Below are 121,902 nucleotides of genomic sequence, written 5' to 3' on the forward strand. Positions count from 1 at the left end.
AATTTCAGCACTTCAAAATAAAGGGAAAAAAACGCTGAAAGTTACCAAAAAAGAAAGATGGTCTAAAGAAATAAGGATCAGATTTTCATTGTCAATTTCATTAGCAACACTGTATACAAGAAGACGATGAGGCAATACTTTCAACGAGCTATTGAAAAGTCCCTGTCATTTTAGAATTCTACACTCAGAGATAGTGTCACTTAAAAGCACAGGTGAAGAGGCAGATTTTAAGCATTCAGCCTCTAAGAAAGTTCAGCACCAGCAGATTCTCACTAGAACAAGTACTCAAGGTGTACACCCACACAGGAGAAAGACTGAAGGAATCCGGAAGAAAAAGCAGTATGAAAAAAGTAATCTCAACCACTGCGTCAGCTATTCCTATAGTTTAAGACTAAGTTAGTACTGATTACCAAAAATGTTTACAAGAACAATCTAGAATTAGAATTCTGGTTGATCTCAATGGAGGATTTGGGGAGAAGGGAAACAGCAGAAGGAAGTGAAAATGTCCTGTTTGGGACGAGTATATGCCTACTGATTAACTTTAGATTTTGTTAGGCAAGTATAACTTTCTGTGTGGATATAAAAAATTGAGTAAAAAAATAGCAATGGAATATATAAATTTCACACCAGCAGAGGAAAAAAAATGGAACAAAGAAAATTTAATCAACCCAACAGAAATCAGGAATGGGGAGGAAAAAGAATCAAAAGGAGACCACAGGAAATAGCAAATGCAAAGTAAGAGAACATGGTTAAATTCAAACAAACGATTGACTGTAATAAGAAAAAAATTTTAAGTGAATTAAAAAAATGGGAGATTTGTGTGAAAAAACTATTTGAGGAAAAGGAAAATTGCCAATAAGCTAAGGAAAAGATGCTCAATCTCCCTAGTTATGAAGGAATTACAAATATATGGCACCGAGATGCCATTTTTACTGATCAGATTGCAAATAATTTTGATAATAGCACAAGTTAGTTAGGAAGTTGGACAGTTACACCCTCATAGACCACCATTGGAGGTGTATTTTGGCACAAGTTGGAGAACAATTTAGCATATCTATTAAAATAAAAATATTTGCATATGGGTGCAAGGAAGCATAGTCAAGGATATCTAGCAGCTTGCCTTGTAACAGTGAGATATTAGAAAGAACCTAAGTAAGTGAGGTAACAACTAAATAAGCCATAGCATGTTCTTACTGCAGAATACTTCACAGTAGTTAAAAAGAATAGTTTAGCTTCTGATAGTATGGAGAGGTATATTGTGAATATTTAAAAATATGCACAATGAAAGGTACAGAATCCGTGTCCATGTGTGTAGGCAGGGACACTTAGTCACGTTTGACTTTTTGTGACCCTTTGGACTGTATCCCGCCAGGCTCCTCTATCCATGGGATTTTTCAGGCAAGACTACTTGGAGTGGTGTGCCATTTCCTCCTCTAGGGGATCTTCCTGACCTGGGGATTGAACCCAAGTCTCCTGCGTCCCCTGAATTGCAGGCGGATTCTTTACTACTGAGCCATCAGGGAAGCAGTTTACATGTGTAAAACCACATAAATAAATCCTTTATGTATAGATCAGATAGATAGATAGGTAGACACATATAAATAAACACATAGAAAAAGCTCTGAAAACTTAAACATCAGATGGCATTGAAACATGTAAAATTATCATGTATGAAACGAGATGCCAGTCCAGGTTCAATGCACGATACTGGATGCTTGGGGCTAGTGCACTGGGACGACCCACAGGGATGGTATGGGGAGGGAGGAGGGAGGAGGGTTCAGGATGGGGAGCACATGTATACCTGTGATGGATTCATTTTGATATTTGGCAAAACTAATACAATTATGTAAAGTTTAAAAATAAAATAAAATTTAAAAAAAAAAGGTCATCTCTAAGGGATGAGCTCAGATGAAGAGTGGGGTGAGCGGTACATGTTGGCTTGTGGGGAGAGTTTGGAGTGGGGTACATACCAGGGCTTTAGTCTTCTTTGTAAAGTCTGATTTTACTTTCAAAGTCTGATTATTTGCTGAATGAGTTTGATTACAGTTCTTTTCCTTCTGGACACGCTTGCCTTTGCATAGACGGCAGATCTGCTAACCTAGACTAGCTATGCATTCAGGGAATGGGCTGTGTAGGCAAGTGGCTTACCAACCTTCGCACAACAGGATGCACGCTCTCTCTCTCCTCCCTCCCTTCTACCCCACAGTACTCACCAGACGCTGGGATCTTAAGGAAGGAGAGGCGTCCGCCATACTCAGCTGTGGACTAAGGATGGTAGCACCCACTCTTGAATATGCAGGTTACTAGCACCTTGCTAAGCAAAGGCGTGTGTGTGTTTGCGTGTGTGTGTGTGTGTGTGTGTGTGTGTGTGTGAAAGTCGTCTTTTATATAAGCAGGCTGGAAAAATTATACTTCAGGTAAGGTTTCAGTGACACAATGAAACCGACCCAATAGTTTCTAGACTATTAAAGCTTTTCTGTGACCTCTCTTGAGCTATCCACTTTCCGAGCTCTAGCATATAATATCAAGAAAAGGGGAAATCCGGAAGCACACTCAGAACAACTCTTTATGTCACTAATTAGTATCAGGCTTACGCATTTTGCTAGTTTAAATTTGTCCCTTCTTTCCAATCAACTGCTTATAAATCCTTCTGTTTGGCAACCTGGAAAATTTAATTTGCTCTTCTAAAATGATGCTGTTGTAGAAATAAAATACTTACGAGAACATTAAATTCAAATTTCATACTGCAAAGTCTAAAGTATTTCCTCTCTAGCCCCACAGCCCTCAGAACTTTATCCATATTCTGAAACCCCAGTATTAAGTCAAAATTTGCAGAATCTATTTGGAATTTACATTTTGAATTTTTACAGTACTGCTGATTGTATTGTAATGATAGCTTACTGTGAATGATGTTGGATTCCTGATCTCCGAAGATTTAGCTTTGCTACCAGGCACCAGGCTTGATTACTCAAGAGCTTTCATGTAGCAGGGTTTTATTAAAGTATAAAAAGGGACAGAGAAAGCTTCTGACATAGACATCAGAATGGGGACAGAGGCAGTGCCCCCACTCACTAGCCTGATCAAGGCCTTATATACTTTTACCAGGCCCACTCCCACAATATACATCTTAAATTAACAAGATTAGAGCTAATAATAGAAAGGTCTTACCAGACTCACTCCCACAACGTATGTCTTAAGATAACAAGATTAGTCAGAAAACCTCCTTAAGGAGAAACTTGTCCTTAAGGAGATACATTGTTATATTGACTAAGACAAAACAATGGAGAAGATAAGGTTTGTACTTTTCTCCTGGAGAGCCTCAGACTCCTTTCTCCTCCTCAAGGGCTCCAGACCCCTTTCTCCTCCTTGGGGACCCTGGACTTCTTATCAACCTGCCTGGGAGTGGACTCTCTCAGTACCACTGGTTCTATTTCTTTCTCTCCTTTGAAGTTCCTAATGCAGTGGCTACTGGTTACTTAACTGACTAGACTCTCAAAGTTCCTGGTGTATAAACATCATTAATGCTTGATCCCCTGAACTTGTGTTGGCTTGGTGCCTGGACAATGACTGGGCAGACCCCTCTCCTTCTCCCCTGTGGTCCAGTGGTCCAGGGGGCTGCAAGGAAACTGCGGAGTCCTGCTATGTCTGGGCCCCCCTAAAGCCCACAGTTCAAGAGAGGGCTACTTCAGTTTCTAAGCCTAAGCAATTTTCTTCCACTACCATGCAAAGGGTTTGACCCTAATACATTGCACTCCCACCGAAGACCCTCTACATAAATTGTAGGGCCCAGTTCCTGGCTTCCATGGGAGCCTCCCAAAGCAACACTTGGCCTCTCTCCTCTATGACAACCTTTCTTAGTGACTTTTCATATGGCACAGAGACACACTGGCTCACAAGGTTGGCCATGCAGCTGTACTGCTCACCAGGGAATTCAGCCTGGCTCTTTATTCCAACTCTTTAGTTTGAGGAGTCTGGGCATCACCTGGGAGCTTGTCAGAAATGCAATGTCTCAGGCCCCATCTTGTACCTGTTCATTTAGAATCTGCATTTTAGCAAGATCCCCGTGGAGACACCTCAGGACAGAAAATAAAGATGAGAGGGTGAAATGGTGTGGTGGGGCATTGAGAGACTTGGGTTAGTTGAGAAAAGACCAGGGAATAACAGAGGGACTTGGAAGTTTAAGAGGCAGCTCTGTTACAGTCCACAGTGAGAAGTCAGCAGTTTCAGTTGATAAGGTCCAGAGTGTGGGTAATTGAGGGGCTCTGAGAATTGGAATGCAGATTAAGGTACATTGAGGCCAAGCTTACCCACGTGCCCACTGAAGTTGTCCATGATGATGTCAGAGGAGATGTAAGTTTGGTAATTGGCTCGGCCCAGTTTTACCAACCAAATTCTAAAGCGGTTTTATTTATTAAAAATATTTTAAATGAATGTGAAGGAATGGCCAGGAGGTTGGTAGATGCAACTTAAAAGTGAAGTTGCTTCAAGAAAGTAAGACTAGCTATGGAGCAACACAGTGGCTGATAGCGTGGCTCCAGGCACCGCTTGTTTACTGCTTTGTCTAAGTCACTTAACCTCTCTGTGCCTCTTATTTCCTCAACTATGATGCAAGCATCAGAGTACCTGCTTCACACAGTCATTGTGAGAATTAAATGAAGTAGTATGTATAAAGTAGTAAATTCTTAGTACTTCAAACATGTTATATATTATTATACATGAGACATTATAAAACATAATGTGATACTCTATGATGAATATTTGGGAAAAGTGTGACGGTGTTAGTTGCTCAGTCATGTCCGACTCTTCCAGACATGGACTGCAGCCCACCAGGCTCCCCTGTCATGAATTCTCCAGGCACGAATAGTGGGGTGGGTGACCATTCCCTTCTCCAGGGGATCGTCCCAATCCAGAGATGGAACCAGGCTCTCCCACATTACAGGCAGATTGCTTACTCTCTGAACCACCAGGGAAGCCTGGATATTTGTGCAAACTTGTAGAAAATAACTGAGGTGGTGGTGGTGGTTTAGTCACTAAGTTGTATCTGACTCTTGTGACCTCATGGACTGTAGCCTCCCAGACTCCCCCTCCATGGGATTTTCCAGGCTGGAATATTGGAGAAGGTTACCATTTCCTTCCCCAGGGGATCTTCCCAATCAGGGATAGAACCCGGGTCTCCTGCATTGCAGGCAGATTCTTTAGGAACTGAGCTAGGAGGTAAGCCCCACCCAAATAATTGAGGAGGGGCACTCAAAACTATCCTTGGGGTAATCAGGGAAGTCTTCGCTCAAGGCAAACACAAAACATAGGGCAAGAGTTTGATAAACAAAGGGCATAGAAAACACGGGAAGAGCTACGTTTAATGCTTACAGTATGGCAGGCACCCTGGTACTTCACAAATACCACATTTACCACATTTAACACCACATTCCTGAAAGACAGGTAACTGACAAGGATTAAATAACTTGCCCATGGGCACATAGGAATGGAAAGAAATTGGAATCTTCATTTTAAAAGGTAAGTTGGTCTGGCAGAAGAAGGTCTCTGCAGATGGACCTTCGGGGAAGTGTGAGGCAGAGCAGCTGAATCACTGAGCGCTCCTGGGAAGCCGGGAAAGTTGAGAATGGATTCACAGGCAGGGGTCAAATTACAAATGGATTTTGCCTGTCACACGAGAAATTTGGACTTGAATCTGAGGGCATTGCCTACGGAGTAAAGGATTTAGGGAGTAAAGGATTTTAAGGAGGCCCTACCCAGTGAGTTGAAACCGCGCATGTCCTTAAAAGCATGAGGATAACGAGATAGGTCAATCTCCAGTAAATCTGGGTTTCTGTGTGCTGATCCAGTGACAGTCAGCGGAGATGTAGCAAGGAAGAGGCGCAGCAGCCGCGAGCTCTTCTGCACACATCTCCGGACGTTTAAAGCTCTTTGGATGGGTTTTCCAAGATCCTTTTGGCTCCCCACTGAACACATCTGGTTCCCTGCGTACTTCCGGACTAATTACGCGCCTGCCACTCGGCCCCTTCAGCTGAAGCTCAACTTGACTCATGCACCCCTTCAGCGCCCCCTGGCTTCCGCAGTCTTCCAGTTTTGTTTTGTTTTTGTTTTTCCTTTTCTAAAGTGAAACAGATTAAAAAAATTATTAAAGTATAGTTGACTTACAGTGTTTTAATTTCTGCTGTACACCAGAGTGAGGGTTATACACATATACATTCCTTTTCATATTCTTTTCCATTACGAGTTACCACAGGATATTGAATATAGTTTCCTAGGACCGCGTCGTTTATCCGTTAAATCTGTAATAGTTTGCATCTGCTAACCCCAAACTCCCAATCCATTCCTCCCCTGACCCCCTACCCCTTTGACAACCACCAGTTTGTTCTCTGCATTTGTGACTCTGTTTCACATACAGTTCATTTGTGTCGTTCCACATACAGTTTCTGCATGTAAGTGATATCATATATCTGCCTTTCTCCTTTTCTCTTAGCTCCTGTGGGATCATCGCTAGATCCATGCACGTGACTCACCCGCAGCCAGCTGGCGCAGCCTCCCTTCGGCGGCACGCCCCACATCCGGTCACGTGAGGGGCAGGTCACGGGGCGCTCTGGTCACGTGAGGCTGGTCACGTGCCAGGGCCGCACTGCTGGGGGCTAGGCTTCCGGAGACGTTGGGGGCTCGGCGGGTGCGGTCCTGCGGCTTCGGAGCCCACCAAACTGCACAGCCGGGATGGTGAGGGCGGCGCTCTGGGTTGGGGCTGGGCCGCGTCCGCCGCCTCCCCGGAGCTCAGCCCCTCTTCTCGTCCTTCCCGCTGCAGATGAACCGGACCACCCCCGACCAGGAGCGAGCGCCGGCGTCCGAGCCCGTGTGGGAGCGTCCCTGGTCGGTGGAGGAGATCCGCAGGAGCAGCCAGAGCTGGTCGCTGGCGGCCGACGCGGGCGTGAGAGGCGGGACCCGGGACGGGAGGGGAGGGCGGGCCGTCTGGGGGTGATGCGCGGCCTGCGAGCGGAGGACATCAGTCCCAGCCCCTCTCCAGCCAGTCGATCCCGCTCTGTCTCTCGTGGACTAAATAACATCCCTTCTTGCTCTCGAAAACTTCCTGGCGGCAGTCCTCAGGCACTTGGGCGGATGCCGGCCGGTTGACTTACTGCCGCCCATCGCAGGGTGGTCTCTTCCTTGTTTGGTTTTTTCAGCCAGGCGCCGGCTCCATCCTGAGAGTTAGGCTTCCACCACGCCGCAGGCTTACAGTGGCGCCTCATAGGCGACTCCCTGTTGAGACCTGGACTGAGTGGGGTGGGAGACAAACCAGTATATGAATATCGTTGAGTAAGACACCTTACGCCTGGGGCCCGACAAGCTCAGAGCCGTGATTCCAAAGTCCCATTTGCGTAGGAGTTTTGGATGAGTAGTGCTTTGTTATTTTGCCTCTCGTCTGTGATCCCTGAAGAATGACAACCAAACAGCACTTTAAAATTTCTCCGGAGACGAGACAGGAAGTGTCCATTGACTCACTGCCACTGTTCTGACGAGCTTTCTCAATGTTTTTCTGTGCTGCTTGGTCTTGGTACTGTCAAAAGCAGCATCCCTTTCCCATTCCAGCACGCACACACACCAAGGTGAAAGGAAGTGGCTGCTTCTCTGTTTTGATGTGCAGAATAGATGCGTGTAATAGACGCATATTGATACTACTGTATGTGTTTTTTTTTTTAAATAGCTACTACAGTTTCTACAGGAATTTTCACAACAGACTATCTCTAGGACTCATGAAATCAAGAAACAGGTGGATGGACTAATTCGGGAGACTAAAGCCACAGATTGCCGCCTGCATAATGTCTTCAATGAGTTCCTTATGCTGTCTAATACCCAGTTCATTGAAAACGTGAGTTACTTAGTGACATCCGATTTTTAAAGAAATAATACTGTTAGAAGGAGCAGTAGTCACTGATATTAAGTGACCTATTGTTAGGTTCTCTTAAATTTTGGTGTAAGTAGTACTTCTTGGTAATTGATGTTCTCTCCCTTTTTATTAGTGAAGTTTACCTGTTTTTTCAAGCCTTTGAGAAAACCTAATGATAAAAATTTCCTGGTATTCCAGTGTTTTCATCCATTGTTAATTCTGGAGTTATCAGCAGTTTTGGTGAATTGCATGGCCCTCCAACAAGCCTTGTTATCCTCTATAAGGAAAGCCATACACCTGGTCTGGTCCTCTGGCACCAGCATGTTATTAATTGTATGCATTATGTTCTGTTAAGTTATATTAAAAGCATGTGTGTGTCTACCTGGACTATTCTGAACTAATGCTTTGTTGTGCTGGCTGAAGCTGTGTCATAAAATCAACTCTAAACAGATTGTTGCACTTTAACCCAAGTGCAATTTTGTCGGTTTATCAAGTTTCAAAGTTTTAGATTCTAGGAACACGTAGGTAAACTAGAGCCCCCTCTTAGAGAACATCACAATTTTCTGTAATAGTGTTATTCCAGAATAAAAAAGAATAAAATGTGGCTGGAGCTCCATGACTGTAGGGGAGATTATTCTAGAAGATGGAGAGGAAGCTTAGTTAAGCTGACCTGTGTTTCTCATAGAGTGACTAACTTTCTAAGTATCAGTGTTAGTTATACTGTGAAAAGAGGATTATTAAATTAGGCTATCTCCTGAGACTGTTAGATACAAAGTAATAAAAATGATTTTGAAAATTGCAAGATTATACAAAGATTTAGGATTGTTAAGAGGAGACTAAATATTGTCCTGCAGATATCTTACACAGCATGTTTGTACATTTTTAGTAACTGAGGTTGAAATGCCACTACTGGGCTTTTGGGGGAACCTGTGTGTAAAATAAAGATCTGAATAAAGGTTTTAAATATCTCTTTGCCTGTAACTTAAGATATAGCCAATCTTCTAGTTAAATCTGTAATCATTTTCTGGTCATCTGCGCAGAACGTCCGTGCTTGGTCCTGAGCATGTTCCTGTTGGGAGAGGCAGTCTACAGGACTCTCGTCTCCGCTTTAGTAGTGTGTGTGTGGTCCTATTAGTTTTTCATCGCGCTGAATCCTGTGTCCTTTTCACTATATCTGTTGCTCTCATTCTGTACCTTTCTCGCTGGATCAGGTGCTTAGCTCTTCTCAGCAGTCAGCCTTGCAGCCCTAGAGTGGGCCAGGAGGAGAATTGGGAGCTGCCTTTTGTACCTGGTGTGCCTGTAGCACACTGATACTGGCTTGGTCCTGACTGGCACTTTGGGGGAAACGGGCATTATAAGCTTCTTTCTCTGAATAATAACCTTCAGGTCTTCTCTTTCCCCAGCTCTTCTTTTCTTTCCAAGTTTTCTTAGATTCTGAGTTTCTGATAATCTAATTTTTGTGGGAGGTTTTTTTGTTTACTTTTGTTTTTGTTGGTTATTTTTTGGTAATAGTTCATGATTTCTGTTCGCTCCTTGGATTCCCTACATCCATCTCTCTGTCTCCTTTGTCTTGTGCTGCTTCCGCTTCCAGTCTGCGGCCAAATTTCGCTCTAGATGTGCTTGTGGCCACTGCCAAGTCGAACTGGTTCCCAGACTTCCCTGTAATGCCACGTGTTACATGTCCTTTCCATTTGTGGTAGAGCGTCATGTTGTTAAAAGGATGGCTAACGCTTAATAAAACTGGAGGAATCTACCTGCTGATAATACATTTGGCAGTGATTTGGCTTTGCAAATGTTTTCTTCAAACCCTGACATCAGGACTCATGTATTACAATTCGGTCTTAAATGATGGTGCTATTTGGTTTCATGGTAGTTTATTGGAAAAATACACAAAGTAATAGGTTTTTAGGTTTTAGTAACTGACCTCAGAGGCAGCTAGTAGATTGCGAACTGCATTATAGAGTTAGTGAAACTGAAAAGCAATCAAGACTTTTTAGGGCAAGAAAAATCAGTACCTTTAGTAAAGGCTCACGAGGGGACTCTGAAGGAGGAGAAATGCTGATTAGCAGTGGCCAGTGCATCAGTGCCTTATTGGTAGGGAATACAGTTCTTGCAGCTTCATTAATCTGTTCCTTTAGGAATTTTGTCCTGAAACCTTGAGTGACCTAATTAACGACTTCTTTCATAGCACTTCCTATGACTGTAATTCTACATCTATCGATATGGTTTGATGTGTTAAACTTCTCTACTAAATCAAGCCCCACATTTTTACTAAGTGTTATGTTCTTTGGGTTCACCGTGAGCCTGATACATAGAGACTCAGTGAATATTTGCATGAATTAATGAGAGATCATAAAAGTAAAGAGGACCATGGCTGTGTATAATGTGGGAGGAAATCTCAGCCCCTTGTCAGATTTTTCTCTTATTCCTCACCTTCACCTCTTACCTCATCTCCCCAAATGAGGAAAAGATTCTTCAAGTAGAAATATCAAAGATATTTGACAGTTGTGTGAATGGCTACCTGATTTTAAAATGATTGAGCAACCCATGAAGCTGTGAGTTCAGTCTGAAGGGTGAGGTGAGTCAGCATTGTTTACCTGCTTGTGAACTGAGTACTTGAGACACGTGGTCCTGCCCACCCTTAAAAGCCCCCACGGGTTTTGTGTGCTTGCTGGCTGGTTTCCCAGATGCCATGTTGGCTTTCTGAAGCCTGCTGATGTCTCGTGAGGTGTTTTTAATGACAGGCAGGAGGAAAAGGAGGGTATTGATGCTGTTCAGACCTAAGCTTGAAGCTCAGTCTTTTAAGTTAAATGGTCTTGCTATTTAAAGTCTGAAGTGACCTTGGCAGCTGTCTTGTCTTAAAGTCTCAATTTTAAGATTTATTTGCCATTTTTTGTTCATGCCTTTGAAAATTACTCCCCTAATTTCTCGTCTTTGTAGAATGATTTTTTTTTAATATGGAAAAAGAAACAGCATATGAAATTTCAGATACTAAAGAAGAGCCTCTCAAGATTTTGACATGTATATTCCAAGTTCATTCCCATGCAGACATTGGACTTTAAGTTTTTCCCTTTGTTGTTGTAAGAATAATGGACACTTATAGTAGGAGAGGTAAATATGTATAAAAAGTATTAAAATGTGAAAAAATTTAAGCTACAGAAGTCAACTATAATTCTACCACCCCAAATTAACCAGCCACTCAACACGTTGGCATATTTTTTCTAATCATATGTATGTGCATAACTTTAACCTTGTCTATATGTATGTATTTGCAGCCTGCCTTTTTCTTCATGTTAGCATATTATTTTATAAGCATTTTAACACATCTGTAAGATTTACTGAACTTAATTTCTGTTTCTATTTCATTTTATGGCTACCATTATTTAACAATCCCCCATACAAAACTTTTTAAGATAAAATATTTTGTGTATGTAGGAAAGAACAGATAATAACCACAAATGCTAATAATGTGCACTGCCTTATATTAACAGATGTTAATATTTTTTTCCTCAGCTGTAAATACTTTGGGTGTGGGCTCGTTTGTTTTGCCGTCTCTTTACTCTTCTTACGTGGAGAGTATGTATATAGTCTTTGGGCGTGTATCGGTACGTGTGTGTGTAGTATGAGCTGGGGGTCTCCTTTGTTTCTTTTCCATATAAGGTAACTTTTATCGTGTAGGTCTTTCCGTCAGTGACATACGTGTGACTGTGTGTTCTTGTAAATATAAATAGGCTCACGTGGGACTGTGCGTCTGCCTCTTACCTCTGTCTTTTATTATCTTTATCTGCTGTAGTAAGTGTCACAATCTTAAATACCGGAGATTTCTAGTAAGACTTAATAGGGCAAATCTCTGTGACTTCTCTTTATTCATAATTTTCATAGTTATCCTTGGCTTTTTTACTTCTGTGAATTTGAGGATTATCTTGCTAATTTCCCCAGAAAAGTCTACTAGTATTTTGATTGGAATTGCAGAGAGTTACAGATTTGGTGTTTGTGATTTTGAATGTAAATCTGATGCCATGAGCATCTGACTGCTTGTATTTATTTTTCTTGGAACCAAATTTCAAGAAGTAGAATTCTTGGGTTGGAATATGTGAACATTTAAAAATAACACCGTTTAATCAGATTGACCTTGGGTTAGAAGATATGAACATTTGAAAATAACATTGTCTAATCAGATTGATAGTTATTTTGAAAAGATGGGCGACCTCATTCCATTGCTGGCGAAGGTCCGGGAAGTGGGCACTGGGGTGTGTTGCCATGGCAGTGAGAGTTGTTCCACACTGAGATCTAGAAGAAGCTCTGAAGAGTAAACCAGAGTTTTGTCCTTTGGCTTCGCAATCCTGTTTTTGAGAAGCCTGTAGAAATAAATGATCCATGGCCTAAGAACTTAGTACATATTTACAGTAGCTGGTTTACACTAGCAAAAACTGGAAATGTCCTTAATGTTCTGTAATAGAGAATTCTTGAACTAACTATAGTCAACTTCATACCATAAAATATTATGTAGATATAAAAACAATTGAGTCAAATCTATATGCGTTGACCTAGAAAGTGGTTTATGAGAATATCAAGTGAAAAAGTGGGGCAGAAGGATACGTGTCATATGAATGCAGTTTTGTTTCAAAGCTGGAAGGGCAGAAAACTGAATGTGTGCCTATGTCCGTATAAATTTGTGTAAGAGCCTTGGGAAACAAAGAGGAGCGCACACCAAACTTAATTATTCTGAGGATGAGGTTGGAGGCAGGGATGGAATTATTTTTAAATATATCTCTTCTGCAACTATCTTTATATTGACATTTTAATTTTATTTGACATAGGGTTTACACACTATAAAATACACCCTTTTAAAAGTATAGAAGGCAGTAGATGTTAGTGTGTTCTTAGAGTTTTGTGACCATTACTAGTGTCTAATTCTAGAGCATTCTCATCACTGCACTATTTATAATGAGAATGTTTTGCTTTGGGAGTTTAGGCAACAATAAATAGTTAAAAAAAAATGACAATGAGTTGCCAGAACGATGGCTCTGTATTAGAAAAGAGAAGCCGCCTGCCCAAGCTGTGTGGGCGAGTCCCACGACCGGTCTTCTGACACATCATTGGTGGGCTTGGCCTGTTTTCTTATAGATGAGGTAATAAAAATGTATCAACCATTCTAAGCAACAGGATAAAAGTAACTTAGCTTCATGGTTTCTACTGTATAAATGTGAAAGCTCTTACACCTGGTGGGTAAGTTTTGCCACTTGACACGCTCAGAGCCGCACGTCGAGGGCCTGCGCCAGTGCTCTGCCAGCGTTGGGTTAGATTAAACGAGAACATGTGAACTCTGGTTTCTTGTTAATTTTGTGACTGTGGTCAACCATGAGATTGAAGGTTTTGTTTTGTTTTCATGTTTCCTAGTCTTTTGTGTCTTTTCTTTAAACTTAATTTTGGGCAAGTTGTCTACTCTTCTCTGCTTGGCCTCAGCCATTTCTTGAATAATCATTTCTTCTTGTCTTTGTCTTTTTAAATTGTATATTGAATTCTTACATCGTGATTGATTCCAAACGCTGTTTTGACTAAAAGCTGAACCTTGCTTCTGTGTTTAGCGTGTATATGATGAGGAGGTGGAGGAGCCGGTGCTCAAGACTGAGGCGGAAAAACCAGAACAGGTACTTGCTTTGAATTACTCTTCTCTTGGGCTCCTTTAGAGAAGAAAAGTAGTGATTTATGGTACGGCTGCTGGAGGGAGAGTGGGGCAGGGAGATGGACTTTGGGAGAAATGGGAGAAGCTGGTTTTGACAGCTCAACAATTGAACTTGTTTGTTTCTGAAATTCATTGTATTAAGAAATGTGTAGATTAAGTTCCTGATTGCTGGCTTAAGAGTAGAGCAGAGGTGGGTAGAGATTTTCTGTAAAGGACCAGGTAAGAAATATTTTGTTTGCTGGCTGCATTGATTTCTATCCTTTGCTTCTTTTTCTTCTTTTCTTCCTCTCCTGTCCCTTCCCCTTCCTCCTTTAAAAATGTAAAAACCTTTTTTACCTTGAGGGTTACTAAAAAAAAAACCCAAAACGGGCCATACTGGGCAGTAGGTGGTGAGTTCTCTGAAGATTGTGTATCCCTGTCATTTCAGGACTGTGCTGCTGCTTATTACTACCAGTTTAAGAATGAAAGTAAGAAGAAAGCCATGCTACTTGTCACTTATGAACGTGTAGACTAAGAAAGGGTACTAGCAACCAGCTACAGTTTTGCCTGTTTCTAGCCTTTAAAAATTTATTAAAAAAATTTTATTTTTAATAGATTTGCTAAACTGTTTTAAGTGTAGTAATTTCTGGTTAGACCAAGTCAAGATTCAGTTTAAAGTGATAGCTATTTAGTGAATTGTCTTTAAAAAATCCACAAGCATGTTTTTGCACACTTGGTACCATGTTAGCTGTTTAACTTAGAATCAAACGTACCAGAGTGCAAAAAAGACGCAGCCAAAACGAAAAAGTGAATTAGAAGACTTCTGCACTTGGGGTAGAAGTATCAAGCACCCCTCAGGTTTTCCCTTGGCTTTCAAAGCAGCAGTGTATGGGAACTTGCAGGGTCCAGTGCTCAAGACGCCACCGACCCAGGGTAGGGGCGCGGGTTGGGGAACGAAGATCCCACGTGGTGTGGCAGAAAAAGGGAAAACTGTATGGTTTGTTTCTGTAATTATATGTCAGCTTGCAGAATATTTGTGAGGAGAGGAAATGACACTAAATATATTCTGCAATACTTCCTGCAACTGATGACACAGTTGAGTGTGTGAGCACTGCTGTCACAGGAAGTGGAGATGGGTGGGATATTTTCAGCAGGTTGGTGTTGTGAACAAAGTTCTGTCGAGGTGGGGGGCATTGTTCCAGGGTGACGTACAGGATAGGTTAGAGATGAAACCGACTCTCTCTCGGTTTGAAACAAGTTTATAAACTGTAATCGTCCAGTTATTTTTTTAACTGTAATTGAAAAATAACGACTCTGCCTGGAGTATTTTCTTCTAAGTCTTAACCTCCGAAATTGTCCTAAGGACCATTGACCAAGGTTAGTGGGTACAGTCATGGCCAAGCTAAAACCCTAGGCCCTTTGTTCCTTCAGAAGCAGGGAGGGAAGGTGCCCTTGATGTCTTGTGATGTGCTGTTCATTGTTCTTGGGCGCTTTTACATGGTCTACAGAGGCTGCTCCATCCCACCGTTGTGCTTTTGTTGTTGTGAATGATGAACCTGGAGTTCCAGAACCTTCTGTAGTTTGGTGCGTGTTCAGTGCATAGACACATTTGGGACTTAACACTCCAATGTCAGTGCTGAGGCATTCAGCAAAATCTTTGACTTTCGACATTTTAACGCTGTAAATGATTAAGAACAACATTTTTAATTAAGTTTTTTTGGTTTTGTTTGTTTTTGAGCATGAGTCTAGGCTTCAGTGAACATTCCCAGTGTTTTATTAGGGTGGTATCAATATACTGGAGATCTTACTAAAAATTACTTTTTCTAGGAAAAGACCCGGGAACAGAAAGAAGTAGATCTGATTCCTAAAGTCCAGGAGGCCGTGAACTACGGTTTACAGGTGTTGGACAGTGCGTTTGAGCAACTAGATATAAAAGCGGGAAACTCAGACTCTGAAGAAGATGATGCTAATGAGCGGCTAGAATTGATCCTTGAGCCAAAGGTAAAGACACTCAACTGCAATACTCACTGTTACACCTGTTGTGATCTGGGTCCTTGGGCGCAGAATTGTTAAGATTGGGCCTTCAGCTGTAAGAAGTGACGGTGCCACTTATCGCTCTCATGTTGACTCCATCAGTCAGAAGGTGCTGTTCAGGAGCATTGATTGAGCACTTACTGGGTACTAGCGTGCCAAGTTGGGGGAGTACAGAGATGCAGGGCTTCATTCCTACTCTCAAGATGCTTGTCATAACCATACCAGATGGCCAGAGAAAGGCGGCAGTTACAAAAGTCACCATCATAGATGTTTTGACTTCTGCCTGGAGAAAGTAGGGTGAAGATGAGATTTGAATTGGGTTTCGAAGGATGAGGAGGCTCATGAGAGGCAGGGGTTGTTGGGAAATGGACATTCTGTAGCTTGCACAAAGAGGGACCTCAGAAGTGTTAAAAGACATGTGGGTTGTTCCAGGTTTTAGCCAGTATGAATAAAACCACTGTGAGTGTTCATGAAGAGATTATTGGCCTGGCAGGTACTTACTGCTTTACTGTTACTTTCTCTCAGGTTGGCTCAGTAGTAAACACAAGAGGTCGCCTTACTGATTTTGAGAGTGCTTGTGACACAGCAGTGCTTTGTGAATTGGCGCATGCTGCAAAACCCGTCTCTTCTGATCGTGTATTCACCGCACATTTTTCTTCCAGTTAGAGCTAACCCTGCCGAGCTGGGGCTGGTCCTTTAACCCTGATACGCTGTCGTCATCTTGCCTTTTCACTGTAGGGATTTAGCAGCAGGGCTTCCCTGGTGGCTCACGCAGTAAAGAATCTGCCTGCAGTGCAGGAGACCAGGGTTCAGTCCCTGGGTTGGGAAGATCCCCTGAAGGAGGGCATGGTCACCCACTCCAGTATTCTTGCCTGGAGAATTCGTGGACAGACCTGGTGGGCTACAGTCCATGGAGTTGCAATGAATTGGACACGACTGAGTGACTAACTCACACAGCAGACCTTGGGAAATGTATTGCCTGGGTCACATTTCCTCCTTGCAAGTCTCTCACCAGTTTTTCTGTTACAGAAAGACATGGGAACAAGCCTTCTGAGTCACTGAACAGTCAGCCCAATTAGCACTTTGATTTCTTTGCACTAAATTAGTTTTTGCTGTATCTTTGACCTTTACATGAACCTTCCCAAACTTTCTGTCATTTTCCAAGGACAGAACTGTTCTCTTCTTTTCCCAGTGTCTTTTTAATAGGGAAGAGTTGTTAAAGCCAAAGGACCATGCCTCCAGGGTGGAGTGCTTTCTTGGCTCTAAATTTTTGATGTTTGTAATGGCCTGAAATGGAAGAATCTCTAACATGTACCTGTAGATAGTCTACTTCATTTTATTCTGTTTGATCTTCTGATCTTATTTTACCAACTTCACTTCTCTAAATTCTACCACGTGAACCTCTGAGGGGCATTATTATTATTTTCTTTGGTTTTTTTTTCCCCCTCCCTCTCCTAGATAGGTTCTTATCAGTCTGTTGGAAACATTCCTTTAGTTAATTATGTTGACCGTAGACACTTTCCCTGTAGGTGGCTGCCAGTCCTCGGTAAATAGCTGTCTCTCTCTGTCCAGCCCGTGCCTTCTGCCTGTGCTCCTGCCTCTGCCCGATGCAGCGTGGAGGCGGCCTACTCCGTTCCCTCCCTTAGTGCCTTCTGCCCTGTTTGTCCACACACCCCACTACCCACTGACTATTTGTGTTATTTCCTCCGTGTGCTTCTCCACATTTAGCACTTCGTTCTCAAGGGTCGTTGATTGGTTGATTTTTGCTCACCAAGTTGCTTTTCAGGGGAGGAAGATAGGTCACCATCATCAAAGCTTGTCAGGATTTCCAGTTTCTTTCCTTGGTCCTCCTCCTTTGGGGCATGTTGCTATGAAGTTATGCCCCTTTATTTGTTCAGTTACTGCTGGTAAACTTTTTACAAGCCTTTGCCATTTTTGTTAATATAATTAGGCACTTGAGAAGGGAAAGTCTTTATGAATCAGCTTTACTTTTCTATCTTTACCTAGGATTTAACTTTTTTAAAATTAGTGATTGAAAAAAAAATCCTGCTGTGTTTCTTATCCTCTTTTATTATGTAACTTTTTTGGGGTAGTCAGATGGAAGAGGATGCCAAATGGAATACCTAATTTGATTTTCAACTTAAGTATTTAACTGCCTGTTCCCTTCCATTGTTCACAGGATCTGTACATTGACCGCCCCTTACCTTATTTAATTGGGTCAAAGCTGTTCATGGAGCAGGAAGATGTTGGTCTTGGAGAGCTTTCTAGTGAAGGTACACTTTTGCACTGCATACTTTTGTTGCTTTTAACATTTATAGCTTAACTTTTTATTTAAAAATAATTTCAAACTTCACTTTAAAGTCTTAAAGTTATAAGACTAGGACACGGAACTCTCACATACCCTTTACCCAGATTTCCATTTGTGAATACTTCGCCATATTCGTGTATCATTCTCCCTCTCTATATATAGTATTACTTTCTCCTGAACCTACTTGGGAGACATCATGCCGCCTTACTCATGTATATGGTTGGCAGTTCATCTCCATGGGTTTTGCATCTATGTATTTAACCAACTTGGATAGAAAATATTTGGGAATAAAAAATTACAGAAAGTCCTAAAAGCAAATAGCTGCCATGCTGCACAGGCAACTGTTTACATAGCGTTTACATTGTATTAGGTGTTACAAGTAACGTGGAGACGAGTTAAGGTTGTTACAGGAGAAGGATGTGGGTTATATGTGGACACTATGCCAACTTGGTGTCTTTGTGTGTGTCTGTTGGGGAAAGGGGGTCCTGGAACCTATCCCTTGAGGGACAGCTGTATTTCTTTGTGTATTTCTAAGTATAAGAGACATTACTTTGCCAACAAAGGTCCGTCTAGTCAAGGCTATGGTTTTTCCTGTGGTCATGTATGGATGTGAGAGTTGGACTGTGAAGACGGCTGAGTGCTGAAGAATTGATGCTTTTGAACTGTGGTGTTGGAGAGGACCCTTGAGAGTCCCTTGGACCGCAAGGAGATCCAACCAGTCCATTCTGAAGGAGATCAGCCCTGGGATTTCTTTGGAAGGAATGATGCTCAAGCTGAAACTCCAGTACTTTGGCCACCTCATGCGAAGAGTTGACTCATTGGAAAAGACTCTGATGCTGGGAGGGATTGGGGGCAAGAGGAGAAGGGGACGACAGAGGATGAGATGGCTGGATGGCATCACTGACTTGATGGACGTGAGTCTGGGTGAACTCCAGGAGTTGGTGATAGACAGGGAGGCCTGGCGTGCTGCGATTCATGGGGTCGCAAAGAGTCGGACACGATTGAGCGACTGATCTGATCTGATCTGAAGAAAAAGAACTTTCTCTTACTTCGTTGCACATTCTGAATATTCATTTGCCCATCTGTCATCTTGGTTGGATGTATGTATGGGGCTTTGATGTGAGACTTTTAGTTTTTATATCCTGCTTATTAATGGAAAAAATTAATCCAAGTGGTTGCATCTTGTGAGACTTGGCAAGAGTGTTCAAGTCAAGTATACTTGACTTTTTGACCTCTTCCCCTAGTAACTTTTATATGAAATAAAGTCACCAATTGACAGGTCTCCAACAACAGTAGCAAAAAGTATGATTACCAAAGTTAGGGGATTTTACTGGATTTAATACCAGCTAGTCCTCAGTCATACTCCCATTTTTCCAGTTGTCCCAGTAATGGCCTCTGCAGTCTTTTTCTCTGGCTCAAAATCCAGTCTCCTCACTGCATGTAGTTGTCAGATCTCTCTGGTCTTTTGGTTTGATACCATTTCTCAGCCTCTTTTTGCTTTTCACAACCGTGACATCGTCAGAGAGTATAAGCCAGTTTTTTCCTTTGTAACTAATATATTTTTTTGTAACTAATAAATATCACGTGGGGAAATACTTTGAGCCTATGTAAATATTCCATTCCTCACTGTAGTGAAGACACTTTAATTCCAATGAATGAGTATGGATGGTTTTATCAAAATCTTTTGATGTTGATGTATGGCGGTTTGTGATCTTGAGAAGAAATTAAGAATGTTTCCTTATGAATATTGGCTATAACCTTTATCTTTCTTCTAACCAGAAGGTTCAGTAGGCAGTGATCGTGGGAGTATCGCAGACAGTGAAGAAGAGAACGAGGAAGAGGTAAGGGCTTGCAGGTGTGTCCAGGTCATAGTGGGCAGGAAACTTACGGTGGGTTTAGCAGGCTCAGTAAATAACATATTCACGAATTAGCAATTTGTTTACAACAATCTCTTAATAGCAATAGAAGCCATGTTCTCAAGTCTTTTCCTTGGGATGGGAAGTTCCTTTTTTTCCTGTGTACAAAACCACAGAAAACTGCTTTAAGCTTTACATTACCTTAACAGTTACCCTCCCTCCTGCCTCCCCACCAAACCCTCTTCTTACCAATGTGTTTTGAGGGGGACAACTTAGATAGTTTGGTGGAATCTCTGCCTGAGATACAGTCTTTGAGTAAGTTCTATCTTTGAGTAATTCTAGGAGAAAAGTCATATTTAAAACTTTCTTTACTCTAAAACCTTCTAGACCAGAAGCTTGCTGAAAGCGTCCACTTAAATGTTAGCTTTACTGCGACCTCTGGCATCTTCACACCCAAAGAGCCTGATCCAACTCCCTGTTCTCTGAGGCCTCAGAGTCTGCGGGCCTTGGCCTTGACGCCTGTTGTATCTGGCATTGTTCCTTTAAGTGGAATATGTGTTACTGCAAAGGGTAGGAACTCTCCGGAGGATCGTTCCTGAATGTTGCTTTCTCAAAGGCGACAGTTTTGTAGCGTGCTCCTCCCCGCTGCTGCTCCTCTGTTGGCACAATCGGTTTCCTTTCCTCCTGCCTCCAGCCCTCCCCTCAGAACACCTGATAGGAGGAAATGAACTTGGTGAAACAGCCTTGCTTTCACTGACTGTCAGTAGCTAAATAAACCCTTCGCTTTTAGCCACTGAAGCAACTCTTTACCTAATGGCTTGTATTAAATACTGATGTTCCCTTCTTGGGCCTGATGAAGTAGTGGTTTTACTTAGAAGGAAAATAGAGAATGCAAACCAACGCAAACCAATGCAAACTAGCTTTTGATAAGTTAGTTAATTACATGTGCAACTCTTAATCCAAAGGTTAGAAATGATGGGGCAGATTGATACGAGTACATTGTCGGAGAGGTTTAAAAGCATTACAGAAGTGATATGTAACTGGAGTAGCCCTTGGTGATATTGCCAACTCTCCACCTCATCTGCACCTTGATGCTTCAGGTGATCAGCAGTCAGTTCAGAAACCAGTCAGTGGTGGCTGCCCTAGAGACTTAGACACGACATCATTTCTGTACTTCCAAGTGGAGCCAGTGTTAATAAAACCTTTCTTTTCTCCCCAAAAAGGAGTCAGATGAAGATTTTGCCAATCATAGTGACAATGATCAAAACCGGGTAAGATGCATCTATTGAAGTGACTTTTAAATTTTAATTTAAGCATAGCATGTATAATAAATCTATATTAAAATTACTTTTGAATGACTTACGGGAAAGTAAGGATTTATTCATATTTATAGATATTCATGTTTGCTTCAAATTTTAATGTTTTTAGGCTACTTCCTTGTATATTCTCAATTTTACTTTATATTTTCTTCATTTTTCCTGGACAACAAAGAAGTAAAAAAAAAAATTGAGAAACAGAGCCTCTAAATAGCCCAATTACCCGTATTGAAATTTTCATATGAATTTCATCACAAGGATTTCTTTGTCGTTTTAAATCGTCTTTGTGAGTTGTTTTGTAAGCTTATGTATTTAACATACATGTATGGTACTGTCGTTGGAGAAGGCAATGGCACCCCACTCCAGTACTCTTGCCTGAAAAATCCCATGGACGGAGGAGCCTGGTGGGCTGCAGTCCATGGGGTCGCAAAGAGTCGGGCACGACTGAGCGACTTCACTTTCACTTTTCACTTTCATGCATTGGAGAAGGAAATGGCAAGCCACTCCAGTGTTCTTGCCTGGAGAATCCCAGGGACGGGGGAGCCTGGTGGGCTCCTGTCTATGGGGTTGCATAGAGTCGGACACGACTGAAGTGACTTAGCAGCAGCAGCAGCATGGTACTGTTGTAGTCTCTAAATGTGTATGGGAAATAGTTTTAAGATTTTTATTTTTGAGATAATACTACATTCAGAGTTTTCATTCCTAAAAACCCTTTGCCTCTGACCTCTTTTCTTAGAAATTAGGTGATCTAATACTACTTGATACTACTGTTTAAGAGACATTCCAGATTAACAGATGGCGCGTAATGATTTCCCAGAATGTCATCAGCACTGGAATTACGTATGATGTTTTCTGCTGTAGAACATGTTCAGCAGTATATTGAGATTCATCAGCACTGGAATTATGTATGAGTTTTCTGCCGTAGAATATGTTCAGCAGTATATTGAGATTCATCAGCACTGGAATTACGTATGAGTTTTCTGCTGTAGAATATGTTCAGCAGTACATTGAGATTCATCAGCACTGGAATTACGTATGATTTTTCTGCGGTAGAACATGCTCAGCAGTACATTGAGATGATTCCAGTTTGTATTTCGCTTTCCTAATTGAGAAAAAATTTTTCCACGAAAATTTCCAACTATCAATGAAAGATTCAGCACCTTTTGATGTTACTTTTGTTTTTCACTGCCGTGTGTCACAAATGTGGCTTATCTTTATGACTGTAATAGTCGGTCCTTCTGGAGAGAGTGTGTATTTTTACGCAGTTTACTATTAAGATTCACTACCCTCTGACACACACCATTGCTACAAACATGGACATACTTGTAAAAGCAAAGGACAACACTTGAAATTCAGACAGTTTTCAAATAATGTGGTGATTTAAAAGCATTAGTGGAACCATTTGTATGTTGAAAATAGACTTGTTTTGTGTGCCATTGCCAACCTCAGAGTTCAAAGGATTAAATTAGTTGAAAAAGTGATCTAAGCATAGTGATTGGCACAGTTTATTGATTTAAATGTTAAAAAACTAAAAAAACCAAACAGTTTTTATATACAATGGCTACCTTTGTAAAAATTAGAACTTAACACAAAAGATTGTTTGAGTCATTTATTCTTCATATCTTTACACTGTCTAGAGGTAACTGGTGTTATCTGAAAGTAGATTGTTTCCAAGTGCTGTCCTTCGCTTTCACAGGTACGCCCGTGTCCGTAGCAGTGGCGTGTGTCGGGGGCAGCGAGTTCATTCTGGGTTTATCATTCCCTGCTTTGTCGCTTGGACCGCCCTGGGTGTCTCTCCAGTTGTTACAGCTAATTCTTTTTAACTATTAATATTTTTGTTAAGATAGTAGTATACTTACTTCGGAGAAGGCAATGGCATCCCACTCCAGTACTTTTGCCTGGAAAATCCCAGGGACGGGGAAGCCTGGTGGGCTGCCGTCTCTGGGGTCGCACAGAGTCGGACACGACTGAAGCGACGTAGCAGCAGCAGCAGCAGAGAAATGAACATAAGTAAGTATGCTGCTGCTGCGGCTGCTAAGTCGCTTCAGTCGTGTCCGACTCTGTGTGACCCCAGAGACGGCAGCCCACCAGGCTTCCCCGTCCCTGGGATTCTCCAGGCAAGAACACTGCAGTGGGTTGCCGTTTCCTTCTCCAATGCATGAAAGTGAAAAGTGAAAGTGAAGTCGCTCAGTCGCGTCCGACTCTAGCGACCCCGTGGACTGCAGCACACCAGGCTCCTCTGTCCATGGGATTTTTTAGGCTAGTGGTGGACATTTTTAATATTTCATTTTTTGCTGTTGCACAGAAAATAAGTCTCGTGTATGATTTGCTCCAGCACATTTACTGCTTCGGAACTGTTGCTGCATTATTTGTTGTTCCGTTTTGAAGAAGTCTAAAGCTGAGTGGTAGTATCTTTTTGAGCTTGATGCCCATATCTGATACTTTTAATCCGATGGTTTATGCTTTTAGCACATTGCAACGATGAGTGATGAAGAAGAGGATGATGATGGTTGCGACATTTTTGCTGACTCTGAGAAGGAGGAGGAAGATGTTGAAGACATGGAAGAAAACTCTAGGCCTGTAAGAAAGGCTTTACTTGCCATCACCAGGCGAGGGTTCAGAAACAACCCCTAGAATTCATTCCTTTCATTGTCATTTATATTTGTAACCGTCTTGTTTCGCATCATCTCACCTTTCACTTCATCACTTTGCTCAGTAATTCATTTTCACTTTCGGAATAATAGTTGAGCATCCCACATTGCCAAACAAGTACCACTTTCTTCTCCAAATATTAAGATTTTACTAGTTAGATCATTCAATATATATTCACATTCAGAGTTTCAAGATCCTAACACTCCTCCCCCCAAGGACCTTGTGGTATTTTTCTTGTCTAGATCTTCGAGTTTTAAAGTTGAAGTATTAAAAAAAAATAGAGAGCATCTCCCTTTGAAGGAACACTGAGTCCTCTTTCTCAGGTGATCTGTTATAGGGTGCATATGTTTACATTTATTTAGTGAAAACATATCTTCTCATCAGTCACCTTCTTTGCCATTGTTTGGATAGTTTTGTTAGGTGTCCCCAAATAAACTACTAGTTAGTCACAAAAAATAGTACAAACAAGTGATTCCTTCGGTCTTCCCTGGCTGTAGAAAAGAAGCAGGCCTACATCATTTGCTGATGAACTGGCAGCTCGGATCAAAGGGGACGCCTCGAGCAGGATGGAAGGGGAGCGCACAGGTACGTCGCCGCCTCTGAGAGGCACTGACAGGGCGGTGGGCCGTCGGGACCCCTCTCTGGGCTGCCCTGAGGTGGGTTTCCTGTTTAATTACTAAGGCATGAAAAGCATAAATTGCAGTTCTTACCAGGTTTGCTTCATAGATTCTCTGATAAGTAAACACTGGACTGCCCCCTTCCCCAGGAAAAATGCACACACACACATCTATATATGAAGTTTCAGGGGATTAATGAATAACGGAGAGAACCATCGGCCCCGGATTAAAAATCCCTGGCTTAGTATTTACTCCTGTATTTTATTTTGACTAACAATGTAGCATATAATATTTTCTAGTGGTTTAACAAAGTGGAAAGATATCAGAAGAAATCTTTCAGCAAGTGCAATCCTGGTTTGTGTGTGACCTGCTGTGATAGCTGGACCCTTCTGCCTTAAAAAGAGGCACTTCTGAGTGTCTTCTCTGGGTAGGGCGCTGAGTGGGTGCTCTGGTGGAGCAGACACACAAAGTTGAATGTCTTGCTCTCATCTTAGGAATTGTGAGGGTGGCGGATGTGCATGAAGCTTCAGTAGCGTAGACTGAGTGTTACTAAACTGTGAAATATTCTTCAAGCCTTATCCCCAGGGGAAGCAAAACCTCAGAAGACGTTGAAAGAGAAGAAGGAAAGGAAAACTCCCTCAGATGGTAGGTCTTTCCCCTTGATCCTCTTCTTTAGGAGGCTCTTGACTCAGGAAGGGGAATATCGCTTCCGTAATTCATTAAAATGCCTCTTTTAAAGCTGACAAATGAGATCTGTCTCCGTTCACTTTTAGAAAGGATTTAACAGCATGCTTTTGGGGGTGTGGGGAGAAGTGAGTGTGGGTTAAAAATGCTTTAAAGGTTTGATATACTAGATTTTACAGGGACCATTAGCTGTCTTTCTAGACATTTATAAACTAGGGATTGCTAGCATTTGTTTTCAGTAAGGAATATCATATCAGGCCCTTTCACGTTCAGCAGCAATGTCCATTGTATTTCCACTTGGGGCTGTGTCAGTCTCATCTCCCCTCAGTCTACCCTTCTGTCGCTCAAATTCTGGTAGGATAGGTCTTGATGGCAACTGAAGCATATACTTGCTTCAGAAGAAATGAGATGAAAGGGATCGCCTGCAGAGTTCACTCTGCTCCAGACGCTTAACAGACTTGAGAGTGGGAACCCAAAGAACCTTTTAAGGAATTCGATGGGTTTTTGTCTGAAGGCCCTCAGACCACCAGCATTCAAATAGTGCTTATTACATATGGTTAGATAAACTCCCTGCCGGTTGTGGAGGTATTGTAATGTTAATCCCCAGAACTGGAGTTCCAAACCCATCTTTAATTCTCCATGCAAAGCATTCCCTTCTGTTTGCTAGATGAAGAAGATAACTTATTTGCACCCCCGAAGCTGACAGATGAAGACTTCTCGCCGTTTGGTTCTAGAGGCGGCCTGTTCAGTGGAGGGAAGGGACTTTTTGATGATGAGGATGAGGAGGTAAGCCCGTGGTAATCAGTGAAGCTCTCCATAGCTGTGTCATGGGTTTGCAAGGAAGAAAGTACTTTCAGTTCCTTTAGTAAGGAAACAATGGCTTTTTAGTTGGAAGTTGCTTCTACTTTCATATTTTAGGAGATTTTGAACTAAGGGTCACAAAGTGAGGAAATACTGTATCTTGATGCCTTTGTTAAGTAGGGAGAGGATGTGAGAGTGTTAGTAGTGAAAAATTTACATTTACTGCTTAAGTGGTTGTTTCTTAACGTCTTTTATCATATTCTTACATGTTTGTATTTAATTTCTCTATAGACTAAATTGGGCTTCCATGATGGCTCGGTGGTAAAGAATCTGCCTGCCAATGCAGGAGATGTGGGTTTGATTCTTGGTCCAGGAAGATACCCTGGAGAAGGAAATGGCAACCCACTTCAGTATCTTTGCCTGGAAAATCCCATGGACAGAGGATCCTGGAGGGGCTACAGTCCATGTGGTCACAAAGAGCTGGACATGACTTAGCGGTTGAATAATAACAATAAGACCTAAACTGTTTCAGGGTCTGATTTCATCATAGTCTTCACTTTGGAATTGATTTTCTGTCAAGACAGTAGATGTGTATTTTTTAAACTTTATAAGACACTTTTCTTTAGAAGTCTTGAAATACAGCTCCGTTTTCCTGTGCTGTTTTTGAACTGTGTTGTTTTATTATAAGCAGAGTGACCTCTTCGCAGAAGCCCCTCAGGATCGGGGAGCTCGAACCCCTGTTAATGAAGGTGAGCGTGGATTGAGGCTGACTGTGCTTCTTCGTTATAGATTTCCAGAACTGGTTCCTTCCTGTCAGGAGATGGAGCCCTTGAAGTTATCCCCAAACTTTGTTAGGCAGGAAGCTGTTACGTTCGCCTTCATCTAGTTAAAAGCGGTTCATTTGCACTAATTCGTGTCTTGCAAAAACAAAAAAGTACCATTTGTAAACCCATATCACAATTTTGTCTCTTTCATAGAGAAAGCAGAAAAAGTCAACCAGGGAAAGCATTCTGGCACTGTTGAGGACATCTTAATTTAATCAAGTTCAGTTCAAAGAAACATTTCTGCAATTCTGCATCTAAATTGGAGACCAGTACTGCCTTAGCCCAGTGTACATTAGAATAATTTGTGACATTTTTAAGCACACATATGCTATTAAAAAACTTAAAATCCGTTAGGTCTATGATAGTCTTGAGAATTGGGAATGAGTTATTTTAAGTGACCTGGTCTCCCCAGGCCAGAAGTCATCAGATTTTGGACTACTATGATGCTGGCTGACCTGATTGTCTTGAGGTTCCTACTCTCCACTTGTTGGCATCTGTGACTTGCCTGCTTTCCTGCTTTCCTGTTACTGTCTTCGTTTTGGGCACTGACGTCTCAGATATTTTGCTGTTCGTTTTTTACTTGCATGTTCTCATAAACGGGATGGATGGAGTCGGAACTGTTGAGCCCTGCTTGCTCTGCTCCCGCCTTCCCCATCTGTGCTCTGCATCTTCCTTGGCCTCGGCAGCCAGCCCCACTGTGATTGTCCAGAGTCTGTGATCTTCCATGGGAGTCACAGCCTAGATTGGATTAATACCAAGAGAAAAGTCATGACGTCTGTAGAGAAGATAATACTAAGGAACTTTTAAATGGCTCTTTGAGGAAAAATTAGCTTTTGAGTCTCCTGTTAGCTCTGTGTTGTGCTGTACATATTTTAGGAAGGTGCGTTTAGCAAGGAAGGTTGCTTTCTTTGTTGAAATGTTCTCTCTCTGTTTCTCATTTTAGCATCTTCATCTTCTAAACCTGGAAAGAAAATCCCGGCAGGAGCTGTTTCTGTATTTTTAGGTATCATAACTCAGAGTTTGTTTTTGATAACTACATACTGTAGTTTTGTGTTTTTAATACTGTCCTCTTCCAAGAGCTGACTAGGGAGGAGAGCAGGAAGACCTTCAGAGGGCATCCACAGAGAGCTCACTCACCTGTGTTAGCTCCTGTTCCCTTAGAAACCAGCAGCCTTGGGTTTTTGCAGTCTGGGTATCAGTTGGTTTCCCACTGTGGGACGATCTGTATCAGTAAAGGATGCACGTTGTTGGGGCCTGTTAGTTTGTGGATGAATCGGAACTACAAGTTCTGGTGGTGGAACTGTGTTTTTTCTTTCTGTGAAGTCAGGAAGCCCACCCACAGTGGCTCGCAGCTGGTCTGTCCTGTCCTTCCACCCACAGGGGATACTGATGTGTTTGGTGCCACCTCTGCCCCGGCACCGAGGGAGCCCCAGAAGCACGAGCGGCCCCCTCCAGGGAAAAGCGCGTACGTCCCAGCGTCGGCTGGCCTCTTCGATGATGACGACGATGACGATGACTTTTTCTCGGCATCCCGTAGCAAACCTCCCAAGACAGGTACTGCTCCAGCCTGTGTTTCAGGGAAGGTAGCTGGATGAAGAATGTTGACCTAAAAGGCATGAAGTTCCTCTGGTTCCTCAGCTCTCGTACAGTGCTGGAGTCCCTTCTCAAGCGTTTCTGTCAGAGGCGTCTCATCTCTATTCGGTTATGGAGCCTCGGCAGTCTCTGTGTTATGGACCGATCTTTTCCTCTTTAGAAACTAATTACTAGGATTGTCTTCCTCAGAGGGAGAAAAAGCTGCTCCCCTCTAATATGATCAGGATTCTAGCTTGGACCTTCTCAGTTACCAAGAAAGTTTTAATTGTGCTTTCTTCCGGCGTCCTTAGTAAACTGTATGTGAACAGACCATCTATGCCAGGTATCCAGTTCCAGGTGACCTTGGCTTTTCTCTTCTGTGATGGAGTTTTCGGCCCCTTTACCGCTTTGGCACTGTCCTTTCTTCACCCCTCAAATCTCAGCCATTGCATTCCTGAAGTCACTCCTCTGAATCAGTTATTTAATGAGCAGATGGCTCTCCCAGGACTGTTGTAAAAATGCAGATTCCAGTTCAGTGGATTTAGGGTGGGGCCCTTGAGTCTCCGTTTCTAACAGGCTCCCTGGTGGGCAGAGATCACTGGTCCGTTTGTTGCACTTGGAGTGGCAGAGGGTTTGATTCACTGGTTTGTTTTCCGGAAGAGAGAGGTAGACACTGCTGAGGTGCACACAGTTTCCAGCTACCTGAGCAAAGAGCTCTTTCTCCTAAGGACGTGGACCAGGATGCATCGAGAAGCAGGCTGTTCGACTTGAGCTTATTTTCCAGCAATAAGTGTGGAGTAAGGATAGCAGCAGAAATGCAGGGGAAGTGATGGCCTGGTTTTAAAAAGCGTGCAGACTGGACACGTGATACGCTCACATCTAGGCTGGCTGAGAGGACAGTGAGTAAAGGCTGTACTGCTTCCCGGGGCTTGGAAGGCGTCTCACTTGAGTCATTAACTCATTTGGAATCCCAGGTAAGTGGGCGCCACTCGGCTGGACCTGCTGCTCTCCTGGGACATTCAGGAACCAGTGCCCTCACTTCAGGGACACACACCTCACACCTCATTCAGTGACGCGGTGCTTGTGGTTGCGAAAGGTTGAAAACCACCCACATAGTCACCAGTGGGGCAAACTACGGTCCTTCCATTTAGTGGAATTTTGTGAAGCTGTGAAAAAATGGAAGTTTATCTGTGTTGACATGGTAAGATATTACACCCTAGGTATTTGGAAGGAAAATTGCAAATCATAAGATTTTTTTTTAATGATGTTATTCAGAGCCATGTTTGTGAATTGCTAGAGTTAACATGTTACTATATCTTTTGTGGAAATTAGAAGTATGTGCATCAAACTCTTCCTGCTGGCCTTCCCGTTTGGGTGGGCAGGTGGAATTATGGGGCATGTTTCATTATTTGATTCTGTGTAGTTCGGTGCTTTTAAAGAAGTATTTATTTACGGCTGTGCTGGATCTTCTTTGCTGCTCGTGGCCTTTCCCTAGTTGTGGGGAGCGGTGTGTGGGCTTCTCGTTGGGTGGCTTCTCTTGTTGGGTGCACAGGCTCTTGGGAGCACAGGCTCAGTTGTCCTGAAGCGTATGGGATGTTCCCGGACCAGAGACAGAACCTGTGTCCCCTGCATTGGTAGGAGCATTCTTTACCCTTAGATCTTCGGGGAAGTCCCTGGCTTTTTTTTTTTTTTTTTTTTCTTGGCTATGCAGCTTGTGGGATCTTGGTTTTCTGCCCAAGGATTGAACCTGGGTAGCAGAAGCCAGCCCTCACTTCTCAGATTCCTAGAGCGGTTGACTTGTCAATGATCTTTCCGTAGGTCCCTCTCTGCCTCTTAGGCCAGTCCAGACCCCTCGAAGCGCGTGCCGCTGCTTGGAGAGGATGCAGGAGATAGTGAAGCTGTCTGCCCTGTGTGTTTCACTGGAGTAGCTCTCATGCTCTGTGAAAAATTCCAGCTGGTCCACTTAATATTTCTTCTGTAACTAATCGAGCAGTAACATGCTTGTTCTGTTTATTCTTTGAGAGCGAAGTTGTTTTCATCGTGGAATTCTGTGGTGGGATTTCTGACTTTGTGTAACTTTACGCCGTGGTTTCTTTCTAAAGACAAAGTCGAGTCCACTGCCGGTATCTTTGACGATGAAGAAGGAGATCTGTTCAAAGAAAGAACAGTGGCTTTGCCAGAAGCTACTGTGAATCAGACAGATGAAAACAAAGCAAGAGCAGAAACAAAGGTGAGCAGGAGGGAAGACTAAACTTAGGTGTGAATCTATGGGGCATTTTGTTAATTCATCTGGAACCCACAGGGAGGTATTGCTTCCTTGCAAATGTATGGTGAACTTCAGATGTGTAGAGTGTTGAAAGAATACAGCAAACACCCAAGTAACTGCTACCGCCTAGAGTAAGCGGTTACTGGGTTTTACCTTCCCGAGTGGTTTAATGGGTGTGTTAGATGGACGCATTATCATGTGCAAAAGAACATTGCTTTACTTCTGTCATTCCTCCTGTGTGGATTAGCTGCGATTCTTCTGAACAGAAGAGCTTTCTCTCCCCCTTCTTTCTTGTCTTTTTAGTATCATTATAGAATCATGGATTCTCCATTCATTATCTTATAATCCATTAACGTCGTTGTTTTTTTGATGCTCAGATTGACCTGTCTTTGGCTAGAGGGCTGCGTCCACCTCAGTCTTTAAGCCCTGCTCGCTCCTGTCGCTTCCCTTGCTATCCTGCACAGCTCGATCTGTCCTCTTGCTGAAGCACATCTCTTGTCATGTGTTCCTATGAAACCCTGGCCTTGCTGCTGCCATCCACCTGGGTGCCAGCGTTCAGAACTCAGCAGGCTGCTACCCCGGCTCCAGCTATACACATCCCGTTTGTGCTCTGCACGCTGTGGGCAGTCGTTCCACACTGACGCCCCCAGAGGAGCCCTCTGCTTTACCTGGTTTTTCTTTTCTTTGATGGTTCCCTCTGCCCAGAATGTCCTTGCTCGAACCATGGCCCATGTCTAGGTCCCATCTGTCCTGAGAAATTTACAAGGACTGCTGCTTCCTTCTTTCCTAACATATACCGATTTTTAAATCCTTTTCCATGGTGCTTCTCTTTCTGCATTAATTCTTTATATGCACCTGATGTGCGGCCAACGGCCATGATGTTTTCATTCCTCTGATGCGTGGCCTGGGACCTTACCTAGCAGAGAGTCAGTGCATCTCCTGAACAAGTGAGTGAATGAACCCTTATTTCCAGGTTTCTGGTTTGTTAATTCTTTAATTGTTTCTTTTCAACAAAGGTTATGCTACCTTCCAGCAAAAATCTCAAGCTCTCGTCGGAAACAAAGACTCACAAAGGTTTATTTTCAGATGAGGAGGACTCTGAGGTAAGGAATTCTTTTTCTCAGTTCTGGAAATTACTTCATGGATATGACAATGGGAACTATTTCTGATTCAGGATGTCTCAGAGGTATAAGACTCAGTCAGTACTTTAGTTCTTTCTTTGAAAACAATGTTTTGAGAACACATGGCATTTAGAAAGCAATGTGCGTACAGTCCTGTCACTGTTGGGTTTAAATCCAGTGCATCTCCTAGGAGGAAAACTCAGGATGCTCGAATTTCAGGCTCTGAATTGATGTGCAGTGTAATGAGGTGCTTCTTCCAGAACAGAAGTACACACACAGCTTCGTCTTTCAGGAGGAATAGGGTATCGTATGAACAGTGGGTATCGTATGTAGTGACACACACACTCTGTATCCCTGGAAGTAATAGACTTCCTTCACAGAAAAAGATGTGGACATGGCAGAAATTTACATGTAATTTCAGGAAATTGTGAACTCTGGGTTAGATGCTTGTGGTTTTTTTTTTTTTTTTTTTTAAAGCAACAGAGCCCTTTCTTTCAGTGAACTGTTGCCAGTGTGTAAAAGGCAGGAGAGGCATGGGAAGCTGGTGCTCCTCCTGTGTGGCTCTTTCTACCTAAACAGACCTATGGGGCTCTTTGGGGCCCAGGCAAAAACCACGGGGCTGAGTGTAGCTCTTTTCACTTAATGAACTCATTAGCACTGCACTGAGTAAACATTGATTCCATGATTAAAACGATTTCATCGAGAGAGTCTTTGAAACTGTGTTCTTGTCCTACTTGCCTGACTCTTACACATTGAAGATTTTCTTCCCGAGGGAATAGTTGTCCTATTTCATGTTTCTGATTCATGTAACTCAGTTTGCAGGTCTTGCTTTGCATTGTAGGCTGACATTTTACAGCATTTTGGAAGTTTCTTCATAATCTACCAGATCTTTGTCTAGTTTGCAACATTTCCTAGCTGTCATGTCAAGAGTACAAAAGATTTTAAAGTTAAAACTGAATATATATTTATTTAGAAGAAATCATATCCTACTCTCAGGAGGCATGTGAGGTGGTCTGGTAGAGACATTACTTTGCCAACAAAGGTCCATCTAGTCAAAGCTCTGTTTTTCCAGTAGTCATGTATGCATCTGAGAGTTGGACTATAAAGAAAGCTGAGGGCCGAAGAATTGATGCTTTTGAACTGCGGTGTTGGAGAAGACTCTTGAGAGTCCCTTGGACTGCAAGGAGATCCAACCAGTCCATCTAAAGGAGATCAGTCCTGGGATTTCTTTGGAAGGAATGATGCTGAAGCTGAAACTCCAGTACTTTGGCCACCTCATGCGAAGAGTTGACTCATTGGAAAAGACTCTGATGCTGGGAGGGATTGGGGGCAGGAGGAGAAGGGGATGACAGAGGATGAGATGGTTGGATGGCATCACTGACTCAATGGACATGAGTTTGAGTAAGCTCCAGGAATTGGTGATGGACATGGAAGCCTGGCATTCTGCAGTCCATGGGATCGCAAAGAGTCGGACATGACTGAGTGACTGAACTGAACTGACTGGTATCCTACTCTTATTAGAGGAAAAAGGGGTATAACTACATTAAACAGTGTCACAGGTCCAGTAATTTGAGAATCTAGCTTCTATTTCCATTGTTACATGTGTTTATCTCTCTGATTCTCTGGACAGAAAAAGGAAGTTATTTTTTAAGCATGGTAGGAAATTGATTGGCAAAGTTCACCCTGTCCTTTGCCATCTATCTAGGTGGGAGAATGGAGCCTCTGGGCTCCTGTGAGGCCGCCTGGAGTCAGATGTGGGTCTCTTCCTTCTCACCTGCACACAGCAAGGACAGAGTCTGGTGTGTGTTCCTCGAGGACTGTGACAGCCCGCTTTCCTCTCTGACAAGAGAGACCTGGATGGATGGCATCTGTTGTGCCATAAACTTCAGTATTTTATATCTGATACTTTAAAACTGATACATTTTATTAACCAGGAACTTTAATCTTGATCCAACAGGATTTGTTTTCTTCTCAAAGTGTGAGTAAGTCAAAAGATGCAAGTGTCCTGCCTAGCAAACACCGCAGCTCAGTCTTGCTTTTTGATGATGAAGATGGACAGGTAAACACTTTCTGCAACACAAGCTAATCGAGTTTTCAGTTGGTAGAAAACCATTGCTAACATGGCTGTGCATCCAGAGGCTCTTACAGTAGAACAGGGCGGCGGGAAGGCAGGCGAGCCGTCTGAGGGGCGGCGGGAAGGCAGCCGAGCCGTCTGAGGCACACGTAACACACACATCTCGGTTTTTATCTCAGTGATTCCTTTCTTAAGTTCTCAGCTGCACAGTGGGCAGCCCTTAGATTTCTTGACCCAGCTCTGTGCCAGACTTTGTAGATTGCACTTGTATAATCTGCCTTTAAGGAATAGTTTCAGGGGATGAAACCCAGTGATCTACAAGAGTGTCTCAGATGAAGTGGGAGTAGAGGGGAGAAGACAGCCATGTCCCTGCTTTGCTTTTCTTCCCCACCCTGGATGAGAGAGCAAAGTGGGGGAAAGAAATGAGAGGGAAGAAAAGCCCAGCCTTTGCTCTTACACAGAATCACGGGGAGGCTGAGCTCACGGGCTCTGTCATCAGGGCCCATGTTCATACCGTAGGTCCCCACATGCAGATCAGGGACTTTGGGCAAGTACTGATAACAACCTTGCTGAGTCTCCTCTGGCTTAACAGTCCACAGCGTCATTGTGACGGCACAGCACCTGGCACGCAGTAAATGCGTGGTGAATGTTACTCTGTCTCGGGCATCTCCAGCGAGGGCCAGGTCATTACTCTCACGGCCTTTCCTGCCTTTGCACGATTTCCTTAAGGGCTCCCTTTATCTGAGCTTAACGCTTCAGGGCCATTCACCTGTTGTGGTATATTGTTAAGAGTGTTTTTCTGTCTAACCTGGGCTCAGGCCCTTTGATGGTTTGTTCTCTCTTCCCCAGGTATGTGTCTTTCATAAATGTAAGAGAGTAGAGAAAGCTTCCCATTTCTTTCTTTTTCTTCATTGCTCTGGTTTGTAATTCATAGAAAGAAAGGTGCAGGCTGCCGGCTGCTGCAGGGGCTGTGCTGTCCCCCCGCCTTCTGTAGGCTTTGGGCCCTCCCAGTGAGCATAGAAGGCCCCCACAGGAGGCCCAGACGGAGCCAAGTTCCTTCCTGTTTCTGTGACCTTGTCTTCTTGTTACTCACCCTTGTGCTCCCACCCGAGTGTGCTGCCTTTGAATTCTGTTTCACTTCTATGACTGAATACAGTTAGAGAATATGGTAAGCGGTTGCTGTAGGGTTATAATAAGAGAGAAGTGGCATCTACTGGCACTGTATGATTTTTCCCCCCAAAGATGTTATATATATGTTTCACTTCACTGGAGACTTACTCTCTCATAATTTAACACAAGAGAATATCTAGTTTTTTGTTTTATGTGTTCAAAGCTGTCACACTCTTCTGACCCCCCGCTTTTTTTTTTCTAGGATAATCTTTTTGATACTCCAGCTGCTAAGAAGCAGACATCGTCTCTACTGACTCAGAGCCAAAAGAAAACAAAGCCCTCTGAGCCTCCCAAAAAGAAAGCATCTGCCTTACTGTTCAGCAGTGATGAGGAGGTGGGTGGAAATTTATCTCCTAGTGGGGAGTCGGGGTTGGTTTGATGGATTTAAGAGTTACGGCTGTCCTAAACATCTTCTTTTTCTCCTTAGTGTAGATCTAGTGAAATTTGGTTACTAAAGACTGTATTCACAAAATTGTCATTCTATTCTTGAAGAAAGATATTTATTATAGTACATTAACTTAAAGGTTAATCTTTTCAAAATACTTGGGCATAAAGTGAGTATGGTCCTCAAATTTATAATACATACTTATCCAAATGAATTAGGGCTTATTTCACGTTGCTGAATGATCGCTGTGTTTCACTGATCAAGGACTGTAGCTCGACAAGGCAGGAGTGGCTTACGCTGGTTTCACTCCTCGTCTGTAAGTCTTCACAGGATTGCCGTCTGGTGTCTGGAACATATATATTGTTGGAGCCAGCGGAGAGTACAGTTTAGCAGCTGTTCAGATTTAGCAGTGTAGGAAAAGACTAAGTATAATGATGATAATAACTGTGAGCATTAAAAATCTTCTTATTTCATAATAATTACTCTGTTTTAACATTGTCGTTAAGCTTTGAGGGTAAGATACAGATAGATCAATCATAGACATGTTCAGTTTTTTGTTGAAAGAAACTTAAAATGATACAACATAATTTGCTTTTTCTACTCAAACCTGTGAACGGTGATGGATTTTCCTTTTTTTTTTTTATTCTTTCTAGCATTGTTAGTGGGTTGTTCTCCCTGTGGTAATGGCCGACCATCATTTGAATTTTCTATCATATTATTGCAGTTCAGGGAAAATAAAAATACCAGCTAAAGTAGGGAGCAATAGTACCTGCAGAGGAAAGATGAACAGGCTTCCATTATAGAAAAGTAGCTTGACTTTGGCTGCCATTGAGGTCACTTGGAACCTGAGAGAGCACTGATCCCGATTCCACCCCTGGGGTTCTGAATTAACTGTTTGGGGGATGACCCGTCAGTGGAGTTTTCTGAAGCTCATTTGGGGGCTCTGGCTTGTGGTCAGTGTTGAGTCGGACTTCTTTAAGAAGCACTTCTCAAACTGTAACTTGTGAAGAAGTCACTGGATATCCTGTTAATGAAGGCAGATTCTGATTCAAAAGGTCTGGAGTTAGAACTTGAGACTCTGTATAACAGCAGCTGCTGCTTTACAAAACCCACTTGGATTTGTAAAGCTCTAAACTCCAGAGACCAAAGGATCACTTAAGCAAGTGCTCAGGAGATCCTTGATTTGAAGGGGTGAGCATAGCCAGGTGGGGTTTCCTTAAATGCTTTCTGAAGGCCAGATTCAGAATTTTGTGATAAGGATTACCTGCAGATTTCATTGTGTCTTATTTATGTTGTGTGAATTTTTTTTTTTTTCTTTTAATTTGGCTGAGTCGGGTCTTATTTGCAGCATGTGGGATCTTTAGTTACAGCTTGCAGATTCTTAGTTGTGGCACATGTGGTCTAGCTTCCTGCTGCTGCTGCTGCTAAGTTGCGTCAGTTGTGTCCAACTCTGTGCGACCCTATGGGTGGCAGCCCACCAGGCTCCCCCATCCCTGGGATTCTCCAGGCAAGAACACTGGAGTGGGTTGCTGTTTCCTTCTCCAGTGCATGAAAGTGAAAAGTGAAAGTGAAGTTGCTCAGTCGTGTCCGACTCTGAGCGACCCCATGGACTGCAGCCTACCAGGCTCCTGCGTCCATGGGATTTTCCAGGCAAGAGTACTGGAGTGGGGTGTCACTGCTAGCTCCCTGACCAGGGATCAAACCTGGGCTCTCTGTGTTGGGAGTCTGGAATCTTAGCCACTGCTAAGGGAAATCTCAGGGAAATCCCCTGCATGAGCTTTTTATGCATTTTTTTCCCCAGCTTACTTTGGAATTTAAAAAAATTGTAATTCAAATATCATTCTCCTCTAAAGTTGAGAGTTCTTGACTTTTTTTAAACATTCTTGTTCCTTCTCATTCCCCTTCATAATTAATTTTGTTCTCTGAAGTAGAGAAGACCCTTATCCTAACACAGGGGGAGAGAGAGTGTGGTAGGCAGTGATGGAGGGAGACGCCAGCAGCTGTGTGGGCTCCGCGGGCCTAGCTGTCTGGACTTGAGCTCACGGGAGCCGTGGACGTGGACTCGCCTCCAAAGCGGCACTTGGTTTGCACGCAGCTCAGCTTAATGAGCAGGATTGTATTTTATTTTTCAGGTTTCTTACTCGGGGTTGCCAGAGGACTTTAACATGTATTTTATCTTCTAAGGACCAGTGGCATGTTACTGACTCACAGACCAGCTCCACATCTGACAAGTCTAAAGGAGAACCTAGGGACCCTGAGCCCACCCACCAGGAGGCTAAGGCCGTGAAAAAGACCAGCCTGTTTGAGGAGGATGACGAGGATGACCTGTTTGCTATTGCCAAGGACAGGTGAGATAGTCCATGTAAGAAAGCATTTCGTCAGTGTCTGGTAACAGGTGAAGGTATTTGATGTGCAAGGTGTCAGTTTCTGGGAGTGACATGCTGATGGTTCATCACCTGGTGATCGTCCAAACGAGAGTGTCTTTGGTTTTCACTTGCACGGTATTCTCCTTTGGTACTGTGAAATGTTTTTCTTCATAGATCCTTACCTGATTTCTTCTGCTTATCTCTGCATGGCTTATGGGATCTTCATTTCCCAACCAGGGATGGAACCCATGCTCCCTGCATTGGAAGCATGGAGTCTTAACCACTAGGCTGCCAGGGAAGCGCTCTCCCTTTTTTTTTTTAACCTTAAAATACTGTTTTTCCTAAGTTTGTTAGGGGTTTAAGTATGATTTGTCTTTTTTTGTTTTTCTTTTCCCCCCGGGATACCCTAAAGAATGTGGAGTTTTGTCCAAGTTACTTAGGTTTGTCATTTGGATAGAAATGCAACTGTGTAAGGTCAACGATTGACTTGGTGGTATGTGGGTTCCTGTAGGTATGGCCTGGAAAGAATATTGTATTTTTAAAATCACATTTGCCTCCAGTTGGACTCTTTGTTTGTTTGTACAGCCAAAAGAAGGCCCAGAGAGCATCACTTCTGTTTGAAGATGATGCTGACAGCGGAAGCTCTCTGTTCGGCTCTCCTCCCACATCTGTTCCTCCTGCAACAACGGTATTCCTAACCTCTTAGCCCATGAAGTATCCTTGAGATGATGTTATGTGAATACTGATGGTCCCCTCAATGAGGTCCTAAAACCTAACCTTGGAGCCTGAATCTTGTGGAAAAACTCCTTTGCCTGACTTTAGAGATCTCCTGATAATGGTGTTTTACAGGTGAAGTACACGTGCAAAGCCTGGAGGAAAGCATCACACAGCCCCTTCAGTGCGAGTTGTAGGCATCTGAGTCTCAGGGAGACCAGGGAACAGCACAGTTGCTCCCTTCCGGGGTGGGGGGGGGGGCTGCTGGGCTTAGTCCAGGAGCATGGAATTCCGCGAACATCAGACCAGGCCAGTTAATGGACAGGTTATCCCTTACAGGAGCAGGTTTCAAGAGCTAACAGTTTGGTCCTGGATGGTAATTATTCACTATTATTATTAATAGTAAACAAGTAAAAAAGGAAGGAAATTCTGACAGGCTACAGCACGGATGAAGCTTGAGGACATAGTGCTGAGTGAAATAAAGCAGTCACAAAAGGACAATGCTGTGTGATCGTTCTTGCGTGAGTGCTTAGGGCAGTCAGATCCGTGGAACGACAAATGCTGTGTCATCGTTCTTGCGTGAGTGCTTAGGGCAGTCAGATCCATGGAAACAGTAGGACGGTGGTTACCAGGGCCTGGAGTGTGCTGGAGAGGGGAATGGGGGGTTGTTTAATGGGTAGAGAGCTTTGTAAGATGAAAACATTCTGGAGGTTGGTTTTATAATAATGTGGATGTACTTAATAGTACTGAACTCTCCACTTAGAAATGATTAAGATGGTAAATTCTGTGTTTTTTTAAATCAGCATTAAAGTTTTTCAAACACTGGTAATGGTGTGTGATAGGAAAACTCCATTAGTGCCTGTCCAGTCTAAATAGCTTTCAGCAGTCACATATAAACGGCATTACACCATGATCACTTGAGCTGAAGAATTAGCAAGTCTTCACGTTAATTATATCAAAAGGAGTATTAAGGGGTGAGAGGATGGTGGCATTACGGTCGTGTTTGTGCCGAGCTTGTGCTGAGCCCTTACTTGGTATAAAATGCTGTGACTGGCTAGAGAAATATACTGCTTGATCCTTTGAAATGAATGGATAAAGATGCATGACAGCTATCAGTGTAAGTTAAGAAGGCAGTAAAGGCCAGGCATAGATATAAATATTCTTAGCAACGAAGCAGCTGTAACTTACCAAAGGGAATGGGAAGATCTTTGTGGGTGACACCCGAGCTGAGCCTTGCTGGGACGATGGAGGATTGGCTTCTCTGGACAGTGGGGATCCGGTGTGGAAGAGTGGAAGTTTACGGTAGGTGTCAGGAAGCGTGAGGGTTGAGGAGGCACAGGTAGATGCGGGTTTAAAGCAGGGCCTGTTGATTATGTGTGAAGTGAAGTTGCTCAGTTGTGTCCGACCCTTCGTGACCCCATGGACTGTAGCTGACCAGGCTCCTCTGTCCATGGGATTTTCCAGGCAATAGTCCTGGAGTGGATTGCCATTTCCACAGTTAATACAAACTTGTGCACGTTTGGGATGGGAGACAAAGTAATCTGGTAGGTGTTTTCTTTTAGCAGGTCAGCTCTGGGTGATGACATACAGCTGAAATGTGCAGGGAAGGAGGGGGGCAGAGAGGAGAGGCTGCTGAGTGTCTGGTGGCAGAGGTTACAGGCTGCTTGACGGCGTCCACGAGGGGTTAACGACACAGGAGTCAACCACAGACTCAGGGCAGAAACTGCCGGCAGGTCTGAGACAGTGGTAGTTACTGCTCCTCCCTGTTCGTGCCCCTTTCCTCTCCTGTCCTGTCTCTGCTGACCCCAATGTTTAGCTAGTAACCCTGAAGAGGAGCACACGTTTGTCTTCCTCTATACATTGCCATGCTTGTCAGGCACACTTTGCTGTCTGTCTGTAGCCATACCGTGAGCCATGCAGAATCTTGGGTCCCTGACCAGGGATCGAGCCCGTGCCCCCTGCAGTGGAGGCGCCGTGTCTTAACCACTGGGCCAGCAGGGAAGCCCCTTTCCTTTTGTTTGTTTTTGAGGATGTCATTTACTCCTCTTTTGATAGAAAAAAGAGACTGTCCCTGAAGTACCGCCTTTGCTGTTCAGCGATGAGGAAGAAAAGGCGGCTCAGTCTGGAGTGAAACCTGCAGCTAAGAAGGCTGGGAGCGCCAAGGGGACCTCAGAACTTGGGAGAACTCCTGCGGTCGAGGAGTCAGGAAAGGTGGACTCTTTTTTTCTTGTATCATCTGTTATTTTTGTCTCTCAGATGTTCTTGTAAAACCCATACATGTACGCACTTACCCTTACATTTTTCTACCACAGAAAATGATGACTCAGTTGTTGAAACTTTTGAGAACACTGAAAAGCATGAAGAAGACAATACCTGCTCTCACTGTTCCCGGAGGTCTCCAGCGCTGCTCGCGCCTTTGCTCTCTTTTCTAGGTGCGTGTGCACGCCGTGACACGCGTGTGTGCACACCGTGACGCGCGTTTCCCGGGTTATGTTACTGTCAGTGTTTTGCCTTTCTCTGTCTCAGCTCCTTTTTCCTTTTGGTTTTCTCCCTGCACATCTGTCCTTTTTGACTTACTCTGTTCTCTGGAGTCTGTTTCCCTTTGGTTTCTTTTAGTTTCCACTTGTACTTGAATCATAGTGACAGCTTTAAAAAAAAATATTAACTAAAATTCATACTTTATTCAGATTTCTTTAGTTTTTAACCTGATACACCCCCTTTTTCTCCAGGATATCACATTCACTGTGACAACTTCTAAGAAGATTTTCATTTTCATTTACCAGTCTTTGATGCTATTGCCTGTGAATTACAGAGTGGAGTGAATTGTTTCTTCTGCATTAACTTTCTTCTCCTGGGATGTCTGTCCTCTCCTATAGGAGGCCTGTGAATAAGACTGCTGGCTGCATCTGGGAATCGGCAGTTCGTTCAGTCTCTGCCTTTCTCTCACTGGTAACTTTTCTCTACTGTGTGTGATCGGCTCTCTTCTAGCGCCTACGTGAAGAAATGTCACAAACACTTTTGCTGTTGAGGCTCCGTGGGGCTACAGTGATGCAGACGTTTTCTCTGTATCTGCGTCGTTGTGTGACTTTCTCTTCTCATCACCTCCTCGTGGGCCTTTCCTGTGGTGCTGCGGCCGCTTTCTCCCTGGATTCCAGCTGCGGGTTGCACTGCTGCCTCCCTTGCTTGAAGATAAGCCCCTTGAGGGTTGGGGCCACGTTCGTTTTGCTATCCATGATATCTGGGAGAGTGCTTAGGGCGTTACCTTGCACCAAGTAGCCACATTCAAACTCACATATTTTATTTAAAGAAGCTTATTTTCTTCGTGGTTTAACCATTGTGAAATTAGGATGCATCTCACAATTGATGGCATGTTTAATTAGAAGTTGTTCCTTTTTTTTTCTTGGCAGTTCATACAGGAACAGTAGTTATCCTAATCAATGGTATCTTGCCTGAAACGTGGTGCTTGTTGAATGAATGAATGCTGCATTTTACGATTATTTTAGAGATTCTTCTAGTTGCAGAGTATAGAAAAGGCTTCTACAATTTAAGTGTCCAGTTCTATCAGTTAGATTCCTCCCTTGGAGTTATGTGTTAGTTAGTTAGTAGAGAATATATAATCCATTCACAGTGATTGGCTTTTGTGTTCTATCTGTGACTTTGAAGTTATTTCTAGCTCATGAGCAAGCTGTGTGACTCAGGGTTATAACTGATACATAATGTGTCTTGGTTGGATGGAGTTATACATACAGGTTTTAAACTGTACGTATAAAAAATCATCTTTTTTTGGGAAAAAAAATCATCTTTAATTGGAAAAATCATCTTTGATTACGAATTACCTGTTCTAGACCTTCCATTAGAGTGACTGATCAAGAATTGGCTGGAGTGTTTTGTCACCTAGGATAAGTGTGATTAGCTGTCATGCCCTGAAACAGATATGTTAGTAACTGAATTAGTGAGGAGCTTGGTAGGCCCCACAATAGTATTTGTGTTTCCAGATATTACTCACTTTTTTCCCTTAACCTTACTATTTCCATTTTCAGGAAGGATCTTTGAATGTACCTACTCAGGAAACAGCCAAGAACTCTGATTTATTTTCTTCATCATCCCCATTGGACAAAGGAACTAAAAGTAGAACCAAAACGGTTCTTAGCTTATTTGATGAGGAAGAGGATAAAACGGAAGATCAAAGCAGCTTCCAAGCTCTGAGAAAAGAAGTAGGAAAGGTGAGCCAAAGCTGTGAAGGTTCAGGCCTTCAGAAGGACAAGAGTGTCTCATCTCACTGTCAGTTCTGTGATGTGAGTTGCTGGATCATGGAGGGTTCCGGTTTCTTCACGTTCTGGCCTCACTGTTGTTGACTGCTCTGATGGCGGCCACATGCTGGTGAGGAGGTGGAGAAGCCGGTGCCCTCCTTCACTGCTGGTGAGGAGGTGGGGAAGCCGGTGCCCTCCTTCACTGCTGGTGAGGAGGTGGGGAAGCCGGTGCCCTCCTTCACTGCTGGTGAGGAGGTGGGGAAGCCGGTGCCCTCCTTCACTGCTGGTGGGGGGTGAAGTGGCGCTGCCGCTTCAGACGGCAGTTTGGGGCTTCCTCAGACTCTAAAACAGCAAGGTTACCACGTGACCCAGCAGTCCCACACCTAGGTGTGTATCCAAGAGAAGTGGAAACACACGCTCATGCAGAGACTCGAAGGCAATGTTCCTAACAGGTATTATTAAACAGCAAGGTTACCATGTGACCCAGCAGTCCCACACCCAGGTGTGTATCCAAGAGAAGTGGAAACACACGTTCATGCAGAAACTCGAAGGCAGTGTTCCTAACAGGTATTATTCATAATAGCCAAAAGATGGAAACAGCTTAGATGTCCACCAGCTGATGAATGGATAGACACAGTGTGTATAGCTATTCGAGAGAATATTCTCTGGCAATAAAGAGAGTAAATTATTAACGCATGCTACAACACAGATGAACCTCGGAAGCGTGTTGAATGAAACAAGCCGGGGGCAAAAAAACCACGTTATTATATGAATTCATTTATGTGAAATGTCCTGAATAGGCAAATCCATGGTGATACAAAGTATTAGATGAGTGGCTCCAGCGTCTGGGGGAAGAAGTGGACAGAAGTGGAGAGTGACAGCTGGCAGGTGTGGAGGTTCTTTCTCGGATGGTGAGAATTTGCTAAACTTAGATTGTAATGGTATTTGGACAACTCTGTGAATATACTATAAACCATTGAATTACACACTTCAGGTGAATTTTATCTCAACAGAGGTGTTAAAAAAAAAAGAAAACCAGCGCTGGGCCGTAGATTGCCAGTACTTTCTGTAAATCAAACTGAGGATATAGTCCAACAACCAATGTTCTATGATTTTTTTATTACACGAGTAGGATAGCCTTGCTTGTAAATGAGAGCTACACACAGTGAATGTAATACTTTGCTGCATTTTCTTCCCTTCTCTTACTGGATATGCTTTTGTATGTAGATTTCAGATATAAAACTTTTAATCTTAGTTGCCGTGTTACACTTTTATGTGTAATCAATAATCATTAATTTTAATGAGACACATTTTGTCAGAAATGAGTGTGTGTGTTTGTTTCTATCTGTGTTTGTGACACTAAAGAATGAAGGGAAGAATTTTAGAATGTGAAGTCTGGGGCATTATAGTATCAAACCAAGTAATGTGAGTAGTAATTTGCAAATGTCAGATACCCTAGCAAACAGAAAGAACTTGTTTGGAATCTGAAGGTAATGAGGTGGATGAGGATGGACAAAGTGGAAGGTTGGCGCATCCGCCTGTGCCCGGTATTTGGCCTAAGGTGCTGGTAAGCAGAAGTTAGGTAAATGTGCTTGACCACCTGTGAGTTTCTGCTATTAAGTCACCTGCCGTCTCTTCTTCCCTTTGGGAATGAGATAGAAAGAACTTGTTTAATTTTGTATTTTCATTCCTAAAATGTTCCTCAGTATAGAACTAGGACTAAAGATTGATGTTAAATAACAATTCAGATACCACACAAAGGTTGAAAGATCATCTTCCCAGATTATGTGTGTTTTATCTGTTTTTATAAATACATTCTCCACTGTGGCTGGTATCTCCTGAGTATTCCATTCTGTGCATGTGTCATTCCCTTTGTGATGGACACTCAGCTTGTGTCCAACCTTTGGACGCTATAAACAGAGCCACAGGGGACATCTTTGTTGTCTAATCTTTATATCTGTGTGATTTCCTTGGATAAATCGCTGGGAGTCTGGACATGACCTTCCCTCTTTCCTAGAGTCCTGATCCTGGTACCCGCCCCAAGAGCACAGGTGTCTTTCAGGATGAAGAGCTCCTTTTTAGTCACAAGCTCCAAAAGGACAACGACCCAGATGTTGACCTTTTCTCTGGCACCAAAAAATCCAGGGTCAGTTCCAAGTGGTTCTGCACAACATAGCTTTGTTTCTGTATTAACTAGCACTTCTGCCGCTCACCTGACTCTGTGAACTGGTTTTGTTTTGGATGTTGAATTTGAGTTTTGTCTGTTCTAGTTGTTAGAGCCCAGTGTTGGGAGCCTGTTTGGAGATGATGAAGACGATGATCTTTTCAGCTCTGCCAAGTCGCAGCCTTTGGTACCAGCCTTTTGTTCTCAATACTATGGCATGTGGGGAAACTTCTGGGAAAGGAAATGAATTATCCAATTGTACAGTTAAGGAATGTGCTCATAAGTAAATGAACAGCAAATGATGTGCCGATGAGGGCGTTCATGTTGTCCCCATCCTATGTTTCCTAGTTAACTAGCATTAAAGCAATAACTAACCAGGTTTTCTCACTGTGTTACAAATCTTGGGTGGTTCTAAAGTTGTTCATTGAAAGACCACTGCATGTGATAGGATGGCTGAGCACTCATGCCTTTCAGGCGCAAAGTTACAAATCTGAATGTTCATCTGTGTTGTCATTTCCCGCACCCCCGCCCCGCCCCTGCTTCTGCAGTAGCTTTTCTAAGGACTCTGTTTTCTCTGTACCGTAGAGAGGATGCCGGCAAAGTCAGTCTTCAGAAAGCTATTTCTGAAATGCTGCCCTTGTATTTGTTTGTTCAACCCTTGAGAAATGACTTTAAACTCAGAAGCCTTTTTTTTTTTTGCATTATGACTTTTCCTTAATGTCTTATGATACTTGACAGACTTTGGGTGTTCTTTGTTTTTGAAGATCCCAGAAAAGAAGAAGGTAGTGAAAAAAGACAACTCTATTTCCTCTGTCAAGAACCAGAAACATCCTGAGTCCACTCAGGGTATCAAAGAAAAAGACATATGGAAGTCGGAAACACCTCAGGTTAGAACTGATCTCTTTAAGGACTTGCGTCTCCTGTTTGCCTTATAACACAGATGAACTCCACCATGCCGCCCCAGGGTCGTTCAGAGCTCTCTTTATGAAGGAAGAAATAGCGACTGGGCTGCTTCTCTTTGCTTACTGCTTCCCCAGCCCTTGCTTCTCTCTCCTCTCCTCACTGCACGGTCTTTCCATGAATCTACACTTACCATTATTATTTTTGGAGTGCCTGCAGACTCAATTCCAAGGTAGAGTGAAGATAAAATGAACGTTTTCTTCCCCTGGAACCTCATTTCTGCCTTTGGGCTACCTTGGAGTAGGACTTCATTTGAATTAAGTATCAATTGCATCCAGTTTCTTGATTCCCTCTCTGTGGCTCTTCTGAGCTTGCTGCTGTCCGGCCTCCTCAGCAGTCTTCTCTGAGGCGCTCCTTCTGAGAGCAGACCAGGACTCGACAGTGTGTCCCGGCCCTGGCTCACAGCTGTCCTGGGATACCTCACTGAGGCCTCGGTGATCTGAGCTGTGGAAATGAAGCTCCAGGACTCGCACATCTCCAGTAACTCAAGTCTCAGCTTCTTTTGCTTCTAGAACTAGTGCATTAAGCTGTGGGTGAATTTCTGTGTGCGCTAATATTTACTGTGTGAGATAACCAGCGTGATAATGTTTCCAGCTGGTGCTCTAAACACTATAATTCTTACGAATCTTATTCATGATCTGTCTCTCCTTTACTCCATGTATGGTCTTAACAGCCTTCCCCTAACTCAACGGATAAGGAAGCACAAATGAAGTAATGTTCATGAAATGTTCTGAGAGTCCAGGAAAGATTCAAACGCTTTTTCCATTGTAGAATTACAGAAACCGATAGCTTTGTTCCATCACAAATTTATTTTCAGATATAAATGTGATCCAAGAGACACTTCTCTTTTCCCCAGTGGATTTTTAACTGAATGTAATTTCACGCAGGACTCACCAGGTCCCGCTCCACTTAAAACCAAAGAGCCATCCCCTCGGATCTGGAAAATACAAGTAATTATAACATGTCTGGAATCTTCATTGCCTGCCTTGTGGCATCTATCCACTTTTTTGGGTTTTCCTTTTTGTCAGCTGCTGCCGGTGTCTTCTCATCCCTTCCCCACCCTCTAGTCGTTGCTTCCTGTGTGCTGGGTCTGTAACACCTCTTCTTGGGCCCTGTGATGGGCACAGGTGATAGCCCTCCATCTCAGCTCAGAGTGGATCAGGAGATTTCCCTGCCTTTCTCTTTCTCCTCTCATATTATATACATCATGTACACCAAGTCTTTCCTCATGTGTCACAGTAACAATAATTGACTATTGTGTTTAAGAAAACAATACAGAGTCAGCTTCCTTTCGTTTTTTTAGGCAAATTTAGCGATCAACCCAGCAGCCTTGCTGCCTCCAGCAGCTCCCCAGATCTCTGGAATGAAGTCTGTTTTGCCAGAATCTGGTGCTCCTTCGTCGGAACCTGGGAGGATGCAGAGTCTGGACCGTGTGCCCACTCCTCCTGGGAGTGGGGAGGCTGGTGTGAGCTTTGACCTTCCAGCTCAGGCAGATACCTTACACTGTGCGAACAAGGTACTGAAGCCTTCTTTGCTTGCCTGCCTGCCCTTTTTTTTTTTTTTAAAGAAAAACAAACCAGAACAATTTGCATGTTTCTTCTGAATTCATCGGTAACACAGGATCCGCTGACCGCGATTCCTCATTTGAAGGAGGCGCCTCTTCTTTCCTTCAGCCTCCTCGCCTTCCTTCCACCTCCCTAGTTCTGTGTCCACCCTTCCACCACCCACGTTTGTTATGTTTATGTTCTAACTCAGTGGCTGGCTCACCAGCTTCTGGCTGCTCCCTGGAGACCTTCTAGACACTGAGCGGATCATATCCTCACCATGTACTTCCTCTGCTGTCTCCTTACTGCTCAAAAGAGAATGTTCAAGCTCCGTGGTTTAGTATTAAAGCCATTTACAGTCTGTGCTAACTGAAGCTTCCAGCTCCCACCAGTCCCCTCACACCGTCAGTCTAAATCGAGTCCTCAGGCACCATTCCCTGAACACACATGCCCCAGTGCGATGCTGCCATCCCTTCATGCCACCTTCTGAGTCAGCAGTGCTCTTTCCTCATTGGCAACTCTGCACAGACGTCACAGCTTCTGGCATATTTCCCCTCCTGCTCCTTGTCCTGGGCTCCCTTTCTGAGATCCCATGGCAGTTATCCCATGTCACACTGTTGCGCAAGACTGTGGACTTGTGCTGCATGGACCGTGACCTCTTTGGGGGTTTACTTTTATTTTAGTTTGTTCTCTTTTTTTTCTATCCAGTCTTCCTTCTCTAAGAAGTCTTAGCTGTACTTTGAGTAAGCAGTAGTACATAGGATGACCCTGCACATACATGCATTTTAAGTATTTTCAAAACTGTTTTCCTTACAAAAAAATAAAACATCCCTCGTTTTGTTATATTTCTGTTAGCTTTTTTGTTGTTCCTGTTAAGTTTAAATGGACTACTTCTTGAAATAATTTAGGAAATTTCCTTGAAATAGGCAAACACCATTGAGTACTTTGCCTAAAGTAGCATGTGCCTTTTTAAAACTACTTGACAGTGTATTTTGGAAAAGTATTATAAATACTGGGTTGTTACTAATAAGTGATGCATATTTTGTGATTACTAATAAGTGATGCATATATTGAAAGTTCTGATTCCCAGGCCACATTTTTTTTTTTTATGTGAAATATTTAAATTTGGATTTAGTGTTTGTTGACTGGAAGGAAAGAGCCCCTCTCTTTCTTCATTGTCTTAGTTCCCTGTTTCTGGAGCCTGATTTTTCATTAGCCCTCTGAGAAAGCTTAGTGCCAGAATCCCCCCGATTCTTTCCTGTTTTGAAAGATACCTGCGTTTAAACTAGGGCAGAGTAGGGCCCAGGGAGCACTGTGGGACACAGAGTGGTGTGGCCTCTAGGTAAGGGAAGCCTTATCAAACTGAACAAAAATTGTCCTCAAAAGACTCAAAAATGGGGGACACTAAAGGGTTAAGAATGACTTAGTCTTGGAGTAGTAGGAGCTATGGAATGCCTTTGGAAATCTGTAACAAATAACCTTGTCTGTATGTTACATAGTATCTTAATTGAAACAGACCAGACAACCTTACAGTATTTTGAGATGTTGGTTATTTGCTATGTTAGCTTGGAGCACCTTTTAAAAAACCATCAGATCAACGTGTGGTTCTTGCCATTGCAGACCCGGGTCAAAGTGAGAGGGAAGCGCAGACCGCAGACGCGCGCAGCTCGACACCTGGCTGCCCAGGAGTCCACTGAGGCCGAGGATGTGGGTTCCCCCAGGGGATTTGTGGCACAGTTGACAGATGGTGCCACATCACCAGATGGTCGTCAGCCACCGCTGAGGGCAGCTGGTGGAGCAGAAGAAGCAGTGGCAGCTGCCACTCCAACATGGGCAGGTGGTCCTGTGCCTGGAATGAACAGAGGCCCATTTGTGAAATCTGTGGGTCAGCCTCTTGAGGATGATCTGTTTGATTCTGGAGATATCTTTTCCAAGGGCATTGCATCTCAGTCCGCAGGAAGAAAAGCCAAGGTGAAGGCAGCCAGCAGCCTGGCCAACCTGGCAGAGGGAAGTAAAGACAGAAGCCCCATGTTCCCTGCTCTCGGTGAGACAGGCAGTGATGATGATCTCTTTCAGTCCATTAAACCAAAACCAGCAAAGAAAACAAATCCTTTCCCTTTCCTAGAAGATGAGGACGATCTGTTTACAGACCAGAGAGGCAAGAAGAATGGGTCAAAATCCAACAGTCAACAGGATATTATCTCAAAAGCACAAGATATATTTGAGGTAATAGGACATAAAAATACATCTTTGTGCCTGGTTCTTTGTTAAGGAAGATATCTGATTGGCTCATTCGAACCAGAGATTACATTAAAGCTGTTTTGTGGCTGCTCAGTATCTGCTTGCTTAGTAATTATACTTAAGTTTTCGTACTAATTATACTTAGGTTCTCTTATTAGGTTATCTTATTAGGGCTTCCCTGGTGGCTTAGACAGTGAAGAGTCCACCTGCAATGTGGGAGACCTGGATTTGATCCCTGGGTTAGGAAGATCCCTGGAGAAGGCAAAGGCTATCCACTCCAGTATTCTGGCCTAAAGAAGTCTGTGGACTGTATAGTCCATGGGGTCGCAAAGACTCCGACACGACTGAGTGACTTTCACTTTCTTTCTCTTATTAAATAACTCTGAAACTTATTCAGAAGTGATTTTCTGTTTTGTTCTTGGCCATTACCATTGACACAGGTCTTGATTTTTATCATTTTTATATAGATGTTGCTGCAGTCAGCATATATAAAGTGATACCTTTACAGCTTGGATGTTTAATCTCTGGTTCTTGGGGAAACGGGCCATGGCAGGAGCTGATGATTTAACACAGACAGCAAGGCCTTGGGTGATACTCTTCAGGAGATGTTCATTGAGCATCTGGATACTGGATGTCGTTAGGCAGATGTTTATTGAGCGTCTGGATACTGCATGTCATTAGGCAGATGTTTATTGAGAATCTGGATACTGGATACACAAGGTGAACCAGGACCCATGCTCTGTTCCCCAGAGCTCTCAGGGAGGGGAACTGGATCAGACAGGGCAGTAACGTTTCCAGGTAATGTTAAGTGCCTGAAACAACCCAGGGCAGTGGGGCAGAGTGGTAGATTGGTGTGCGAGGTGCTTCTTCAGGTAGCACTGGTAGAGAAGGGCTCTCTGTGCAGCTTGTGTTTTAGCTGGGACCTGGAAGAATGAAAAGGACTTTGCCAGGCAGAGATTTTGGGTAGTGCTCTCCAGACAGAGGAGCAGCTAATGTGGCTGTCACAGAACACCGTGGCAGTCGGCATTTCTTCAATTTGTTGAAATGAATGTATGTAGTAAAGAAAAAAAAACCTTGATTAAAAATTGTTTTGGTTGTTTTTTGGCTTACAAGGATGATATATTTGCTACAGAAGCAAATAAACCCTCACAAAAAACAAGAGAGAAGGAAAGAACATTTGACTCCAACTTGTTCGATGACAACATTGATATCTTTGCTGACCTAACTGTAAAACCAAAAGAAAAGTCCAAAAAGAAAGTGGAAGCTAAGTCTATATTTGACGATGATACAGGTAAGTTTGGTTTTCTGTACATGACAGAGAGAGTCATCACCGTTCAGTGACTTGATATTTCTCTCGCTGTCTTTGTCTTGACCCTTTCCTGGAAGACATTCCCTAGTTGGTTTCCTTTGACCTGCTCTATATTTCTGGGATAGACTGACGGTGGATAAGTAAATCGACTAGTCATTTTGTTGAAACCATGTTTTGTTATGATGGATGTCAAGAAATTTGATAAATATCCTAGTGGTGAAGAGCCTGGAGCTTGACTGTGAAGTCTAATTTAACTTTCATCTTACTGTGCCCCCTGCCAGTCATCCAAAGTAGGCATTAGACTGCGTTTTGGCATTGAGATCCTGCAAATTGATGTGTTTATTCTGAAAGACTGAGATTGGATTTTTCCCTTTGCTTATTTTTAGTGCCTTTTCCTTTTAAAACCCAAAGGCAAAAGAATGTAGAGTAGAAATGAGTATAATAACACAGATGGTAAAGCCATGGGCTGGACTGGAGATTAACTTATCCTCCTGCGTTTCCTCTCCTGCATGTGCACACACGGCTTTGTAGCTGAGAAAATTATACTCAGACAGAAACTCTAACTTGTATGTGATCAGAAAACTTGGTTAGTAGCAGAGTCAGGACCGGCTGGAGTCTTAGAGGCTTAACCTCCTCTTAGTGGTTTTAGGTATCCTGTGCTATTATCAGACTTGAGTCTTTGCTGGTTTGTGTAGATACGTCTTAAAAGCACACATTTTCTTGCCTATTCTGTGACTTTCTTTCTTTTTTTTTCCCCATTTTTAAAGATGATATCTTCTCCTCTGGTATCCAGACTAAGACAACCAAATCAAAAAGTCGATCTTCACAGAAAGTGACTGAATCGAGATCTGGACAGAAGGTTTCCAACATATTTGATGATCCCTTGAATGCCTTTGGAGGCCAGTAGAGTGTACAGGGTATCTTTCAGCTACATCCTTGAGTTAATGATGCTGTCTTCTGTGCTCCTTAACTGAATTATAGAAAACAAATACTGAAACAACTTGCTCACCTCTTGCCCAGCATACTTAATATTTTTCTGTACTGGTTTTAAAATCATGCTTAATTCTGCAAACAAAAATAAATGTTTCACAGTGTTACTATTTTTTAAAACCATATTTTGATTAGCCTTGGTGGGGCCATGGGTTTAGGGTCTATTAGAGAAGAAACCTATTTGTGCCTTTCATAGGTGGGTAGAGACTCCCAGAGGAAGCAAATGCCTGACATGACCAGAAGTCTTCCCTAAATAAATGGGAGCCCTAACTTAGAGCCTGGGCACTAGATAGAAGAAGAGGATAAGAGATTATACACTTCACGTGTCTTTGTGCTAGGAGAGCAGGTTTCCTCGCATTCCACTGAATTTTGAAGAGACCTTACAGGTCTGCTACAGTGAGTTGGCAAACTACAGTCCTCTACAGTTTGTTTATTTATTTATTTCTGAAAATAGAGTTTTACTGGGAGGCAGTCATACCCATTCATTTCTCTGGGAGTTGGTGATGGACAGGGAGTCCTGGCATGCTGCGGTCCATGGGGTCACGAAGAGTCAGACCCAACTGAGCAACTGAACTGATGGCTGTTGCACCCGTAGTAGGTAAACGCCAGAGCTGACGGCTGCGTCAGAGACTGGACGGCTCAGAGTCCAAGGTGTGTCCTTTGTGGCCCTTTACAGAAGCAGTTTGCTGACGTTGTCATAATGCATCCGTCTCCACTCCTTGGAGCTTTGCATTATTTTTTGAAAGCAGCGGAATGAACCCAGATAATGGTAGGGAGAAATGCTGAGGATGGGAATGTCGGCTTCTAGAGCACCACTGTTCCGTAGAACTCCACATTGATGGGAATTTTCTGTAACTGTTGTCCCCTGTGGATGGCGGATACTTCTAGTCTCTTCCTGTGTGGTGCTCTCTCGCTCACGAGTATTCAGTCCGTAACGTGGTGCAATCTTGTAAGCAGACCCAGTTGGCTTCACCCATTCTGAAGCCACTAACTTCTTTCTTTCTTGGATACTTTATAAAGTTGAATTGAGAATTGTTTATTCTCAGGAGATTTTGTATAGCTGTCACAGATCAGCTGTTCGTCCTGCTCTGCCGAGAGAGTGACCCAGATGGTACATACTAGTTTGCTGTTCCTTTTCCCTACCCATGTAATGCATCTTCCTTCTGTGCCTTAGGGTATTTGTATTCAGAGCTACTTGTATGCTCTTGAGTCAGAGCCCAATGTGGGATCTTCCTCACTCAGTAAGCATTTGTTAGACATGTGTTTCTTTTGGAATGATAAAATCTACTGACCCACCATTAGGACTGATTCCAGGGAATTCAAGAGACAGTAAAGTTAGAAAATATGCAAATTGCTATTTTGAGATGCTTGAAAGGGAGAGGGAACTTAACACTCACTGGTTCAATGGTTGGCACTATTCCTGTTTTCAAGTGGTAAAGAATTGATCTTCCAGTGCAGGAGACCCGAGAGGTGTGGGTTTGATCCCTGGGTTGGGAAGATCCCCTGGAGGAGGAGATAGCAACCTGTTCCAGTATTCTTGCTTGGAAAATTCCAGGTACAGAGGAGCCTGGGTGGCTACAGTCCATGGGGTTGCAAAGAGTTGGACCTGGCTGAGCATGCACACACACACATACAGTCTCCATAACTCTACCAGATACAGATATTGCCCTCATTTCACAGATGAGGCAAAATGTGGAAGCAAAGTAACATAGTGGAACAAGTTTGGAGTTTTGTGTTGAGGCCTAGATTTAAATCTGCCACTTAGAACTGTTTTGAGTGTAGGCAACTTGTTTTACCTTAGTTATTTCCTTCTTTGTCATTCATGTAGGGGCCTCAGTACCAACCTTGCAGGATTGTTAAGAGAGAGAATATGCAAAGATCTTCATTAATTATCTGGCACTTGAAACTTGGTAGATGATGATGATAATGAATTGGCTTCCAGTGTTGGAACCCAAGGCTTTTTTTTTTTTTTTAAATTGGAGGCTAATTACAATATTGTGGTGGTGGTTGCCATACATTGACATCAGCTCATTCACCTGACTCTAGCTTGTTCTCTCAGTTCTCCTGACTGGGAGGGGAGGCAGGCAGGTTTGGAAGCTAAGGTTTGATTCAGTAAGATTCACTCCATCATAGGCTGTCTACAAAGATAATAATCTTATCTTGTTCCTCAAGGAGCTCCAATCTACTCAGAATTTAAGAAGGAATCATTGGCGAGACAGCCTGAAGATGTGTGAAAGCCCCAGTACCTCCTCATAAACTTCAGTGTATTTTCAATTTTCTGAATTGTGGAGATAAATTGGTGGGTAGGTTCTCAGAGAATGTGAAAGGATGGGTGACAAGGATTAGATACTGCAGTTCATTTTAGACTGGTTCCTCTGAGTCACAAGATAAGGATTAGTAAAAGCTTCTGTGAGAGGGAGACTACTTTTATTGTCAACTAACTAATCCAACTAGTAAAACAATAGGCCAGGATAGTAGGAAAACTGTAAGGGTTGGATTTAGAACACCTATGGGAAATGAGAAAAAGCAGCAATGGAGGCCATGTCAGGCTGAAAGGCTTGTGTTGTCCGTTATGGTGTACACTAAGCTCAACAGCTTGACAATTAGAAAACAGAAGGGGCTGGCTGGTTGGGCATACCCAACACTGCAGTTTAACAACCCGAAGTACCCACTCAATTTCAACTCCGCACAATTCTCGGTAGGTTGGATGAGGAAAAAATGGGTAAGACCTACAGAACGTGTTTTCTTTCCCCCTTGCTTTCAACCAGGCATGGCAATGGCCCCACATTTCAGATAAGGTAGGCAGGACTAGAAACATTAGGGGACAGTGAAGTGCGTGGAGAAGCATCCATTCAAGGCATGGCTCCTGGGCCGCAGTGGAAGTGCACAGGTTCTTGGAAGACCATCGACTGGGACTATGGCTTCAGCAAGTCAGGCACCTCTAAGAGCGCCTTAGGTTGGTCTTGGTAAAGGTGCTGTCCACACCCTCGTCCGGCCACAGGCCAACCCTGTTGTTCCCAGAAGGCTGTGCGACTGGTCTCCTGCCGCCCGCTTTGGCCCTCGTCAGGCGGCCACTGTTAGTAATAAAGAACATCCGGGCTTCTCCTAACCGACAACCACCACCGAACGCGAAGGCAGCCTGGGCTTCCGAGCAACCGCCGGCATCCGGCGGTCAGGTCCCGCCCCCGACCCCACTGATTGGAGGGCGACGCGAGCGTTGGCGAGCGATTGGTACGCGGTGTCACAAAGGGGCGGGGTCGCGGCGGCGGCGGCGGAGCGTTGCTCGTCGGTGCCTGCAGCAGCGTCGCTCGTGGGGCGGCGCCTCCTTAAAGACCTGCGGGCGGGCGAGCGAGTGGAAGAGAGCCGGTGAGGGCGAGCGGCCGGATGGGGAGGGCGCCCAGGGTCGCGGGCCGCTGAGTCGGGCCGCGCTGTTGCCGCTGGCCTCTTGGCTGCGCCCCCTCCGCCGCCGCTGCCCCGAGACCGGCACGGTGGGCTGCTTTGGCGGAGGAGACTGTCTCCACTTTCCGCCCCGACGCGGGGTGCCCGCCCCGCCGGACAGGTGCTTCCCTGCGAGTCGCCGATTCTGACGCGGAGCCTGACCTCTGCGGTCCTGATCGGGCCAGTGCGTGTGCGTAGCCGGAGTTTATCCTGGAGGAGCACGGGCTGCGCAGGTGACTCCGTCCTCTTCAAATGTCTGTACTTTGAAGGCTCGAGAAGGCTTTGGCTCCGAAGAGCTTCCCAATCCCGCTGGAAAACTGATTTCAGAGCTTAGGGTACAGATGCGTGACGTGGTGGATGTAATTCTGAAGCATATATTTAAAACTTACGGATATTTCCAGACATTAGTAAAAACAGTTCATTAAAAGTTGGTATATTTAAGGGCTGCGTAATATGCTGGATCTCTTCATGTCGGGAGAAGAGTTTAAAAGAACTGCTTTTATATGACTAATACTCTTTAGAACAGAGAGGATAAAGCTGATTTTGAGGTACTGAAATTAGTTATTCAGCACGGTCCTGCGTTACCTGTCTTTCATTTCCCTTACATCTGTGGTGATTGTATTTTAAGAACTTTTTCAGAGGACAAGAGAGAAATGTTTGCTGTCATTACTCTTAATAGCTAAGCATTTTTTAAAAATTATTGGTAAAAATTCTGGAAGTAATTTCCCCCCCCCCGCTGCATTCGTCCTTTCTTCCTCCTCTTCTGTTTTTTTCTTTTTTAAGCTGTCCTTGTATCCTGTTCCATCCTGTTTTTGATTCTTCATTGCCCCTCATTTTCCAGCATTTTAGGGTTCCATAGTAAGCTCAGTCTAGCATATTCAGCCACAACTTTCAGAAGGTGTCCTGATGCAGTGATTTCTACTACTGAGGAAAGGTATAATTATTTCTTAGAGGCATACATTTCAGTTTCGAATTTGATTACCAATCTTGCTTCTTTTTGGATGTTGGAAATTACTGCATGATTAGGACCTAGATTTGTGGCAGTGCCCTAGTACCAGGAATGCTCGTCTTAAGTCGCTGTTTTTTCTTTAGACCATAATTACTGTATCCATTCTCACTGTAGATGAAGGGCTTCCAAACTTGTCTTTATGTTACCTTCTCCCATCTCCCACCCCTTGTTTTATTATATTCAGGGTATTGCTGTGGAAGTCTACTGTGGTGAAAGAAATGCTTTTTATGTTTGTCTCTGAGTTCTTTGGGCAGGCACTGGTCACCCATGGCTTTATTTTTCTAATGCTCAGTTTAATATTCTGACCCCTGACCTCTCTTACTAGATCTCTTACTGTGTAGATAAAAGTGCTCTTGGCTTTGAGGGTACAGACACTGAGAATTCTGTAGTATGTTCTTATTTGATATAGCATGGTAAGTATGTTCTTACGAATCCACATTCTATCCAAAATCATATTTTGAATCCAAAAACAGTCATTTCAGTGAGATGGAAAAAGGGGTTAGGGGTTCATTTTATACATTCATTATTTCTACAGGCCTGTGAAGATATTAAGGAAATGAGAAACACAGCCTGAGCAATATAGCCATATATTTGGCTTTTACGTGAAAGTAACGGTCTTTTACCACTATCGCCAGCAGTAGTATTAGCACAATACTTTGTGTTATTAGGACTTCCCTGGTGGCTCAGACTGTAAAGCGTTGGCCTACGATGCGGGAGACCCGGGTTCAATCCCTGGGTCAGGAAGATACCCTGGAGAAGGAAATGGCAACCCACTCCAGTACTCTTGCTTGGAAAATCCCATGGACGGAGGATCCTGGTAGGCTATGGTCCATGGGGTCGCAAAGAGTCGGACACGACTAAGCCACTTCGCTTTCACTTTGTGTTATTATATTTATTACTCATTATTTTGATAGTATAACAGCACTTGAAGCAGCTTGCTGCCAGCAAAAGCTTTTCTTTCATCATATCTTCAGGACCTTTTGCAGTATATGCACAATGCAATTCAGGTTCCCTGGTTAGTTAATTATATTAAATATACTTCATTATATTAAATATGGGCCAGAATACTGGAGTGGGTAGCCTATCTCTTCTCCAGAGGATTTTCCCAAACCAGGGATCGAACCAGGGTCTCCTGAATTGCAGGTGGATTCTTTACCAGCTGAGCCACAAGGGAAGCCCTGTATTATAGTTTTGCTCTAAAAATCAGTTGAGAGGGTGAAAATTTATTTACTTTCTCATTCAACAACCTTTTAATGTGCACCAATATGTACAAAATACTGTTTTAGGTGATGGGGCAGTAAATCCTTCCCTTAAGTAGCAAAAAAGCCATTTTAAAAATGAAACTGATTGTAATGGGTGCACTGTATTATGGAGGTCAGAGTGTGAAGGGGAGTAACCATAAAAGGTTTTGTGGACTAGCTACTATTTGAGTTGAGTCTTGAAAGGTCATAGGTGCTTGTCAAGTGGCCAGGTGTGGGGATGGCAGTGAGGAGAGGAGAGCAGGAGCAACGATATAGAGACCAATGTATTCTGAAGCTGCAGGTGCAAATGATTATTGGAGAGAATGCCCGAGGTATTGCAGGACGGGATGAGCTATGTGTATAAATGAAGTAGGGCTTGGGAGCCTTTCTAAGGAGTCAAATTTGTAGACAGTGGGAACCCATTGTGGGGCCTTGAGCTAAGGAATAACGTGATCAGTTCTACATTTTAAAAAGATAACCGTGCTCTACATTGCATGTTATTAGCGAAATGCAAATTAAAGCAGTGAAATACCATTCCATTCAGTTCAGTTCAGTCGCTCAGTTGTGTCCGACTCTGCCACCCCATGAATTGCAGCACGCCAGGCCTCCCGTTACATGCCTGTTAGAATGGTCGGAATCCAGATCACTGACAACATCAAAAGCTCATGAGGAAGTAGAGCAGTAGGAGCTATTCATTGCTGGTGGGAAAACAGTATAGAACAGCCACTTTGGAAGACAATTTGACCGTTTCTTAAAAGTTAAACATATTTACCATAAGATCTAGCAGTTATACTCATTGGTATTTACCCCAGTAAGTCGAAAACTTAACGTCCATACAAAAACCTGCACTTGGATGTTTATAGCGGCTTTATTTATAATTGACAAAACTTGGAATCAACCAAGAGGTGTCCTTCAGTAGGTGAATGGATAAATAAACTTTGGTACATTCAGGCAGCAGAAAGGTTTTCAGTGCTCTAAAGAAGTGGGCTATATCAGCCCATGGAAAAACATAGACGAAACTTAAATGCAAATCACTAAATGAAGGAAGCCAATCTGAAAAGGCTACATACTGTATGATTCCAACTGTATGACATTTAGGAAAAGGCAAAACTATGGGGATGGTGAAAAGATCAGTAGATCAGTGGTTGCCAGGGATTGAAGGGAGAGAAGGATAAAGAGGCAAAGCACAAAGGATTTTTAGGGCAGTGAAGCTGTTCTGTGTTACTATAATGATGTTACTACAATCGGTAGTTTGCAAAACCAAGAGTGAACCCTAACGTGAACTGTGGGCTTTGAGTGATGCTGCTGTGTCAATGTGTTCATTGATTGTAACAAATACACTACTCTTATGTAAGTTGTTGGTAGTGAGAGGCTGTGCGTGTGTGCGGGCAAAGAGTGTATGGAAATTCTGTTGTTCAGTTGCTAAGTCGTGTCTGACTCTGCAACCCACCGACTCCCCACTCCAGGCTGTCCTGTCCTTCACTGCCTCCTGGAGTCTGCTCAAATTCATGTCCATTGAGTCTGCAATGCTATGTAACCATCGCGTCCTCTGCCACCCATTTCTCCTTTTGCCTTCAATCTTTCCCAGCATCTGGGTCTTTTCCAGGGAGTTGGCTTTTTTCATCAGGTGGCCAAAGTTTCGGAGCTTCAGCTTCCGCAACAGTCCTTGCAATGAAAATTCAGGGTTGATTTGCTGTATTATTGACTGGTTTGAGCTCCTTAAAGTCCAAGGGACTCTCAAGAGTCTTCTCTAGCACCACAGTATGAAAGCATCAATTCTTTGGCGCTCAGCTTTCTGTATGGTCCAACCCTCACACCTGTACATGACTACTGGAAAACCCATTGCTTTAACTCTACAGACTTTTGTGGTAAAGTGATGTCTCTGCTTTTTAATGTGCTGTCTAGGTTTGTCATAACTTTCCTTCCAAGGAGCAAGCGTGTTCTAATTTCATGACTGCGGTCACTGTCTGCAGTGATGTTGGAGCCCAAGAAAATAAAATCTGTCACTATTTCCACTTTATCCCCTTCTGTTTGCCATGAAGTTATGGGACTGGATGCCATGATCTTAGTTTTTTGAATGTTGAGCTTCAAAACAGCTTTTTCACTCTCCTCTGTACTTGGAGACTGTACTTTCTAGGAACTCTATACTTTCTGTTTTATCTTGCTGTGAACCTAAAACTGCTCTGAAAATAGTTTATTTAAATGGAAAACAGATTCAGGCTTTAGGCTATCTTAGGTTCATTTCCTCATTTAGTCTGAATGCGTGGTTTCACTGCAGTGCCTTCTAAAGTCAAATATTAAGTAATTTTAAAATTTTGTGTGATCTTTTCAAATATAATTAAGAATAAAATAATTTCTGAACTATGTGATATGATACCTTAATCCAGTTTTTATTAAACTTTCCTTTTTTTTTTTAAGAAAAGATAACTGACATTCTAGAGAATGGATCAGAATAATGAAGGGCAAGAGTCAAAGATCATAGCTAGGCTATCACAATTTCTCCATTAAGAGCTAATTATGGCCTGAACTAGGTCCTAATCAGTGAGGTTGGAGAGGGTCATGTGTTACAGAAATGTTAAGTTCTCCTGTTAGAATTGGTCACATCTGGATACCTTGAGGATTGTGAAAAAATATAAAATGATTCCTGGGTTTCTGGCTCAAGTGACTAGGTTAATGGTGGTGCTCTTTACCAGGACGGGGACTAGGACAAGGAGGAGGTTTGTGGACAAGATGCTTAGTTTTGGACGTGTGGGATTTCAGATGCCTGTGGAAATCATCTCTGTAGAATGGAGATATAGGTTATTAATTAAACCACATGTTTTAAAAAATAAGTGCTCTCTTACTCACATTGTTAATGAAAATTGCAGTGAGTTCAGTGATATATGCTTTGGCAAAAAAAAAAAAAGTAAAAAATTTATCATTCATTTTTTCTTCTTGATTTTTGCACTGCCCTTGTGTTCCCATTCTGTTCGCCTAGTCTTCCAGATATTCTTTTCCCACTTGGAGGTTTTACCCATTCAGTGTGATTCAAATGTACAATGTCTATAACATTATGCTTTATGTGGGTTATAAATGTAACTTGTGTATTTCAGGAAAGGATGTGCATAACATTCAAGGTCTTGCAAATGTATACCTACATGTTGAAGTCATTGGTTTAAGTATCATTAACAAGAAGACATATAATTTGTTCAGCATGCAGTATACATAAGTAACTGCTGAGTTCTAGTAAGATAAAATGTATCAAATATATCTATTCTTAATAATCTTACATTCTAACCGGTAGAGAGTGCTTTCAAAGACAATCGTGAATAGTTGAGGAGTAGACATAGTAAGCACTAAAACGAATTCTGGGCTGTCTGGAAGATTGATATAAGCCAGAGTTCAGAAAATCTCTGTGGAGGATTGAGACTTTCACATGGGCTTGTTAAAAAAATTATTCTTGTTTTTTAGGTATAAAACTCAAAACATGAGCAACCATATATATAACCAGTGTTCAAAGCTGATTTGGCTAGAACTGGAATACAGTTGCCTACAGCATATTCCAGAGGAATTAGAAAAGTCAAAGTAATGGATAACAGGAAAGATCCTCCATTCTTCAATGAAGATAACGTGGGACCATTGTACTGCAGACTTCCTTTTTATGATACCATGGAGCTCTTCATTGAAACACTGACTGGAACTTGTTTTGAGCTGAGAGTTTCACCCTTTGAAGCTATCATTTCCGTGAAAGCGAAAATTCAAAGATTGGAAGGTACTAGTCTATTTAAAAAATTTTTAGAATATGAGGATTAAATTTGTTCTTCAAGATTGTGTAATACCTTTTTAGCTTTTCTTGTGGAGAAATGTCGACCATACATGGATTAGAATCGGATGATGAATCCTTATATGGCCCCTCTTCTGCCTCAGCAGTTACCATGAACTGTCTTGCTTCCATTCCTGCATTTCCCCCGCTCTTCCCTTTCTACCAGATTTTTTTGAAGCAAATCCCTGGCATTATGTTAATGTGTGAAACAATATTTTAAAATGGTTTTTCAGCAGGTTATAATGATGTGCAAATTCTGCTGTAACTACCTTACAGTAATAATTTAGTGACTCTTTTTACTTTTTTACAGTGCTTTGCAAAAATTTTTTTTTTAATGTGGAGATTTTCTGAGGAGAGTCTTTGGTGTACATTTACATAGATTTGAAGTTTCCTCAGTATAGAGGTGGAGAAGGCAATGGTACCCCACTCCAGTACTCTTGCCTGGCAAATCCCATGGATGGAGGAGCCTGGTAGGCTGCAGTCCATGGGGTCGCGAAGAGTCAGACACGACTGAGCGACTTCCCTTTCACTTTTCACTTTCATGCACTAGAGAAGGAAATGGCAACCCACTCCAGTGTTCTTGGAGAATCCCAGGGACGGGGCAGCCTGGTGGGCTGCCATCTATGGGGTCGCACAGAGTCAGACATGACTGAAGCAACTTAGCAGCAGCAGCAGCAGCAGTATAGAGGGATACTGAATGTTGTATAATATCTCTTTTTTGACTGGTGTATTTGTGAAAAGTGTTAAGAGTTACTTTGTGTTAAAAATTAGTCTTTTTCTTTGGCAGATTTCTGAAAGAAGTGGTTTTTTGCCATTTACAGTTGAGCAAACACTAGAAAATTGTTCCATGTAACACTAAATGGGTCTTTGCATTTTGTGCCAGCTAGAACTAGCTTATAATTTAAGGCAGAAACTAGCATTGCCCTCCAGCCCAGTTTAAGTTCAGAATTAAAGGATGAGGAGGATTGGAATTTATCCTTGTAAAGTCAAGGATATTGGTATTTGAGCTTCTGAATGATAGTTCATTTTTGACTTTGTTCTGCTTTTTTATATATATGATGTTGTAATGGTAACTTTTTAGGAGCAGGAAGATTGAAAAAAAAACAACAGCCTCTTGTGTTCTAAATAATCTCTGCATTATTTTCTAGCTTTCATGCATAATCTCTGAGCAGCTAAAGCACTCTAGAAGGAATCCTGTTTAGTTATCTTAATGTCAGAAGAGTAAATTTGGGCTTAGGGAAGATTAGGGACTCATCCAAGAGAACTATTCACTGACAGGATTGGATAAGAGCCAAGATGTAGGAGACATTGTCAGGATAAAAGCAGTGTACTTTGTAGTTATTAGACAGTTGAATCCTAGTTTAGACATACAAAACAAATATACCTATTGAGAGATTAAATGAAGTAATGTAGAACCTCTGCTGTCTTTGCTAGGGCTGTCATAACAAAATGCCATAGAATAGGAGGCTTAAATGACAGACATTCATTTTCTCACAGCTCCAGAAACTGCAAGTCTGAGATCAGGGCACCAGCACGCTCAGGCTCTGCTGAGGCTGTCTCCCTGACCTGCAGATAGGCTTGCTTTCAGTCCTCACACGGGCACATCTTCTTATAAGGATGCGGATCCCGCCGTAAGGGCCACACCCTCATGACCTCATCTAAACCTGATAATCTCCCAGAGGTCCCATCTCCGAATGCCGTCCCTCTGGGGGCTTAGGCTTCGAGATGTAAACTTGGGGGATGCAGCTCAGCTCGCAGCACTTAGAGCAGTGGCCGTGCTCCGTGTGCTCAGCCACGCCCCCTCTGCCACCCCGTGGACTGCAGCCCGCCAGTCTCCTCTGGCCATGGGAGTTCCCAGGCAAGAATACTGGAATGGGTTGCCATTTCCTTCTCCATGGAATATTCCCGACCCAGGGATCGAACCTGAGTCTCTTGTGTCTTCTGCATTGGCAAGCAGATTCTTTAGCACTGCGCCGCCGGGGAGGAGAGACAGTCCTTATTACAGAAAACGCCGCTGTGCTCCTCACTTAGGCTGGAAGTGCCTGCAAACCAGGGTTAGCATGCTTAGCCGTCAGAGAAGCAGCGTAGAAGACAAACTCATACCTGAGACTCACCCACCTGTGAACAGTTCACTCAGGTACCTGGAGACGTAGGATCAACTCTCTCTGCCAGGGGAAGGAAAGGTGGGAGGCACCGCTGGTGGTCAGTAGACCTTAATTGCTGTTCCCATTCCCCACCCTGTAGCCCTCACCCCTTCTTTCCTTCCTGTTCTTTAAGCTTTGGTAACTCCTTGCAGCATGTGGGCAGGGACAGTCACTCTTCTTCAGGAGGCTTCGAGAGGGATTCCTTCATGTAAAATGCATTCTAATCCTTTAGTAGGGGATCTTTCTATCCTGCCCTGGACAACATTTGAGAGTAACATTTTGGACCAGTCTCCCAAGAGAGAGGAGTATGGCACAGGGCAGAGGCGACACCGCTCGGCCTAGTTATTCAGGAAATGGTTGTCTGCTGCATTGCTCTTCCTGTTGGGCAGCTGTGGGAAGCTGGGAACTAGAGCATCATAGAAGAGAAGAGGGTAGATGGAGAGCACTGCAGAGAAAGGTTGAAGAAGTGTGCTGGATAGACGTGATGAGGCTTAATGAGGAAGGAGCAGTACCTACAAGGGAATCTAAATGGGCCTCGATGGGCCAGGAGCACTGAAGCCACGCTGCCTGATTCCAGATTTCCAGCTGAGTAAATTAGCCTCTCTTTACCTCAGTTGTGCTAATTAAAAGTGGGAATAATAATAATAGCTATTTCAAGGAGCTGTTCTCAGGCTCGAATGAACTGAATGAAAAGCGCTCAGCAGAGCATCTGTGCTCTGTTAGTCTGTGGAGATAGTGCGATCCGCGCTGACCAATATAAATGCTGTGCCCTTGGGAGGAGATGCGCTTTAGTTCTGAGTTTCCGGAGAAGGGAAATTGTTTGGAGCTTATCATTACGTAGAGCAGTGATCTGTAGAGAAGAGTACGTAGTACTCAGAGGATAGGAATTGGAAAGAAAACATGTGCCAAGAAAGGTAAGAAATTATTGTCACCTGGCTCTTCATTGCCACGGCAGTGGATTCCCTGGCTTGCCATCAAGTCATTGGCATTACTGCTTCCTAACAGAGATTTCTGTTCATGGGTTAGGATTGTTGTCCTGGACAGTTTTTTGAGTAGATGGGACCATGGTAATAGTTCTGACCAGCGAGCTATGAATGGAAGTCTCCATCAGCCTGAGTCTCTGAGTGGCTCTAGTGAGCAGAGCCCTCATCATGACATGCAGTAGACATGTGACTTATGCAGAAAATAAGTTACATGTCACTTAAACCACTGACATTTTAGGCATGGTCTGGGATAAGTTCAATTTAACCTACTTTATTTTGCCTCATACAGTATCAAGTAGGCATCCTTTTTTTTTTTTTTTTTAACTTTATAGTTATCCAAATACCACCCACGGAGCTAGTCTAGCCTCTCCTCACTAATTTAATGCCTGTCTCTCTTCCATTTTTGTGTGTAGACGCAACTGTCAGTCGCCTGATGGGTCTCCCTGTGCCAGTATTGCACTGTCTCTCTGTGAGGCTTCAGGCTCCTCTAGTTTCCTTGTTTGGCCTCCTCTGTTCTCTTTGGGTTGCCCTGAGAACTCCTCCGTAGAAAGAATCTGCGTGCTGTAGCCCTTTCTGTTGTAGCCTACTGTTTTACACTAGGGTCCTGCTAGTGTGGTGGTAAGGTACTGGGGAGGGGAGACTGTCTGTGTCTAATGATTAAATCTCAGGCTTTCAGTGGGCCCGTGTCTCTGGGGCAGAGTGTTTCTTAGCTTCTTACCTTTCCCCACCATACAATCACTTAGGTGAAAAAGCAAGAACAGAGGAGTCTGGAATCACCGAAATATCCTTGCACCAGGTGGGATCAGCCCCTAATAAAGTGAGTTGGCCTCCATTATGGAGAATACTCTGGAATTTTTCATAATGTTTATGTCCCCCTCCCTCTGCCTGAGCTGTAGGGGAATCTTTCTTGACTTCTGAGTAAGAACCTCATGGAGTTTCTAGAGATAAAACTCTCAAAAGTGTTACAGCTCCACTATGACTATGACTTCAGGGATTCCTCAGTCCCATGTTAGCCATACTCAGCCTCTACCAGATCCTGAAACTACCATTTACATTTTCCTTCCAGCTTACGTCACTGGAGGCTTCTGCTTCAGGTAAGCAGATCTTGGCTGTAACTCTTTGGGTTTTCCTATCTGTAGGTTTGGGCGTGGTGGTTTGCCATCCTGCCTCATATTTCTGGTGGCTCCAAGAAAAGTTGTTTGTTGAATTTCAGTTTGTTCAACCTTTTTCTTATTGTAAGGGTGGGAGTGGCAGCTCACATGCCCTGTACATGTTTTACATAAAACTGGAAGTCTAAACTTTCTTCTAAATGTAACCATTTATGATTTAAAATTTCCTTCCAAGAACTGTGTTAGCCAAATCCTACAAGTTTTCATAAGTGGAATTTTGTTGACATTAAATTCTCAGAGTTTGTTTTGCCAGAAATACTTATTTTTTACTATTTAAAAATTGTGTTAGGGGCTCTGTAGCCACAGTTATATATAGGATTGGATACATTTAATCACTTTAAAAATAATTTATTTATTTTAATTATAGGCTAATTACTTTACAGTACTGTGGTGGTTTTTGCCATACATCACGTGAATCAGCCATGGGTGTACATGTGTCCCACCATCCTGAACCCCCCTCCCCTCTTCATCCCCACCCCACCCCTCAGAGTTGTCCCAGAGCACCAGCTTTGAATGCCCTGCTTCATGCATCGAATTTGCACTGGCCTTCCATTTCACGTGTGATAATACACGTGTTTCAATGCTGCGCTCTCATACAGTCCCCCCTCTCCCTCTCCCACAGAGTCCAAAAGTCTGTTTTTACATCTGTGTCTCTTTTGCTGTCTTGCATATAGATTCGTCATTACCAATTTTTAAAATTCCGTATGTGTGTGTCAATATACTGTATTGGTGTTTTTCTTTCTGACTTACTTCACTCTGTATAATAGGCTCCAGTTTCATCCACCTCATTAGAACTGATTCAAATGCATTCTTTTTAATGGCTGAGTTAATATTCCATTGTGTATATGTACCACAGCTTTCTTATCCATTCGTCTGCTGATGGACATCTAGGTTGCTTCCATGTCCTGGCTATTACAAACAGTGCTGCGATGAACACTGGGGTATACGTGTCTCTTTCCCTTCTGGTTTCCTCAGTGTGTATGCCCAGCAGTGGGATTGCTGGATCATAAGGCAGTTCTATGTCCAGTTTTGTAAGGAATCTCCACACTGTTCTCCATAGTGGCTGTACTAGTTTGCATTCCCACCAACAGTGTAAGAGGGTTCCCTTTTCTTCACACCCTCTCCAGCATTTATTGTTTGTAGACTTTTTGATGGCAGCCATTCTGACCTGCATGAGATGGTACCTCATAGTGGTTTTGATTTGCATTTCTCTGATAATGAGTGATGTTGAGCATCTTTTCATGTGTGTGTTAGCCATCTGTATGTCTTCTTTGGAGAAATGTCTGTTTAGTTCTTTGGTCCATATTTAGATTGGGTTGTTTATTTTTCTGTTATTGAGCTGCATGAGTTGCTTGTGTATGATTTGATCACTTTTTGTAGTTTATACTCACTCCCAATATTCTGACCAATAATATAACATGTTTTCATTTGTCTCCAAGATCTAGCAAACTCTTTTACTCCACTTTTTACTGAATATGTAAATATAATTTTATATATGATACAATTTTGCATTTTGTAAAATTCACTATTTTATATTCGTTTTCTAGGGCTGCCATAAAAAGGTACCACAAACCAAGTGGCTTAAAGAAATTGTCTCATATTTTCAGAGGCTTAAAGTCCAAGATGAGGGTGTTGGTATTATTAGTTCCTTCTGAGGGCTCTGAGGGAAAATCCAGAACACGCCTTTTGCCTAGCACCTGGTGGTTTTCTGGTAGTCTTTTTTGTTCCGTAACTTGTAGAAGCATCACCCGTCTCTTTACATCTCCCTGTATATGTCTGTGTCTATCTCCAGATTTCCCCTTTTTATAATGACACCAATCATACTGAATTAGGGCCCTTCCCTAATGACTTCATCTTAACTTGATTAATTTGTTAAGACTCTACAAGTCAGGTCAGATGCTGAGGTTCTGAGCGTTAGGACTTAAGCATATGAACTCCTGGGGGACACAGTTCATCCCATAACTAGTCTGTGTTCGTAGTTCTGTCAGTGTTGACAGACGTTGCTGTCACATAACTCCCACCATGATCCAGGTACAGAACGGTTCCATCACCCACCCAAATTCTTTGTGCCTTTGTGGTCAACTTGCCTTCAGACCTGGTACCTGGCATCTACTGATGTGTTTTTGTCCTCATAATTTTACCCTTTCCAAAATTTCGTATAACTGTATACAATAGTATGTAACCTTTTGAGTCAGCTTTCTTTTGCTTATACATGATACACATGCATTTGAGATTTATTCATATTGTTCTGCATATCAGTAGTTCATTCTTTTATGGCTGAATAGTGTTCCATTGTATGGATATCCTACAGTTATTCATTCCTAAGTTGAGGGACCCTTCACTTGCTGGTGATGTTGAATAAAGCCATTTTTAAGTTTCATGACAGTTTTTTATGGGTGCATAAGTTTCCAAGCCAGGCTTCAGCAATATGTGAACTGTGAACTTCCTGATGTTCAAGCTGGTTTTAGAAAAGGCAGAGGAACCAGAGATCAAATTGCCAACATCCGCTGGATCATGGAAAAAGCAAGAGAGTTCCAGAAGAACATCTATTTCTGCTTTATTGACTATGCCAAAGCCTTTGACTGTGTGGATCACAATAAACTGGAAAATTCTGAAAGAGATGGGAATACCAGATCACCTGATCTGCCTCTTGAGAAATCTGTATGCAGGTCAGGAAGCAACAGTTAGAACTGGAGGAACAGTTAGGACATGGAACAACAGACTGGTTCCAAATAGGAAAAGGAGTACATCAAGGTTGTATATTGTCACCCTGTTTATTTAACTTCTATGCAGAGTACATCATGAGAAACGCTGGACTGGAAGAAACACAAGCTGGAATCAAGATTGCCGGGAGAAATATCAATAACCTCAGATATGCAGATGACACCACCCTTATGGCAGAAAGTGAAGAGGAACTCAAAAGCCTCTTGATGAAAGTGAAAGTGGAGAGTGAAAAAGTTGGCTTAAAGCTCAACATTCAGAAAACGAAGATCATGGCATCCGGTACCATCACTTCATGGGAAATAGATGGAAACAGGGGAAACAGTGTCAGACGTTATTTCTGGGGGCTCCAAAATCTCTGCAGATAGTGACTGCAGCCATGAAATTAAAAGACGCTTACTCCTTGGAAGGAAAGTTATGACCAACCTAGGTAGCATATTGAAAAGCAGAGACATTACTTTGCCAACAAAAGTCCGTCTAGTCAAGGCTATGGTTTTTCCAGTGGTGATGTATGGATGTGAGAGTTGGACTATAAAGAAAGCTGAGCACCAAAGAATCGATGCTTTGAACTGTGGTGTTGGAGAAGACTCTTGAGAGTCCCTTGGACTGCAAGGAGATCCAACCAGTCCATCCCAAAGGAAATCAGTCCTGAATATTCATTGGAAGGACTGATGCTGAAGCTGAAACTCGAGTACTTTGGCCACGTCATGCGAAGAGTTGACTCATTGGAGAAGACTCTGATGCTGGGAGGGATTGGGGGCAGGAGGAGAAGGGGACGACAGAGGATGAGATGGCTGGATGGCATCACTGACTCGATGAACTTGAGTTTGAGTGAACTCCAGGAGCTGGTGATGGACAGGGAGGCCTGGTGTGCTGCAATTCATGGGGTCGCAAAGAGTCGGACACGACTGAGCGACTGAACTGAACTGAAGTTTTCGTTTCACCTGGGTCAGTATTTAGGAGTAGAATTGCTGAGTTGTGTTGTAAGTGGTTTTTTAACTTAATATGAAACTGCCAGACTTTTCCAGAGTGGCTGTACCATTTTGTATTCCTGTGAGTAGTGTCTAAAATTTCTTGTTGCTCTGTATCATCAGAACATGGTATTGTCTGGGTGTTTTTGTTTCTTTTTTGCCATTTTAATAGATCCTGGTTATATCTCATTGTGGCTTTAATTTGCGTCTCCCTAACTAATGATTTTGAGCATATTTCTATTTTCCTGTTGATTACATCTTCTTTGGTAAAGTTTCTAGTCAATCTTTGCCCATTTTTAAAAATTAAGTTTTCTTATTATTGTGTTTTTAAAGTCCTAGTGCTTTTAAATTTTTCATATGTTTCCTTGTGTCTTCTTTGACCCCTGAAGTTTTGGAGGTACACTTTTATTTCCATATTTATGGGAATTAAAAACTTTCATTTTATTATTAATTATGAATCTAATTACAGGTGGTCAGTAAACAGAATATTTATGGTAAGCATGGTATTTATGTGTACAATTGTCTTTGAATCTTATAGTAACCTGGGGCTCTATAAAAATTCATGTGTGGTATAGAAGAAACAGGAAGAAAAAATCTGATGAGGTAGATTATTGACATTGCGAGTTCAGGTGTATCTAAGCAGAGTGGGAGGTTGGCCCCGATGTAAATCTTTGTTCTCTAAACCGCACAACCACTGTGTTTTTTTGGTTTTTTTTTTTCCCACCTGCTTTCTGGAATTGCAAGATGCTCTAGGATCATCTTGTGTATTTTTTGCCCTATCTTAGAACTAGCCATTTCTTCAAGAAGCTCTGGTTCCTTTTTTTGGAGTATGGTATTAAAAACCAAGATGTGGGCATGACAATTGATTTTTCAGCAACAATAATAGGAACCAGAAGACAGTGGAATATTATCTGCACAGTGCTGAGAGAAATAACAGTTTCTACTTAGAACTGAATTTAACTTCCAAGGGTGAAGACAAAATAAAGACATTTCCAAACAAAAACAAAGCTTGAATTTCCTAACAACAAATTCTTGCCAAAGGGACTTCTGAAGGATATATTTTAGAATGCAAATGATCCCTAAAGGAAGTTGATGATGCAAGATGGAATGGCATATTTTTGGGAAAATCTAAATAAACATTTACTTAAAAAAGCAGTATATGAAGGTTTGAAAAAATGGAATTAAAATCCTAGTAACTGGCATGCAAATCAAGGTGGAATTGTTCGTATCGGAAGTCATAAGGCTCTCAGCGTTGTTCATGAGGAGGATAAAGATGTGATTAGCTTTTAGACTTTATTTTGTTAAATATGATCATTTAAATTTCTAAATTCATCACTTGAGATTAGAAATAGAATTAATTTCAAAATGACAGAAGTGCCTCACCTTTTCTCATCATTCAGAATTAATACATAAAGGAGGCAAGAGATAAAGCAGAGCAATTAGAATGCACAAAATAAGGTAGTAAAAATGAATAGAAATATGTCAGTAATCCCCCTAAGGTAAAATGGATACAACTTTCTAATTGAAAAGCCATTAGCAGACTGGTTTTTTTAAAAATCATATGAAATGCTGTTTGCCAGAGACCTAATCTAAAATAAAAGGTTCTCAAAATGTTGAAAGCAGAATTGAAAAAGATATATCAGGAAAATACTAACCTGAAGAAAGCTGGTGTGTCTGTATTAGTAAAGTTGTTTTGTAAAATACATTTCAAAGTTAAACATGTGAACAAGTCTTGTGGAGGGATATTCCTGGTAGTCTTGTTGATAATGTCAGAAATCTAGCAACAAGTTGAGTGACTATGCTGGAATGCATAAGTTGTGGTATATGTAAATATTGTGTCATATGGTGGGATCAAATTCTGTGAATTGACAACAAGGTAGCTTTGTACACGTGTAGCTTTGTACACGGCATGGATAAATTCAGAACAATGGTGAACTAAAAAAACAAGACAGATGAACACAGTATGATTCTACTTATATAAAGGTCAGAAAGGGGTTAAGAAAACACTATCACTGGAAGCAAAGCATTGACAGGAAGCAGAGGAATAATCGTACCACGTTCAGAACAGCGATCTCCCCTGGGTGGAGTGAGGAGGACGCAGTTGCGGAGAAGCAGGAACATTTTTTTCCTTTATATCCTTCACTGGGTATAGTCAATCTTTTGTCAGTCATTCTAGTAGGTATGTAGTGATATCTCATTGTGGTTTTAATTTGCATTTCCTTAATGATTAGTGATATTGAGCATCTTCATGAACTTATTTGCCATCCTTATATATTCTTTGTTAAAGTGTCTATTCATTTCTTTTACCCATTAAAAAATGGTCGAGTTTTAAGTGTTCTTTATTCCAAATACAAGTTTTTAATCAGATACACATTTTGCTGAGATTTTTCTCCCAGACTGTGGCTTATCTCTATTCTCTTAACAGTATCTTTTGAAAAGCAAAAATGTTAATTTTGCTGAAGTCCAATTTATGGATATGAAAATGGATATCATATCTAAGAATATGTCAGTCTGAGATCACAAACAATTTCTTCTGTATTTTCCTGTAAAGGTTTACTTGCGTTGATTTTTTGTTGTTTTTGCCGCACCCCAGCAGGCAGGGCTAGTTTCCCAATCAGAGATCAGACCTGTGCTCCCAGCATTGACAGCAGAGTCTCAACCACTGGACTGCCGGGGAAGTCCCAATTACATTGATTATTAAAATATTAAACTAGCATTTCTAGAATTCCCTTTACTTGATCATATTGTATATCTTTTTAATATATTGTTGTTTGTTAAGACTGTGTCAGGATATTTGTATATTTTTTTCATGAAGAATATTGATTTTATTTTATAATGTGTTTGGTTTTGGTAGGGAAGTAGTGTCTTCATTGAATGAATTGGGGCTATTCTTTCCTTTGCAGTTTTTAGATAGAGCATAATTGGTGTTGTAGCTTCAAATGTGAAGCTATCTCTAATAAATATAGGGCTATTCAGATTATCTTTTTCTTCTTGAGTGAGTTTGGGTAGCTTGCGTCTTTAAAGGATTTTGTTGATCTGTTAAATTTTATTGGCATAGAGTTCATAATATTCCCTTATTCTTTCAATGTCTGTGTAGTCTGTAATGATGTTATTACCCTTTTCATTCCTAATACTGGTAATTTGCATATTATTTAACAAATTAGCCTTTATTAATTTTAGTGAATTTCTTAAAGAATCAGATTTTGTTTTGATTTTTTCCTCCTGTTTTTCTTTTTTCTATTTCATTGAATTCTGTTTTGATTTTTATTAATGTTTTGGCTTACTTTGGATTTAATTTACTCTTTTTATAATTTCTTGAGACCAAGGTTATTGATATGATTCATTTCTTCTTACAAAATATTGCTATTTAGTGCTTTGTTTCCTCCTAAGTACTACTGTCTTCTTGGTATTTCATATATTTTGATAACGTTGTGTTTTCATTTTCATTTGGTTCAAATTATTTTCTAATTTTCCTTTTGATACCTTTTTTGATCCATGGGTTATCTTGAAATATGTTGCTTAGTTTCTAAAAATTTGGAGAATTTCTAGAAATTTTTCTTACATTGGGTTATAATTTAATTCTGTGTAATTTTGATTCTTTTAAAATTTAGGAGCATGTTCTGTGGTCCGCAATTCTGTCTATCTTGGTGAATGTTACCTGTGCACTTGGGAAGAGTCTGCATCCTGCTATTGATGTGTGCAGTGTTCTACAGATGTCAGTTAGATCAGTTTCTGTGGTAGTGTTGTATATGTTCTGTGTGTTTACTTATTCTGTCAACTCTGGGGAGAGGAGTATTGAAATCTCCAGCTAGAATTGTGGATTTATCTTTTTCTCCTTCCAGTGCTGTCAACCTCTGATTCATGTGTTTTGAAGCTCTGTAATCGAGTGCATACATTTTTCAGATTGTATGTCCTCTTGAGTTTATTGACCTCTTCATTATTGTGAGATTAAATTCTTTATCCTTGGTGATAATTTTTACCCTAAAATCCACCATATCTGATGTTAATATCATCAGTTCAGAATTTTTTGATTAGTAGTCAGCATAAAATATGTTTTTCTGTCCTTTTAATCTATTTATGTCTTTATATTTAAGATGTCTGTTTCTTGCAAGCATCATATAATTGAGTTTTGTTTTTATTTCTAGTTAATCCAATCTGTTTGCCTTTTACCTTTCAGCTTAATTTAGACCACTTCATGTATGACGACTGTAGTTGTGATTAGGTTTTAGTTCGTCACTTTATTGTCTTCTGTTTGTTCCATTTGTTCTTTATTCCCTTTTCCCTCTTTCCACATTTGTTTTGAATAAATTGAGTATTTGTTATCATTCTATTTTGTTCTCCTTTGTTGGCTTATCAATTATAACTCTTTGCCCTAATATTTTAGCTATTGGCTTTGGTGGTCTGTAATACACATCTTTACTTATTTTCTGTCTTCAAGTGATATACCATTTCACGTATCTTACAAGAACCTCACAATCGGTTGCTTTCATTTCTCCCCTGATGGCCTTTATGCTTTTACTGTCAGGCATTTTCTCTTACGCGTGTTGTAAACTCCACAGTACACTGTTTCCTTTTGGCCTGCACCGTCTCTCGTCTTTTCGCCTGCACTGTCCACTGTCTTTTCTGAGTTCTGTCGGCAATCATTTTATCTCCTCTTCCTTTTTGGACATTTTCTGTCCTTAATTTCTGAATTCCTGATTCAGAGTACTGAATATTTCAGATGCTTTAGTATGTTTAGGGTGTGGCCTTACAGTTTTCCTTCACGGTTACTGTTCTGGGTAAAGTTTACCCTGGTTGTTAGGTGCAGAATTTCATTGTTTAGATTTTACTATTAACTCTCTGTGGATTTGTTACTTTCTCTCCTGTTGATTTTGTGATATTCAGGTATTCTACAGATCCTGTCTACTGGTGCTCCGCCAGTTAACAACGTCCAGACATTTACATGGGCGTTTTACGTCTGTTTTGTGGTGACGGTGGGGAGAGATGAGTGTCTCCACTTCTGTGGTTATCTTTTTACTTGCAGGACTCTATAAGTTTTTACCCAGTGTTTCTTTTCCCCCAGAAACTGAAATTACTAATGGATGCTCTTCCTTTTTTGCTTTTTGCCTCCTATAGAAGTTCTCTCAAATTGTTCGTCCTTAAAAGTCCTTTACTTGTAGGCAGTTTTCTGGTGTGAGTCCTTTTTGTAGACTTTTCAGACTTAAAATGCCTTCTTCTTCCTTGTGATGGTTTTGTATTGAACTTGTATACCGCCATTAGCATTAACTTTTCCAGTTTTTCTTGATCAGCCTTGCAGGAGCAGGAGCATAAGACTTCCCCCTCTGGGACAGAGAGATTGCCCCTTTTTATTTCCAGTCATTTTGAAGTTTAGACATTCTCAGTCTTCAAATTATGAGGGCTGAGGGCATAGTTTCTGTGTGGATTCACTTCCCTTCTTTTTGTTCTGTACTATTTTGGGAGAAAATATTGAAAGAGGGAAGCGATAGCCCACCACTGTCTTTAATTATCCATAAGTGGTATTGATTCTGGGTTTATTTTATGAATGTAGATATGAACATGTTCTCAAACATACAAATATCTGTGTGAAAATTCTAAAAAAGACACAAGAAACATGTTTGAGTCATTATTATGGTTAGGTGAGGTTGTAAGTGTGGGGACCCTCCCCACCTTAATGGGAATAGTGCGCTTTTTAGAAGAGATAACCTGGGAATTCTTTTTTTCTGGGTGTGCTCATAAAGAAGAAAACGTGAGCTCACAGAAAAATGTCAGCCACCTATAAGCTAAGAGAAGTGGTTTCAGAATGAAACTTATGCTTTGATCTTGGGTTTCCCAGCCTTGAGAATTGTGAAAAAATAAATTTCTGTTGTTTAAACCACCCAGTCTGTTGTATTTTGTTACAGCAGTCTACGTAGGCCAAGACACACATGTACAGACGCACACACACTCACAGATACGTGTACACGTGTGTATTATTACAGATTTTTTTGTAACAGTAAAAAATTTGGATGTGTGAAAATATATCTTAGCAGAGGACTGGGTAAATAAAACTTACGACTGAAACACACACTGGAATATCGTCTAGTCACTGTGCACAGGGCGTACTTTCATTTATCGATACGAAAGATGTATGCAGTATTTAAGTGAAAACTTTATAAAACAGCTCAAAGTATGTTCCAGTTTTATTAAAAGGAATAAGTTTTTAAAGGAAATATACCCCAAATATTGAATATAGATTTTATTGGACTTAGGACTGCATGTAGTTTTAATTTTCTTTTGAATATTTCTGTGTTGTCTTTTTAATAAGTTGTTTTATCATAAACAAATACTTGAATTTGTAAAAAGTCCTAAAAACACTGACGGAAAAATCATATATATGGAATCTGTCTTTTGGGAAGACATGTTTGTTTAATAGGAATTAATTTTTCTGAATGTAGTTAAGAGTTGAGGCTTAAAGGCAAAGGGCCACCTTTAAAGAGGGATGCCATATTTCTCTTTGCTAAATCTGACAACCCTATATTAAAGAAATATGATTTACTTTGTATATTTGAGATTCTAAAAGTGTTCATAGTAGAAAGAACCCAAATATTTTTCAGTGTGCACATGAGGAGGTTAAGGGTCACAGAGGTTGATGACTTCCTCAAGGTCATCCAGCAACTCAGGTGGCTGTCAGGAACACAACTCAAGTCTTGCACAGTTCTTGCCACCCTGTCTTGCGTGTCAACCTTCTGTATTTTTAGCTTGCTAACTGATAGCTAGATTCTGTTAATAGTGATTATAGGAGTTAATCTAAGCAGTGTTGTTACTTTGTCTTTAATCCTGTTTTAAAGTTTTTTTTCTTTAACTCAATAATGCTATACAATGTTGGTTAAATAAACAATGGTCTTACCTACCCATGGGCTTCCCTGATAGCTCAGTTGGTAAAGAATCCGGCTGCAATGCAGGAGACCCCGGTTTGATTCCTGTGTCAGGAAGATCTGCTGGAGAAGGGATAGGATACTCACTCCAGTATTCCCGGGCTTTCCTTGTGGCTCAGCTGGTAAAGAATCTGCGTGCAATGTGGGAAATCTCGGTTCGATCCCTGAGTTGGGAAGATCCCCTGGAGAAGGGAATGGCTACCCACTCCAGTATTCTTGCCTGGAGAATTCCTTGGGGTCACAGAGGCGGACACGACTGAGCGACTTTCACCTCACCTCACCTCACCACCTACCCGTATTGCTTTTATCTAGCTATGCTGGCAAAATCCTGTAATTTAGGTTGAAAAGATGACCACAGCATATTAAACACATTTTTAAAAAATAGTTCTTTATTTATTTTTGGCTGTGCTGGGTCTGTGTTGCTGCTTGAGCTCTGCTCTAGTCGTGCTGAGTGGGGCCACTCTCCGGTCGTGGCCCATGGGCTTCTCATTGCAGTGGCTTCTGTTGTGGCCCGTGGGCTCTGGGGCCTGTGGGCTCAGGAGTTGCAGTTCCTGGGCTCTAGAGCGCAGACTCAATAGTTACGGTGTCCTGGCTCAGCTACCCGCGGCATGTGGGATCTTTCCGGACGGGGGATCAAACCTGCCTTGTTTCCTGCATTGGCAGGCAGACTCTTTACCACTGAGCCACCAGGGAAGCACTAAGTTTTTTAAAATATTAAAGTACTTTTAACATGAAATAATTTCTAGCTTAAAAGCCTTTCCTCAGTGGCATTCTTTCTTGCTGCTACTACTGCTAAGTCACTTCAGTCGTGTCCAACTCTGTGTGACCCCATAGACGTCAGCCCACCAGGCTCTCCTACCCCTGGGATTCTCCAGGCAAGGACACTGGAGTGGGTTGCCATTTCCTTCTCCAATGCATGAAAGTGAAAAAGTGAAAGTGAAGTCGCTCAGTCGTGTCCGACTCTTAGCGAACCCTTGGACTGTAGCCTACCACGCTCCTCCATCCATGGGATTTTCCAGGCAAGCAAAAAAGTGAACTGTTCCCAGTTGGGAGATACATGTATATTCACCTCCTGAGCCCATGGGCTGTATTTCATGATCTTTTGGAACATTTAAAGAATGTTTAGTAGCCGTTCAGGACTTCACTTTCACTTTTTACTTTCATGCATTGGAGAAGGAAATGGCAACCCACTCCAGTGTTCTTGCCTGGAGAATCCCAGGGACGGGGGAGCCTGGTGGGCTGCCATCTATGGGGTTGCACAGAGTCGGACATGACTGACGTGACTTAGCAGCAGCAGCAGCAGCAGGTCTACTAACAGGCAATACTACTTAAACATACACCCAAACAGCTACTTTTGCTTTGTGGAGACTGGCTTATCTTCAGACTGATCAGCATAAAGGTTGACTGCGGTCTCTGGAGTTAGCCTGTTGGGGCTTACATCTCTAATCCACACTCTCCAGGTGTCACTTAGTCTCTCAGTGCTTCAGTTTTAGCATTTGTGAAATATATATCGTAGTGTTGCCTGCTTCACAAGATTATTATTGTTGCAGTTAGATTATGATAATACAGGTCAAGCATTTATAACAGTGCCTAGCTTATAATAATAAAAACTAACACATATTGCACTTACTGCTATCATTCTAGTCAACTTTTTTTGTAGCATCATAAGCAAAAGTAACTTGAGAAGGCAGTATGTAAAGTATTTGGAAAAGATATTCATCAACATATCAACCATTAAATATTCTCTTGAGTATAATGCTCACTCTGGCTAGTATAGTCTTCAGGGATTCAAACGTACAGTTTGCAGAAAAAGAAGTTTATGCTGAAGTATGGAATCTGGGCTTCCCAGGTGCTGCAGTGGTAAAGAATCCAGCTGCCAGTGCTGGAGATGCAAGAGATGCCGGTTGGATCCCTGGGTCGGGAAGACCCCCTGGAGTAGGAAATGGCAACTCACTCCAGTATTCTTGCCTGGAAAGTACAATGGACAGAGAAGCCTGGTGGGCTCCAGCCCATGGGTCCCAGAGGGTTGGGCACAACTGAGCGCATGCACACACACACTCACACGTGGGTTCTGCCTTAACACTTTTTCAGCATCACGGAGGTGTGAAGACACTGTCTTGTAGACCATAAATTTCAGCATTGAAAATTGCCCATTGTGTGCATACTTAGTTGCTCAGTCATGTCCAACTCTTCTCAAGTATTCTTGTCCAGGCAAGAATACTGGAGTGGGTAGTCATTCCTTCTCCACGGTATCTTCACGACTCAGGGATCGAACCCAGGTCTCTTGCATTGCAGTTGTATTCTTTACCATCTGAGCCACCAAGTAAGCCTGAAAATAGTCCATAATACACTTTTTTTTCAAGATTAAATTATTCTTTACTTAGTGTTCAGACTCGGAGAAGGCAATGGCGCCCCACTCCAGTACTCTTGCCTGGAAAATCCCATGGACGGAGGATCCTGGAAGTCTGCAATCCATGAGGTTGCTGAGGGTCGGACACAACTGAGCGGCTTCACTTTCACTTTTCACTTTCATGTATTGGAGAAGGAAATGGCAACCCACTCCAGTGTTCTTGCCTGGAGAATCCCAGGGACGGGGGAGCCTGGTGGGCTGCCATTTATGGGGTCGCAGAGTCGGACACGACTGAAGCGACTTAGCAGCAGCAGCAGCAGCAGTGTTCAGACTACAAAAGGCATGTTAATATGCGATTATGGACTATAATCCCATTCAAGGTGGAAGGAATTTTCTAATATATTAATGTTTTATGGTAAATTATATTCTGTGCCCTGTTTCAAGATTATTGACTTTTCTATTTGGAAGAGGTATGAAAGATGCATCTGAATCACTAAATAATCTCACATATAAACAATCATTATTCCATGTGTACATGCTGCTCTGGGAACAGACTTTTAGAATACAAATACTTAAGGCCAAGTAAACTAAATGTTGTATTTTTAAATATAGATATGTTGTATTTTTAAGTATAGATATAATTGACATTATATTATTTCAGAGGTATACAGCATAATGATTTGATGTTTGTATATAAAGTTGGCACCTCATAGCCTCTGGTTCTGCAGGATTTAATCAACTATGGATTGAAAATATTGGGGAAAAATTACAGAAATTGCAAAAAGCAAAACTTGAATTTACATCATTAGCAACTATTTACATAGTGTTTATATTGTATTAAGTATTATAAGTAGTCTAGAGATGACTTAAAGTATACAGGAGGATGAGTATAAGGTTATGTACAAATTTTATACATAAGGTACTTAAACATCCAGGGATTTTGGTATTTGTGGGGGACCTGGAACCAGTATCCCTCGGATACCCAGGGGCTGCTGTATTGTAAAATGATCAATGCAGTAAGTCTAGTCGATAGTTAACATCCATCACCATACAGTTACAAAAGTTTGTTTTCTTAATGATGAAAAATTTGAGGACCTACGCTTTTAGCAACTTTTAGATATACAACACACTCTTTTTTTTTTTCTAATTTTATTTTATTTTTAAACTTTACATAATTGTATTAGTTTTGCCAAATATAAAAATGAATCCGCCACAGGTATACATGTGTTCCCCATCCCGAACCCTCCTCCCTCCTCCCTCCCCATACCATCCCTCTGGGCCGTCCCAGTGCACCAGCCCCAAGCATCCAGCATCGTGCATCGAACCTGGACTGGCATCACTCATTACCAGAGAAATGCAAATCAAAACCACTATGAGGTACCATTTCACACCAGTCAGAATGGCTGCAATCCAGAAGTCTACAAATAATAAATGCTGGAGAGGGTGTGGAGAAAAGGGAACCCTCTTACACTGTTGGTGGGAATGCAAACTAGTACAGCCACTATGGAGAACAGTGTGGAGATTCCTTAAAAAACTGGAAATAGAACTGCCTTATGATCCAGCAACCCCACTGCTGGGCATACACACTGAGGAAACCAGAAGGGAAAGAGACACGTGTACCCCAGTGTTCATCGCAGCACTGTTTATAACAGCCAGGACACGCTTATTAACTGTAGTCTGCATGTTGTGCATCATATCCCCTGACTTCTCTCATTTTCTAACTTGCACTTTACACGTTTAACCCCCTTCACCCATGTTGCTCACCTTCTACTCGTAACACACTTTTCATGCTTAATATAACTAAATGAGGCCGTACTTTGCAATATTGAGAACTGTTCTCTAGGCCTTAGATCTAAACTCTTCAGAGCTGATTTCGAGATATTTTTTTAAACAACTTCCTATTCTTACACTTTGTTTCAAGGCCAGAGAGCTGCTGACACACACTGTTCTCACTGTCCTTCTCTGGTGAGTGGGTGGAACCGCATCTACTTTCAGCCATGCCTTTTTCCCACAATGCTGTACGTTTTAGCTAAGCGATGTCATTCAGTTTAGAGTTGGGTTTATTATTGTGTATTTAATGAAATAGATTTGTATCATGCTCTTCCAAAGCTTCTATTGAAGTTTTAACCAATTTCTTTATAACCTTCCCCTAAGGTATTCCCATCTGTCAGCAGCACTTAATTTGGAATAACATGGAACTTGAAGATGATTATTGCTTGAATTACTACAAGTGAGTGTAATTGCATATCAGATGTTTTATAGATGCTCAGAATTATGACTCCATTTACCTTTGATTTTCTTCTGAATCCTTGAATTATGTCTCGTCTTCTTCTGAATAATTCTTGGCCCTGGATCTCAGTGTAAATTCCATGCTTTAAGATGTGTTGGTTCCATACCCATGCCACCTGGTCCTTGTCCTCTGATTCTTTGTTTCACCTTTTCACTATTTATACCAAGCTGTTGACCCCTGCATTTTTAGACTTCCTTCTTATCTTACCTTCTTTGAATATTGACTTACTCCCACCTGGCTTCACTCCTTTTCTTTGGTTTTCGCAAGTGTACTGGGTAAGGGAGTGTTGCTCTTCACGCCTCATTTTTCTTAAGCTCTCCTGATACGACACTAAGCGCCACTCTGTGCATCAGCGATTGCAGGTGTGCTCTCTGACCTTCTGTCTTTCTCCCTTCTCTCACGTAATTCTTCATTCTTTCCTAAAACAAAAAGGTCAGAGGCCATGTGGAATAGCTGGGAGAGCACTGGGCATTGGGAGCTTTGTAGACTGGCAGTTTTTCTATTTTATTAGTTAGATCTGTTATTTCTGACACTTTGGGTCTTAACAGCTTCTTTTCTTCTTAGGGCCTAACATGTGAAATGATGAGGCTAAACCACAGAGGTCCTTTTCATACTTTTTATTCATTTCATATTTAAGTCTTATGAGAACTTCATGTTTTCATTATTTATGCAAGTAAATAAATTAACATTTTATATTTATGCATATTGCTATATCTTTTAAAAAATCTTTTAGAGTAACCAACACATAAGTATGTGTATATTTAACACTGAATGTATTTTGATGTTTGTGGTTTTTTTTTTGTGTGTGTTAATTATCCGCAGCATTTCAGACGGTTGTACCTTGAAGCTGGTTTTGGCTATGCGCGGTGGACCTATAAATACTAGTAGAGGTAGGCATATGTTCAAATTACGTATATTAAAGCCATTTGACAGTAGTAATCTTCAAGCCAGATGATGTTATAGCCTCAGGTTTTTTTTTTTTAAACATGATTTACGTACATTTATGGCTTTATACAATAATAGCAAAGATTGTTCTTGTGTCTGTAAGTTCATCAGCATCATCAGGCACTTTTCATTGCATTGGAGCGGGAATGCAGGATCTGCACGGGTACTAAACTCAACTGGCCAAGGGTGGGGGGTCTGTCTGCGTCTGGATGGGATGAACGTGGCCAGGCCGCCAGGCTGTCACCTAGCCTCAGGTTTTATTCAGGTGTTTTTCCCTGCTATTACGTCTTAGAAGAACCACACTTGTTTCTCTGAGCATTTTTTTTTATTTTTTAAAAATCTATTTTTATTGAAGTATAGTTGATTTACAGTGGCGTGTTAATTTCAAGTATCTAGCAAAGTGATTCAGTCATACTTATTTATATGTGTGTTTATTTTATATGTATGTATCTTTTTTAGATTCTTTTCCTTTATAGGTTATTATATTAAGTATACTTCCTTGTGCCATATAATAGGTCCTTCAGCATTGTTTTATAAAGCCTAAATGCACAGAGGCAGGAACTCATGTTCCAGAAAATCTCATGATTCCTCATTCAATCCAGAAAGATTTAAATGTAAACCTCACCAGTATAGGAAAGGACAGTGGGATGGTGTGGTATAAATATTACATTGTTATCCCTGTCTTCAGGTGCAGTTTACTGGTCTTGTTGCTTTTTTCAGTCCACCGAGTCTTCAACTCCTGGGGTAATGATTGTTATAGGAAATTCCAAAGACGCCTCTTAGCCTGGTTTGTGATGCATTTGGATTTTATAGATACTATCTGTTAAAGCCTTTTTTTCAGGACGTGGGTGTCTCTGAGAGTCCGTTCATTGATTCATTCAGGAAGCACATGTTGAGCATCTCCTAGATGTTCAGTGCAGTGTTCTTGGGAGAGAGTGTCCCTGCTTCATTCCAGTGCCCACAGTAGGCGTGAGGAGAATCGATGTCGCTCTAAGCGGCTGTCAGTGCTGCGGGGGCGGCAGCAGCATGACAGTGTCTGTGGGGGTAGGGTCTCGGGGCAGGAGGAGCGCCCTGGGGATGGCGGCCTGAGCAGAGGCTGGAGTAGCAGGAAAGCTCCGAGCACGGGAGGAGCTGGGAGCGCTCGCCTGTGTCCCTGACTCAGGTCTGTCACGCGAGTCCCCGCAAAGCAGAGGCGTCCGTCGCTTCCGAGAGCAGTCCTGCTCTGTAGGCCTCGTTTTGGGGAGGGTCTTTGTGTTTGATCCTTTACTAACCAGAAAATTGAATGTTAAGTATTGATTCCACTGATGGCTTAATACTTCTTCCACAAGTCAGATTCCATCTCCATGCTTCCTAATTTTGATTAGAAAATAGGGTTATCACCGTCTTTTTCTTAGCTATTTCAAGAGGATTTTTTGAGATAGGTTACTGTGACTATTGAACTCTTATGGATAAGTTAGAAAAAAACAAAGATAATAATGTGAGAGCTGATTAACTAGACTCGTAATATCAGGGACTTCCAATTAATTGGACTTAAATTGGCCCATGTGACGTCTATACTACCAATTCTGAAAGTAGTACAAAAACCCTAATGCATTTACTGAGCCGCTACGATAGACGCGAATTTAATGACGTGTGAATTCCATTGCGTTATATTTTCGAAGTTTGTTATTTGTGTAGAGGATTGTCTTTAAACATGGATGTTTTATTATTATTTATCATTATTATTATTATTTATTACCTGTTTTTCTTACTAGGACTACAATAATATGTATAAGAAAGAGTATGTGCACCACAGGTTCTGAATTTAAAATATGTGTATTTTTTAAATTTAAAGTAAGTGAAAGTTATCACTACCCTTTTGTAGTTGAAGTGTTGTCATACATTTTGCCTACAATTTCCTGTGCCTTGTTTGTAACTGAAAAAGTCAAACCCTAGAACTTGTCTTATTTGATATTTTAGATTAAGTTTTTAATAAGTTTGCCTTTATTGAGTCAGCTTTTAAAATTTAACAGCTTGCTGTTGTCTATCTCCTTTGTTTGGTTGCTAAGTTGTGTCTGACTCTGCAACTTCATGGACTCTATTTATCGCCTGCTAGTCTCCTTTCCCCATGAGGTTCTCCAGGAAAAAATACTGGAGTGGGTTACCATTTCCTTCTCCAGTTGTCTGCTTTACATCATTGAAAACTTTGTGAAAAGGAAAAACTACCCAAATCTAGAACTTTTCCATACTGTATATCAGAAACCTTATTTTTAGCTACTGAGTCTTACTTGAAATTCGTGGTTTAGAAAATATCTTTATCATGTGAATGCTAGTAATACTTAGCTTTTAAAATTGTTTTTGAATTAAACATTATCAAAGCAACCTAGAAAAGGACTTCCTTGGCAGTCCAGTGGTTTGGACTCTGCTTCCACAGCAGGGGGCATGATTTTGATCCCTGGTAGGAACTAAGATCCTGCAAGCTGCATGGCACAGCCAGAAAAGGAAAATATTTTCCTTTCTAAAACTCAATTTTATCCTAAACTATATGCATAATATTTTATACTTGATGAAACCTAAGTGATTTTTCTATTCTGGAAAAGGATGTGTGTGTGTAGACATTAAGTGCATACACAGAGTCAGTGCCAACGACTCCTGAAGATGGGCACACTCTTGGTTTAAACAAGACTTCCCTGTGGTTTTAGTAATGGCGGCGCATAGCTTTTGTTTCTTGTTAATGTAATGCGGAAAGTGTTGCATAAATACATTTTGTGTCTATGAAAGTCTTATCAAAAACAAGGTAAATCTTACTGTGTTTCTAAAGTTTCTGTGTTTTATTAATAGTGGGGTATTGAATTTAGGATATGGGGACATCATTAATGGTTAATTAGCTTCAGACTTTAATATTCATTATTGTTGTGACTTTCTAAAGGGTAGTTTAGCACTGTGATTCTGTTAATAAATGAGCTACTTGAATGAAAGTTATGGAATTTGGGAAATTGTTGCCTCTTTAAGAAAGAACAGTGTTTGTGCAACTTGACATGAAAATGTCTTTGGGAATGAGCTCTTTTTGCTGTAGCCATTACTTAGACGCCCCGATCTGGGGTTCAGGGGCTTTTAGAACATTGAGCCTGTGAGCTAGCCACCTCTTGAGGCTTGTTCCCACCACAAGAGCAGGATCTGTGGCTGCCGTGGATGAGAGTGGCTTGAGATGATGGTAGCAATATCATTCAAGCCTGACGACTGCTCTAGATCACTGGAGCCGTGTACGCTGACAAGACACACAGATGTACACCAGAACATGTGGGGTCCTGGGCGGATGCTTTCAAGTTGCAGCATATTAATCATTACAGACAGCAATTTTTGTATAATAAGCGGCCCCCTTGTGGTCTTGAGTTACTATGTACCGAAATGGCGCCCCATTCCAGTACTCTTGCCTAGAAAACCCCATGGACAGAGGAGCCTGGAGGCTGCAGTCCATGGGGTCTCAAAGAGTTGGACACGACTGAGCGACCTCACTTTTGCTTTTTTAAAATTACCTGTCTTCACGTCAAGAAAGAACTCTGAGAAGAATCAGCCTTTATATAAAACCAGAAAGGAAAAAGGGATTCACTTCTAATTTCTAAAATATGCCTCCCAGTTGTGTGTGTGTGTTTTTTAAATCTAAAGTAAGTGGAATTTACATTAATTTTAAATTATTGATTGTTGAAACCAATATTTGAACATATAGGGAGTGAAAGATATGAAGTGAAAGTAGTTATAGATAATTACATCATAGAATCAGTGAATGTACACTCCAGTGGCCCAGGAAAGCCTCATGCATTTGGTTAAACCCTGTCTTTGTACATAACAACATATTTCTTTTCTCTCGTATTAATACAGCATAGTAAATGTTGTACTAACTATAAAAAGACCAAAAACTTATTTGAAGAATATAATATATATGTATTGTATGCACAGGATTGTTGTTCAAATTTGACATGTTATATCCTGATGGTGTACAAAAATGCATTGAACTTGATATAAATTGAAAACTTATCTATCAGTGTTTCCATTTGTAGTTCCTCTGGAAGATCCACTTAAGGACATGGCTGAGTACATGGATTCCAGCCGAGATGAGGTCTGGGAGAAGACCTCCTGCAACAAGCAAGTTACACTTCTGGTATACCAAGAAGGAGATCAGTTGAATTTCTTCCGTGTAGTAGACAGGGGAGACGGCACTCTAACACCGTTGTCTGAATCTTTAAGGTAAAGAGGTTTCATTTACATGTCTCACTTAGGAAAGGAGAACGTCATATGATACACCCATAAACCTCAGGTTTACCTTGTGTTGTCAGGATAATCTTACTGTAGTCAAAAGATTGACTAAGTTTTATGCATTCTCCCCTTCTCCCCATCCCACCTCAGTTGTATAATTCTGAAATTGTCCTTCCTATGATTGATAGGAGTAATTTCTAAAACTGAAGTTTCTTTATGGAGTAGGATTTTTTATAAAAATATTTGTCATTAACACTCTAAGATGCCTACTGGGTTATTGAGTTTTGTTATAATAGTATGATGTTATATCAATATAGCTATGGCATAATATAAAGGATTAAGCCTGAAGTTACTCTTTTTTCCCCCAAAATTTAACTGTTGCTTAAAGGTGGATAAATCTTTACTTCTCTAGTCCTATTTTCCTACTCTGTGAAAGGAGGAGGGGGATTCCTTGGTGGTCCAGTTGTTAGGACTCAGTGTTCTCACTGACAGGGGCCCAGATTCAATCTCTGGTTTGCGAACTAAGATCCCACAAGCTGTGGGGCACAGCCTCAAAAAATGATAAATAAATAAAATAACAAATTATATAATGTATAATCCTTAAAAAAAGGAAGGAGGGTTGTTTTAAAGTCAGAAGGAAACAAAGGTACTTGGGCTAGGCAGTGGAAAAGTTAGTAAATTGGGTAAGGTAAGTTTTAAGTTTCTGTGCACTCTGCCTTACTATGATTTTTTTAACCTTATTTCACTTTAAAACATTCACTAAACATTTAACTGAACTTTTATAGTCTGTTTTTATACTACACACTAAGTTATAAAAATTATATTCCTTCCTTTATGGAACATGAAATCTGCTATAAATTGTATCTATAATATAATTTTGTTATTTGTTGTAAAAAGACATTAAAGTCTCTGGAAAAGCAAACAAGAGGGTCTTCATTTTATCTGAAAGGTGGGGAGTTAGGAATAACCTCTGAGAAAAAGTGACCTTAAAAGAGAAGTAGGACAGGCAGCGAAGGAAAGGTTACAGGAGACTAAGATTTAATCCCACAGCATTAAAGCCTAGCGGCAGTCCCACGTGCACGGAGCTTAACTTGCCGTCTGGAGTCAGTCCCGTGGCTGGGGAGTCTAGGCACAGGTTAGCCGGTGCTCTTCTCAGGCCTCTGCAAAGCTGCAGTCAAGGTGTTGGCAAAGGCGCACCCCCACCTGGACATTTCAGTGGGGAAGATAATCTGCTTTCAAGCTCATTCACTTCGTTGGCCTGTTCCTGACAGTCGTATGACTGAGGGCCCTGGTGTTTTTGCTGGCTTTTGGGTAGAGGCTGCCTTCAGTTCTCTTTTGATTAACTCAAAATCAGCTGATTTTGGAGCCTGAGTTCTATCTGAAAAATCCCTCTACTTTTGCCATATTCTGTTGAATAGAAGCAAGGCATAGGTCATGTCAGACTCGAGGTTAGGAGAATATACAGGGTGTGAGCACCTAGAATTGGGAATCAGGGAGTTCCTTTAGGATTCTGCCTCGCCTCGGTGTGTTATGTGGAAGAAAGATTATACTTACTCTGTTGGCAGAGAGCAGACATCAGGAATGGCGTTTTTTGTTGACTCTGTGTCAGAATCTGGTTAGCACTGCAAACGTGCCTTAAACATAAAAGTGGAGAAGAGGGAGCAGTGAGGCCGCGGCTTTAACCCAGCGTCTCTCGGTTTAGGCCGTGAGTAGGATTCCTTTATGCCCGTCTTGCCTTTCGCCAGTTTGCGGTTGTCTCGGTTTTCTTCCTCAGGACGTCCTCTTTGGCTCTCCTTTCCTAGAGGAGAGAATCTAAGCTCCACAGCTTGGCGTGGACGGCCTTTTACACCTGTTATCATTTTTATAGCTCCTGTTTACTGTGCCATGCTTTTGTACTTCTTTTTCGTTTGCTTGAAACATCACTTACTCCTTTTACTAAGAGTAAACACAAAACTTCTATTTGTGTTTAAGACATTATCCAAATGTTATTATGGATTTCAATTAAAATTATATTATTGTTCCTCTTAATATATTCTTTGTTTCTTTTACTTTTCTCTGTAGTCACTTACCAGAATTGGACAAGGGATAGGGTGGATGAAGAAGCAGAGCAGAAAGTTCTTTTCTTACCCCGAGAGAGGCTTTCTTAACTCTTATAATAGGAGACAGCAACCATTTCTGTAAAGGGCCAGATAGTAACTATTCTAGGGTTTTCAGGCCAAGAGATGAAGTTAAGGATACCATGTAAAAGTACTTATATAACCAGATAAAACAAATTTTCACAAAATTTTTACAGACAAAATTCAAAATATAATAATTGAGTGTGTGTGTATCTAATTCAGGTCTACTAACGAGAAGAATGGAGTTCTCTTTTGTGGGAGTAATAGTTTAGTTAATTGGGGTTGAAAGCGTTACCTGTCAAAATTTGTGGAATCAGTTGTGAAAATTTATTTGTTAATATTGATCTGGAATGAGATTTTATTTATCTTGAAAAATTTGTACTTCCAAATACTGGTAGCAGTCCATGAGCACATGATTTTAATTGAGCACTTTCGTCACTAGGAAGGCATTTATAGAATACTCTTAGAGTATTTTTTGCTGTTTGCCTTTAGTGTGTGACTATGTTGCACTTCCAGTTGAACATAGGTGGAGCTTCTCAATTGCACATTTAAACAGATTTTTGAAATATGCAGGTTTCCTTTAACTTCCATTGACACTGTTGGTTCAGTGGTATGTGACAGACTGAAGTATTACTGCGGAATGCCTTCTGACGAATAACACAGACAGCCGTAGGCTTTGCACGCCTCGCATTTTCGTTAGCTTTGTACATTTGTTCAGCAAGGTTCTCCTGTTCTGTCAGTTGTGGCAGGTCTCACTTGGTGGCTCAGACGGGAAAGAGTCTGCCTGCGGTGCAGAAAACCTGGGGTTCTTTCCCTGGGCTGGGAAGATCCCCTGGAGAAGGGAATGGCAACCCACTCCAGTATTCTTGCCTGAGAAATCCATGGAGAGAGGAGCCTGGCGGGCCACAGTCCATGGGGTCTCAGAGTGGGCCATGACTGAGTGACTCTCACTTTCACAGTTTCACTTCAAGCTATGCTTGGCGATTTAGCAACTTTTTTGAAAATATTCTTACCTGTGCTTATTTCATGCAGACTGTACATTGAGTCTAGTTCTTCAGTCACTTCAAATTTGGTATTGATACCCTGAATAAACAAAGACAACTGAGTAACATTTGGCTTATATTAACTCATCAAAAGCCAAGGAAGAAAGTGACTCATTTGCCTCATCTTTTAACTGACTATTGATGTTGCTTCCATTGTTCTCATCTCTTCTAGAAATTGTTCTTGCCAAAAAAATTGTCTTTAAACAAGTTTATTTTCTCTGGCCACATTTTTTCAACTGCTGTGTTCAACTGCTTAATTCACAATTGGTAAACATTTCCTTATGTGGCTGGTAGACAAGCCACTCCAAAGCTCCTTTCGGCTGCACTCTCATGTTCGTTCTCACACTGTGATGATATATTCCATTTTTTATTTTCTGCTCTTTCTTATTCTTGCGTTCCTGCAAGTTGGGCATGTTGTCATGATTCCTTAATCTGATAATGTCCAAATATGTTGTTTTTCTTTAGCATACCTGTAGTGAGTGTCTTTGTATCATAAAGACAGTACTCTGCTGCTTAATTGATCGCAAAATGATCTTCCCTGGTGGCTCAGTGGTAAAGAATCCAACTGCCAAGCGGGAGACCTGGGTTCAGTCCCTGGGTAGGGAAGACCCCCTGGAGGGGAAAGTGGACCCGCTCCAGTACTCTTGCCTGGGAAGTCGCACGGACAGAGGCACCTGAAGGGCTGTAGTCCGTGGGGTTGCAGAGTCTGGCAAGACTGAGCACTCTCTGCAGTGCTTTAAAACTGCAACTTTTGAAATTCATTCTTCTCTTTGTTTTGACTTGTTGGGTATGTACTAGTAAAAAATATCATTGTACAGTGATACACATGGCACTCAAAATGCTGTTGAATTATGCCTGTGCCACTGTGATTTATAGCGCTAAGCCACAGAGCAAAGCAACGAGAGAGCCACGTACAATTTCCGTAGTAGCGATCAACTCTGCTATTGTAGTGCAAGAGCAGTATGTGTAACGTGTGATCGAGTGTGACTATATTCCAGTAAAACTTTATTGGACACAAATATGAATTTCACATTTTCACATTATGAAATATTTTGAATTTTTTTCAACTGTTTAAAGTTATAAAGACTATTCTTAGCTCATGGGTCAATAAGAAATAAGTGGTGGACTAAGTTTGATCTTGGTCTCAGTTTGCCAATTCTTGCTCTAAAAAAGAAATAGAATTATTTGATTTGATGCAACATCTAGTATCAGTCATCACTATTAATCTCAAATCTTTCCACCTTACCGCTTTTTTAAGTGGGAAGAAATAAAAGGAAGCATTGCAAAAGTTAATTAAATTCTAACTTATCTGTGAAAGTCGCATGAGGACTTGGCTTCAGGATGAACAGTATTCTTGTTGAAATAAATATTGCATTTGCACATCTCTTATTTTTTAATCGTATTATTAGATTAAAAGATTTAGAAAAAGTTAAATATAGCATTCAAGAAAATATTTACAGCATTTAAATATAAAGAAGGATATTCTTGGATTAAGTTGATAAATTAATGTGTTATCCTAGTTACATTTTTCCATTTAGAAAAAACTTGAGATTGGCTTCTCAGTGAATCATGAATCTGTGCGCTGCGAGAGAAAACACAATAAGGTGGTGCTTTAAAAAATCAGGTGAACTTAAAAGTGTTTTTTACCTGCTACAATGCATCCCATGAAGTGTTTCTCACGTGTGTATGTATGTGTATTCACACACACACAGAAACACAGAAACACATTGGTCTCTGTGGGAAAACGGTCAAGGGCCAGCGTTTTATTACAGGAAGACTGAGTCAGAAACCTCTTTCAGCGTTCAATATGGATAAGTTTAAAATGCCATGAGATATAATGAGAAGTAGTTGAAGTTAAAGTATTATAAGATGAGCAAGAATAGAATATCTTGAGTCATTCCTTCCAACTCCAAGGGAGAACTGGCAGAAATCTTCACTCAGCCCTCGTTTTCAGGTGTAGCTGGCCTCCGACGAGAGCCGTCACGCCCCTGAGCTCTGTCTCTTGTTTGGATAAGCATGGCGCAGTAAGGGCTGTTGCTTGGTGCCTGGGGACAGCAGGAAGCAGGGTAAAGCACCGGCTTTGGAGCCAGAGAGAGGAAGGACTTGAGTCTTAGATGCATCGTTTACGCGTTCTGATTTTACTCATGACTGAACAGAATCATCTAACTTCTCTCAGCTGCAGGCTCCTCATTTATAAAATGGGGTGTAATATCATTTCATGTAAATTCTGTGAGGATTAGAAATATTATGTGGAAAGTGCCTGGCGATTAGGCGTTGAGTAGCGAGCAGCAGTGCTAACTTGGTCTTCTGTCATTGTGCCAGTTTTCATTTTATACTAGACGTGTCTTGTATTTAGGTGGAAATGATGGTCACAGACCAGGCAGAGGGACTGAATTGATCGTGGAGGCCCGTTCCCACCGTTACTCCTCCTGACGCCATTGCTGCTGGGTAGTGTAACTGACCCATGGTTTCAAAACGTCACCAGTTTCACATTTGGTTCCCTAAACGTGAATTTTAGGAAGGGACACATCCACTCCCAGCTTCATCTTTGCGTGATGGTAATAGTCCTTCAGAAGTGGTAGGGAATATGCCTTGCTAGGGTTGTCTTAGATTGTTTCCATTTCTTAGCAATCATGTAGAACAGGAATCTTATTAATTCTCATACTGCTTTAGCATGCATACTTTAGTTCTCCTGTAGTACACTGGACACAGTGACTAATATAAAGTCTTGCTATGCTCTATTTAAAATTTCAGTCATTCTTCAAATACACTGAGATTATGTAGCCATTTAAGTTTTCCCCTTATTGAAAAAGTTGAATGAAATTACAATTATTTGTGTTCTAGCAAACATTTATTAAATGTTTAATAAATCTAGCAAACATTTATTAAATATGTGCCAGGCATTGTGCCAGGTGCTAAGACTGGGAAGATGGAAAAAGCCCAGTATTAATACCTGCTTTCAACTTGCTCACATAGAGAGGAGTAAGAGGGAAAGACAGACGTATAATAGCGGGGCAGTGTGGTAGTACCCTTATACCATGGCATTATGTAGTCAGAAGGGATGCCAAATAATAAGGTGTGAATAGATGTTATTGTAATTGATCAGTAATTGGAGTTTCTTACATTTGTAATAATTTGTCATGACGTGACCACAGTGTGTCTTTTCATTGTAAAATCTGTGCTATTCTGAGTGGTTCCGTTTCCAAACAAAAGATCTTCGCTTATGGTATATTGACTTTAAAGAAAAGCTCAGTTATACTAGATTTTTGATAAAGTTAAATTATAGTATTTATCCTCATTTATTTTTTCTCATAAGAAATACATTTTTGAAGTACATTTGCCTTGAACTTCCATTGAGAAAATGAACTTATTTTATCATTAGTATCATCTATAGCTTTGTATTGTACTTAAATATGTTTAGTCATTGGGCAGGTATCAGGTGCATTTCAATAGCAATTATCATTTTCTTTGCAGTAGTGGTTCTGTGTATAGTTTGTATGCTGATGAAGATGAGGAAATAGAGCCTTCTCCTTCTGGGCAACAGATAATTGAAAATTCAATAACTATGAATAAGATGAAGCTGCTGAAGGCTAAGATGGAGAACATGAATCTCAGCAAAAAGGTGAAGCTGGGCCAGGTCTTTCTTCAGTTTATCTTTGCAGGGCTCACAGCATTGAGGTCTGTTGGTAATCGTTGGGAAAAACATTTATATAAAATGTTATTCATCTCAAGTTTCTGACCTCATTGATTGAAATATTAACCGTAAAGAATTAATTTTTTTCAGCCAGCAGTGTATTTAATGTGATAATATTGCACTCAAAATAACTCATGGCTTTAAAAAATTTCATGATTCTAGAACTAAGAAGGATAGTAAAAGAGAGTCTAACCTTAATTTTGCAAGTTACTTTTTAAAATGCTGTTAATATTTACTTATTAGGGATAGGTCTGTCTGGGGTTGGTAAGGAATGTTTAGCTATCCTAGATATTGTCAGTTTTCCAAAATAATTGAATGAATTCTCTCCAGTAGTGAATGAGAGTTACAGTTTTCATGGGTTCTTACCAGTATTTGATATGGTTCTTCTGTTTTATTTTTGTCATTCTCATTGGTGTGTAGTGGCATTACATTATAGTTTTAATTTTCATTTCTCTGATTAATGAAGTTGAGCACCTTTCATATATTTATTGGGTACTTGGATATCCTTTTTTGTAAAATGTGTATTCAGTTTTTTTGCTCATTTAAAAAATTGGATTGTGTTCATTTTGCTTACTGATTTTTTTGGAGATTTTTATATATTCTGTATATTAGTTCTTTGTCATATGTATAGCACTACTCTATAACTTTGCTTTTCACTCTGTTAGTAACTTTTTCTTTATTGAAATGTACTATGTACATAAAATAAAATTCACAAGTCTTTAATATAGCTTGATGAATTTTTACATTTATATACAGTCATGTAGGTACAACTCAAATTAAAATAGGACCTGTTTTTCTCTCCACGTTTTCTTACAGCCTTTCCCAGTCAGTGCCTCCCTTTCCCTGCTCCCAGAATAACTACTGTTCTTACATGTGTCGCCACAAATTAGTTTTTACTGTTCTTGAACTTGGTACAAATGATATCGTATGTAATATACTTCCTTTTTTTGGTCTGGTTTCTTTTGGTCAACATAATACTTTTGCAATTCATCCGTTTGTTGCATGTATCGGCTCATTCTCTTTTACTGCTGTGTACTAATCCATTGTATGACTATACAGGCATACCTCGGAGATATTGCAGATTCGGTTCCAGACCGCCACAATAAAGCGAATATCACAATAAAGTGAGTCACACGAATTTCTTGGTTTCCCAGTGCATATAAAATTTATATTTACACTATACTATAGTCTGTTAAGTGTACAATAGCATTATATCTAAAAACAATGTAAATACCTTAATTGAAAATACTTATTGCTGAAAAATGCTAGCCATCATCTGAGCCTTCAGTGAGTTGTAGTAGTAACATCAAAGATCACTGATCACAGATCACCATAAGAAATATAATAATAATAATGAAAAAGCCTGAAATACTACAAGAATTACCAAAATGTGACCCAGAGATGCAAAGTGAGCAAATGCTGTTGGAAAAATGGCATCAATATAGACTTGCTCAATGCAGGGTTGCAGCAAACCTTCAACTTGTAAAAAAGCAATATCTACAAAGTGCAATAAAACGAGATATGCCTGTACTTCGTTTATTCTTTCTCCTTTTGACATTTTTGGTTTTCGTCAACAAAGCTGCTTTGAGCATTCTTTTATACACGTCTTTGGTGGACACATGCACTCTTTTCTTTGGGGCATGTAGCTAGGAATGGATTTATAGAGAACCTCTGGGCTCTTGATTCTGTTCTATTGGCCAGTATGTCTGTCTTTATGCCAGTACCACACTTTTCTGATTTACTGAGCTTTGCAGTAGGTTTTGAAATCAGGAAATGTGAGACCTGCAACTTTGTTCTTTGTCAAGATTATTTTGACTCTTTGGAGTTCCTTGTGGTCACTTGCGAATTTTAGGATGGATTATTCTATTTTTGCAAAAAAAAAAAAATCCATTGGGATTTTTTGATAGGAATTATATTTAATCTTTAGATCCATGTGACTCATGGCTCTGAACTCCTTAGTTTACAAATATGTAGAATATTATATATCTTTTTTATTGATTTGTAGTTTAATATCACTGTAGTCAGAGAACATACTCTAAATGATTTCAGACCTTTGAAATAAGTTGAGGATTGATTCGTGACTAAGCATATTGGTAAATGCCATTTGGAAAGACTGTAGTCTGATACTGTGTGTGTGTGTGTGTGTGTGTGTGTGTGTGGTGGTCTGCATATATCAGTTAGATAAGTGTTATTTGTGTTCGATCTTCTGGAGCCTTTCTGATTTTTGTGTGTGTCTGTTTTCCATCAGTTATTGAGAGAAATTTATTAGAAATCTCTCCTTTGGTTGTGAATTTGTGTGTCTCTTCTTTTAGTATGTTTATTTTTGCTTTATATATTTTGAAACTGTCAAACTAGGTCAGATGATATAGGACAGATTTGTATGATATCCAAGGAATTATGGTATCTTCCTTGTAGTTAGTATTATAAATACTGTTATTTATTATTATAAAAATGTTTGTCTTGTAATGCACTTGTCTTAAAAGCTATTTTGTCTAATATTAGTATAGCTAAGCTAGCTTTCTTTTGATTTATATTTCTATTGTATATCCTTTCCATTTTATTATTTTTACTCCTATGTTTCTACATTTAAGAATTTTGCTTATAATCAATGGATGATGGATTTTTTTATTATTTTTTTATTCAAACTGACAAGCTTTTCATTCTGTAACATTTAATATAATTACCAATACATGTGAATTTTTATCATCTTACTGTTTGTTTTCTATTTAAACACCTGTTTTATGTTTCTTTTTCCTCTCTTTCTTCCTTTCTTTAATCTACTTTTTGTTTTTCAGTTTTTATCCTGTTACTTTTTTATTAGTAGTTTTTTCAAATGGTTGCTCTAGAGATTATTTGTACATTCTTGACTATAGTATAATAAAAATGATTTTTATCCCTTTTCTTTTAATGCTAGAATCTTAGAACACTAACTCCAGTTACACTTAGGAACATCTTTTGTGTCGTTTTTGTCATGCATTTTAATTTACATATATTTTGAACACCTCAAGTTGTTTTATATTGCCAATATTATTTATATTTATCCACATATTTACCTTTTCTGTTGCTCTTTATTCTTTCCTGCAATTACTTGCTTCCTTTAAAGATTATTTTCCTTCTGTCTGAATCTTCTAGTGCCCTTTTTTTTTCCATTTATGACTTTTGGCAATTAAATATCTCAGTCTTTGTCTGAACCCTTACTTTGCCTTTTTTTATTTTGAAAAATGTTCAGTCCTTCAGAAATGTTATACCTGTGAACATCCATGGACATTTTACCTAGATTCAACAGTTAACATTTTTTCCACATTTGCTTTCTCTGTTTTTTTTACCTGATTCATTTGGGAGTTAGTTCCCCCTAAATATTCAGTATATAACTCCTAAGAATAGAGTCTTCTCCTATATAACTGCAATACAGTTATCATACACATAATTTATCACTGATACACATTATATAATCTATATTCATATTTCTTCATTTCTCAATAATGTATTTGCTAGCATTTTGTTTTATTTTGATTTTTTGTTCTCTCTTCAGTTTGAGATCTAGTCAAGAATCATGTGCTGTATTTAGTTGTAATGTTTTCTTGGTCTGCTTTTTTATGCAGAATTATTTCTTAGCCTTTTTTTAAACATTCATGTCAAATAGTTTTGAAGTGTTGGTTAGTTTTGTAGAATATCCTCAATTTGAATTTATCTTATTGTTTCATCATGATTAGATGCAAGTCAAACATTTTTGGCTGGATATTACATTATCTACATATTCTTATATTTCTAGGTTGGGAGTTTTGGTATTTCATCAGGTATTCCATTCTTTGTCATGCTCATATCAGTCCATATCTTAAAGATAAGTGCTAAGGCTTCATATTTTTAATTTTCAGCTTTAACCATACATCATGAATTGCTGTGACACTTCTATTAAAATCAACTATATTGGGAACCCCTAGACCACTCCTAGATTTGATGGTTGGGTTTGCTTGAAGGGCTCACAGGACTAGCATATCGTTTTACTCATGGTTAAGATTTATTTTAGCAAAGGGGTACAAAGCAAAATCAGCAAAGGGAAAAGGTGCGTGGTGGGTGAAATATAGAGGAAATCAGGTACAAACTTTCCCAATGAAGTCTCATAAAATGTATATACTTACTTTGTCAGTGAGTTTGATCAGCACATGTGGAATGTTGTCTACTAGGGAAGCTTGTTAAAGACTTTGTGCCCAGGGATTTCATTCGGAGCTCTTAATGAAGGCACCCTCTGCCTAGCATGTACCAAAATTCCAGACTCCCAGAAGAAAAGTCAATGTTCAGCATAAACCATATTGCTTGCACAAACAAATTAGGCACAGTGAGTGTCTCTTACAAGTTAAGGTAGCAGGAACCTTCTTGAAATACAAGTTTCTAGAAGCCAGCCAAGGGCCAGACTTGCAAGCAGGCGTTTTCAAGGATAGCAGTTTAGGTCATGTATTAACTCTCTTCTTCAGTAGCTACCTATCCAGACACTTGACTCATCTTACTAGGAAAAGTTGTTGGGGATCTGAAATAGGTCAGCTGTGTTATATCTAATATAATCAATTTTCTTCTCAACAAAACTGACAGTCAATAGTGATGAAAAAGAAAATTGGTTTTCTTTAACATTGTTGGAAATTATACTCAATGAGGAAAGATAGCAAAATTCTTCTCAATCATAAGCTTAAGATTTTAATCTTTTTAAATATTTTAGATTGAGGTAATCCAATTGCCAATATGTAAGTAACCTTTTCTTTGATAATTTTTGTTATTGCGTGGAGAAAATGATTGTGTAAAGAATTATGTATTCATTCCTTTCTTTTAGCCTAAGAAAGCTGTCAAGGTAAAACCTCGTCCGCCCGTAGCTCCTCGACCTTGTAGTGGTCCCACAGCAGCTGCTCGCCATAGGGTGTTAAGAGCTCTTCCCCACATCGGGCAGTCGTGTTTACCTTCTCCTGGGAGCACACGTCTCCCTGACTTGGCCAGCAGTGCAGTTTCCAGTTTGGCAGCTCTGCCCGCTGCTGATAGACCCGTATCATCGATCACTAGTGATCTTCTTAAGGAAGGTGAGAACTGGGAGAGTTACGCACTGTCTCACTCCAGTAGTGGCTTCAGACTACCATCTCAGATGCCTCACATGGAGTTTGAAACTGACAAAGAGCTTGCTGATGCTGTGCTCCACCTTGGATCGTCCCTGCCTCGGAGGACAAAGCACTTTCCGGGAAGTCTGTCATCTAACAACGAGGATGACGCTGTTTTATTTCCAACTTCAGAAGAGTGTGTCACTGAAGAGTCACTTCCACCTGAAGTGGGTTCATCTGCTTCCATTACAGAAGGGAATGCTGGTGAACAGAGCAGTGGCGTAGGAGGCATGCGCAAGGTGAACCCAGAACCCTGTCTCATTAATGGTGATAAAGGGTCGAAAGCTAAAGAGCAGCGTCTGAAACACGCTGCAAAAGTGTGGAATGGTGAATCGGTAGAGGCTTCAGTTCTCAGCCGCCGTGAATTAAGTCCTCACAAGAATAGACTCTTATCACCTCTTCGCTGTTCTGCACCAACGTCACTCCATAATTCTCTGGCGAAACCACAGAGACAGTCCAAATGTTTTGAGTCTGGGAGCCTCCAGTCTTCTGCTTCACAAAACCTGCTTCGGTCATTGGATGTTCGAAATACATGTGATTCGTCTTTCTCTAGGACTACTCGCTTTCGAGCTGTTAAAGTTGATTCAACTGGGAAAAGATCTGATATTATTTCTAAAGTTGAGGCTCGGGATATCACAGAAATGGCTAACAGGGCATCCAAAGAGCCTGTTGGTTTTGTAAATAATATAGGTTTTCTTGCTTCGCTGGCCCGGAGCGCAAGCAGAGACAGCTTACAGAGTGCACGTGGGGCAGGCAGGCTGCGGGCCTCTGGAGTTGGGCTGTCTGCAAACCTCCAGCATTTTCAGGAAGAAAGCCTTAGGAGAAGTTCTCCTCAGTTAGAAACTACAGAATTTTTTTTAGTAAGTATTTGCCTTTCAATGTGTTCTGCTAGTTATCCTTGTAGTGACTCAGGGTACTTTGTTTTTTGTTTACATGTTAAATAAAGAGGTCCAAGGTTGAATTCTTTTCATAACTTCCTCTTAAAATGTCTGTCTAGTTTATAGAAAAATTTTTGACAGTTGAATTTTAAATAATGTTTTAGTTCTAAATTTAGAATTATAATTTGAAAGTAATTTAATATAAACTATTTTTATAGTACCTTAAGATTATTTTAATTTTAAACACTTTATCATATATTTTAAAATGCTAAATATTTTAATTAATGTTTTTCCCTAATAAGAAATTTTATTTGAGCCATCAAATTTCACTGTCTTCCATCCAAGTATTAACCAGGCCTGACCTTGCCTAGCTTCCAGGCGCAGACAGGGTCAGGCACATTGAGAGTCATATGGCCGTAGACAGCTGTGGCTCTCTTGAAGGTAAAGAATAAGTACGGTATTGATGGATGTGACAGCCAGGTACCAGGTTAATTTACTTAAAAACAGATTAAATAATTTAAAGTGAAAGTTCATCAACATTTTCGTCATAAAATATAATTATTTCATGTTAGGTGATCTCCTCTGTTTTCCATTAACTCACCTGTATAGATGTTTTGTGTTTTAATTGTAGTCTGCCCGTGGTTTTGGAATGAATGGAAATAATACAACATCAGGGAAAAGAGTAGGTAAGCTACAGATAATTTTGAAAACAATATAAGGTTAATAATCATAGCATTATGCGTACTATGAATGTGAATTTTCAGAGAGTACTGAGAAGAACATTCTCTGTGGTGTATACAGAGCAAACTTCCTTAGACTTTGTTCCACTGAAGAAACGATTGAGAGAACTGACCGTAGGGCATATTTGAAGACTGAAACAGAAATTGAGGTTGAGGTCTCTATTGTCTGGAAAAGGATATGGTCTATGTGAAAAGATAAGATGAATGAAAAATTAACATGTATTTCACAATTTATCTAGTCCTGGCCACTCTAGAGCCATGTGGGGTGCAGGATGAGTTTTGAGAAAATACCCTAGAAAGGTGTTTCTTAAACTCATGGTCCAATATCAAGGACAGTAAGAGCTCCACTTGATGAACTGGTTATTTCTGGATAAAAGAAAGGGCTGGTCTCTTTGACTAGCACTTTCCTTATTAGCATTCCTTCTACCAGTGGTGTCTTAAAGGCATACTGGCCAAACACTTGTGAAGAAGCCATCACTTCACCTTTTGTGTCCTGGTGCCCAGGCTAGGGATGGAGACTAGCACATGTGCACCGCGTTTGTAGCCCCAGCTTCTAAAGGCTACCTTACGTATTAGGGTTGTCATGTGCGTTTCATGTCTTTAAAGAGATAACTAAGGTTTGTTTCCACTACTGTATAAAGCCCAAGGTTCTAAAGTTGTAATATATCTACTTTTTTTTATTGTAATAAAATTTACTATCCTAACCATTTTTAAGTGTACAATTGAATGGTGTTAAGTACATTCACATTTTTAGCCAACCAGTATCACCATGTATCTCCAGAACTCATTTCATCAAAATGGAAACTCTGTGCCCATTAAACTTTAACTCCTCATTACTCTGTCTCCCCAGACCCTGGCAACCACCGTTCTGTTTTCTGTCTATAATTTTAACTACTCTCGGTACCTCACATAAGTGAAATCACTCAGTATTTGTCTTTTTGTGCCTGGCTTACTTTATGTAGCATAATGTTCCCAGGATTCACCTATGTTGTAGCATGTGTCCAAATCCCCATACTTTTTAAGCGGAATAACATTCCATTGTGTGTATATACAGTCTCTTGCTTATCTGTGCGTCTATGGATGGACACTTGTGTCACTTCTACATTTTAGCTACTGTGAACAATGCTGCTACAGACACTGTACAAGTATCTCTTTGAGACTCTGATTGCAGTTCTTTGAGTGCATATCCAGCAGTGGCATTCCCGGAGCATGTGGCAGTTCTGGTCTCAGTTTTTTAGGAGTTGCTGCATCTGTTTCCATAGTAGCTGTGCTGTGCCACATTCCCAGCGGCAGTGTGCAGGTTTCCAGTTTCTCTACTTTCTCACCATACTTGTTATTTTATGTTTTGTCTGATAGTGGGCATCCTAGCAGATATGAGGTGGTATCTTACTGTGATTTAGATTAGCATTTCCCTGATGACTAGTTATGTTGAGTACCTCTTAATGTGCTATTTGGAGATCTTTGGAGAAATGTGTGTTCAAATTCCTTGCCCTGGAGGCAGGAAATAAAAAAAAACACCTTGCCCATTTTTGAATTTGTGTCTTGGTTTTCTTGTCGCCATATATTCTGGATATTAATTCCTTATGTATGATTTGCAAATATTTCTCCCATCTATAGGTCACCTTTTTACTCTGTTGATGATGTCTTGATGCTCAACAGTTTTTAATTTTCATAAAGTTCAATTTGTCTCTTTTTTTTCTTTGTTGCCTGTGCCGAGTATTGTGTTCAATAAATTGTTACCAAATCCACCGTTAATGAAGCTTTTCCTTTACGTTTTCTTCTAGAAGTTGTGTAGTTTTAGGTCTTACATTAGGTCTTTAATACATTTGAATTAATTTTTATATATGGTGTAATGTAAGGGTCCAGCTTCATTCTTTTCCATGTGGATATCCAGTTTTCGGGGCTTCCCTGATAGCTCAGTTGGTAAAGAATCTGCCTGCAGTGCAGGAGAGCCCAGTTTGATTCCTGGGTCAGGGAGATCTGCTGGAGAAGGGATAGACTTCCCACCCCAGTATTCTTGGGCTTCCCTTGTGGCTCAGCTGGTAAAGAATCCGCCTGCAATGTGGGAGACCTGGGTTTGATCCCTGGGTTGGGAAGATTCCCGGAGAAGGGAAAGGCTACCCACTCCAGTATTCTGGCCTGGAGAATTCCATGGACTACAGTCCATGGGGTCACAAATTTTTCATCCAGGTTTTGAGGCTATATTCATTAAAAAAAAAAAAAAAAACCTGTCCTTTTCCCCATCAAATGGTCTTATTAGTACCTTGTCAAAAATCATTTCATTATATATGTGAGAGTTTATTTCAGAGTTCTCTGTTGTGTTCCATTGATCTGTATGTCTGTCTGTATGCCAGTGCCATGCTGTTTTTGATTAATGTGTATCTACTTTTAATATTATAATTATTTTCCTTTGAGCATGTGTGCTAATTTGCTTCAGTTGTGTCCAACTCTTTGCGACCCCGTGGACTGTTGCCTGCCAGGCTCCTCTGTCTATGGGATTCTCCAGGCAAAAATACTGGCGTGGGTTGCCATACCCTTCTCTAGGGGATCTTCCCAACCCAGGGATCAAACCTGCATCTCTTACATATCCTGCATTGGCAGAAGGTTCTTTACCACTAGCGCCACCTGGAAAGCCATAAGTAGATGGCAGTTTTCTTCTGACGTCTATTTAAATCTGTCTTGTGCTGATCCACAGCTCAGCTCTTGGGAGTTTGAATTGTACTTGTTCCAGCTCCCTAAACTCTGATTCAAGCTACAGTGCTTTCTTCTGAAACTGCTGTTGCTGAAAAGATCTTCATAATTTTCAATCCAGTGGATGATTCTGTACACTTATCTTGATTGTTATGGCCCTTCTTAGAAGAGTTTTTCTCTTTCCTTTCTTTTTTTATTCTGGGCTGTTACATTTTTGTAGCTTTTTGTTTTTGTTTCTGTTTTTTTTTTTTTTTTTTAAACTTCAGGTTTCTTTTGAACTTGTTTTACCAGCCCCTCTGCTTGTCCCCAGATATATACTCTTGATTGATTTCATTTAGGTCAAGTCATCAACTGCTACCTGCAGTTTATGATTCCCCAAACTAGAGCTGTGTAACTTTTTGCCATTTCCTTCCTGCCATACAGTAATAACAGTATCATTCTCAATTACTTAGAAGAGTTTGTGAAAATTCTGGCATAAGTTTTGTTTAATTGACTTAAGTTTTTCCATTGGTTCTCTTTGCTTTTCACTGTAAGGTCTTCCTTGGAAATCATACCCATCCTCATCATTTTAGTTATCATTTTTAGGCAGATGACTACCAAACTTGTATCACAAACACTGCCTTATTACTTTATTGCCTGACTTTTCTTTTGGGTGAATTTTTATAGATAATTGTGTTAGACCAAATATTAAAGTAGGAAGTACCAAACAAGTGCCTTAATCCAAATATCTTTATTCTCATTCTGAAAAGCAACTTTTCACATCAGCATTATTTTATTGACTTTTTCTGTTTTCATATATGTTCATTACATATTTGAGAGAAGGCTTCAGAGAAGAGTTAATGATTAGTGATATCTTCTTACTGGATAAGTAGAATGTTACTAAGTTGACAAAGTTCCTGAGCGTTTTAGAAGAGGAGGTGGCACTTGTAAATGGATCTGGTGTGTCATTCAGGGTGGGGATGATGTGGCACGTGATAGAAGATGGCCCTGGAAAGTTATAAAGGCATATTGGACACACAAGTCCTTGAATGTCAGCCCATGGAGTTTGAATTTTTCCTCTTTGTAGGAGGGAACTTGCCTATTTGGGCTGGTTCCCAGCAGAGAGTATGTGACTAGTACTTGTTTTTTTCTGTAGTGGGGAGAAGGATAAACGGAAACCACTGTCATAGGAGAAGACTGCAGTTCTGTTTCTGTGCCCCCTCACGCTGGTCACTACTGTGTGCTCTGCTTCTGCACATTCACAGGAGTTTGTGAATGAAAAAGGGTTGGGAAACTTAAGTACCCCAAGGAAAGAAAGACATGAAAATAATGACTACGCTGAACTAAATTTTTGTCAACAGATTTTTTTTTTAACTGCTGTTTAAGGAACAATATCCTAAGCCTGAATTCCAGAGATAATTGCAATTAGATGGACGTCAGAGGGTATCTGGCAGTATGCGCCTTTCCTCTGCATCCTGTGCAAATGCCTGTCTTATTTTCATTATTTAAGAAGAGGAAAGCATCCCATCACCTTGGTGAAATGTTCTTGATAACTCTTAAGTGCCCTTGAAGAAGAAAGTGCTTATTAGCTTGAGTTGCTACCTGACCACCATTAGGAGTCATAAGTTAGTTTCCAGTTTGGGGCAGTTTTTTCCCCCCAGTTTTGGGCAAGATCTGGGAGTGTATTTTAGACTAGTCATAAAGCATTCATTTTATTCTGCTTGTATATACAGAACCCAACCCGGATTGTGGCAAAAGGCATGCTGCCAATTAAATGTAATTCAACGTTTTGAACCCTTGAAGGATTACTTTCAGCTGCTACATAGCATTAAGCCAGGCCTCCCAAAGCTGTTTTGGTAGAGAGTGGGCGCCATTTCCACCGACACGCCTTCCCTTTGTGTTTGCTTTGTTTGCCTTTTCCTCCTTGGCCTTTGGGGCCACCAAGCACTGGGCACTTGTACTTTTATGTAACAGCTTTGGATGACGACATTGAGCCTCTCTGCTCGTCAGTGGGGTTTCTTGGAGTTTTGCTCAGTTTTAAAAGCATTTCACTTAGTATTAAACTGATTTAATCCTTTCTCATATAATAGCAGATGTGCTCTTACATTTAAGATAAAAAGTCAACCTGTTGCTATAGCCCAGAGTTTAGTAAATATATTTTGGAACGGTTGTAGTACTGTGAAATTGAACAGTGCACCCTACAAGTCACTATTGATAATACCGTATTTTATATAATTATAATATTTTAAAAATTCAGAATGCTTTTTATTGTGAGAACTGAGTTGACCTTTGAACACTTAGAAACTTAGGGAGAAAAATACATGTCCTGTTATCTTAAAAATGAACAAATTGAAGCTTTAAAGTTAAATAATTTGCTGATGGCTCGATGCATTTAGTTTCTGTGGTATAATTAGCACCAAGAGCTCAGTTTCATGACATTCTCGTGCTCCTGCTTGGCGTGAAAGAACAAGGTGATTTTAATACGTATGTTGTTCCTCAGAAGCTTCATAAATACGATTTTGAGCCAGACATTTTTCTTGATTCTCTGTCAGAGTGTAGTGTACTTTAAATATACGTATTGCCTTCAGAAATAATCAGAAAGGTATTGATATGTATAAAAATGTCTTAGTCAGTAGAAATTACCATGTCTTAAGAGAAATAACAGTTCTAGTTCATCTTTATTACAGACTCTGTAAATAATTTTAGATATAAAAAAGCACAAATTGATATTTATGGCTGAGAGGTTTGCTGTGACAGGATGTGTTTAATGTTTTGTTTCTTAGTATTTCACATTTAGAATTTTATTTCTGTGTTAATCAAGGTGTCCTTTCTCTGAACAGGAGAATGTAGTCATCACCTCCCGCCTGTGAAAGCCCCTATTCAAACAAAGAAGAAAACAACAAAGCATTGTTTTCTCTGTGGAAAGAAAACTGGACTGGCTACTAGCTACGAATGCAGGCAGGTTGGCTAGCTGAAAAGTTGAGATGCTTGCTTTGTGGTGACCCAGCTTAGGGATACAATAGAAAATATTCTTTAAATTGCCGCTTCATAATATCATTTAGATGATGTTCAAATAGCACTCCTCAGCTGAACTCCTTATTGGCTGAATAAATAGCAGATAGATAGCTTACGCATTTCCAAACTCCTGAGATCCTCTCCTGCCCTTTAAAGTAGGATATATAAACCAATTGAAGAGTGTGTTCTCTTTGTCTTATGATAGATAGTCTTGGTTTTTCTTTGAATGTAGCTTGGGAGAAAGCCTCTTCCAAGATTCTATTTTAAATTGAATAAAAAGGACTAAATTTAATGTTAATGTACTGTTAATTATATGGTACACTTTTGTTTCAAAAGAGATGAATAATATGTTTACAAAAATAATGAGTTTTTCTACCAATAACTATTTAGTAGTATTGATTAATATGCTCCAAGGATGGTGTCTGCCCTTAGGTTGAGGCCAGGCATTAAGTAAAGCTGCTGCTTTTTAGAGTGTATTCTGTTCAAATAGAAACAGCTTACCTTATTGCTGAAATACTTTAAAATCCTTCCATGGCATAGTTAGGTTTTACATAATTTGATTTTCTTATAAGACTGAATTTCTCAGAAATCCACGGTTTGCCCAGGCTTGCCAGATATGAAAGAAGGCGGTGCACGTATCTATTGGCTCTCGCAGCTTTACTGCTTCATAAAGGTCTACATCCTCTTTCACTTCAGAGGAGATTCTTTATTATACACTTGGACATTCAGGGACAATTAACTTGTTCTTTTTTTTTGGGGGGGGGGTGGTGCCTGTGCTTGTTTATAAGTATAAGGGAAATGTCAATTCTGAAATTGCTAAAGAGAACCGAAAGGCTCCTGTTGGACTACCTGAAGTCAAGCTTTGATCTCCCAAAGAGAGGAGGCTCTTACAGAAATGTGGCTATTCACATAAACTTTTTTTGTGCTTTAGATGTGGAAACAACTTCTGTGCATCTCATCGCTATGCAGAAACTCACAGCTGTACCTATGATTACAAGAGTGCAGGGAGGAGATACTTACAGGAGGCAAATCCTGTGGTTAATGCACCAAAGCTTCCAAAAATCTAACTCTTGCTCTGCGCCTAACTGTTCTGCACAAGGAGTCGTATTACAGTGACAGAAGAAATATTGTTTAGACTGCATTATTTTTGTTCGACTCCAAAAGACTTGCCAAATAACAAAAGCTTATTATGTATACTGTTGTAGAATGAGAAAGCTACTGTATTTGACACCTTTATTCTTTGGTGAATCAAAAAGTTTAAAAAGTAGTTTTAAAAACTTCATAATGATGTAGCTCTGTTATTACATGTCTTGTGTTAAGTATTTGATATTGCAATTTTACTAAACAAGTCTTCAAAAGATGCACTTTAGGAAGCTGACACTGACTGCGTAGCCAGCTTCCATGTTGTACAGAAATGAGCTGTCATATAATGGCTCTACTCAAATCTACAGTTTTTTTGTGGGGGTGGTGTGGGTGGGGATTTAAAAAAAACCCATACGTGAAAGTTCATTGAATTTACTGGCAAGTTCCTTTTTATGTCAAGCTTTTTATAAAAAAGAACATTTGGTTTTCCAGTGTGGTTTTAACACATGTATTTCTTCTGTATTCAGATTGGCATTTGGTATGTATCCATTCTACAATATAAAACACATCATGTTAATCATAGTATATCTCTCTTAAAATACTGCTTTTTGAATGGTAGTCCCACTTGTTGCCATTAAATAGAGAACCCAACTTTTCACCTTTTGAAAAGTGAGTATATTGAAAACAAAATCTCAGAGCTTGGTTTGTTTTTCTTATGTTGAGTGCTATTACCAGGAAAAATTCAAATAAATATTCAATTTCATTATGATTTTGATTTGATTATTTACAATAATTTTCTCTTATAAATACTTAAAAAATAAAACCATTTAAATAAATCAGTAATTTATTCTGCTTGGAAAAAATGACTATCAGTATAAAAGAATTCTTTAACAGTATAAGGATCCTGCTCCCCAGATGTAGCTAATACAGCATTCAAGCTTTGAGGAGGCCGCTTGCCTTATGGAAGCTTAGTTGAATCTGATGCTGAACCCTGGCAAATAGCTAACAGGCAACCCACGTGGACTCTGCAACTCTGGTCCAGCCCGGGTGGGACATGTGTGGGTGCCAGAGGCTAATACAGAAGTGAGCAAAATGGGGAGTCCTGTTATCTTTCCTCTATTTCTTGTGCTCTGCTGCTGCTGCTAAGTCACGTCAGTCGTGTCTGACTCTGTGCAACCCCAGAGACAGCAGCCCACCAGGCTCCCCCGTCCCTGGGGTTCTCCAGGCAAGAACACTGGAGTGGGTTGCCATTTCCTTCTCCAATGCATGAAAGTGAAAAGTGAAAGTGAAGTCGCTCAGTCGTGTCCGACTCTTAGCGACCCCATGGACTACAGCCTACCAGGCTCCTCCGTCCATGGGATTTTCCAGGCAAGAGTACTGGAGTGGGGTGCCATCGCCTTCTCCATTCTTGTGCTCAGTCGTGTCCAATTCTTTGCAGCCACATGGACTGTAGTCCACCAGGCTCCTCTGTATATGAGACTTTTTCCAGGCAAAAATACTAGACTGGGTTGCCATTTCCTACTCCAGGGGATCTTCCTGACCCAGGGATTGAAGCAGCATCTCTTATGTCTCCTGCACTGGCAGGAAGATTTTTTACCACTGTGCCAGCTGGGAAGCCCTCTACTTCCCTCTGCTAGTAAGGGTTAATAGCATGCTTTTTAAGGGGGGCTATCTGTATAGGCTAGTGAAAAATATTTCTGTGTCGCGTAGTTCACTTTTTTTCCCTTTATCAAGACCACCTGTGCTTTAGATATTTAAAATCTTAAGAACTCTGTTATGTGGATAGGCTGCTGAAACATGGAGCAAAACGTTTTATTCTATAGATAAAAATGAATGCTTAGGACACATTTGATATATGCTTAGTGCACTATGCTTTTTAAACCAAGACCATGCATTGTGGAAATCACTCTTGCTTTAAGTTTACCAAAGATTTTGGTCAAAGTTGAGTCTTTTTACTAATTTCTAAGTCACTGAGAAATAAACCAGTTTAATTCAAGATATTATATCATTATTGGGAAGCATTTCTTAATGTCTTAAATTCTTATGAGGAAGTGATCATAGTTTTTAGAGACCTTAGATCTATCCTTGCATTGCTAGTAAGTAGAATGCCTTACACATAGGCGCTGTTGTATTGGACAGTTTAACCATGATAAAAATAAATGCATTTATACTGTTTTATATAACTAATAAAATCTAGCTTCTGGATTTTTAAAAACAGTAAGCATTTGGTTTTAGCGGCACTAAAAATGTCTGAAAATTTTTAACTTTTAACTTGCATATATTTCACATAGTTAAGTTTAGTGAATTTTAGTCATTCTAATATGGGAATTTTACATACTAGGATGTTTTAAAATTTTGTAAGTGTTGTGACTTATGGAGGTATTTAATTATGAAAAAGACAGGAGTTAGTTTTTTGATACATATTTAATAATATGGTTTTATACCATTATGACAGATAATTCAGTCTTATATTTAGCAGTGTTTTCCAAATTATGACCCCTGTACCACTCCTGGAACATGAGATGATTTTAAGTAGTACACAGGTGAACATTTTAAGAATAATTATATATTTTTAATGTGTATCAGAAGAAAAATGTAACTCTAAGTAACAAGTAGAAAATAAATTTATATAGGTTAAGAAAGTTGATTGAAAACTGACAAGGTTACATACAGCAAAAATTGTAAAAACAGATGTGAGTGGCTGGAATTTAGGAAAAAAGGTATGTTTTCACTTTTCTTTGAAAATTATGTTAACCTTTCAAAGTGATGAAAGTAAATGACATAGTTTTAGGGAAACTATAAAAGGATGAAAAATGAAAGTAAAGATTTCACCAAATACCTCCCCAATCTCGTAATGATTTCTAATTTTATTTTTTTGGTAGTTACCATCATAACACTAGCCAAGGTAAATAGACATTATTTTTTGATACCACATTATTACAGGCAAGGAATTTAGCATGATAATACATTTTAGACTTTCACTTCCCAGTTTTTCAGTGCCTTAGTGTAGTGCTTATACTGCCATAACAGAACACCACAGGCTCTGTGGCTTAAACCACAGAAATGAGCTTTCTCACAGTTCTGGAGGCTAGAAGTCCAGGTCACGGTCCAGCACGGGGGGCCTCTGGTGAGCCCTCTCTCGCTGCCTTTCGGAGAGCTGCTTTCTGACATGGCCTTTCCTTAGTGTGTACACATGGAACTCTGACGTCTCTTCTCATGAAGACATACATTAATAGCATGACTTCCCTGGTGGGCCAGTGGTTAAGAATCTGCCTTACAGTGCAGGGGACACTGTTTGATCCCTCTTCAGGGAACTGAGATCCCACATCTCCGGAGCAGCTAAGCCTGTGAGCCACAATTAAGAGTCAGTCTGTGTGCCACAACTAAGACCCATCGAATGCAAATCAGTAAATAAAAAAAAGACAATACCATGGGGTCAGAGTTTCACTCTTATGACCTCATTAATCTTAATTACTTCCTTACTCATCCTAAACCTAATACATCCTCAATGGGTTTAGGGCTTCAACATAGGAATTTGGAGGAGACACATATTTAGCCCACAGTAGTCAGCCGAGTTTGGAGAAGGCAATGGCACCCCACTCCAGTACTCTTGCCTGGAAAATCCCATGGATGGAGGAGCCTGGTAGGCTGCAGTCCAAGGGGTCGCTGAGAGTCGGACACGACTAAGTGACTTCCTACTTTCACTTTCCACTTTCATGCATTGGAGAAGGAAATGGCAACCCACTCCAGTGTTCTTGCCTGGAGAATCCCAGGGACGGGGGAACCTGGTAGGCTGCCGTCTCTGGGGTCGCACAGAGTCGGACACAACTGAAGCGACTTAGCAGCAGCAGCAGTCAGCTGAGTTACATTGAAAAAAGTGAAAATGTTAGTCCCTCAGTCTTGTCTGACTCTCTGCAACCCCATGGACTATAGCCTGCCAGTTTCTTCTGTCCATGGAATTCTCCAGGCAAGAATACTGGAGTGGGTAGCCATTTCCTCCTCCGGGGATCTTCCTGACCCAGGGATAGAACCCATATCTTCTATATTGCAGGTAGATTCTTTACCATCTGAGCCACCAGGAAAGTATTTCAAATTCACTGACTCCTCTGCAATTACCCTAGTCCATGTTACCATAGCTTTCACCTGAGCTATTGCAATAGTTTCCTGACCAAGCTCCTCGAATTTAGTTCTATGCCCTTCATGACCCATTTTATATTCTTAAACGTACTGTTCTTACAGAACCAAAAAAATTAAGCACATCAACGTCAAAATGTATCAGTGACTTGTGTTCTTTTACAAAGACTCAAATCCCAACCCTTCTTACTAGTAAGGCCTCTGTATTCTGGCTTCCATCTGCTTCTCCAGCCTCACGCTGTACTGTCTTATCCACGTTTTCTGGGATTTGCCCACACTAACTTTTAGTTTTCCTAGCTTGTTTGCCCATTAACACCTACTCTATTTTGTCAGATGCCAGCTCCATCATTACTTTCTGAAGGAAGGCTTCCCTGATCTTTAAGTCAGTACCCTTTCTCTCTTACATTAGTACTTTTGCTTCATGGAATATACCATGGTATTATTTTGACACTTGTGCTATCCTTTGAATTGCACAAGATGCCAAGTCCGTGAAGGCAGGAATTCCCTTCCTGTCCATCTATCTATCCTTGTTCCCAAGCATTGCATATTAACCCTCGTTAAATCAACTTTAAGTGATTATATAGTCTTTTCTGCTTTGCTTTTAGGTTGATTTTACATTAAAAGGCAACAAATAAGTTAAAGTATTAAATTTATAGAAATATTATTGAAGACACAAATAGTATGATATTTTTTTCCCCATAATCCAGGGTTGCTAGAATGGGCTTTCCTTTAATTCCTTTCTTTTGCTCAAAAATATACATATTTTTGTCATTTTCATTCCTTTTTTGTACAGCTCATGGGGTTTGTTTCCAGTTGCTTTTCTCTTTGCTTTTATCAGATTAAGAATGTTCATGTTTTAAATCATATTGTTTGTTATGAATTCTTCATTTTTAAAAATAATTTTTTTGTTGTTTTATTTTTAAACATTTTTAAAATTTTAAATTTATTTAATTGGAGGTTAATTACTTTACAATATTGTATTGGTTTTGCCATACATCAACATGAATCTGCCATGGGTGTACACGTGTTCCCCATCCTGAACCCCCCTCCCCACCTCCCTCCCCATACCATCCCTCTAGGTCATTCCAGTGCACCAGCCCCAAGCATCCTGTATCCTGCATTGAACCTGGACTGGCGATTCGTTTCTTATATGATATTATACATGTTTCAATGCCATTCTCCCAAATCATCCCACCCTCTCCCTCTCCCACAGAGTCCAAAAGACTGTTCTATACATCTGTGTCTCTTTTGCTGTCTCGCATACAGGGTTATTGTTACCATCTTTCTAAATTCCATATATATGCATTAGTATACTGTATTGGTGTTTTTCCTTCTGGCTTACTTCACTCTGTATAATAAGCTCCAGTTTCATCCACCTCATTAGAACTGATTCAAATGTATTCTTTTTAATGGCTGAGTAATCCTCCATTGTGTATATGTACCACAGCTTTCTTATCCATTCGTCTGCTGTTGGACATCTAGGTTGCTTCCATGTCCTGGCTATTACAAACAGTGCTGCGATGAACACTGGGGTACACGTGTCTCTTTCAATTCTGGTTTCCTCAGTGTGTATGCCCAGCAGTGGGATTGCTGGGTCATAAGGCAGTTCTATTTCTAGTTTTTTAAGGAATCTCCACACTGTTCTCCATAGTGGCTGTACTAGTTTGCATTCCCACCAACAGTGTAAGAGGGTTCCCTTTTCTCCACACCCTCTCCAGCATTTATTGCTTGTAGACTTTTGGATTGCAGCCATTCTGACTGGCGTGAAATGGTACCTCATTGTGGTTTTGATTTGCATTTCTCTGATAATGAGTGATGTTGAGCATCTTTTCATGTGTTTGTTAGCCATCTGTATGTCTTCTTTGGAGAAATGTCTATTTAGTTCTTTGGCCCATTTTTTTGATTGGGTCGTTTATTTTTCTGGAATTGAGCTGTAGGAGTTGCTTGTATATTTTTGACATTAGTTGTTTGTCTGTTGCTTCTTTTGCTATTATTTTCTCCCATTCTGAAGGCTTTTTCACCTTGCTTATAGTTTCCTTTGTTGTGCAGAGGCTTTTAATTTTAATTAGGTCCCATTTGTTTATTTTTGCTTTTATTTCCAATATTCTGGGAGGTGGGTCATAGAGGATCCTGCTGTGATGTATGTCAGAGGGTGTTTTGCCTATGTTCTCCTCTAGGAGTTTTATAGTTTCTGGTCTTACGTTTAGATCTTTAATCCATTTTGAGTTTATTTTTGTGTATGGTCTTAGAAAGTGTTTTAGTTTCATTCTTTTACAAGTGGTTGACCAGTTTTCCCAGCACCACTTGTTAAAGAGATTGTCTTTAATCCATTGTATATTCTTGCCTCCTTTGTCAAAGATAAGGTGTCCCTAGGTCCGTGGATTTATCTCTGGGTTTTCTATTTTGTTCCATTGATCTATATTTCTGTCTTTGTGCCAGTACCATACTGTCTTGATGACTGTGTCTTTGTAGTAGAGCCTGAAGTCAGGCAGGTTGATTCCTCCAGTTCCATTCTTCTTTCTCAAGATTACTTTGGCTATTCGAGGTTTTTTGTATTTCCATACAAATTGTGAAATTATTTGTTCTACCTCTGTGAAAAATACTGTTGGTAGCTTGATAGGGATTTCATTGAATCTATAGATTGCTTTGAGTAGTATACTCATTTTCACTATATTGATTCTTCTGATCCATGAACATGGTGTATTTCTCCATCTATTAGCGTCCTCTTTGATTTCTTTCACCAGTGTTTTATAGTTTTCTATATATAGGTCTTTAGTTTCTTTAGGTAGACATATTCCTAAGTATTTTATTATTTTCATTGCAATGGTGAATGGAATTGTTTCCTTAATTTCTCTTTCTATTTTCTCATTATTAGTGTATAGGAATGCAAGGGATTTCTGTGTGTTGATTTTATATCCTGCAACTTTACTATATTCATTGATTAGTTCTAGTAATTTTCTGGTGGAGTCTTTAGGGTTTTCTATGTAGAGGATTATGTCATCTGCAAAACAGTGAGAGTTTTACTTCTTATTTTCCAATTTGGATTCCTTTTATTTCTTTTTCTGCTCTGATTGCTGTGGCCAAAACTTCCAAAACTATGTTGAATAGTAATGGTGAAAGTGGGCACCCTTGTCTTGTTCCTGACTTTAGGGGAAATGCTTTCAATTTTTCACCATTGAGGATAATGTTTGCTGTGGGTTTGTCATATATAGCTTCTATTATGTGGAGGTATGTTCCTCCTATTCCTGCTTTCTGGAGAGTTTTTATCATAAATGGGTGTTGAATTTTGTCAAAGGCTTTCTCTGCATCTATTGAGATAATCATATGGTTTTTATTTTTCAGTTTGTTAATGTGGTGTATTACACTGATTGATTTGTGGATATTGAAGAATCCTTGCATCCCTGGGATAAAGCCCACTTGATCATGGTGTATGATCTTTTTAATGTGTTGTTGGATTCTGATTGCTAGAATTTTGTTAAGGATTTTTGCATCTATGTTCATCAGTGATATTGGCCTGTAGTTTTTTTTTGTGGCATCTTTGTCAGGTTTTGGTATTAGGGTGATGGTGGCCTCATAGAATGAGTTTGGAAGTTTACCTTGCTCTGCAATTTTCTGGAAGAGTTTGAGTAGGATAGGTGTTAGCTCTTCTCTAAATTTTCGGTAGAATTCAGCTGTGAAGCCGTCTGGACCTGGGCTTTTGTTTGCTGGAAGATTTCTGATTACAGTTTCAATTTCCATGCTTGTGATGGGTCTGTTAAGATTTTCTATTTCTTCCTGGGTCAGTTTTGGAAAGTTGTACTTTTCTAAGAATTTGTCCATTTTTTCCACGTTGTCCATTTTATTGGCATATAATTGCTGATAGTAGTCTCTTATGATCCTTTGTATTTCTGTGTTGTCTGTTGTGATCTCTCCATTTTCATTTCTGATTTTATTGATTTGATTTTTCTCCCTTTGTTTTTTGATAATTTTAATTTTTTATTATTTAATTCATTCACTTTGGTCATGCCATACGTGGCTTATGGGGTCTTAGTTCCTCAACCAGGGATTGAATGAACCCTGGCCCTCAGCTTTGACAGTGAAAACACAGAAGTCCATTGGACTGCTAGGGAATTCCCTATGAATTAGTCTTGAAGACATTCTTCACATAATCATTTATTTGCCTTCTGTTTTAATTTAGCCTGTTTTATTTTGAAATTCTTTCAAATTTACAGAAAAGTTTTAAGCACAGGAAAAAAAAAAAAAATGCCCACAGTCCTTTCATTGATTCCTTAGCTGCTGATTTTTCATTTTTGTACTCTCTTTGAGTGTATATAATCATTTTCATTAGTCTTTTTCTGAGCCATTTAAGAGTAACATGCAGCATGCCCATCCAGCAATAAATATTCCAGTTTATTTCCTCTAAGGACACCCTCCTATACAACTTCCATCTAACCCTCTGAAAAAGGAAATCAGTATTGACTTTTATTTTACCATCCAGTCTTAACACAGCCCATTGAAACTTCACCAACTTAGACAACAGTGTTTCTTTTCATCTCTTGTTCAGGATCCTTGAGGAACATTTCAAAGGGCCTAGGAGAAAGCAGCTTTGAGGCCTTCCTGACGTGTATAAAAGTGTCTTTCATATGCCCTCACCCTTGGCTGGGGGTTTGCCTGGTCTAGCAGTCTCTTCCCTCAAAAGTTTGAAGACAGTTGGCTACTCACTTACGTATGCAGTGTTGCTGACAGAACCCTAGTGCTAGTCTAATACTTAGGTCTTGGATAGTAAGGTGGTTTGTTTTTTATTTGGTTGTTTCTGGAGACTTTACAGATTTTTGTCTTAGTTTTTAGATGTCTTAAATTTCACTTGCATCAATTTTTCTTGATGTTTGATGTGTCTACTTGTTTTGAAGTCTCAACATTTTCTATAGCTCAAGGATTTAATTAAAAAAATTAATCTCTGCATTGCCTCTATTCTGTTATCATGATAATTCTGTTGGATGGTTTGTCCCCTAGACAAAGCCTGCATTTTAATTTTTTCCCATTTTTAACCATTTAAAAATTTAAAAACACAGAAAAGTGAATATATACAAAATACATATGGTTCAGGGACGTAACCACAGAGCAAATCACTGTGTAAACTATTGCCCACATTAAGAAATATGGAACACTGTTAGCACCCAGAACTCATTCCTGCTTCCTACCCTTTCCCAGTCACTGCCCCCTCTTCTCTAAAGGTAGCCACCATTCTTCCTTGTTGTGATAGTAATTTTATTGCATTTTTTAAAATGGGTTTACCACCTAAGCATGTATTCCTGCAGTTTTGCTTTACAGGAAAAAAAAAAACAAAACACTCTTAGTGGAATTGTATGGCATATATTTCCATGGCTTTTTTCATTCAGTGTTGATTGTGGGACTTATTTGGGTTGCATGTAGTACTGAATTTTTCATCACTGTATTATTTTACTGGGTTGAACAAAAAGCTCATTCAGACTTTTTTGTACCATGTTACAGAAAAACCTGAACGGTTTGGCCAACCCGATATATGACTGGTGCCACAACTCTTCCATCTACTGTTAACGGACATTTGGGTTGTTTCTAGCTCTGAGTACTACGTACAGAGCTGCTGTGGACACTGGTACACATGTCCCTTGGAGCACATTATACACATTTCTTTGGAGTCTGTCTAAGAGCAGAGTTGCTGGATCACAGACCTATTAGATGATAGTAATGAGTTTTCCAAAGTAGGTTTTACCAGTTCGTCTTTACTCATAACAGTTAAGGGTTCCCCTCAGTTTAAATTTCATTTAAATACAGGATTCATTCATTCAGTATTTATTGAGCCTCTGGGAGGTAGGTGTCAGATACTATTCTAAAGGCTGTGGACATAGCATGCTTTCGTCGTGTGCTTACATTCTAGAGAAGGGAAACCACAGAAATACACATGCCAGGTGGAGCACTGGTGTTAGGATCTATTTGTTCACTCGGGCTGTCGTAACAACGTATCATAGACTGGGTGGCTTAACCAGTTTGTTTTCTGCCAGGTCTGGAAGCTGGAAGTCTGAGATCAAGGAGCTGGCAGGGCTGGTCTGTGACGCCACTCCCCGTGGCTTCCAGATAGGAGCCTTCTCCCTGAGTCTTCACGTTGTCTTCCCTCTGTGGGCACCTGTCCTCGTCTTACGAGGATGCCCACTTATAATGGATGAGGGACCACTCAAATGATCTTACTTTAACTTAAGCACCTTTTTAAAGGGCCTTTCTTGGATACAGTCACATTCAGAGGTCCTTGGACTTAGGACTTAAACATATAACTTTTAAAGACATAATTCAGACCATAATAAATAGATGCTGTTATGATGTGGTAACACATTAACTCCCCAAAGCTCAGTGGCTTAACACAACAAAGTTTATTCCTCACCCCTGCAACTTCTCAGGCAACTTACTGCTTGAGGAGGTGACTCAGTGATTCAGTCTGTTGCTGTTGTATGGCCTGCTGGTGCAACACATGATCTCTGAGATTGCTGCAACAGTGGAAGAGAGCTGGAGGGTTGCATGGTGGCTCCCATATGCTTTTGCCTAGAAGCATAGAAGCATCCTTGTGCTCACAGCCCATTGGTTGGAGCTAGGCATATGGCCCTAATTGTAAGAATTGTGGGGGTGGGGAATGGATAGTTCATGAGCTGGAAATGTCTCAGCCACAGATGGTAATAAGTGCTAAGACAGAAACCAAGCCGAGAAGGGTGACAGATATGAGTGCTGTTTTAAAAAGGGTGGTCACGTACAGTCACTATGAGAAAGTTAACATTTAAGGAGAGTCGCAAAGTGAAGAAATGGGGAGAAAGTGTTCTTTGCCTGAGGTAATGAAGAAAGGAGGGCAGACCGCAATTACGGAAAACTAACCCAACTGATCCCTTGGATCACAGCCTTGTGTAACTCATGAAACTATGAGCCATGCCACGTAGGGCCACTCAGAACACACGGGTCGTGGTGGAGAGTTCTGAGAAACATGGTCCACTGGAGAAGGGGATGGTGAACCCCGCAGGATTCTTGCCTTGAGAGCCCCATGAGCAGCATGAAAAGGCGAAAAGACAGGACACTGAAAGGTCGGTAGGTGCCCAGCATGCTTCTTGAGGAGAGTGCAGAAAGAGCTCCAGCATTGGAAAAGACCTTGATGCTGGGAAAGACTGAAGGCAGGAGGAGAAGGGGATGGTGGAGAATGAGATGCTTGGATGGCATCACCAACTCGACAGACGTGAGTTTGAGCAAGCTCCCGGAGTTGGTGATGGGACGGGGAAGCCTGGTGTGCTGCAGTCCATGGGGTCGCAGAGAGTCGGACATGACTGAGTGAGTGAACTGAATGAAGAAATACCAGAGAAGCCTGGTGGCTGGAGCAAAGCAAGTGAGGGAGATGACAGGAAATAAAGGGTATTTCATGGAGTGGTCTATAGGCAAGAACTTTGGGCTTTATTCTGAATTGAGAAAACTGGATTTAAGTTTTGAAAACTCATACTGGGGATAGTGGAGAAAAAAGACTGTAGGGTGGAAGTCAGGAAGCGGAAAGGTATGGCAGTCCATGTGAGGAATCAGGGCTGGGCTGCGTGGGGCTGCAGCATTCTCCTGGATGATCTGCACCCTCTCCCGAAACCAACAGCAACATTTCCCCCTCAGCTTTTATTTATTTTTTATTAAACTATGAATAACTGGAGAAGAAATCCCACATGCTTCAAACAAGTCTACCAAGCTAACCGTATCTGTCTTCTCACCAGCCCTTGTTTACCTATCTGCAGATGACTGACCCCTTCTTGAGGAGTTTCTTTCTATGGTTGTCACACTCTCCTGCATCGGTCTTTCCTTATCACTGGGCTGTTTCTATTAGCATATAAATATTTAAACAGAAAACCTTAAACACCCACATCTTTTGCCTGCTGTTGTGCCATTCCCCTGCTTCTCTTTACAACAAAAAACAGCTACTTGCTATCACCATTTACTCTCTTGAAACTCAAACTTGAAAAACATCAAGCTTGTATTCCTAGCACTGTCTTTTTTAAAAAATATATATTTTAATTGGAGGCTAATTACTCTACAATACTGTACTGGTTTTTGCCATACACTGACATGAATCAGCCATGGGTGTACCTGTGTCCCCCATCCTTGAACCCCCCTCCCAGCTCCCTCCCCACCCCATCCCTCAGGGTTGTCCCAGCCTAGCACTGTCTTAAAGGCTCTGGTCTGAAGCCCTCAACAGACCATAGTACTGCCAAACCCAAAGTCAGTTCTCACTGTACTCAGCTCCTCAGGGCCAGTGACACCTGCAGCACTCTCCTCCTTCAGGCTTTAGGATTCCTCTCTTTTGTGTCTCCTCTTACCTCTGGCTGCTCCTAAGTTTCCTTTGCTGATCTTCTCATTTCTGAAGTGCCACGTGACTAGCCTTTGGATTTCTCTTTTGCCAGAAATTATGTAATTAATGTCCTTGGTCAGGAACTTTCAGTGACTTTCAAACTGTAGGACACAACCAGTACTCAGTTAAAAAATCAATTGAGTTGGGAGCAGAAGTTTAAAAAAACAAAAAACCCCAACAAAATAAAGGTAAAAGGAGGGTAAATTTGCTTCTTGAAACTTTTATACACATGTATTTGGTCAGTAAGGAAAATATATTTTGTATTCTGGATTGAGGTCAGAAGTTATCAAAGTTAGTGCTCTCTGTGATCTCATTCAATCCTGTGGCTTTCTTTAACACACTGACCAATTTTTATCTCTGTGTGTCTCCCCAGAATGCCACTATCTTATAATCCATTGCTAACTGTATTTCTCCATTTCAATGTCTACTGTTCAGAATCAAATTATTGATTTCCCCCCAAAACTGCAGATATCCCTTCTTCTCTGTCTAAATGACAGTTCTGATCCTTTGGTTGTACAGGTCTGAAACCTTCCTGTCATCCTTCACTGTTCTTTCACATCCACCTCTAATCAGTCTGAAAATCCCATTTACTCTATATTTGAAATATACCAAACAACATGTGAAAGAAAACTGTCACCAGTGTACTACAGGAAGTTCAAAATCAAGAAAGAAGAGGCAAACAGCATGATGAAACCATGGACTTTGTAATTATTAATAAAAAGACACTTAGAATCAGGAAACATAAATACCAGGGCTGGTGCTGCCTTCATAGCTTTGCGGCACCTCTGCCGGTTACTGTCCCCTCTCTGGAAGTCCCCATTATTCCTTTATAGTCATCATTCTGCTGCTTGTATAGCCACTGTATTAGAGGAAATGCCACTATAGAGTTATGTACAATTGCAGTATATCTTATATCTTGTTTGCAGTGAAACATTAAAAAACTGGAAATGGTTACATGTGTTTAACCATTTGGTGGATGGTCAGGTTTGACTGGCTCTTGGGGTAATACTGGTCATCTGGCTCAGGACTGACCCTTTGCCCACAACTCTAGGAAAGAGTAGGCGATGCCTCTCCGGGTTTAGGCAATGGAAAGCTAGTATATTAGGAGTCCCCATTGCCACAGGCAGACTTGGAATTGTGCTCCCTTTGGAGTGAGCACCTGGTCACCCATACTTTCCTTACCAGCAAACTCCCATTCTAGGTGCAAAGACTTCTTTCCAGTTGTGCTTATAGTTTCCTTGCTGGTAATCTTGTCCTCAACCCCAGTCCCTGCATGCTGAGTTGCTTCAGTCTTGTCTGCCTCTTTGTTACCCCATGGACTATAGCATGCCAGGCTCCTTGGTCCATGGGATCATCCTGGCAATAAGACTAGAGTGGGTTGCCATTTCCTCCTCCAGGGTTATTTTACCAATCCAGAGATCAAATCCACATCTCTGCACTGACAGGAGGATGCTTTACCACTGAGCCACCTGGGAAGCCCCCAACTGCAGTCCATGTGGCAAGAATCCAGACCTAGGACCTGGATATATTCAAGTTGTAAGCTCCCATTCCCTTGGGACTCTGATCTGTCCTACTAGCCTCTTGCCATAGGTCTATAATACGATTAGCATTTAATGGGCACTGTATGTGCTGGGCACTTTAAAGTGGTGTGCCAGCATTATTTTATTTCATCTTTATTCAATAGGTAGTTTCTTAGATAGATGGAGAAAGGGGATCAAATGTTAAACTGCCTACACAGTAATGGGTGAGCCAGGACTTGCCTTAGCATTCACTGCCTCTATGAGTACTGCCTAACAGATCCTTCTGGATCTACAAAGGTTCTTTGCCACTTCCTTCAGAAGGATGGCAGGGTTCCATGGCCATAGACTAGACAACTTTCTTTGCTTCCCAGATACGGTCTAGGCATAAGGAATAGCAGTGGAAGATACTGCTCTGCCTTCAAGGAACATCCGCTGCCACAGGCAGCAGAAATGAGCCAAGTTGTGGCACCTTGCCTGTTCTCCGTAGTACAGGATGGACATGCAGACGATCCATCACTATATTTTGTACTCTGGAGTGCTGCATTCTGGGTGTGTTACAGAAATGAAGACGGTGTTGACCTTGTCCTACTGCCCCTGGTGGCTCAGATGGTAAAGAATTCACCTGCAGTGCGGGAGACCTGGGTTTCATCCCTGGACTAGGAAGATCCCCTGGAGGAGGGCACGGCAACCCACTCAAGTATTCTTGCCCAGAGAATCTCCATGGACAGAGGAGCCTGGTGGACTACAGTTCATGGGGTCACAGAGTAGGACGCGACTGAGCGACTCAGCACACTACGGGTAAATGCTGACCTAGAGGATATTTTGAGTCCACTGTTGTGACCGTGTCAATTTGCTCATAGATAGCTAAGTATGCCAAGTGATCGGAAATAAATGGAGGAACATGACTATTCGATAGTTCACACCTTGACAACGGAACGACTCTGGAATATTTAGGGGTATTTGCTCACATTTTACGCATCAATTCAGTAAGAATATAAACTATGTCTTTTACCCAGTTTATAGTGAATATTATGGGAGAACCTGTCAGTGTCTCAATCTATGCTTCTGCAAAGTTTGATCTAGGAAAAACCACACTTGGTAGAAGTAGTCACTACAATCCGAGTGACTTCGCTATAATGAGGAAAGTCTGATGCGGAGAGCTGCTCAGCGCCAAATCAAATATTTACTCAGATATGTTTTTACTTACATATACAAAGACTAATCATGGAAAAATTGATACTATAAAATTAAAATAAAAATCTGAAGTCCCATAAGCCATCTTCACACACACCCTTTCTATGGCGGGGGAGATGGTTGGCTGCGGACCTTCATTCCACAGTAGGGAGCAAAACCAAACAGTTGTTCGTTAATGAAGCTCAAATCATCATTACTTATTCCTCTGCTCGCCGTCTGTTCGCTAGCTTTGGGTAGGTAAGGCAGTATTTTCCATTTTTCTCTCCAAGTTCCACATCTTAAAGCCGGACAGAATTCCCTCCCCCATCCAAGACACGA

The 121,902-nt window shown here is 41.0% G+C and overlaps 2 protein-coding genes and 1 long non-coding RNA gene across 19 annotated transcripts; 2 read left to right on the forward strand and 1 right to left on the reverse strand.

Moving 5' to 3' along the window:
• Positions 1-5,332: 5,332 nt before the first annotated feature.
• Positions 5,333-6,589, reverse strand: LOC113885609. Of its 2 annotated transcripts, none has more exons than XR_003509263.1 (2): positions 6,408-6,518; positions 5,333-6,112 (listed from the first exon to the last, which is right to left on the reverse strand). It is a non-coding gene; the product is annotated as an uncharacterized LOC113885609 (long non-coding RNA). The 2 variants fall into 2 exon arrangements; XR_003509262.1 differs by lacking the exon at positions 6,408-6,518 and adding an exon at positions 6,525-6,589 and having other exon boundaries at positions 5,335-6,112.
• LOC113885608 (WASH complex subunit 2-like) lies at positions 6,576-51,886 on the forward strand. Of its 9 annotated transcripts, none has more exons than XM_027531155.1 (31): positions 6,576-6,726; positions 6,812-6,934; positions 7,709-7,873; positions 13,480-13,542; positions 15,384-15,557; positions 17,770-17,863; positions 19,678-19,739; positions 20,978-21,025; positions 23,540-23,650; positions 24,220-24,307; positions 24,913-24,984; positions 25,691-25,809; positions 26,513-26,573; positions 27,592-27,651; positions 28,029-28,202; positions 30,323-30,450; positions 31,503-31,589; positions 33,565-33,666; positions 35,054-35,185; positions 37,421-37,584; positions 38,188-38,290; positions 40,372-40,527; positions 42,357-42,539; positions 44,584-44,712; positions 44,837-44,917; positions 45,495-45,617; positions 46,578-46,640; positions 46,994-47,206; positions 48,855-49,460; positions 50,589-50,766; positions 51,552-51,886. In XM_027531155.1, the coding sequence occupies exons 1-31, from the start codon at positions 6,724-6,726 to the stop codon at positions 51,689-51,691; spliced, it is 4,005 nt and encodes a 1,334-aa protein (XP_027386956.1). In that variant the 5' UTR covers positions 6,576-6,723; the 3' UTR covers positions 51,692-51,886. The 9 variants fall into 9 exon arrangements, with proteins under 9 accessions (XP_027386956.1, XP_027386957.1, XP_027386958.1 ...); XM_027531156.1 differs by having other exon boundaries at positions 6,622-6,726; positions 26,516-26,573; positions 51,552-51,884; XM_027531157.1 differs by having other exon boundaries at positions 6,627-6,726; positions 19,681-19,739.
• A 3,151-nt stretch (positions 51,887-55,037) lies between these two features.
• On the forward strand, positions 55,038-107,112 carry ZFAND4 (zinc finger AN1-type containing 4). 8 transcript variants are annotated; one of them, XM_027530517.1, is made up of 10 exons: positions 55,038-55,140; positions 60,913-61,213; positions 80,671-80,746; positions 81,629-81,696; positions 85,774-85,975; positions 92,619-92,766; positions 97,661-98,836; positions 99,486-99,540; positions 105,105-105,222; positions 106,211-107,112. In XM_027530517.1, exons 2-10 carry the CDS (start codon positions 61,030-61,032, stop codon positions 106,344-106,346), a joined length of 2,163 nt encoding a protein of 720 aa, XP_027386318.1. In that variant the 5' UTR covers positions 55,038-55,140; positions 60,913-61,029; the 3' UTR covers positions 106,347-107,112. The 8 variants fall into 8 exon arrangements, with proteins under 8 accessions (XP_027386318.1, XP_027386317.1, XP_027386320.1 ...); XM_027530516.1 differs by lacking the exon at positions 55,038-55,140 and adding an exon at positions 55,147-55,445; XM_027530519.1 differs by lacking the exon at positions 55,038-55,140 and adding an exon at positions 55,147-55,445 and having other exon boundaries at positions 92,622-92,766.
• The last annotated feature ends 14,790 nt before the right edge of the window (positions 107,113-121,902 follow it).

This window comes from Bos indicus x Bos taurus, chromosome 28 (assembly GCF_003369695.1).
Source record: "Bos indicus x Bos taurus breed Angus x Brahman F1 hybrid chromosome 28, Bos_hybrid_MaternalHap_v2.0, whole genome shotgun sequence".
Classification (NCBI taxonomy): Eukaryota; Metazoa; Chordata; class Mammalia; order Artiodactyla; family Bovidae; genus Bos; species Bos indicus x Bos taurus.

Bases quoted from the DNA above. Each gene is read 5' to 3' on its own strand.
- LOC113885608 (XM_027531155.1), top strand. The intron at 24,985-25,690 runs GTAGGTCTTTCC...TCTGTTTGCTAG, and splicing joins AAGGAAAACTCCCTCAGATG to ATGAAGAAGATAACTTATTT. The intron at 30,451-31,502 runs GTGAGCAGGAGG...TTTTCAACAAAG, and splicing joins AAGCAAGAGCAGAAACAAAG to GTTATGCTACCTTCCAGCAA.
- ZFAND4 (XM_027530517.1), top strand. From the start codon at position 61,030: ATGGATAACAGGAAAGATCCTCCATTCTTCAATGAAGATAACGTGGGA. The intron at 61,214-80,670 runs GTACTAGTCTAT...CCTTCCCCTAAG, and splicing joins GAAAATTCAAAGATTGGAAG to GTATTCCCATCTGTCAGCAG. The intron at 98,837-99,485 runs GTAAGTATTTGC...TTTTAATTGTAG, and splicing joins AAACTACAGAATTTTTTTTA to TCTGCCCGTGGTTTTGGAAT.